The 144,179-nt window shown below is 35.8% G+C and overlaps 3 protein-coding genes across 3 annotated transcripts in view; 1 reads left to right on the forward strand and 2 right to left on the reverse strand.

The window, feature by feature from the left end:
• Nucleotides 1-6,982, forward strand: part of LOC123548297 (pyrimidodiazepine synthase-like) — a 16,626-nt gene extending 9,644 nt beyond the window's left edge. Inside the window, exons 5-6 of the mRNA XM_053546557.1 lie at nt 4,004-4,127; nt 6,574-6,982. Of these exons, the coding sequence (XP_053402532.1) occupies nt 4,004-4,127; nt 6,574-6,821 (372 nt within the window). The 3' untranslated portion in view covers nt 6,822-6,982. The remainder of the gene's footprint in view (nt 1-4,003; nt 4,128-6,573) is intronic.
• A 724-nt stretch (nt 6,983-7,706) lies between these two features.
• LOC123548296 (suppressor of tumorigenicity 14 protein-like) lies at nt 7,707-12,744 on the reverse strand. Its single transcript, XM_045335443.2, has 4 exons — nt 12,474-12,744; nt 10,934-11,185; nt 10,389-10,538; nt 7,707-9,655 (listed from the first exon to the last, which is right to left on the reverse strand). Exons 1-4 carry the CDS (start codon nt 12,586-12,588, stop codon nt 9,141-9,143), a joined length of 1,032 nt encoding a protein of 343 aa, XP_045191378.2. The 5' UTR covers nt 12,589-12,744; the 3' UTR covers nt 7,707-9,140.
• Nucleotides 12,745-40,200: 27,456 nt separating this feature from the next.
• LOC123548295 (sodium- and chloride-dependent glycine transporter 1-like) lies at nt 40,201-118,082 on the reverse strand. Its single transcript, XM_045335442.2, has 14 exons — nt 117,979-118,082; nt 88,930-89,143; nt 87,334-87,465; nt 70,179-70,443; nt 65,493-65,668; nt 63,921-64,012; nt 60,985-61,088; nt 57,624-57,748; nt 55,879-55,991; nt 51,570-51,698; nt 47,090-47,189; nt 46,275-46,375; nt 43,879-44,046; nt 40,201-42,355 (listed from the first exon to the last, which is right to left on the reverse strand). Exons 1-14 carry the CDS (start codon nt 118,012-118,014, stop codon nt 42,209-42,211), a joined length of 1,902 nt encoding a protein of 633 aa, XP_045191377.2. The 5' UTR covers nt 118,015-118,082; the 3' UTR covers nt 40,201-42,208.
• Nucleotides 118,083-144,179: the final 26,097 nt, after the last annotated feature.

The following is a 144,179-nucleotide window of genomic DNA, read 5'->3' on the forward strand; positions in this document are numbered from 1 at the left end:
GCCCCATACACTTTGAATGCGGTCCCTAATGTTGCCTTTTCGAAAAATCATTATCTTTCCTTCTTCTCTTCTTTCCTTTTTTTTTTAGGATTTTCCAAGGGGTCCGGACTACCGGACCCTCCCCCTCTGGATCCGCGCATAGTTAAGCTTACCTGAACCGCGCATAGTTAAGCTTACCTTTTTTACCATAAAAGCAAAATTTCGGCTCCATTTACACAATTTGGTAAAATTATTTTTTTTTCGAAATTGTGACTTTAGAGCGGTATATTTACACAGGACAAAAATTTGACAATATTAAAACTATAGAATTATAAATTCTTTTCAACTTTCAAAACCCTTAGAGATGTTTAAATGATGTAGATCTACATTCTAAATCGATCTGGCTCTATAGCATTTGACCCGCGATTCACGCTCTGAACATTACGGATTTATAGTTGGCAGGGGCGTAGCTGGCTTTTTCATCCTGAACAAAAGTTTGTGACCACGGGAAGACGTAGCCATATGCCTTTGCTTTTTTATCGTTAAATTTGTTTTATCAGTTGTCACAAGTTCAAACGAAGATGGAATGCAGACGGAGAGAACTTTGCTTTGCTTTAAGTCACGATCTAGTATCTCGGAAGTGAAGCCGTTGATCCCATCTTATTTTTAAATACACTTCATGTGTGTGTGTGTGTGTGTGTGTTGTTTTTTTTTTGTTGTTTTTTTTTTTCATCACGTTTCCTTAAAAACTCTTTCGATTTCGCTAATGCACGGGATCCCTCTCACATGCAGTCGACAAAATTTTGCCTCTTTGCCTCACAGGATCTCTCTTAACTCCCTTTACCCGGCACGGGAACCCTCTCTGACACAATTTTCTATCAGCACCGGCGCCCTCTCAATTTAACTTCAATGTTACAATTATGAGATTATATTCATATTTTTTAAAAGTTGCACAATAATGCAGACTTACAAGTGTGGCCCCTCTTTGTATCAAATCAAATTATACAAATTCTAGTTTAAGTGATTTAAGGATCATTCTAATATTTTTAACATTTTCTTTTTATAAACATAGAAGGATTTTACCGTGAAGTGTTTTGCCGATTGAAACATGTTTCACAAAATGACCTACTTTTGGTAATGCGTCCATTTACGCCTAAAAAGGATTCCAGATTGAAATCCCTTCAATGGAAATAGATTTTAGTTTTGCCTGCTTTGTGGGCAAATAAAACTTTTTTTTCCGTTCATATGCGTCGTAATTAGGCCCTAATCATCTCTCTTATCTCACTGGTCAGGATAAGGCGGACCCGATGATGCCATTTTCAAATTTGGTGCCATAATATTTAGTGCAGGGTTAAAAAGCGCTTATAAAATGTTAACTACAAGCTGCAAGCAATGTCTATTTTCCGACATTAACAAAGTTGCAGGGCGATATTTTGCGGGGCCGTGGTATACGAGCGAGATAATAAGTAAACTACTGGTATCTGTTTTTATCAATCATGCAAATAAAATTAATAAGCTCTAATTACATGTTCAATACGGATTTTTAGATTATCATAAGCTCCTTTTTAGAGAGTAAACGCCAATGGCGGCCGATTTTTTACAACAGTGAGCTGCCGATGGAAAAATATATGTGGCATTCATTTAGCAATTCGAGTACTTAGAGAAAAATCCTTCAAATTCTCGAGGGTGACTTTTTTGTAGTTTAACTAACGCTATTTACTTTACCGATAGCTGCTCCAGTTTTGCCACCGTGCATCCAAGTTGATGTTAACCGATGCCGATGGAATGGGACAGACTTCAAATGTAGATATGCAGAAAACGAACAAAAAGGAACAAAAACAATAAAGCAAAAGGAAAAAAAACCTTTAAACATAATATCTACTGAAAGTAAAGAAATGTTGTGTTTTTTAACAGATACATAGATTCTAAATTATGGAGTACCAAAGCTACTGTTTCATATCATTAAATTGTTCTTTCATTTCTCCTACAATAATGTTCCATGTTCATTGTTTATGTTCAAGTTAATTGTAATATTTCGGCTTTCTACATTTACAAATATTCGCCAGAACCGTATATAAAGCACTCAGTGTAGAGATTTATGAGAAATAAGCTTACATGAAATATTTTCTGACGATTTTTCGAAAAATGTTTTGAATTTACGGCAATATTATCGTATGAATAAATAAAGTTTGAAATATAGGTAGATAATATAGTTTCAAAAGAACATGGAAATTTTGGGCTGTACAAGTTAACCCGTTTAAATGTAATTTAAAACTTCAAATGTGATTTTCTCAAAATAGAAAAAAGTCATACGAGTTTGTAGAATTATAGCGACGAATTATTAGCTTACATATAAGATTTCATAAAAAAACGTGTCTAGAGTTTAAAGGCATTCTGTCTATTATGTTTCCAAGAAACTTTGAGTTTACTTGCATGCCAATCTGACTAAAGTACATCTCCTATATTACGCTACGCATAGGATCTGAAAACGACCTATTCATTGCCTCGTTCTGACGGCTCTTTCGCTAGCCATTCAGAGCCTAGCTTACAACATCTTGCAAATCTACATGTAGCATTGACTTTTGATATTTACAATTCTTATGTCGTAATGTATCAGATAGCCAGTTAGCTCAGTCGGTAGGCCACTTGCTTTGTAAACGAGAGGTCCCGGGTTCGAGTCCTGGAATAACCGCATATTTTTCTTATCCTTTGACAATCGAACAAGTCGTCTGATTGGATAACATAAAAATAGCAATAATGGAAATCCAAAATATACAGAAGACGAATGTGAACGGGTCGTTCTCAGATCTTCGTTTAGAAGATCAAGTACTTTAGTCAGATTGCTTGCATGCTAAACTTTTATATGTAATGGGACAAAATGTTGGCAAAATAACCTGCTATATGAGGTCACCTTACGATGCAGAAACTTTCTGTGAGTTTGAAAGCATTCTGTTGATTTTGAGAAACATGCTTATATGCAAAACATGCACTGAATTTCATACTGGTCGGCGACCCAGAATTTCGGACGACCCAGAAAATCGAACAGTCGCGTAAACGCTTATTTTGGCGTAATATTTGATCATTTCTTGACAAGTACATAGACGTTTGCATTATGTGCAACATCATCTGCAACAATTGCAAATCAGTAAGTTAAACTTTCAAAAATGGAATATTTGCATTTGTTACGAAATGTTGTGACAGCTTTCACAGGGGGAAGCTGCATGTGCTTTCAGTGCGCATGCGCATACATGTTTTGATGTCCCTACATTATTCAAGAGGAACTCAGCTACAATCTGCTAAATGCCGACGAGAAAATTGTGTGTTATAAAACAAGTATCAATGTTTTCCCATTAATACCACGGGTTAAACCAAATTGTTTTACCTAAAATTTTGTGTCGTATGTAGGCCAGCTGGATTTTTCAAACTCACAGCAGCATGAAACATTTACAGTTGAATGTAAACAAGGTTAACAATACTTAAAATGTCTTTTTATCATTAAAACCGACCTAAACGTGATTCTGTCAAACAGAAGTGATGATAATTAGTATTTTCCTACTGTCCGATTTCTGGGTCCTGCAACACGCTGAAGACGTTAAATTCACGTACCCTCTTTCGGGCCTCAGTGACGTGTTCAGTTTATTTTTATATACAAACAAATTTGTGTTTAGCGACACCGAAGAACTGAACTTGATTCAGGTATCATTTCATGAATCTTGAATTAAAAATTAAAATATGACAGATGAAAGGGTTGTGAAATTGCCCGAATCTGGGTCGGCAACCAGTAGGCATATTTCTCACAAATAACATGTAACCTGCTTTGCGAGGTGATTTTATGATGTGAAAGACAAATTAAAATGTGAAAGCATTTGGTTGTGTATTTTCGAAAAAAAAATGCTTTTTATATGCAAAACTTTTTGTGACACGGACGCCAACGCCGACGACGACGAAACGGTAATAACCATAAGTCTGCTATTTGATAAACTTAATTAATCGAGATTAAACGAGTTTTCTTTAACATTTATAGAAAATCACAAAGCCTTTCTACCAGCTAATCTACGTTGAGGAACCGGAAACCCCTACAGAACTGATGTCCGGTCTCAACGTTCTGGAAGACGAGTTAAAATTAAGGGGTCAGAAATTCTTTGGAGGTTAGAACCTAATTAAAACTATGTCTGATTTCTTTAAATTAAAACTATGTCTGATTTGTTTAAAAATCATTATCTGAAATCACTTAACTCACATTTACATTATTTATATCGGAGCCAGGACTCGAGTAAGTCTCAGGTCGGCGCCAACGCCTAGAAAGAACAATTCCGGATAATTTCAGCTACACTACAGTTTTGTAACCCCACTTCACCTATGTTATCCCAGCTTCTGTTATGATGCACTAACCATAATTACTACGACATACGAGATTTTTTTTTTGTAACAGTGCAAGGTGAATTATCTTTCATCTAGTGAAAGCCTTCTGCGCAACAATGGGCGTAATGTAAAATCTGATTGTGAGTGAAAGATAATTTGATTATGCATGTTAACCAAATTTTCCTTTTGTTGACAAAATTACCAATTTTACACGCGCAATTAATGTCATGACGCCGGAATAATGTTTTTAGATATATATATTTTTGTGCTCTCCGAAGGGGAAGTTCCGTCAGTCCGTCCGTCACACTTTTGTCCGGAGCATAACTTGAAAAGTATTAATGGCATTTGATTGAAACTTCACATAATCATAGAGGCTATTGAGACAAAGTGCTGTGTCAAAGAATCATAACTCTACCCTACCTAGTTTTTTTAATTATCTCCCTTTATTATACAAAATAAGGCTTGTCCGGAGCATTACTTGAAAAGTATTAACGACAATTCATTGAAACTAGAGGCCATTGACGGGAAGTGCAGTGTCAAAGATTATCTCCCTTTATTCAATTTTCTTTTTTTTTAATTATCTCCATTTTTTGTTTGTTTCTAATACGTTATTCCCCATACTGGGACAAGCACATGTATCGGAGAGCATCATCCGGTTTTACCGATTCCTTGTTTTATAGACTCATGTTGCATTTTTATACGAATGAACGTATGTTATTGTAAGAAATCATATAAAGCTATAAATGTATACAACAATGTTATTATCTATAATGGAAATATCTATCAATATTTAAAATTTATGTTCTATGACAAAGTTACCGAGATTATATTGCACTGCAATATTTCAACAAACCACCGGAAACTCATAAAAAAATAAAAGCGTTTCTTATATACTTAATTATAAAAAGTTATAGAAAACCCAGTCATTACGGTCGCCGTTGAGGGACCGGTACTGGCGCATTGAGCCGCATGTGTCATAATCAAAACGGGCCTGGGTATCCGGAACGTCTGCACAATGACTTCATCGTCATTTATCAGCGTAGGTCCATAAAATGCTGAACTCTTCAATTTTGATGGCATTATAGATGAAAGAAACACCAAGATCACAATGAAGTATGAGTAATAAATGGTCTTGGGTGTACCTTCTGGCTACGACAGCATTCTATATTTAAATGGCGGTCGGGCTAAAGGGTCCACATGACAGTTAAGTAGATGTGCAATTATTGCCAGAAGGCGGCAACCCTTTTAAGAGCGCCACATAGTGACATTGTAGATACTGTGCCACACAGGTAAAGAAGTTTGAATAGTTTGAACTAAGAAGATTATATTGATTAATTAGAGGTTATGATTTAATACTTGTACACTACTAAGAAGATTTGATTGATTAATTAAAGATTTGATTGATTACTTAGAGGTTAGGATTTAAACTTGTATTCAACTAAGAATATTTGATTGACTGCTTATAGGTTAGAAAAAAATTGAAATTCAGCGCTTCATTTCCTGCATTCTGGGTCATTTTAGGAGCATTTAAGAACAACTTTTCCACTGCAATTTTATATACAATATACCCCTTTTTTTCACATTTTTATGAGTTCACCTGTTAAATTTGGTAGCAGCAGTCACATACACTTTGAATGCGATCCTAATGTTGCCTTTTCGAAAAAAAATCTTTCCTTCTTCTCTTCTTTCCTTTTTTAGGATTTTCCAGGGGGGTCCGGACCCCCGGACCCTGGACCCCCCTGCGTGTAGGATGCATTTCGTTATTTCAATAAGCGTCTGTAATGTCGAAATTTTAGAACATTACATTTTACACACAGCCGTACATATCCAAAACGTATTTGTAAAAGTAGTGTGTAGATGTACATTTAGAGAGCAACTCGATTAAATTTTTCAGACAGATATTATTGGACGGTACTCGTGAAAACATTTGAACTTTTACTATCGCAACAGTCGCCTTCAATTGACGATTTTGTTATTTCAGATATATATTCCTTCAAAATTACGTGCGTGACAGTGGATCAAATAAAACAGTGTGAAAGAATATAAATATAAGAGATAAATTGTGATTTAGTGATTTCCTTTCGAATATGAAATGCATAGTTGCGTTTAAATTACGAGAGGAGGTCTTTGGCCGTCCGCACTCTTTAAACACGCCCATATATTTCATACCACATGCAAACTAATTTCGTAATAAAAATTGTCTGACTCATTTTGTTTTCCTTATTTTTACAGGAGAACAACCAATGATGATAGACTTTATGATCTGGCCTTTTCTGGACTTTATAGTTGGTATGGGACGGACCAGGAAGCCCTTGTCCATTGAGCAAGATCGCTTCCCGTGCCTGTCAGCTTGGATAGAAAATATCACCTCTGTTCCAGCTGTTAAAGAAACTATTTGCCCAGAAGAAATCTTTATGAAGGTGACAGAGGACAGGAAACAGGGAAAGGAATATTATGATGTTGGACTGGAAGACGAATGAAAAAAAAGACGTTTAATTAACCTTTTTAATAAGTGCTTAGTCTGTTTTATGTGGAAAGTACAAGTGTAGTCCAGACAGTACTACTGGCTTTAAATCTTGGTGGCTTAGAAAACATCGGTTTTTAATCATTAATGAAAATAAAAGTATTACTTTTACATTAATGATGTTTTGTTGTTTAATATTACTTACAATAAGAATATTAATTATAATTGTGTTTTAATTCTATTTTAAATTGCTAAATCTAAATTCATTCTGTATCACTGTTAAATTAGTAAATTCAATACTAAAACTGCAAAAATGAGTACTCTACATTACTGTAGAACAGTACTGTAGATTTAGCATATAAACACAGTTATTTAGAATATTTAGTGTTCCTATGTCTAAGTCTAAACATTCTTAAAATGAGCAGTGCCATGAGAAAACCAACATAGTGGGTGTGCGACCAGCATGGATCCAGACCAGCCTGCGCATCCGCGCAGTCTGGTCAGGATCCATGCTGTTCGCTAACAGTTTCTCCAACTCCAATAGGCTTTAAAAGCGAACAGCATGGAGCCTGACCAGACTGCGCGGATGCGCAGGCTGGTCTGGATCCATGCTGGTCGCAAACCCACTATGTTGGTTTTCTCATGACACGGCTCAAATATATGAACACAAGAGTGATTGTTGTAAGACATGAAGAAGAACTCTCATGCTACCCGATTTACCTACATTTTCATTTACTATGATCAAAACAACCCGCCCGCTTAGTTCAGTAGGGAGAGTGTAGATCTACGGATCACGGGGTCGCGCGTTCGATCCCCAGGCGGACCGTATGTTCTCCGTAACGATATATATATATATATATATATATGGACAAGAAGTAAGGGAAGTAATGAAATAGGACAATACAGAAAGGAAATTTATTTCGCTGTTCTCTGCAATATAGCATCTCATTACATGAATTATATGTTATTTTAAACAGTATTTTATTGATATATCATGCACATATTCACATACATACAATCAAGTTTACAATGGATCTGAAAACAAGCTTTCATTGAAAACTTATCAATAATTCATTACATGAATGTTAGTACCATTTGAGCTGCACCGTGAGAAAACCAACATGGCGCATTTGCAACCAGCATGGATCCAGACTGTTCGCTTCACGGTTTCTCTAATTGCAACAGGCTTTGAAAGCGAACAGCATGGATCCTGGTCTGGATCCAGCTGGTCGCAAATGCACTATGTTGGGTTTTTCATTGCGCGGCTCATTTTATTTGAAGTTCTGTTTATTTCCAATCCAACCACATTGATGTAGATGAGGCTACATGAAATAAACTTGTGTTATGATTTTTCTTACATTAAACAGTGTTAAGGTTTAGGAGTATATCTTCAAAACACATAAATATTTGATAAATAACAACATCTTTACCAACAATCCTGACCATTACATGTTTTGTCGTACTGTCCCGTACGGTGGATACTTAAATATTCTTAACAAGTTGTCCCCTTTTAAAAATGAATACCATTTGTAATTTGTGAAATAAAAATTAACAATTGCTGAAAACTACGTTCAACCTAATTGTGAAATTTCAGCACTGTGGCATTATTGCAAACGCACCAAAACAAAGATATGTAACAGTTCTTTGAAAATGGTGAGTCAGATACATGTAATTTTGTTCAAAATATTCTAGGTTGCACTGGCTTAAATAGGTGAAAGTTTACAGTGTTTGGGGTTTTGAAGACCAACCTTAAGTGTCAGGGGTTACGTGTTTGGCCCGGGTACGTTTTTTAAATAAAATAGATAGATGTACTTTAAAGGCATTTATATTCAACTGGTTATTTGTGATATTTATAGAACTAAGGAATTTTGCATACGGGTAATTATACATGTAAAATAAATAATTGAGCAACACCATGAGAAAATCAACATAGTGCATTTGCGACCAGCATGGATCCAGACCAGCCTGCGCATCCGCACAGTCTGGTCAGGATCCATGCTGTTCGCTTTCAAAGCCTATTGCAATTAGAGAAACCGTTAGCGAATAGCATGGATCCTGACCAGACTGCGTGGATGCGCGGGCTGGTCTGGATCCATGCTGGTCGCAAATGCACTATGTTGGTTTTCTTATGCTGCGGCTCATATATGCTTGATGCAAATAGTTTTGGGTATTTCGAGAAACCGTTCAATTTAGTAAGTGTTTAGCATACAGCTTCCTACCAGCGACATACATTATAGCTTATGAATTAATGTAGGATATATTAATTTGCTGTACTGCATTACAATGTATAAGAATGTTTAGATATATTTTACTGTCCAGTTGGCCCCAAGCTGATCTAGCTAAGTCTTCGATAGACTGATGCCATCCTGAAGGATATACAACAATACTTGCAGCACAGAACGATGACGATAACGATAAGTAAGAGCACAATAAAACCTGCAAATCCTAACAAGACATACAACAAGATACGGTTGATATTCATGTGACATCCGGTTTCGTCCGATTTGTCCGGACAGTCATTTTCTCCGTTACAGACTTTATTCTTGTCAATGCATTTGCCATCCGAACATTCAAACTTTCCAGGACAGGTTACATTTTCATGTTTGCGACATCCTTTCTCGTCCGACCCATCTGGACAATTGTTAATTCCGTTACAGACGAGATTTTTATCGATACAACTTCCGTTTGTACATTCAAATTGTCCTGGACATGTGCCGTTACGGATGTGACAGTTGGTCTCATCCGAGTGATCTTTGCAGTTGTACTCATCGTTACACACAAGATTTTTATTTATACATTCTCCGTTCTGGCATTCAAATTGTCCGTTACATTCTGTTACATTAAACATATCTGAAAAAAAGGTATGTTAGCAAAATTATGTATACAACGTGTAGCATTTTATGACAGTATTTTTGCAATTCCTTTTTGTATATTATACTTGAAATACAATGAAATTGATACACAAATCTAAGCGTCTCGGAATGACTCAACCTTTTCCAAATTTTGATACTTGGTAACGCTACTGCAGTATAGTTAATGAAGATTACAAAATATATATACAGAGTAAGCATAACACTTTTAAACGCTCTACGGTCATGTCTGCATACCCTATCTACCTATCTTCCATTTAGTCAAACCCCTCACGAGGACATAGACTTTGACGCGCGTTAACTGACAAAGAGAGAAAATAATGAAAGCATAAAAGAAGAAGTATGTACAGATTTATTAAAAATAGGTTAAAAACAAAGCAGGTTTCTAGGGGGACACATGTTCAACCAGGCTGACTGCCTGGCTGAACTGATTTGCTACAAGAGAGACAATATTCTCAGGGAGTGAGTTCCAATGGACAATATACCCCACGGAGAATCACGGAGAACTATGACAACATACGAACATCGGAGCATTTGGAATATAATAAGACAAAGCAGCAAGTTGGAAAGCAAACGTACATTTGAACAAGGGAATGAAATATAAATCAGTCATCGTATCAAAAACAAAATCTTCAGAAGAAAAATAATACACTGATGCAGTGATTTTAAAAATCGATCAGATACTAGTATAACGGAACACCATAATGTCTCACCATTCTTGACTGGCGTTATAATTAGTTCCAACACGCCATGCTGAGTGCTCATGCTCTCACAAGAAGTTTGGAAATGCAACGTCATGGTGTTGTTGCTGGACTTAAACTCGCCGCCTGATGGAAACTTACAACCGCAAATACCATCTTTACCTGCAATTAATTGTAAATGAGTTGACGGTTATGGTGGAGGAAAGTCCCATTTACGAGCGGACACATGGTAGAACCCTGTAGACATTCAGGTGCCTATTGGCGTTGGAGAGAATCATAGGCCTTCCATCAGCCAATAGGATATTCACTCTACAGCCAAAGCTTTATTTGAATCCACAGTGGTGCTGGCTATAGACAGACTAAGTTAGCGACTTTATCCACTCGCGCTATTAAACAGACTGTTCTTTTTCATTAAATATTCCAAGGATGTTAAGAAAACAAGATTTTGCAAGAAAAAATATGGACATCTTACTGACAAAATAGTTTAAACAATTTCAAATAATAGTTAAGAAGTTGATCCTTGTTTTATAAAATACACGGAAATAGTTTATACAAACCGGATAAACGATTGATTGAATTTTCATTATCACCATCGTAAATGTCAAGCCTGTTCAAACCGCATGTGCCGTCGCTTGAAGTTTGCGTTTCTACTTTATACAGGGTTGCGACTACCTGTTGATCTTCGGGGACTACAAGTGTGACTGAACAGTTCATACAATTGGGCAGGACGGAGAACGGGTGTATATGCGGGACAATGATCATAGCGGCGACCACTCGAAGTTCGGTGGAGCAGTGTTTATCCATGACCTCTGAAAATAAAGATAAATTTTGTTTTAAAAATAAATTTTATGACTAACAAGCTAGTATAATGTACATGTATATAATGTTTTCATTAATATATTATATGTTATTCGTCCCTTGACATGCTAAAAATGCATTCAATACATTCACCCACTTACGAATCTAAGCAAAATGTATGATTGTCAGAAGGAGTAGAAATCTATATATAAAAACACATTAGCTCGGTCAATTCATTTTTGTCATGAAAGATATTACCTCAACATGGAATACCCGGGGTGGGTTGGTGGTTGGTATGCTTCCAACACTGACTGGCAATAATCTTTATGTCAGATGTTCACTTTAAATGGTAAGTTCATTCTTATCTAGTTAAGACTGAATTCATTAATTAATTCTATTTGGTAAATAGTTCCGTGTTCATGCTAATGGCTTAATGTTTCATTCTGCTTACTAAAATGTCTATGTTAAAATGCTTAATACCATATGGTAAGCTGTTGAAATGTACCAGCCTATATTGAACAGTGTACCACTAATAATACACCCATTCTTTGGTTTGACAATGAAATTTTATATGGAGACTGAATATATCACTAAATCACAGTATCATATTGATGAACGGTTAGCCGACTTTTGATGCTGGAATTAAATAGTATTTATGGCATAAATGTGTCCTAAATATATATGTCTCGCAGTATCATATTGATGAACGGTTAGCCGACTTTTGAGGCTGGAATTAAATAGTATTTATGGCATAAATGTGTCCTAAATATATATGTCTCGCAGTATCATATTGATGAACGGTTAGCCGACTTTTGAGGCTGGAATTAAATAGTATTTATGGCATAAATGTGTCCTAAATATATATGTCTCACAGTATCATATTGATGAACGGTTAACCGACTTTTGATGCTGGAATTAAATAGTATTTATGGCATAAATGTGTCCTAAATATATATGTCTCACATTCATATTTGAAAATGTGAACAGTTTCTTCGTAGAATCTATGAAATTAACATGTTTTGTGTGTTAAGTTAGTACTGTATGTTAAGTTTTAAATATTACACAATGTAATAAATGTATAGCAAAGCACTGTACAAATGTGTACATCAATGTACCACCACTAAAATAACTGGAAGTTCTTTTTTAAAAATGACTTATACATGACATCTTATTTTGAAAGAAGCGCTATAACAATTTCAATGAAAAAAGCGCATCTCATATCTTTAATGGTGAACTTTTAATTTTACTAACATTTGTACATAATTGATAATAAAATGCCGAAAATGACAAGTACGTTACCTGTTTTCAAGGTATGTCTGCAGGTTTTGTTGCCGACAGTTTCATACAAAACATCAAAAGCTTGGCATGCACTCAGACACAAAGCAATTACAATCATACACCGAAATCCAGCCATTTTTCATCCAGAATTTAACTCTATTAAAGAAAGAATCCGGTATATCTATTATATATTAACTCGTATCCGATTTATTGCAATAAAATTATGTACGTAAAAATACTGTATATTCAAGTTTATTTATACTCAAGTTACATTTTTCTTCTCTTTGTGGTCACACGACATTGATGAGTTTAAACGGAACAAGATATTAATGAAATATCCTGTTTAAGGACGTATAAGCGAGATCACGTGTCTGATATTCTCATATTAGTATACTAATATAATATTATATATAGGAAATCGACAAGTCAGTGACTGAAAAATCATATTCTTGGGATTTAAGTGCCTCTTGTCATATGAGTCTATACATGCTCACATGTCTGAATGATGTGTTTAACTATATATTTATCATTGATGACTTACACGTTTCTTCGCATCTACAACTATATAAACATATTATGCACGATCTACGACAAACAATCAGCCCAGGACGTCCTTCTATCACTGAAAGGATACCTCTTGATCATTTAAATTTGCTGCTAGATTTGGATATGCATATACGAACACATTATTCATTTGCAAATATTTCAACTAAGCAGCAAATTTAAATGATCAAGAGGTATCCTTTCAGTGATAGAAGGACGTCCTGGGCTGATTCTGAAATAATTTTGTAGTAGTGATCGACCCCCGTAACTCGATCTAATTACTTGATTAAGTTGTCAGCAAAAAATCAAACACTTGCATATTGGGATACCTTCAATAAATGTTGAAATCTTTTTTATTTGGGTAAAGTAATAGGTAAATACTTACATAATATATGATTGAATAGTGATTAGTCATTATTTTCATGAAATTAAAAAAATTTCAGCTGACCTACTGGAGTCCATTGGTGTTGTTATTGTTTTTGTCTGCACTTGTCAGAGCGAGACTCCAGTGGGGAAATGCCCTTGGTGTCAAATTATGTAGGGAATAACTCAGTTTCGTGAAATAATAACAAAGAATTGTTAAATTTTCTGATTTATTTTGACGAAGAACATGAATTTGCCGTGTGTGCGAAACCGCGGACAGTCCGACACCGGGTACACTGACTCTACAGTTAAAACCAGCCACAACTCATTCATCCATAAGCGAGGTACGCAACGGGGGGAAGAAGTTTACTTTTGATTTCTCTAGCGGTGATAAATTACTAAAAACTTTAAATTAGAATATATCATTTTAGTTTAGGGTAACAAAACTACTAAATATGTTCCATTTAATATGTGCCTTCTGATAATCAAGGTCATTTAAGACTTAATAAATGGTTTATCTTCTAAGCGCGCACCTGTCCGGTGTCACCATTACTACAGAATCTAGCTAGGTCAAAACCCATGTTATTCAGCTAACGCCGAAAAAGACTACTACTGGACTGTTACATTTTACCCCCTAAGATCACATTAGAGGGTCTGCCTCTATTCCATCATATACAAGCTATTCTAGTGTCAAACAGCAGTAAAAACCATAATGACATAATTATGACAAAACGTCATATCGGCTTACGTGTTGGCCCATAAATATAATGTATCCTTTAAAATCGTGACACAGTAAATCATTTTATTGTATAATTCTGGAAATAATCGTTTTAAAAATATATTCACCTACAGATGACAATGACCTAAGGACACAGTTTTAAGCTGGTGCTCGTAGGCATGAGAGGTGTTGTACTTTTCTCATGAACAGATTCAGTCAAACCCAGTCGGGCTGTTATTATTTTGCTTGGTTGCGTTCTATATTTTCAGAGGATCTTCTTACAGATTTATTAACTATCATATCAGCAGTTTATAAGTACCGTGAACACAGTTTTGCTATATTTTCTTGTCATTTGGGATCATGAAGCCGTTCATTTTACTCTAATAGAATTCCGCTTAAGCGGTTACTAGGGGACGAGGGTGGTGTTGCACTTTTCATAACCTCATAAAAAGGCTCAGTCGAACCCAGTCTGCTATATTGTTGCTTGGTTGCGTTCTGTGCTACCAAAGCATCTTTTCACAGATTTTATTAGTCGGCGAAATACATTGTCACCGTAATTAAGGAAACCTATAATTCATTAAAGAAAATATATGAAGTACTGCTACGCTACTAACCACATTTTAACATCTCAACGGGTAATCACTCTGAATTTCACTGTGTAAATACCCATTTGAGCCGCACCATGAGAAAACCAACATAGTGCGTTTGCGACCAGCATGCATCCGCGCAGTCTGGTCAGGATCCATGTTGCTCGCTAACGGTTTCTCAAATTGCAATAGGCTTTGAAAGCGAACAGCATGGATCCTGACCAGACTGCGCGGATGCGCAAGCTGGTCTGGATCCATGCTGGTCGCAAACGCACTATGTTGGTTTTCTCATGGTGCGGCTCATTTTACTCTGCCAGACATATCAGACGTGTAATGACAAAATTTAATGGAGATGCTACTTGTGCTGGGTCACATTACATAATAACAACAGTTATTGATACATGAGCTATTACTTACCAAAGAAGTCAATTCGTTTGGGTACCATAAGTTTTACAGTACTTGAATATTATAGTATACTATTTCGGCATACTGCGGCCATTACAGAAAATTACATTGGCGTAACAACCGAAAAATGCCGAAATCGCATTTTGGAGAATACGTAATCAAACGAAAAATTCTAATTGTCAGTACAGGTCCACTACCTTAAACAAGAGGACCATGATGGTCCTGAATCGCTCACCTCTTCCCACATGACCCAGTTTTGAGTATGAGATCGTTTTTTCTATTATTTGACACAGTGACCTAGTTTTTGAGCTCATGTGACCCAGTTTTGAGCTTGACCTGGATACTATCAAGATAATAATTCTGACCAATTTTCATGAAGATCCATTGAAAAATATGGTCTCTAGGTTTTTCTATTATTTCACCTATTGACCTAGTTTTCGAAGGTACGTGACCCTGTTTTGAACTTTACCTAGATATCATCAAGGTGAACATTCTCACTAATTTTCATGAAGATCTCATGAAAAATATGGCCTCTAGAGAGGTCACAAGGTTTTTCTATTTTTATACCTACTGGCCTAGTTTTTGATCGCACATGACCCAGTTTCGAAACTGACCTAGATATCATCAAGGTGAACATTCAGATCAATTTTCATGATGATCCATTGAAAAATATGGCCTCTAGAGAGGTCAAAAGATTTTAATAATTTTAGACCTACTGACCTAGTTTTTGACCGCAGTTGATTCAGTTTCAAACTTGACTTGCTAGATATCATCAAGATGAACATTCAGACCAACTTCCATACAGATCCCATGAAAAGTATGGCCTCTAGAGAGGTCACAAGGTTTTATTATTATTTGACCTACTGACCTAGTTTTTTATGGCACGTGACTCAGTTTCAAACTTGAACTAGATAACATCAAGGTGAACATTCTGACCAATTTTTATGGAGATCCATTCATAAGTATGGCCTCTAGAGAGGTCACAAGGTTTTTCTATTTTTAGACCTACTGACCTAGTTTTTGGCCGCACATGACCCTGTTTCGAACTTGACCTAGATATTATCAAGATGAACATTCAGACCAATTTTCATACAGATCCAATGAAAAATATGGCCTTTAGAGAGGTCACAAGGTTTTTCTATTATCTGACCTACTGACCTAGTTTTTGACGGCACGTGACCCACTTTCGAACTTGATTTAGATATCATCAAGATGAACATTCAGATTAACTTTCATACAGATCCCATGAAAAATATGGCCTCTAGAGTGGTCACATGGTTTTTCTATTATTTGACCTACTGACCTAGTTTTGACGGCACGTGACCCACTTTCGAACTTGACCTAGATATCATCAAGGTGAACGTTCTGACCAATTTTCATGAAGATGTCATGAAATATATGGCCTCTAGAGAGGTCACAAGGTTTTTCTATTTTTAGACCTACTGACCTAGTTTTTGACAACACGTGACCCAGTTTCGAACTTGACCTAGATATCATCAAGATGAACATTCAGACCAACTTTCATACAGATCCCATGAAAAATATGGCCTTTAGAGAGGTCACAAGGTTTTTCTATTATTTGACCTACTGACCTAGTTTTTGATGGCACATGACCCAGTTTTGAACTTGGCCTAGATATCATCAAGGTGAACGTTCTGACCAATTTTCATGAAGATCTTTTGAAATATATGGCCTCTAGAGAGGTCACAAGGTTTTTCTATTTTTAGACCTACTGACCTAGTTTTTGAAGGCACGTGACCCAGTTTCGAACTTGACCTAGATATCATCAAGATAAACATTCTGACCAACTTTCATAAAGATCCCATGAAAAATGTGACCTCTAGAGTGGTCACAAGGTTTTTCTATTTTTAGACCTACTGACCTAGTTTTTTACCGCACTTGACCCCGTTTCGAACCTGACCTAGATATCATCAAGATGAACATTCTGACCAACTTTCATGAAGATCCCATGAAAAATGTGACCTCTAGAGTGGTCACAAGGTTTTTCTATTTTTAGACCTACTGACCTAGTTTTTGACTGCACGTGACCCAGTTTCGAACCTGACCTAGATATCATCAAGATGAACTTTCTGACCAATTTTCATAAAGATCCCATGAAAAATGTGACCTCTAGAGTGGTCACAAGCAATAAGTTTACGGACGCACGCACGCACGGACGGACGGACGACGGACACTGCACGATCACAAAAGCTCACCTTGTCACTTTGTGACAGGTGAGCTAAAAACCATGTTTCTCATATAATTACAAACGTTATAAAGGAAGGGAAGTGTCTAGTCGTCCGGTAACCGGACGCCTATCCTGCGTTCTAGCCGTCCAGTTACCGGACAACAAGCAAATCCTCAGGGGATTTTCTAGCCGTCCGGTAATAGATTTCCTAATGAATAAGTAATGCTTTTTATATAGTTTTAATGTTATTTACTTCAGATACCGATAATTACAAGAAGATTTTTCTGCTCCAAGTAAGCCGAACCTTCTGAACGAAATCAAGACATTGCCATGCTAAAGATTGGTGTGATTAATTATTATCATAAGAATTTATCGCGTGTTTTTTTTTTTAGTTTTTAGTTATGGTGGCCCCTAAAAAGCCTGGCAAGAACAGTTTTTGACTTTTTCAGCGGCTATAACTATAGAAATAGGGGACAGAGCAAGACGAAAAATAGGAGGTGCGCAAATTCATAGCATGATTAACCCTTATCATGCTGGACACGATTGATTCCGCCTTTCTGCGACCAGTGTAGATCATGATCAGCCTGCACATCAGTACAGTCTGATCATGATCTGCACTGTTCGCTATTCATTCAGTATCTTTTTGGTAAGCTACCCTTTTGACAGTTAATGGTACTGTCCAAATTGAAAGATTGACAAGTTCATTATAGAAATTTAGCAGGGTAAGGGTTAATTAAGACTCATCCAAGGTTTCATCAATTTATATCAAATACTTTTTGAGCTAGGTGCGTCACACGGTGAAAATGTGCATTTCTGACTATTTCAGGGGCCATAACTCTGGAAATAGGGGGCGGAGCCAGACGAAAAATAGATGGTGCACAAGTTCATATCATAAAGACTCGTGCAAGGTTTCATCAATTTGTATCAAATACTTTTTGAGCTAGGCGTGTCACAAACTTTTTTCCGACGGACGGACGCACACGGACAAGACCAAATATATATGCCCCTCCGCTGAATGGTGGGGGCACAAAAACTTATCCAGAGTGACAGGGCATACAACTTTGAAACATGCCAAAGAACCAGAGCAATGCATGTCATACCATCACAATGAACAAGTGTAGGAAGTTTCAATCCATTCCCAGGTGTGGTTACTGAGATATAATCTAACATATAACAAGAGGGCCATGAAGGCCCTGTATCGCTCACCTGACCTATTGACCTAAAGATCATCAAGATCAACATTCTGACCAAGTTTCATTAAGATATGGTCATAAATGTAGCCTCTAAAGTGTTAACTAGCTTTTCCTTTGATTTGACCCGGTGACCTAGTTTTTGCCCCCACATGACCCAGATTCGAACTTGACCTAAAGATCATCAAGATTAACATTCTGATTAAGTTTCATGAAGATACAGTCATAAATCTGGCCTCTAGAGTCTTAACAAGCTTTTCCTTTGATTTGACCTAGTGACCTAGTTTTTTAACACACCTGACCCAGATTTAAACTTGACCTATAGATCATCAAGATTAACATTCTGACCAAGTTTCATTAAGATATGGTCATAAATGTGGCCTCTAAAGTGTTAACTAACTATTCCTTTTATTTGACCCCCGTGACCTAGTTTTTGACCCGACATGACCCAGATTCGAACTTGAACTAAAGACCATCAAGTTTAACATTCTGACTAAGTTTCATGAAGATACAGTCAAAAATGTGGCCTCTAGAGTGTTAACAAGCTTTTCCTTTGATATGACCTAGTGACCTAGTTTTTGACTCCATCTGACCAAGATTTAAACTTGACCTAAAGATTATCAAGATTAACATTCTGACCAAGTTTCATTAAGATATGGTCATAAACGTGGCCTCTACAGTGTTAATTAGCTTTTCCTTTGATTTGACCCGGTGACCTAGTTTTTGACCCGACATGACCCAGATTCAAAATTGCCCTAAAGATCATCAAGTTTAACATTCTGACTAAGTTTCATGAAGATATAGTTATAAATGTGGCCTCTAGAGTGTTAACAAGCTTTTCCTTTGATATGACCTAGTGACCTAGTTTTTGACCCCACCTAACCCAGATTTGAACTTGAGCTATAGATCATCAAGATTTGACCAAGTTTCATTAAGGTATGGTCATAAATGTGGCCTCTAGTGTAAACTAGCTTTTCATTTGATTTGGCTTGGTGACCTAGTTTTTTATCCTACATGACCCAGATTCAAACTGGACCTTAAGATCATCAATATTAACAATCTGACCAAGTTTCATGAAGATACAGTCATAAATGCAGCTTCAACAGTGTTAACAAGCTTTTCCTTTGATTTGACCTGGTGACCTAGTTTATGATCCCAGATAACCAAATATCGAACTCGTCCAAGATTTTATTAAGGGTAACATTCTGACCAAGTTTCATTAAGATTGGGCCAAAAATGTGACCTCTAGAGTGTTAACAAGCTTTTTCTTTGATTTGACCTGGTGACCTAGTTTTTGACCCCAGATGACCCAATATCGAACTCGTCCAAGATTTTATTGAGGGTAACATCCTGACCAAGTTTCATTAAGATTGGGCCAAAATTGTGACCTCTAGAGTGTTAACAAGCTTTTCCTTTGATTTGACCTGATGACCTAGTTTTTGACCCCAGATGACTTAATATCGAACTCGTCCAAGATTTTATTGAGGGTAACATTCTGACCAAGTTTCATTAAGATTGGGCCAAAAATGTGACCTCTAGAGTGTTAACAAGCTTTTCCTTTGATTTGACCTGATGACCTAGTTTTTGACCCCAGATGACCCAATATCGAACTCGTCCAAGATTTTATTGAGGGTAACATTCTGACCAAGTTTCATTAAGATTGGGTCAAAAATGTGACCTCTAGAGTGTTAACAGTCAAATTGTTGACGACGGACGGACGGACGGACGACGGACGACGACGGACGCCGGACACAGGGTGATCACTAAAGCTCACCTTTGAGCACTTCGTGCTCAGGTGAGCTAAAAACTTCACCAAATGGGGATGCAGATGCCAAGAAACTTGCAAGTGCAAGAACTAATCCTATTCTTTGCATAATTGAGCTAAAATACTTTAAAGTTTATTTCTGATGTCATGTAATAAAGTTTTTGTTGAATTGCTTACCTATCAATACTCAAAACCATTATAATATTATCCCTCGGTCCATTGCAAATAGTCTGGACTACTGACCAGCAAACCATTCAATGTGAGGTACAGCGTAACACTTTTCCATAAATATTGACTTTAAACAGTTCATTAGCATCAACATTTTCACTTTTTCTCACTTTTCTGTTTTAAGTGCAAATAAGTATGTAATAAAGCAGTTACTAGCTTTGCATCAAAATTTTGTTTTTTTTTTCATGGAGAGATTCTGTGCCCTCAGAGTTGCCTAATATCTCTGCTACAGACTGTGTGTATATTTCTCAATAGAAGTAAAATTTAAAAACTTTTATTTAACATACAAAGAAGAAATAACAAGATTAATTAAAAGAAACAACATTTATTTATTTTTACAGATCTCAAATAGAATTTTATCACTCAATGCTTCTTTACAAAACCAAAGTACAATATATAAATCCAAGGATTTATCATGATGCTGATATGTTTTAATTACAATTTAACCTGCTGTCAGCAAGCGATACTGCCTTTGCGACCAGTGCAGACCATGATCAGCCTGCACGGATCAAGATCAGCCTGTGCATCCATGCAGGCTGATCATGGTCTGCACTGTTCGCTATTCAGTCAGTAAATTTTCAGTGAACACCCCTTTGAATAATAAATGGTATTGTCCAAATTGAATGATGGACCAGTCCATTTAGAAATTTAGCAAGCTAAGGGTAAATAATTTAATAGTTTCTAAAAGTCTGATAGCTGAAAACCTATTTTTAATCAAAAAGACCAATATGACAAGACATGACATGAGAAGATTGGTCCATGCATGTCAAAGTTATGGTCTGGACAAAATCGGACGGATGCACACACAAACGGACGCACATACACAGACCCGCCAAAAGTGATGACTATCAGCTCACTGCAAGCGGGCTCAACAAAAATTATTTTAAAATCGGGCTAGCAGTTTCACACAAGAAGATTTTTAAAGTTTTCACTATATACATATAGGGAAAAGTGACCACGCCCTCTGGTGGCCATGTTTTTTGATGAATCAAAATAATTTGAACACTCTTGGTAGAGGGTCACATAAGGACCATTAATTTTGTGTAAAATTATTTTAAAATCTGGCCAGCAGTTTCACACAAGAAGATTTTTTAAATTTCCACTCTGTATATATATATAGGGAAAAGTGACCATGACCCTTGGTGGCCATGTTTTTTTTATGAATTGGTATATTTGAACAATCTTGGTAGAGGGTAACATAAGGACGATTTGTGTTAAAGTATTTCAAAATCAGACCATCGGTTTAGGAGATGCCGTTTGAAGATTTTTCTATTTTTAGCTCTGGCGGCCCCTCTGTGCAACCAAGCGGAACCGTTTGAACAACTTTGGTAGAGGACCACCTAAGGAACATCCAGGCCAAGTTTCATCAAAATCCATTCAGTGGTTTTGGAAGAGATGTCGTTTAAACACAATTGTTGATGACAGACGACTTGACGGATGCACAACAGACACAGCGTGATCACAATAGCTCACCATGAGCTAAAACGTCAATCTGCTTCTTTCGGCTTTTCAATAAGTTGGGCGTACATAAAAGTTACACATCATAAAGCATTAGCTTTAGACTAACTGCCGTAAAGATTGATCGCTATCTTTTGTATAGATATTTTAACACCTTTAATTACCTGACGGTAAACATTGACAACTCTATACCATACCTGTAACAAACACAGCTTTACACGTAATCTACACCTAGGGTATACTATAGAGATGTCAATGTTTGTTTAATTAAACGAACTGCAGACACAAAAGTTATCATATTGTTCAAAATTAAACAGTAATGTGGTTTGTTCTGTTCGCCTTAAAATCATACTATCCTATAGTTATTACTGAAACACTAAACAAAGCCAACTGTTGTAAATATGGCCGTTTCCATTTAATATGTTGGGGAATGATTGTGTAATAACGAGATTTGCTTGATTTGCATTAAACTAATGGTAACTATTTACAGGAGAATTAATGTTTGCGAGCTTAGGGACCTTGCTAATATAGCGAAAATTAAACTTGCACGAAAATTACTGCTTTTACAGTGTACCAGGATCAATAAATGAACAAATACTTTAATTTCTTTCAGAGTATCGTTGTTTTTTTCAGTTTCTTTTTCAACTTCTATTCTTTCCACAAAGCAAGGAGTTTTCAAGGACTTACATCAAATTCAGGGACTTTTCAATGTCTATGTGAACTCATGTAAAAATCAAAGATCTTAAATAAATATATAAATCATATGTCATGTACAATTAGTCATAAATTAAATAATTCCCTAAATAAGTAAATTAAAAAATATGTATTAAGAATTACAGTCAGTAGCTGGTTACATAATAGTAAGAATTTAAACTTTAATTTGAAAAGCAAAATTAAGCAAGCTTTCTTGAATACCTTAAATTGCCAAATACTGATCATCCGATATTTTACTGTGTATTTACCGTATATATTACAGTATGTTTTGTATGACTCGTATGTTTTAAATGAACTGTAAAAATATGGGCCTATAAATAGTGTCACAAAACAAGAAAAAGTTCTGGTTAATTGTATTACACATTGTGTAATATTAAGTTTTTTCACATTTTTCTGTACAATGGACAAGCAGAAAAAACATACTGAACAAGCCACAGTTGCATTCGAGTTCAATTATATACTGTATTACACAAGAAAATATTAAAATTAATATCTTTTTACTCTATGCATTTTTTCTCTATAAAAATGACAAACAATATAGATATGCACTACTCCATCTATATTCCATGTGAATTGGAACTTATACAAAAAGAATAGTATGTAAAATATGTTTATTGATGTTGAATTTCATGCAGATATTTTTATCAGCCAATGGCTTTTATTGCTTAATTAGAATGGGATTTTGCAAATAAAGCTTCATAATGTCCAATAAGGAATATAATACATACAATAACAAAATATAATGGACAATGACACATGGTACAAATCTGCATAACTGCTGATTGGAAGAGAAAAATGGGTATCATATAACTGTTTCAGATTAAGGTACAGTAAACCTCACTTATAAGGAACTTGGATATAAGGAACACCCGGTTATAAGGAACAGTTTTCAATTCCCCAATCTAATTCCTTCTTTATTCAATGTAAAAATCCTCGGTTATAGGGAACTCGGTTATAAGGAACACTCGGTTATAAGGAACACTTTTTCCAGTCCCAAAGTACGAAATTCAATGGAAAACGCCTCGGTTATAGCGAACAGACATAAAGAATAAAAATTATTGAAAACCGAAAATAAACATGAGAATCGCTGATGACGTCAGAGTAACGTCGGCACTATCACGCGCTTTCATGCACATGAATAAACACAAATTATTTCATTTCTATGATCTTTAGTTTGTTAATTCACGGATACGATAAAAATAAAATATAATATCATAAAATTACCAAATACTAGACGATAGTAGACTATTATTTACTCAAGATTATGTTCGACAGCTACATGTATTGGGTATTTCATGTTAACAATAGTGACGGTCATGGTCATACTATCCTAAATAAATGTGCTAATTACACGTGATTAACAATGGCAAACACTCCAATTTACCAAATCTCCAATTGTAAAAATTATAGCAGGTGCTAAAATGGACAATAGCAAAAGTAAAGGTATAATTTACACTTTAATCCATATGTATGGCGCCGTTGTCTAGTCGTAATACACTGTATGTCATAAACACCTTAAATGTTAATGGGTAGTCTAATTTAACATTTTTTGTAATAAAAAAACATTTGTTTTATATTAGTATCGATGTCTATTCACGTAACATGCTGTCAAGCAAGGTAAGGGGAGTAATTGCAAAATATCTTATAGTCATCATGTAGCGCTCTCTAAAAAGAAGATAGAAATAACCGACAAAAAATAAACATAAATTACGGTCATTCTTACCGACGAATATTTTGGCTTGGTTTAGGTTTAACGCTGCGTTTAAACACTATTTCAGTCATATACATTCAGGCAGTTTACCTTACCATCTCTCCAGAAAAGGACCGGATACTAGAAAAGTAACTTCCTCACATAAAGGTTCAAGGTCGGCCCGGAGTGTGAACACTTGGCCTTTATCAAACGTCAGTCAAATAATGTTCGCTAAACAAATTGTGTTCGTTATACAAACCTCGGTTACAAGGAACTAGTTCGCTATACGGATATAAGGAACCTCGGTTATAAGGAACAATTTTTAGAGGTCCCAAGCTGTTCCTTATAAGCGAGGTTTACTGTAGTGGGCCTGTAAAGACACTTGGCAATATTTCTGTGTAATTACTCATTCTTGTAAGGCAATTTGGCATTTCTTAGACATAACAAGACCTCAACATGCACATGGCATTCTGTAAAAAATGGAAAATGTTAACCCTTATGATGCTGAACACGATTTATTCTGCTTTTGCGACCGGTGTAGATCTGTGCAGTCTGATCATGATCTGCACTGTTACTGTTTACCATTCAGTCAGTATATTTTTGGTAAGCACCACAGTTAATGGTACTGTCCAAATTGAAAGATGGACAAGTTCATTATAGAAATTCAGCAGGGTAAGGGTTAAAATCGGATACAGAGAATATGTAATTTGCCTACTGTCATTACAGATCCTTTACCTCACACTTGAAATACATGAGTGAAGTAAGATATAACAATAAAGACACCAGACAATGCAAGATGTAATGTTAACAAGTACAACATATTTAAATATCACAAAAACACAAACATACTGTCTTTTCCATTTCATATTTTTCAATGATTATAATCAAATTTACCACATTCTGTAGTTCTATACCTCAGAAAAATATATCTGATACTTCACAAATTGAAAATCATAAAATGTATTTTTTCTCTCTGCTAAACTACAAATATATTTTACTGATAAATTTCAATAACTCAATGGAAAATATGTTATAAATGTCTTTATTGTCAAATATTACTTCATAAAATGTTAAGTTATCATCCTAGAAATAAAACAAAAATTGTTATCATATTACAGTAATACAGACATGTTTTATTTGCTAATACTAAGTTAAAAATCTGTTTTGATATCTTCATAGAGAGGTAGAGTCTCCTAGGTGTAATTTTAGACATCTGAAATATTCTCAAAAAACAACAACAACAACAAGAGGGCCATGATGGCCCTATATCGCTCACCTGTTATCATTGCACTTGAGGACAAGAAAGTCCTCAGAAAAAATATCTAAGTCAAAAGGACAGGAACAACAAAGGGAAGAAATTTAACCAAAAAGAAAAAAAAATCTTACAAGGTATAGATATGTCAAAATACACCTAAAAATTGGAGGTACCATCCATGTTGTACCACAGTAAAGTGGTCTCGGTTTTTCCCTACGGCCAATAATAAAAAAGTTACTAAAAATAAGCTATTTATAGTAACGTAAAAGGGAAGTAATTAAAAAACAAAAAATATTGTAAGTGAACAAAAGAAGGATCTGCAAAATAAATCTGTTGACATAAATGAAATTTCAGATCAGTATCTTCATTAGTTATGGAGATATACCCATTTTAATTTGAAACTAGAGCTACTTTTGAGAAAAGCGCATGTCTCCCATAACTGTCTAATCATCTAAACACTAAGTCAGTGTTTTTATACTGTTTAGTCACAACAAATATACCTTTGAAGAGTAAAATGCCTGATTTTCAGTAATTCAAGGGCCATGATTCTGAAGTGCCTATACCAATTTTGCTAGTTATCGAACCTGGGAGAGGAATTATGGTCATACACATTTTAAGTTTGGTGAAGATCGGATAAAAAATGTTTGACTTGGAGTGCGAACAAGACGAATGGTTTTTGGTGCATGTTTGAGAATGAAGACCAGCATTTTTATGAGTCTAGGTGATTCATTAGTTATTGTCAAGGGCCATAATTCCGAAGTGTCTTAACCGATTTGGCTAGTTATCGAACTTGGCCAAGGTCTTATTTGCAAACACATTTTGTTTGAGTTTGGTGAAGATCGGATACGAAATGTTTGACTTAGAGTGCAGACAAGATGAATGGTTTTTGGTGCATGTTTGAGAATGAAGACTTCAGCATTTTTATGCATCTAGGTGATTCATAAATTATTGTCAAGGGCGATAATTCCGAAGTGTTTTGGCCGATTTAGCTAGTTATCGAACTTGGCTGAGGTCTTATGGTCAAACACATTTTGTTCAAGTTTGGTGAAAATCGGATGAGAAATGTTCGACTTAGAGTGCGGACAAGATGAATGGTTTTTGGTGCATGTTTGAGAATGAAGTCTTCAGCATATTTATGCATCTAGGCGATTCATAAATTATTGTCAAGGGCCATAATTCCGAAGTGTCTTGGCCGATTTAGCTAGTTATCGAACTTGGTTGAGGTCTTATGGTCAAACACATTTTGTTTAAGTTTGGTGAAAATCGGATGAGAAATGTTCGACTTAGAGTGCGGACAAGCTTTGTGACAGACAGACACACAGACACAGAGACACACAGACAGACTGGAGTAAATCAATATGTCTCCCACACCACCGTGTGGTGGGAGACATAACAAAGGGAGGTAATTTGACATAAAATCAGTCCATAGTTATCTACCCTGATGGTCTCAGTCCAACTATTAACAATAATGAAATTTCAAATAAATCCTATAAGTACTTACTGATATAAATCCATTTTGATTACAATCAGGGGAGGTAATCAGATATAAAATAACTCTGGAACCTACGATTGGATCTGATTTGTCATGGAATCCAAGATTTATTGTTGTTGAAGATATTTTGGAAGTTTGTATCAAATTAAAACCATCAATGAAGTCTCTATATGGCTGCAAAAGCCAAAATAGCCAATTTTGAACCTTTAAGGGGCCATAACTCTGGAACCCATGATGGAATCTGGCCAGTTCAAGAAAGGAAGCAAGATCTTGTGGTGACACAAGTTTTGTGCAAGTTTGGTTAAAATCAAATCATAAATGAAACTGCTATTGTGCAGACAAGGTCAAAATAGCTAATTTTGGCCCTTTCAGGGGCCATAACTCTGGAACCCATTATGGGATCTGGCCGGTTCAAGACAGGAACCGAGATCTTATGGTGACACAATTTTTGTGCAAGTTTGATTAAATTCAAATCATAAATGAAGCTGCTATTGTGCAGACAAGGTCAAAATAGCTAATTCTGGCCGTACCAGGGGCCATAACTCTGGAACCCATAATGGAATCTCGCCAGTTCAAGAAAGGAAACGAGATCTTATGGTGATACAAGTTGTGTGCAAGTTTGGTTAAAATAAAATCATAAATGAAACCACTATCGCGCAGACAAGAAATTGTTGATGCACGCAGGCACGCACGCACGCACAGACGACGGACGAAGGGTGATCACAAAAGCTCACCTTGTCACTATACAAAACAAGAGGACCATGATGGTCCTGAATCCCTCACCTCTTCCCACATGACCCAGTTTTGAGTATGACGTTTTTTTTATTATTTGACATAGTGACCTAGTTTTTGAGCTCATGTGACCCAGTTTTGAACTTGACCTAGATATTATCAAGATAAAAATTCTGACCAATTTTCATGAAGATCCATTGAAAAATATGGTCTCTAGAGAGGTCACAAGGTTTTTCTATTATTTGACCTATTGACCTAGTTTTCAAAGGTACGTGACCCTGTTTTGAACATTATCTAGATATCATCAAGGTGAACATTCCCACTAATTTTCATGAAGATCTCATGAAAATTATGGCCTCTAGAGAGGTCACAAGGTTTTTCTATTTTTATACCTACTGGCCTAGTTTTTGAACGCACATGACCCAGTTTCGAAACTGATCTAGATATCACCAAGGTGAACATTCAGATCAATTTTCATGAAGATCCATTGAAAAATACGGCCTCTAGAGAGGTCAAAAGATTTTTCTAATTTTAGACCTACTGACCTAGTTTTTGACCACAGTTGACTCAGTTTCAAAATTGACCTAGATATCATCAAGATGAACATTCAGACCAACTTTCATACAGATCCCATGAAAAGCATGGCCTCTAGAGAGGTCACAAGGTTCTACCATTATTTGACCTACTGACCTAGTTTTTTAAGGCACGTGACCCAGTTTCAAACTTGACCTAGATATCATCAAGGTGAACATTCTGACAAATTTTCATGAAGATCCATTCAAGGGTATGACCTTTAGAGAGGTCACAAGGTTTTTCTATTTCAAGACCTACTGACCTAGTTTTTGATCGCAGTTGACCCAGTTTCAAACTTGACATATATCATCAACATAAACATTCAGACCAACTTTCATACAGATCCCATGAAAAATATGGCCTCTAGAGAGGTCACAACGTTTTTTCATTATTTGACCTACTGACCTACTTTTTGACGGCACGTGACCCACTTTCAAACTTGACCTAGACATTATCAAGGTGAACATTCTGACCAATTTTTATGGAGTTCCATTAAAAAGTATGGCCTCTAGAGAGGTCACAAGGTTTTTCTATTTTTAGACCTACTGACCTAGTTTTTGACCGCACATGACCCTGTTTCGAACTTGACCTTGATATCATCAAGATAAACATTCAGATCAACTTTCATACAGATCCCATGAAAAATATGGCCTTTAGAGAGGTCACAAGGTTTTTCTATTATTTGACCTACTGACCTAGTTTTTGAAGGCACGTGACCCACTTTCGAACTTGATCTAGATATCATCAAGATGAACATTCAGACCAACTTTCATACAGATCCCATGAAAAATATGGCCTCTAGAGAGGTCACAAGGTTTTTCTATTATTTGACCTACTGACATAGTTTTTGAAGGCACGTGACCCAGTTTCAAACCTGACCTAGATATCATCAAGGTGAACATTCTGACCAATTTTCATGAAGATCTCATGAAATATATGGCCTCTAGAGAGGTCACAAGGTTTTTCTATTTTTAGACCTACTGACCTAGTTTTTGACTGCATGTGACCCAGTTTCGAACTTGACCTAGATATCATCAAGATGAACTTTCTGACCAACTTTCATATAAATCCCATGAAATATATGGCCTCTAGAGAGGTCACAAGGTTTTTCTATTTTTAGACCTACTGACCTAGTTTTTGACCGCATGTGACCCAGTTTCGAACTTGATCTAGATATCATCAAGATGAACATTCAGACCAACTTTCATACAGATCCCATGAAAAATATGGCCTCTAGAGAGGTCACAAGGTTTTTCTATTATTTGACCTACTGACATAGTCTTTGAAGGCACGTGACCCAGTTTCAAACCTGACCTAGATATCATCAAGGTGAACATTCTGACCAATTTTCATGAAGATCTCATGAAATATATGGCCTCTAGAGAGGTCACAAGGTTTTTCTATTTTTAGACCTACTGACCTAGTTTTTGACCGCATGTGACCCAGTTTCAAACTTGACCTAGATATCATCAAGATGAACTTTCTGACCAACTTTCATATAGATCCCATGAAAAATATGGCCTTTAGAGAGGTCACAAGGTTTTTCTATTATTTGACCTACTGACCTAGTTTTTGATGGCACGTGACCCAGTTTTGAACCTGACCTAGATACCATCAAGGTGAACGTTCTGACCAATTTTCATGAAGATCTTGTGAAATATATGGCCTCTAGAGAGGTCAGAAGGTTTTTCTATTTTTAGACCTACTGACCTAGTTTTTGATGGCACGTGACCCAGTTTCGAACTTGACCTAGATATCATCAAGTTGAACAGTCTGAACAATTTTCATGAAGATCTTATGAAATATATGGCCTCTAGAGAGGTCACAAGGTTTTTCTATTTTTAGACCTACTGACCTAGTTTTTATCAGCACATGACCCAGTTTCGAACTTGACCTATATATCATCAAGGTGAACATTCTGACCAACTTTCATAAAGATCCCATGAAAAATGTGACCTCTAGAGTGGTCACAAGCAAAAGTTTACGGACTGGCGCACGCACGGACGACGGACACTGCGCGATCACAAAAGCTCACCTTGTCACTTTGTGACAGATGAGCTAACAACAGATAAATAAATTATGTTCTTATTATTCTCCATTCTGACAGTTATAATAGAAGCAGGTGTGTAACAAAATTTTAATGTGTCATTGTGTTCAATTTTATCTATGTCAGTATTGTCACAGTTACCGGTATTCAAGCCATTGAAATCATTCACAATATTTAAATCATATGTGTAGATTTGTACATAACAAGAGCTCGTCGAACACGAAATGCCCCCCTTGATGCATTCAGTAATTGCACAAGGAACAGAAATTATATGCTCACTGTAAACAAAAGTTGCTCCATTCTGGTTTAATCTGACATTGACCTTTAACCTATTAACCTAACAAGAGATTACAGAGTGATCTTGGCGCCATCCACTGAGCCATTTTTGAATGTTCCAAATTTCAAGACCAGCTCAAGGTCAAAATCAATGTCAAATTTCATTTCGGTACAAAACAATGTGTATGTGGTCCAAATTTGAAAGCTGTGGCTTGAGAAATGTGAAAGCAGGTCACTAGATCAATTTCAAGGTCAAAGTTCATTTCAGTAGACAGAAATATGCATGTGCTTCAAATTTGAAGGCTGTAGCTTGAGAAATAGGTAACAGGTAAAAATCAATGTCAAATTTCAATTCAGAACACAAAAATATGCATGCAGTCCAAATCTGAAGCCTGTAGCTTCAGAAATGCGAAAGTAGGTCACTATGTCAATCTCAAGATCCAAGTTCATTCCGGTACACAAAACTATGCATGTGGTTCAAATTTGAAGGCTGTAGCTTGAGAAATGTGAAAGTAGGTCACTAGGTCAAAATCAAGGTCAAATTTTATTTCGGAACACAAAACTATGCAAGTGGTCCAAATTTGAAGCCTGTACCTTCAGAAATGTGAAAGTAGGTCACTAGGTCAATAACAAGGTCAAAGTTTTTTTTCAGTACACAAACCTATGCATGTGGTCCAAATTTGAAGGCTGTAGCTACATAAATGTGAAAGTAGGTCACTAGGTCAAGATCAAGGTCAACTCATATCAAGGTTCACCTTGCAACTCAAAACTATACATGTGGTCCAAATTTGAATGATGCAATTTATGGACATGAAGGTTCTAAGTTTTTCCCTATATAAGTCTATATGAACCATATGACCCCTGGGGCGGGACCATATTTGACCCCAGAGGGATAATTTGAACAAACTTGGTAGAGAACCACTAAATGCTACATTACAAAATATCAAAGCTATAGTCTTTGTGGTTTGGACAAGATTTTCAAACATTTTTCCAATATAAGTCTATATAAACCATGTGACCCCCAGGGCGGAGCCATATTTGACCCTAGGGGAATAATTTGAAAAATCTTAGTAGAGGACCACTAGATGATGTCATATACAAAATATCAAAGCCTTAGGCCCTGTGGTTTTGGACAAGAGGTTTTTCAAAGTTTTTTCCTATATAAGTCTATATAAACCATGTGACCCCCAGGCAGGGGCCATATTTGACCCCAGGGAAATAATCTGGACAATCTTGGTAGAGGACCACTAGATTTTGCTACATACCAAATATCAAAGCCCTAGGCCCTATGGTTTTGGATAAGAAGATCAGAAACAGTTTTAACTGTTCCTGGCCAATGTGACCTTGACCTTTGACCTAATGACCTCAAAATCAATAGGGTCATCTGCTGGTCATGGCCAACCTAACTATCAATTTTCCTGACACTAGGCCCAAGTGTTCTAGAGTTATTGCCTGGAAACTATTTTACTGTTCCTGGTCACTGTGACCTTGACCTTTGACATACTGACCTCAAAATCAATAAGGGTCATCTGCTGGTGATGACCAAGCTCCCTATTAACATTCGTGACACTAGGCCTAAGCGTTCTTGAGTTATCATCCGGAAACCGTTTTACTGTGCAGGGTCACTGTGACCTTGACCTTTAACATACTGACCTCAAAATCAATAGGGGTCATCTGCTGGTCATTAACAACCTCCCTATCAACTTTCATGATCCTAGGCTCAAGTGTTCTTGAGTTATCATCCGGAAACCGTTTTACTATTCAGGGTCACTGTGACCTTGACCTTTGACATACAGACCTCAAAATCAATAGGGGTCATCTGCTGGTGATGACCAACCTCCCTATCAACTTTCATGATCCTAGGCCCAAGCGTTCTTGAGTTATCATCCAGAAACAGATTGGTCTACATTCCGACCGACCGACAGACCGACCGACCTACCGACCGACATCTGCAAAACAATATACCCCTCCTTCTTCGAAGGGGGGCATAATAAAGACATTAAAAGCTTTGTATCAAGAAATATGCACTTGTTCTTGAGCAGGATAATATTGCACTCCTAAAGTGACACACAGTATTTCCAGTGCAGAACTCCAGCATATATCTCAATAGAAAGATTATAAATATTATTTCAGCACCTCTATTTCTATAGCATCAGTAAATTGTTGCAAAGAACAATATTCAGATCAGATGATTGTCAGTCTGGCTTTGATCTTTTACTTCAAGTCCCTGTAGAATGAATGACAAAATAAGCAATTTTAATGAAATGGTAACTAACAAGAAAGTTAAACATCTCTTATATCATCAAGCAACCATTACAGAATACTACTTAATATGTTTTTTGTGAATGTTTCAACAATGTAAATACAAACCTGGTTCATTAACACAGTATCATTAGAACCTGCAGTCTTTCAGATCAGAACAGAATTGTGTATTTTTTATGGGGGAAGAAGAAGGGGTGGGGTTGGGTTGGGGTCACACTGACAGAATTTAGTTCAAATGGTGACTTTTTCCAGTTTTTCATGATGGAAGAAGACCCCTGGTGCCCCTGCCAACATTGTTTCAGGCATGACTGGACACCTGGATAGGACCAATGACTTTCTGCAAGCAAGCTAGATGGCTTCCTCACATGAAAAATTCTAAAACCTAACCAATTTTTTAAACAGGCATCAGTGGAGGTCAAGTGTTTCAAAGTAAGCGACCTAAACAACTGAGCCATGGGGGCTGCACAAAAAACTTTAGTGTATTGAGCTTATTAACCATCACCATTGTTTTATACATGTATAAGAAAATAGAACACCAACATCATATGGTTATAAAGCCCAGCTCCTAAGCTTGGAGACCAGTCCAAAATCTACATCATCCAATTGGTCAATTCTGGGCACTTCTGAGATTGACCAATGGAAAAGCAGCATTCACAGACTGGTCTCCAAACTCACTTTTACAACACTGAACTTTGACCTCATTTACTTGTAAGCAACAAACACACTTTTTAACAGTCATTATTTTAACAAATAGTACCCGTGTCAGCATGGACCCTTTAGAATGTTTGCACAATACGGCTATGATACACTTACTGTTCACACAGTGCCCATTTCTATATGGACCTTAGTATTATAATGTTTGCACAATATGGTTACAATGTACTAAATATTCATATAAAATGTCAAAACTGATTCTTCACAAAAAATGTCAGTTGAAGTATACAATCATTCAAAAACAGGAATGGCAACAATTTTCTAATACTGATGTAAAATTAAGTAGTACAGTTTCTCTAAAAGCTGGACACCTCCAGAGGTATGTGGATATATCAAAATTTTAAAAACATAGGGGAACATTTTAATTGAATATTCATGTATTTTTAACGAAATAAATCTGTGTTTTATACTTGTTTTTTGCTTAGCAGAGGCAGTCCACTTCTTCAATTATTTTGTTTGTTTTAGGTTTAATGCCATTTTTCAACAGTATTTCAGTTATTTTTATTTTATTACTTTTTTTTTATCTTCCTATGATAATCTCTAAATAACTATATGTGAAGTCATGAAAACGTGACTAAATCATTCAATCAAGAATCTGACCATCAAACCATCATTTTGTTTTTGCAGGGGTAAAAATAAGTGTAATTAACAAAGTAAAGGAGAATATGGTATTTCGTAGTAATTTTCTTATGTTATCCTAACCTGGCATGCGTAGGTCAGGTTAGTAAAAATTGTGGAAACTTTGCATGCATGTCATCAAAGTAACAAATTATCTGTCTTTTTTAAACTACATAATGTAAATAAAATGTAAGGAATATTAAAAATTGTTTCATAAATAATGAGACAGATTTAATTTTTTTGTCCAATATTTCACATATGAATCCCTTAAGTCCATTATAAATGATAGAAACAGCTCATTTTTGTTTTTCACATCTGAAAAATAAATAATCTCACTTCCACCTTTTATCTAAAACAAGGCAGTCTGAATGACAGCTAAATCCCCCGCCACTGCTATGGATAGTGAAAGGGTAAAACCTTTGATTTTAGCTGAGACCTTGACCTTGAACTGACATGGCTGACTCATGAATTCTGCACAACGTCTTGATGAGGTGATCATTTGACCAAAGTTTCATGAAAGTCCTTCAAGGGGTTTAGGAGATACAGAGCTGAAACCTTTGACCTTCAGTTGTGACCTTGACCTTGAGTTGACATGGCTGACTCATGAGTTCTTGATGAGGTGATCATTTGACCCATGTTTGATGAAAATCCTTCAAGGGGTTAAGGAGATACAGAGTGGACACCAAATGGAAGGCTCAAACCTTCGACCCTTAGTTGTGACCTTGACCTTGAGCTGGCATGGTTGACTCATAATTTCTGCACATCGTTCTGATGAGGTAATCATTTGACCCAAGTTTTATAAAATTCCTTCAAGGGGTTTAGGATATAGAGCGGACACGAAATGGAAGGCTCAAACCTTTGACCTTCAGTTGGGACCTTGACCTTGAGCCGCCATGGCTGACTCATAAGTTCTGCACATCGCCTTGATGAGGTGATCGTTTGACCCAAGTTTGATGAAAATCCTTCAAGGGGTTTAGGAGATATAGAGCGGACACAAAATGGAAGGCTCAAACCTTTGACCCTAAGTTGTGACCTTGACCTTGAGCCGGCATGACTGACTCATGGGTTCTGCACATCGCCTTGATGAGGTGATCATTTGACCCAAGTTTTATAAAATTCCTTCAAGGGGTTTAAGAGATACAGAGCGGACACAAAATGGAAGGCTCAAACCTTTGACCTTGAGTTGTGACCTTGACCTTGAGCCGGCATGGCTGACTCATGGGTTCTGCACATCGTCTTGATAAGGTGATCATTTGACCAAAGTTTTATAAAATTCCTTCAAGGGGTTTAGGAGATACAGAGCGGACACAAAATGGCAGGCTCAAACCTTTGACCTTGTGACCTTGACCTTGAACCGACAAGTCCGACTCATGATTTCTGCAAATCGTCTTGATGAGGTGATCATTTGACCCAAGTTTCATGAAAATCCTTCAAGGGGTTTAGGAGATATGGACCGGACACGATTTTGTTACGGATGGAAGGACGGAAAGACGGAAGGACGGACGGAAGGACGGACGCAGACCATTCCTATAATCCCTCCGCCACGGCGGGGGATTAATAAACATATGGAAGCGTTATTGGATAGCAAAATTTAAAATCTGGAGGAACCAAGTCACCTATCTAATACAACACTACTTAAAACAAATAGACATACAACCATATTTCTTATTCTTAAACAATAATAAATGCCCCAATTTTTGACTAGGGGAAACAGCCAATAATGCCGATTATTGCATTAGAAATAATCCAATGTATTTGTTTATCATTTTGTGCAGTTTGTTGTTGTTGTAACTTCCGTTAGTTATTTGTGGATACATTCGGTAATGTACGTTCTTTTTATGTATATGGATGACTTTCATGCTGTATGTTATACTTATACTTCCTTTTGGTCATCCGGGTTTTGGTCCGTGGGCCAAGGCCAAAAAATTTGAAAGTCGTAACCCAGAAATTAGGCAAAGGTTGAGCTATACCATGATGTTATACTATCATTCAGGAAACTTTTAAGGGTGGATGTCGGTCTGAGCGACATGTCAGTAAAATTTAATGACGATTTTAAAAACGTTGGTGTCTAATAAATACGATTTAGCATTGCATAGGGATATCGCCGATTTGGATGGTAAAAGAGACATTTATGCGACATTTCTTATAACAAATCTTATCTTTTAATGTCTGAAATAATCAATAATTTACTTTTGTTGTCAAAGAATGCTACGATATGTATTATATACTGAATAAAATGTAAAAAGTAGGGGTTGATGTACCCCACCCACCACATTAGTACATATATTTATGCGGGAAATCTTTAGAACTTTTAATCCTTTATAAAGGAACAGAATCCTAATGTTTACAGTAATGAAAATGAAATGAATGAATAATTAACTAAAATTTCAGACAACTTTACACTTTAATATCAGTTGGCTAAACCTATGGTTTATGTTTTATTTCTGGGCGAATTGCATACTGACAGACCTATTCTTTGCTAGTGCAGTAAAAATGATGAAAGTATTGCAAAAACTAAAACGACCGCAAACGTTTTATGGAAGTTCCCTATGGAGAACATCAAAATGGAAGCAGATCCAGCAATATAAGTCTTTATTCAAGATGACAGCTATTTCAAATTAATCCAAAATTATTATACATATGTGTTAATGCAACAAAAGTTTTTATATTTTGATGACTTTAGTTCTCTTCTAGCTTAGGTCTTCTTAGTAGTCATTTTGTACGTAGTTATTAAATCACCCAAAATTTATGTTTGTTAAACTACCAACAAATTAGGTTATTTAGTTACGCAGACTATACAAATTTAGACGGCCACCACTTTCCAAATTTCCAAATAACTGCTTTAAATTTGATCACACATGCACATATGAAAGAGGCGTAGCTCTTTAAAAGTCAAAACTATAACACGAATCACTTGATATTGATTGAAACATGTTACAGAGGATTTTACCGCTCACAAAATGACCACCTGAAATCGGCTACATGTACAAATATTGATGAGCTACTACTGTTTTGATATTCAGTATTATAAAACAAACCAAATAAGTTTCCAAGGATTGAAGTTTGGTTATCCAGATCAATCTAATAAAGATACTGTCCTGTCATTTTCAAACTGGTCGCCAAAAGTAAGTTTGCAAACATACATATGGATAAGATTTAAGTAATCATTGCTGTAATAGAAGTTAAAATAATTTCAATTGAAAACTACGTTACCAATATGAACTACTTCTATTGTTTTAATCAAGATTGCGCCTTTTTCAAAATGCGTACCATAAAAGACATAACAGTAATATGATTTAAATACTGCTTTTATTTCTTTTAAATCTAAACATGTTACTCTCAATTTTCATTCAAAGGATTTTGAATGTAGTTAAAATGTAATATTGATTTGTATCAGAATGGCTGCCTGATAGATGTTACATATACAGTGTATCCTAGTGGAATAATGAGAAATGGAGAATGGAACATATCATGAAATTGTCACTTTCTTCTGAGGTAGTGAAAAAGATCATTGTACAAACACATGTCTTTTTAAACATTTTAAAGGATTTATAATGTTCAATTGAAAACTACGTTACCAATATGAACTACTTCTATTGTTTTAATCAAGATGGCGCCATTTTCAAAATGCGTCCCATAAAAGACATAATAGTAATATGATTTAAATACTGCTTTTATTTCTTTTAAAACTAAACATGTTACTCTCAATTTTCATTCAAAGGATTTTGAATGTAGCTAAAATGTAATATTAATTTGCATCAGAATGGCTGCCTGATAGATGTTACATATACAGTGTATCCTAGAAATGAGCTTATACAGTTCTAAACCTATCAAAGCAATTTAAGATGCATATATATTGATGTACCTTTAGGTTGTGCTTGAAAGTTTTATCTGTTTTGTTTGAAATAGAAATAGTCAGAGATATCATACATCATTCAACAAAATCCTTTCAATGCGTATTCCTCTGAAATAGTGCCAAACTGTTATGAATATATCTGTAGTCATGCATTTGCTTGATATAATGAACAGGTAGTACAGAGCTTCGCAGCTATAAATTGAGCAAGTCCTGGAATCAAAAAGTCGTGTATCGTATCTGTTTTTTTTATTTGGTTGTATGAGCAATAATTATTTGTATTGTTGTAATTGATATTTAAAGTAACGTATGTTTCAATCCATTTTAGGATGTAGCTTAATGATTTTACTACGGAATAAAGCACTTAACTAAAAAGAGTTTTTACAGATATGTCATGAAGATATCAAATTACCACTGGCGTTTTCCAAGCAAATAGTACAGACTCTGTAAGTATGTACATATGCATTTATACGTGTATGAACTTATTCTGATACTGATACCGAAAAGTGACTTCCACGCAACCTCTCATATCAAAATTTAGAGCATATTTCTGTCATATGGTGTACACTGGTGTTATAATTGTCCTCTTGTGTAGTTCTGAAACATACGTTACCGAAATTAGATTAAGGTAGTTACTAGACTTAATGGTTGAAACACAGTTACATACCAAGGTAATCTAAATGTAACAGATGAAATACACCAATTTTTGAACGAACTAGTTTCTTTGTATTTGTTAATAGTTTTGAAAATAGAATATTGAATTTTAGTAAGAACGCAGAACTGACAATAATGATACCACAATCAGGATATGAACAAGGAGTCTTATCTATGTTTCCGTTAAGGGAATGTAATATGAATTCGTAGTTCAGTAATTCCGTCCCACATTTTAAGTGATATTTGAAAATCATCATGGTCAGAAACAGAACTATTTTAAAAAGCATGTTTTACAAAAAGTGTCATTTGTTTCACTACATGTACCCATGTTGTACTGTATATGTAAGATGCTCCATAAGTTCAAAATGTGCCGTGAATATCAAAACAACGCATTAAAATATAAAATCCTCTGTCTTGAAACCGCCTAAGTCCATCGAAACCCCAAAACTATAATAGCTTTAATGTTACTTAATGTAGCTTTAATATAACTTAATGTTCTATGTAATCTTGGTAACGTATGTTTCATAATATATTATTCATTTCATCTTTGTAATGCTGTAAAAACTGACTGAGTTGGTGCTTTGCGATGCCAGTAAGCATGGTTTATGTATTAGCCTAGAATAATTATATACGAAATATAAAATTGAATAGGTGACCTTTAAAACCTAGGTAGGAGAGGTGGTCTAGTGGATAAGGTGCCGGCCGCTCAATCCAGTGGTTCTGGTTTCGAGCCTCACTAGGATCACGACCATGACCTCTCATATGGCACCAGTATTGGTTTCTCCAGGAAGCGGACTCAAAGAGTGGTTTCAAAAGGCTTGAAGCTTTCATTACAATCGAGCTATAACAAATAAGTATAAACTAAAACCTAGGTAACGTACATTTGATTCTTAGATACCCTCACGTTCTGTATTTATTTTGAATGAAAGACAAAAATATTCAGACTGCGTACAAACTGTAACCAAGTCTATTGTTAATTATCAATATGCTATCTTTTGAAGCAGAATCCATAAAATGCTATTAAATCTATGCTATCTTTACAGTGATGCTGAAAGAGGCACCGTTGTTTTACTGTAGTTTGTCGACATCCTATAATTGAGAATAGTTACAGGGTTAAGTCCAACAAAATTATAACGGTCATGTGTGCATAGTTTATTTTAATTAAAAGCATACAAATGCAATTGCTGGGGTATTTTCAATGTTGCTAATTCTTCAAGGTGGAAAATTTGAGTGGCGGCTGTTACGTATGTTACATTTTAAATTATCTTTATCAAATAAAGGTTAAAATTATACATGTAAGCTTACTTTGACATCTAAAATAGAAAGAAAATTATTGGTACCCAAAACCTTCTGAATGAGACACAAATAGGCTTGATTTATTGAGAAACAGCATGTGATTTATATGTATTACATTTGCATGCACGTTGTCTATAACCTAAAGTGATTGCAATATTTTATATTTTCTCATGAAAATATATAAAATTGTGAATCTTAACACAATTATTTGATGATGTCTTATTAAAAAATATAGTAATTTTGATAATTTTATGAGTTATTTAAAATGGCAAAAATGTAGCTCGGGTGGGTGGGGTATTTTGACCCCTAAATTTTGGTAGAAATCGTCAAAATTTGGAAAACTTTGTTATAGTGAAGCTTTAATTGATTTAGAACAGTTACATAAGCAAAACTCTAATATCTGAAAGTCAGTATTGAAACAATCTGTTAAGAATTCGTGTGTAGCCAACAATACTTTCAAAGAGAGAGAATTCCGCATTTTTCATACACAAGGTTTACTAAAATGTGTATAATTTTTATTTGACATACGGTAGAAAGCGACATCCGGTCTTAAACAATCCCGGAATGAATGTATTAATGGCTGAAGTGGATGAACCTTTGCCTAATTTCTGGGTTACGAAATCGAAAAACTAGAGGACTTTCAGAAACTGGCCCACAGACCATTTTTTCAACAAGCAGGCTTTTGAAATTTAAAATCTAATAATGGTTTTTCCCTTACGTTTTTAGTTTTCTTTTTAAATTCAAACTGGTGGTACAATTTCTGATTTTGTTTCCTTTGTAACTTGCCTTAACCATGCCTCCAAAACACAAATCTAATGCGAACAAAGAGAAAAATAGATGACTTGGAATTTTCACTGCCGGAAACAGAGTTCGCACCCCGTCAAGCAGGTTAGGTTATCGACTTTGAGACAATTAATGCTGCCTCTCAAATAAACCCTCTCGATTTAATTGAGGATAAAAATAATGTAACTTCAGATAAAGCACCATCTGTTATTAATGAAGGGTGTGGTGGTAGTGGTTCCTCATCTGGTCTGGACGGAACACGTTGTTCTAGTGATGAAGTTTTTGGTCATGTGCCCTTATCACTCTGGGAAAAAATTTAGAAAGGGGAATACGTTAATTTGGCACATTTATTAAAGTCGGAACTTGAAAATTTTTGTGGTGGGGGGTAGTTTGTGTTTATCTAACGAAGAAGCCATCGAGACCAGACCCTGTGAGTGCTGCTCTAAGGTTCAGAACATTGACAATTGGACGGATGCATTTATCATATACATGGCAATTTATATAATTGCTCATGACGAAGATGCCACTGGCATTTTTAAGTACATGTATAACATCAGGGAGGCAGCTCATAATCAGAAAGGTTTTGTCTAGCGGGCCTAAGACGAGCAGTTTAGATTATGTCAGGAAATTCGTAAGTCATCATGAGAGGTGATCAACACTGACTTATGGTGGCGTTGCACATTGTCAGATAATGTATCAGTAGGTAATAGCAATGTAATGCCTTCGACTCAGAGAACTGCCACTGGTGCAAATAGACATACAACCATATTTCTTATTCTTAAACAATAATAAATGCCCCAATTTTTGACAAGGGGGAAACAGCCAATATTTAGTTGATACAAAAAACAGCAAAACAAATCACTGCCTCTGCCAAAACGACAACCTTTGACAGATTACTGGGCCATTATGAAAACACATGAAACACAAACTACAGTGTCAATTTAAATAAATGCAAATTTCTGTTCTTTGATATTTCATATCAAACTTTAAAATTTTGACACATACATCTGGAGGCATGTCCATCTAAAACCATTCTTCTATCTAACTTTACACATTCGAAACTATTTGTAACTGTTATTTACAAATTAATACTCTTTCCTCAATAATCATACATAAATTTTTGGCAACAGATCTATATTAGATTACAGCTTAACTCTGTTCGCTCGAACTCGACGGGACTTGCAAAATTTGTTCAAGTTATTGGTAGTTCCAGCCATTGTAAAGAATACATTATATTGGTATTTTGCTGGGACCTGACAATGAGTTTAAGCGAAGGATGGTGTACAAATATCCGAGTTCGAGTGAATGAAGTTTAATTGTATTTCAACAATTTTATTCTGGTGTCTCTATCATTAAGTGTCTTGTGATCCTAATAGATTCTGTTTCACCATTTCTATGAACCCATCGGACGATTTTGTGTGTAGTTCCGTATATCCTTCTTTATACTGTGACACGTGCGGCCCCCAGTCTGATGCTGGTTGTAACAGGTGAACAATCCGCTGAAATATTTTTACAGAATATTATGCATCATAATATGGTAATACAGTGAAAATCAATTTCTGCCATTCCAATGCACAACATAAAATCTTATATAACTGCTTATGTAAGACAGAGATTTCCGAAATCCTCGGGTGGGTTAGAATGGAAAAACAAAGTGTTAGAGAGACTTTTTATCTATGCTGTCCAGAGGGTTTTGAAAACATCTGTCTTCCTCAGGCAGACATGTTTAAAATCAATATTCTTGTCTTAGCTGCTTATATATGACTGCAGCATTTTCAAAGATACTGTAAAATAAAACGAGCTGTCGGAGGACAGCAACGCTCAGCTATTCAACAGCCTTGTCAGTTGAATGGAAATAAAAGTTGAAAAAGGGAAATAATTTTGTAAAACTGCAAAACAGGGTTATGGAACCTGTAAAATGCATATCAGTTCATGACAATGGTGAAGTTTCAATCCATTCCCATTAGTGGGTACTGAGATACCTGCTTACATACAAAAACTTAACCAAAAACAGCTAAGTCGAAAAAGGGGCATAATTTTGTAAAAATGCAAAGTAGAGTTATGAAACCTGTGCAGTGCATGTCAGATTATGACAGTGAACAAGTGTGTGATGTTTCAATCCATACCCATTAGTGGGTACTGAGATACCAGCTTACATATAAAACCTTAACCAAAAATTTCTAAGTTGAAAAAGGGGCATAATGGAACATGTGCAGTGCAAGTCAGTTTATCACAGTGAATAAGAGTGTTAAGTTTCAATCCATTCCCATAAGTAGTACTGAGATACCAGCTTACATACAAAAACTTAACCAAATCAGGACGCCGATGCAGATGCCGACGCATGAGTGAGTCCAATAGCTCTACCTATTCTTTGAATAGTCAAGCTAAAAAATCACACATAAAATGTGATGTCAGTATGTGCACTGTAGCTTGTCTTTTTCCTAGGGAAAAGGAAAGGTGATTTCTTCCCTGATAATCTTGTCTTTACACACAAAGTAGGCAAGAAACAAAAATCTCAATCATTTTCCCTTTAATTTTTGAAATTACTGAAAGAGCAATATTGTAAAAGCATCAGATTTTGTTTGTGATGTGTTTAATGTCACAGACACAATTATAGGTCATATAGCCAATTCATAGCTGTTGATGATGGAGAAAGACCCAAGGTGCCATTGATTCTTGGCATTATTTCATGACAGGCAAGCACCTGGGTAGAACTCTGACCTCCCAAGCTGGAAGGTTTCCTGGAACAAAAGAATTCTACAACCCAATTAAATTCTAAACCCAAAGTGCTGAGTCAGCAACCTTAATCACTCAGCCACAGAGGTCCCTAAAACCATCAGAAGTCCTACAGATTCCATTAAACTTTTTCAAACAGAAGAACTGCTAAAAACTGCTTATTACCTTGGCTCTGAGGAAGATTAATTTTACCTCTTTTTTGTGATTATATTTTTGTAATATTCTTCGGACCAAGCCAGTGCTGAAGAAAGGAAAACTGACAAAAAGACTAACATATTTAACCTACCTGTTTTATGGATCCTTCAGCATGCCAGATTTGATATATCATGACTATAGGTAATGGAATGACTGGTACAAATGCTAGTATATTCCCACAAACTTTGGCAAAAACTGGATACTCATAACCGTCATATGCTGGCGGTTCATACTGGTAACACATCACCAGGAATGTCACCTAGTATACATATAGAAGAGTTATATGACATAACTATTATACGCTAGCGGTCCATACTGGTAACACATCACCAGGAATGTCACCTAGTATATACAGTCGACATCGTACTTGCGACCACCTTTATTAAGCGATTTTTGTATTAAACGACCAGTCAAAATCCCTCCCGAACGTTTTCAGTATATAAATTCATTCCATTAAACGACCTTTTTATTAAACGACTAGCGACCACATTAATGTAGTCCTGACAGGTAAAATATTGGACAAAAGTATCTATTAAGTGGCCGGGTACCAAAATTCTACCGGGCATTTATTCATCTGTGTAATTAGCGAGTATGTTTTTCACGTGACTGAATGCAATTAACCTTTGCATCAGTCAAACTGACAAACAATCTAGCCATAATTTTCATGGTTTGTTGACTTGAAAAAGTGTTCACAGTGCTAAAACAGATTTTGAAGCCATACATGTATGTTCATAATAAATACAGTTACATTAACAGTTAAAAATAACTTTCCTTTTCATCTGACTGAAATTCATTAAGAGACCATTCCATTAAGAGACCACTTCTTAGCAGTCCCTTTGGTGGTCTCTTAATACAATGTCGACTGTATATAGAAGAGTTATATAACATAACTATTATACGCTAATGGTCCATACTGGTGACACATCACCAGGAATGTCACATAGCATACATTACATATAGAAAAGGTATATAATATAACCATTATACACTGGTGGTCTATACTGGATACATATCACCTAGTGTCAGCTAGCATACATATACTTGACTGTTTTTCTAATTCCACACCTGGACTTCTTGCTTTTTATCTCTGTTAAATTTTGACAGATTTCAAAGAAATTCGGACATAGCTTTATATGATTATTCAATCAAGTCAACAAGTTGATAATCAAGTCAAAATGGAACATCTGCAATATGATGTGGGGTCAAAAAGAACATATACATCATGAACATAGAAAATAATCCCAATAAAAAGTTTGATAGCCATAGGCTCTAAGAGAATGATAAACAAGAGCTGTCTCCGTAGGATGACACATGCCCCCGATGGCACTTTGAATGAATAGTTATGACCGATGTTAGAATTTAGGACCTTTGGCCTACGGAGCTGGGTCTTGCGCGCGACACATTGTCTTACTGTGTCACACATTCATGCATAGTTATTTTAAAATCCATGCATGAATGACAAAGATATGGACCGGACATGCCCATCAATGCACTATCATGAAAAATGATCTTTAACGTCTAAGTGTGACCTGGACCTTTGAGCTACGGACCTGGGTCTTGCGCGCGACACGTCGTCTTACTGTGGTACACATTCATGCCAAGTTATTTGAAAATCCATCCATCGATGACAAAGATATGGACCAGACACGCCCATCAATGCACTGTCCTTTAACATCTAAGTGTGACCTTGACCTTTGAGCTATGGACCTGGGTCTTGCGCACTGCACGTCGTCTTACTGTGGTACACATTCATGCCAAGTTATTTGAAAATCCATCAATCGATGACAAAGATATGGACCGGACACGCCCATCAATGAACTATCCTTTAACGTCTAAGTGTGACCTTGACCTTTGAGCTATGGACCTGGGTCTTGCGCAATGCATGTCGTCTTACTGTGGTACACATTCATGCCAAGTTATTTGAAAATCCATCCATCGATGACAAAGATATGGACCGGACACGCACATCAATGCACTATCCTTTAACGTCTAAGTGTGACCTTGACCTTTGAGCTACGGACCTGGGTCTTGCGCACTGCAAGTCGTCTTACTGTGGTACACATTCATGCCAAGTTATTTGAAAATCCATCCATCGATGACAAAGATATGGACCGGACACGAAAATTGCGGACAGACCGACAGACGGTTCAAAAACTATATGCCTCCCTTTGGGGGCATAAAAATCCTGTTGAACTTTTCAAGTTGAGTACTTCTATTGATGTTTTAAATACATTAACATTATTTAGATCACACAGTATCCTTACATCTTTGTAAGGGTAGGAAAAGAAAAAGAGTCCCTTCCAAATAATATTCCAGGCAGTAACCTGCACCAGGACAGAATCACTGACCTACTCTAGCTAGCTTCTGTTTTCAAATTGGCATTTAAAATCCCAAGTGAATAAAAGTCCATGTCCTTTACCACTTGGTGGTGGAGGCAACTCAACTTAAATGTTTATATATCATGTATCAAAAGTACATCTCACTCACCAGTAAAATGGCTGGGGTTACACAACACCAACATATCCTAATGAACAGTGGTGGAGGCTGTCCTATCATTAACTGAACATCTTTACAAAACCTTCCAGCACCTAAGAAGGAAAAAAATGTACAATTTACATCATAATTATATTAAACTTTAACAAGATCAATAATTCTTTACATTCCTACATGTACTTCAAGAAAACTGGGAAACTTGATTTATTAGATCTTGAACCATAATTATACATTGCGATTACATTTTAAGTTCAATCACAAATTGGAGGACTCTTCAAATGTTTGAGAGGCAGGTTTGGAGCAGTCCTAGAATACTACCTTGTCACTGGTCAATATCTATTCTATCTTGCAAACCAATCCCTATTTCAAATAAATTTGTTGGGTTAACATCGCACCGACACTATTATAGGTCATATGGCAACTTTCCTGCTTTGATGGTGGAGGAAGACCCCAGGTGCCCCTCCATGCATTATTTCATCACGAGCGGGCATCTTGGTAGAACCACCGACCTTCCGTAAGCCAGCTGGGTGGTTTCCTCACATGAAGAATTCAATGCCCTGAGAGAGGCTATTTCAAATAAAAATCATTAATATTCTTTGGGGAGAAATTGCTGTTATGATCAAAAGCATGAAAAATTATTGTGGACTAAATTAAACAATTTCACATTTTAGCCTAAAAAACCTGATTTTACACTACCATACTAAATCTTCAGCAGGCCATAAACATATTTATAACTAATTTCTTCCCATAAAATAATCCATTTTGTGATTAATAGAACTGAAAGTATTTACAAAATTTTGTCTACCTACCGTACACCCAACCTATGAGAAAACACTCTAAAAATGAAATTATCAGGACACAGAATGCTGCAAAATACCAGTCCACCAGTTGATATAGGTATATACCGCACTGCAAAATAATATACAGGCAATGATTAAAATAGACTGTTCAGTAAACAGGCCATGTTAAACTTCAGCAACAAAAACATACATGTATGTGGGAGCCAGACAAAGCCCTTCTTGCTAGTTTTGATGGCAGTGGACAATATACAGCTTTAAATTTTAACAGGTAGGACAAAACCACTCCCACTGGTATTTCAAGTCCTGCTGAAATTTCAAGGCAGACAAAACCCCTCCTGTCTAAATTTTAAGGCAAACAAAATCCCATCTATTGTGCTGTAAAAATGCTCATAAAATACAAAATATATTATAACAAATGTCAATATTCTCTTTATATAGTAGTTATTTTTTGTTTTACAAATGACAAAAGAACCTGTTTAAATATTCAATATAGTCTACAAGGCCACTCAAAATTAATAAAAAAAAGCAAATTCGATGAATTGGTATCCCGCGCCGAAAGGGTTTGTGGTGAGAATTGGCAAAAAAATATGAATGCTTTTTTTTTGGTTTTTGGTTTGGGTGGGGGGCAGCAGGGGTGACCGGGTGAGGGTACAAAACATCACATGTTGATTATAAATATTGATGGAAAATCAAAAATGAAAAAAAAAAAAAAAAAAATGGATGGGGTGGGGGGATGCATGAGCGGGGTGGTGGGCATGACTCAGCGGGGTGGAGGAGTGGGGCGGGAAAACAGTACAACTTTGCATGTTGATAAATATTCATGGAAGGTCTGCAAAATAAATAATAAAAAGGAATGAATTTGTGTGTGTGTGTGTGTGGGGGGGGGGGGGGGGGGGGGGGGGGGGGGGGGGGGGGGAGTGGACCAAGGCAAGGTGGTGACCAGGTATAGGTAAACAACTTCACATTTTTATAAATTCTACCAGCTTGTTACTGAGAAATGGCTGCGGACAAACATTTTTCATTAAATCAAGGCCAATAACTCTAAAGGACATTGACTAATAAAAAAAAAATACTTGCCGGGCATCATTGCAGTATGTTGGTTCATCTTTATTTCAAGTTTCATGAAATTCTACCTGCTAGTTACTGAGAAATAGCTGCAGACAGACATTTTTGGGCATTTTTCATTAAATCAAGGGCAATAACTCTAAGGGAAATTGACCAATCCAAAAAAAAACTTGACAGGCATCATCGCAGTATGTTGGTTCATGTTTATTTTAAGTGTTATGAAATTCTACCTGCTAGTTACTGAGAAATGGCTGCGGACGGACGGATGCACGGACAACGCCATTTCAATACCCCCCTCCCGATTTCATAGGCGGGGGATAATTAAGTATTACTTACGTTCATTTTATGTTTTAACATCAAATTCACCACAATTCAGCTTGGTATCACCTATAGTGTCCCTCAAGGGTCTATTTTAGGTACCCTCTTTATTTTTCATTTATGTTAATGATATGTCAGCTGTTGTTAGAAACAAGCTCTTATTGTATTATTCTAGTATTTTGGTCAAAGGTAGAAATATATCTCACATAGTATGTATGCTTCCAGGGAACTAGTACTTGTCAGTGAATGGTTGGTTGACAATAAGCTTTTCCTGTACCTTGGAGGACTGGATAAATACTCTTTGGTTCTAAACCTAAACTAAGGTCACAGTCAAGCTTTAATAGTTCTTGTAATGGCCAGAGCATTCAGTCAACCACTTCAGTCACACATCTGGATGCAACTCTGCACCAAACATTCTCATGTGAGTCAGTGGCTTGGTCAGACATTAAGAAGGCTAACAACAGATTATTGTTTCTGTAAAGAAAAAGTCAGTTTTTGACCATGCACTCCAGAACACTTTTAGTCATGTCCCTCATTCAGTGTCATTATGACTAGGCTTGCTCCTTTCGGTACCTAAGTCTGACTCAGAATTTGAAACAGACTACTCAGAGTAAACTTACTGATTTTGTTCAGAACCTGTACAGCAGGTCTCACTGTGCCACAGATCACATTAAATACTTTAACTGGTTAAAAGTCGCAAAAAGAGTAGACTAGATTTTAACATCAAAGCAGGTACTGCTACAGACTATCTGGGAGAGCATTTCAATCCACTAACTGTAGTTCATAATCATTTATTTTTTCTTCAGTTAAAACGGTTGCTATGCACTTCCCAAAGTAAACACTTTTGGCAAGGTCATTCTTTATACAGGTGTATACCTGGCCAGCAATAAGAAAAAGCAAAAAACCTTGGTCAGTTTAAGACTGCCATCAAAACCTATTTGCCAAAATAACTACCTACCCATATACCCATCAACATACATGTTTCAATTCAAAGTATAAATCTGTTATAATATAATAATATATAATAATAATTGTATGCATTGCCTGTGATGAGACTTTAATATAGATGACAACATGAACATTATAATTAAAATGTGTGTGTAAAAGAAAATCAGTTGTTTTGATATACAGTCGACATTGTATTAAGAGACCACCCAAGGGACTGCTTAGAAGTGGTCTCTTAATGGAATGGTCTCTTAATGAATTTCAGTCAGATGAAAAGGAAAGTTATTTTTAACTGTTAATGTAACTGTATTTATTATGAACATACATGTATGGTTTCAAAATCTGTTTTAACATCGTAAACATTTTTCCAAGTCCAAAAACCATGAAAATTATGGCTAGATTGTTTGTCAGTTTGACTGATACAAAGTTTAATTGCATGCAGTCACGTGCAAAACGCACTCGCTAATTAAACAGACGAAGAAATGCCCGGTAGAATTTTGGTATCCGGTCGCTAAATAGATACTTTTGTCGAATATTTTACCTGTTGGGACTACATTAATGTGGTCGCTAGTCGCTTAATAGAAAAGTCGTTTAATGGAATGAATTTATATACTGCAAACATTCGGGAGGGATTTTGACTGGTTGTTTAATACAAAAATCGATTAAAAGAGGTGGTCGCAAGTACGATGTCGACTGTATCATTTCAACTCCATGTATAATTGTATGTGTTGCATGTGATGCCGCTTTAATACAGGTTAAAATATAAACTATATAATTAAAATGTATGTAAAAGCATTAGTCATTTCGATATATTTCACTTCTTCACACAACATTTTAATAGCCATAATTACAATGAAAGATGAAACCAACCATGTAACAAGTAAAAATGTAAAAATGTTCTTCTCTTTTTGTTTCTTGTGAGAAAAAATAGTATTTACAACAGCAAATCATACTATGTGGTTACATCCAATTTTACGGTCTCATAACATTTGAAAATTGCAGTGTAGGAGTTCTTTTTCCCACAAGGAAATTTAGATGGGAGATGTTTTGTTTGCTTTGACATTTCAACAGGAGTTTTGTCCACCCTGAAAATTTAATAGGAGAGGTTTTGTCCAAACTGAAAAACAGCGTGAGGTAGGAAGGGGTTTTGTCTGCTTCATCAAAAGACAGCAGGAAGGGGTCCCAGAGAGGTTTTATCCAACTCTGTTTTATTGCGTTTAAAGTCTGACTAATAGTAAAGGCTACATGGTACATCGTAGAAACATGGTACATTTCAAGTATATCTGATTCCTACATATGACTCTCCCAGCTTTTAACCCGTACCCTGATAAATTTCTATAATGAACTTGTCCATCTTTTAATCTGGACTGTACCATTAACTGTTTAAAGGGGCGCTTACCAGAAAGATACTGACTGAAGGGCAAACAGTGCAGGTCATGATCAGACTGCATGGATGTGCAGACTGACCAACATCTGCAGTGGTCGCAAAGGCAGAATCAATCGTGCCCAGCTTGATAAGGGTTAATATACAACATTATTACATGACTCTTGATATAGATTGTGTATCCATAGTTACTGCTATTGACACTTAAGTTTATAGTTCAACACAGGGTTGCTTGGCTAAAGAAATGAAGCCTGTGAAAAATGTATTTATGATACCATGTAATAAAACACTTATTGAATAACTTTCCAGTGATTTGTCAAAACTTTGTAGTAAGATAAAACACCCCTAATTACATTTAAGCCATATAACTAAAGTTCATATTCTGCATTAAGGTTTTATTTTTACGGGACTGTGTTGATAGAACATGGCTTCTTCCACTATTTTTTTTTGTTGTTTGACAGCAACAATAGATTTAATGTAACACTAAAAGTAACATGATGTTGTTTATCTAACATTTGAGCCACACCATGAGAAAACCAACATAGTGCATTTGCGACCAGCATGGATCCAGACCAGCCTGCACATCCACGCAGTCTGGTCATGATTCATGCTGTTCCCTTTCAAAGCCAATTAGAGAAACCGTTAGTGAACAGCATGGATCCTGACCACACTGCGCAGATGTGCAGGCTGGTCTGGATCCATGCTGGTCGCAAATGCACTATGTTGGTTTTCTCATGGTGCAGCTCATTTCAAAATTCAAATTAACACAAATCTTACATTAGTAGTGTATGGTAAATCCAACAGCAGCAGAATAATGCAGAAACATCCAGTGACTAATACTTTACGATTTCTTAGCTTCGGGAATGTATCCAGAAATCCACTTGACAGAGTTTCAAAGACGCCAAACTGAAATACAAAGTTGAACCATAATTAAATTAAGTTTTAAGTTTACCCCTTTGTTCTATATATAACAATATTACTGTCATGCTAAGAACAGTTTCATAGATCTACAATGTTTTTGTTTGAAACTACGAATGACCTATCCAGTGCTCTAGGCCTGAAACTCACAAGGATGACCATAAGACTACCAATCTAGAAGTCACAAGTTTGATCCCCAGGTAAAGCAAATATTCTTCAATCATGACAATCTGACAGCAGACAATATAAATATATATATATAAAAAAATACCTTTCAACATGAATTTATGAAGGAAAGTTATGGATAACCTGCACTGAATAACAGTCTTTGTTGTTGGATTTATAAGTTATATCAGCACTGTATCCGTCATGCTGCAACTCTCCTGCTGGAGGGAGAACCCAGGTGCCACCATCAGCATTAACTCAAGCACAGGCAGTGAACTGGACAGAGTTGTCAATCTTTCATAAGCCAGCTTGATGGCTTCTCCACATCAACAATTCTAAATTCTTCACAGGGTTTTGAACCCCAGTAGTGAATGGCAAGTGACTCTGTCAGCAACCTTTACCAATTAGTCATGGAAAACCCTTGCACTGAACAAGACAGTACCAATACAAAATACAGGTAAAGTCTAATTCAACAGGCCATAGCTACATTACTAAACTGGTGTTAAACCTAGACAAAGGGGTCACACATTAAACCAGAATCCACCTAAAAACCGGAATACACCGAAATACACTTTGAATAACCGGAATACACCTGTATTTTTTAATTTAAATGTATTTTTAAAGTGTTTTTGATATAATTCAATCATATTTATCATAAATAATTAACATACCAAAGGAAAATAAAATACGTTCACGTAAAATGATTTTATACGAGATTGAAATTCGGCGACCGCGCCGGAAATTTCCATAACCGAAATACTACCGTATTTTATTAATAAATGGTATTTTGTAGTGTTTTTTTATTTCAGGAATCATTCGTGTTTAATATAAATAATAAGTTTACAAAAGGAAAATAAAATACTTAACACAAAACGATTTATACGAGATTGAAATTTGGCGACCGCTCGGGAAATTATCATAACCGAAATACACCCGTATTTCTTCAACAAATGGTATTTTTGAAGCGGTTTATGACTGAATTCAAACATATTTATCATAAATAATTAATTTTCGAAAGGATATTAAAATACTTTTGCGCATTACGTCTTGTACACGATTGAAAATCAGCGTGCGCTCTGAAAATTTGCGCATTCGTGAATGAATTTCCATGTCCTAAAATTCTGTAATATACACCCGTATTTCTTTAATCAATCGTATTTTTAGGGTTTATGACAGAATTAAATCATATCTAAAATGAATAATTACTTTTCAAAAGCAAATTAAAACGCGCAAAACGTTTTTATACGGGGTTGAAAATTTGTTGAGCGCACGGGAAATTTGCGCATACTTGGATGAACCACAATCGCCATAATTTTGTTAGCTTTCAACTTAGGTAGGTAAATTTCTTTCAAGTTTCAATTTTTTAGTTCAAATTATTTCAAAATATCTTTTTATGCTAATATGATATTCCTTTATGACATATTTCAGGTAACAGAGGAATTATTTTACCGACATGAATGAAGAAATAATGATACTTATATAAATTCTGAGTTGTTAAAATCATCGTTTTTTGTCTCTCTCTTTCAGACCACTCTTTATTTACTGAACTTTAATAATAACCAATATGAAATATACTTTTAAATCTTATTGCTTATCATTCTGTTAAAAGTACCTTATAACTGTTAATAACGAACAGGCATGTTATTCGAGTGTCACCTGTCAATCAATAAGTTGAGCATGTTGAGTGGACACTGATTGCTATAGTAGTATCAAACAAAATATTTAAAGAAAGTTAAAGATGTTTTTACGGCTTTTCGTTGTCAAAATAATCTGCCGTCGAGTAAATATGCTTCGTTCAATAATATGATATATTAACCATAGACAAAAATATTTGGTGACAGTTACGTTACACGCCTGGAAAATCATACCAAGGGCAATATGCATTAATATATAAATGTGCCTTCTATGGTGTATCTGGAATGTCAGAAGTCGTAAAAAAATTACGCCAATGTATGATTAAATCTACAATTCATCGCTGTTTTAGTAAAACATTGAATAAGTGTTGATACGTTTAAGTACATATGTATATGGCTATATAAGCTTTTCGTGTGCAAAAATAAAAATTATACTGAATGTACTTGTTTTTCTTCAATTTTTCAATTTGCAATAATATCAACAATTAAATGAAATTAAATAAAAGCTTATCATATTTAACTGCACTTCCCTCGTTACTTAAATTAATGTTTGTAAACTATAAATACAACTTGTAGTCTCTGTAATTTTTGAAATACTGATTTTTACTAGATGTATAAAATTTCTGATACATTCATGTTTTCCCCCAACAGCAAAATAATATTTGCCTGTCGGAAGTTCATGTAAACATGTTATTTTATACTGTCATTATGTTTAATCCCCATATTGTATAATTACTTGGGTGTAATGTTCTTAATGTTCTGTAATGTACTTGGATCATGTTCTGTTCTGTTCTGTTCCGTTAGACATTATTTGTCACATGTCACTTGTGTGTGCTTTCAAATATACTGATTAAATGATTATCAATAGGTGTGATAATCCAATCAAACTCTATCGGGACTACTCAGAGACACGTGTTTGTTACGCCACATATATTTAAGGATATTAATTGTGCTATGGCAATGAACGCAGCAAACGTTTGTATATTTATATATTAAACATGATATAATTCTTTTGAAAACTGATTTTTCAAAATATATTTTCTTCTTAAACAATCAGATTAATTCTGAGGAAATAATTCAATTAGTTCCAATAATAATCATATGTCCGGTCCTTTCCGATCAGCCGATTCAGCGCGGTTTATGCGCTGACATGTGTTTGGTGTATAATTATTTTAAATATTGAATATTGATATTGTTTTGTCAATTTATTTTCTTTTTTATTTGTTATACGAAATCTGAAGAAATAATTAAATAATTTCCAATAATAAACACGTGACTACCCCTTCCGATCATGTTATGTCCTTTCCGATCAGCGCGGTTTATGCCACTCGTATTTTGTCTATAATTCATTTTAAAATCGAAAATTGCTATTTTATAATTCCTAATTTATTTTCTCTTTTATTTGTTAAATGAAATATGAAGAAACAATTTATAATTTCAAATAATAAACATATGACAAGCCCTTTCCGATCATGTTAAGCCCTTTCCGATCAGCGCCGTTATGTCATGACCCGTATTTTGTCTACAATTCATTTATAAATTGAATATCGATATTTTTTTATCATAAATTATTTTCTATTTTTCATTTTTTAAATGAAATGTGAAAAAACTATTAAATAATTTCCAATAATCAACATTCCGGTATCTAGTCATAGCGACGTAAGCGTGCAACATTTCCGTAAGCCTGCCGAATTTCAATCTCGTATAAAATCGTTTTGCGTTAAAGTTTTTCATTTTCCTTTTGTAAACTAATTATTTTATTTTATACTCGAATGTTTTCTGCAATAGCCCCTACAAAAATACCATTTATTATTGAATACAGGTGTATTTCGGTTATGGAAATTTCCGGCGCGGTCGCCGAATTTCAATCTCGTATAAAATCATTTTGCATGAACGTATTTTTTTTTCCTTTGGTATGTTAATTATTTATGATAAATATGATTGAATTATATCAAAAACACTTTAAAAATAACTTTAAATTAAAAAATACAGGTGTATTCCGGTTATTCAAAGTGTATTCCGGTGTATTCTGGTTTTTAGGTGGATTCCAGTTTAATGTGTGACCGAGACAAAGTACAACAGCAGATTGTGTGGTCCAGTGGTAACACTTCAAGGGGGCATGAGTTTAAGCCCCCACTCCTCCAACTCAAATTACTAACACTAGGATATTGAAGAGTTTCATTTATGGGTGCTTTACTCCTAGCATGCAATAGGACCATGGAAGATTCTGGAATTGGGAGTGCCTTCAGTATCATGAACTATCCCCTAACTAAAATTGCCAACAGTCTTCTGGAGGAGTTACCAATACTGGCTACAAATCGTGACAATAAATAAGCTTACAAACAAACAAACAACGACAAACCACAAACCTGACTATCAATTCCAAGTGATATAAGCATGAGAAAGAAGAGGGCAGACCAAAGTTGTGGTATCGGCAGTTTGGTTATTGCTTCAGGGTATATCACTAGAGCCAGACCTGGACCTATATTTGTATAGTAAAAATATTTCTTTTTAATTTCAACTTCACACAATTTTTTTCAGATCAAAATACACTCTGCAGCTGTCAATTCCATGAAACAAACAGAAAGAAACAATTCTATACTTGGGATCAATACATCCCAAAACAATTTTCTTTAAAAAATTTTTCTGCCTACACTTTTTAAACTTTTTGTAACAAATAACAATATCACATATTTTTCATCTAGCAATCTAAGTGGACATTTTTTAAAAATGGTCCCTTTTTAAAAATAGTCCTTGTCTTAACACCAAAGCTAACTTCAAAAGGGCTTTTGTTTTAAATTTTCAACTTGTTTTAAGTAGCCACCTACCTTAACAGTAAAACGTATGGCTCCTAGGCTGCTTTTAAAAACAATTCTTCTTTTTTAAAATTGGCCGCGCCGAAAAAACCACAATGGGTTTGCGACCAGCGGGGATCCAGACCCCCCAAGCACTTGGCATCTGGTCGGGATCCTGCTGTTCATTTCAAATCAAATTGAATTAAGAAACTGTTGCGAACGCTGGATCCTGCCCAGCGGGAAAAGGCGCAGGCTGGTCGTCCATGCGGGTGCAAACTCACTTTTTTTTGTTTTCTCAGGCCGGCCAATTATTTTTTTTTTTTGAAAAAAATACATCTGATTTTGAAGCCCTTGCGTATAATATGGGTAAATCTGAGAGGGTTTTATTCCAAACTTAATTGGATGTAACACTGCGCTACAATTAACTGTACCTCTGATTCACAAAAGAACAGTTTTTTGTTATTTCAGCATTATTTGGAAAAACCAATGTAATTTCCCAAACTCCTAAAAATCCCCCGGGCTAGTGGTGATAATTTTGAATTGCAACCCCTTTATAAAATCAATTTTTTTGACCAAAAATGTATTTTTCCTATAGAAAAAAATTTTAAAAATTTTTTCTTTTTTTGAAATTTTTAGAAAAAAAAATGTCCCGAGAAACGATTTTTGCTTATTAAGAATCCTGAAAGAACGAAATTATTTACCTACAAAAAAAACCAAAAAGACATTTCTAAAAAATTTTTGGGGTTCAAAAGACTGAAAAAAATGCCCCGTTAACATTTTCCCTTTTACAGTTACGTCAATACGACTTTTTACTTCAAGCTTTTCCGGGAGAGGAATATCCAAGGGGACCTCCAAGCCTTATTTCGCCCCATCAACCCCCGGGTAAAGCCATTGACCTTTGTCAGCAGATGGTTTTTCTCAAAAAAAAGAATTCAAAAACCCCAAATGAGGTTTTTGAACCCCTTTGTGATACAATTTAGCACTTTTGAACATTCTTTCCGAGACCCTTAAATATTTTCCCATTTCCCTCTTCGTTCTTTCTAATGAAAAATTTAATATAATCTAAGGTCTTATATTTTTAAAGTAAACGGAAAAAAATTGACATGGCAAAGGTGGATCAAATAGTAAATACAAAGTCTGCATCGACTACTCTGGACTTTTAAGTCCACATGTCACGTTAATAATAATGCCTAGATAATGAGTAGTCTCTTTTGAAAATCAACATTGAAATCTGAATTCTGCTAAGCTGTAGTGACTTTAACAATATTTAAATTAACAACAAATTTTGACAAGTAATTTTTTTAAATTGTAATATATACCCGATGTTGCAACATCTTTTATGTCCATATTTGCTTCCTTTGCAATATAACCAATCACAGAAAAGATAACAAAACCACCATAGAAACTAGTAAAACCATCGGCAGCGGTACAAATCAATGCATCTCTGAAATTAGAAGTTTAATACATGTACATTCATCTCATAATATTATAATATTCATATACATACTGTTAATCAAATATTTTTTCTTACAGCTTTATTTAGTAATGCCATGGTTAGCAGCCTTATTTATGAATAAAGTTTGTTTGTTTTTGCAGGCCTGGGATTCAGTCAAAATCCAAAAGATCAACTTTTTTAAAAGAGTTATAAGGAAATTCTGGCAGTGAAAAGCCTGAAATCAGGACCAGTCCTGAAAAATCACAGGCCTGTTTTTGGTTTAAAAATGTTTTCTAACAGTATTCCAGTTATGTAACAAGTTGGGCAGTTAACCTAACCAGTGTTCCTGGATTCTATACTAGTACGAACCTGTTCTCTGCAAGTAACTGTCAACTTCTCCACATAAATCAGAGGTGGAAGATGAATGATTTCAGACACAATGTCTTTTATCATATTATCATGGAGAACATAAGCCCTGCCCGGGTATTGAACTCACAACCCCACGATTCTTAGATCTGTGCTCTCCCCGAGTACCTACTGAGCTAAGCAGGTGGGCTGACAAAGTTAAGAATTCACAAAACAGGTATGTTTGTGTTTTAAGGACGCAATGCTAATTAATATTCATGAAAATTCTGATTTAACGAATGGCATTACTCATGAATATTAGTGAAAATAAAACCATCATGAACATTACCTAATCTACAGTAGCTGACTTAAATATCTTTTCCATTTCTGTAAGGTTGTGCCTTTAATAAGTCAAGCAGCTGCCAAGTTAATTTATGTACATGAAGATATAAACAGTTGATTAAAAGAGTTTTTACTGACATGTAAACTTACGTGACCAAGATTTGGCAGAAATTTGAACTTTAATAACACATGGTTTTATTTCCATTAATAAAATCTGTAAAAAGATCCTCTGGATGCAAAGAATGCAACAAGGAAGAATAATAGCAGACTCGGTTTGATTGAGTCTGTCTGTGAAAGGTAATGAAATGTGCAACACCTCTCACGCCCCTTAGCATCTGCTTAAGCAGAACTCTACATTAAGCCACACATTTTTCCCATTAACGTTTTCACATGCTTCCTGTCACAAAAACAACAAGAGGGCCATGATGGCCCTATATCGCTCACCTGTTATCATTGCACTTGAGGACTAGAAGGTCCTCAGAAAAAATATCTAAGTCCAAAGGACAGGAACAACAAATGGAAGAAATTTAACCAAAAAGAAAAAAAAAATCTTACAAGGTATAGATATGTTAAAATACACCTAAAAATTGGAGGTACCATCCATGTTGTACCACAGAAAACTGGTCTCGTGTTTTCCCTACGGCCAATAATAAAAAGTTACTAAAAATAAGCTATTTATAGTAACGTAAAAGGGAAGTAATTAAAAAAAATAAATATTGTAAATGGACAAAAGAAGGATCTGCCAAATAAATCTGTTGACATAAATGGAATTTCAGATCAGTATCTTCATTAGTTATGGAGATATAACAATTTTAATTTGAAATAAAGGGAGGTAATTTGACATAAAATCAGTCCATAGTTATCTACCCTGATTGTCTCAGTCCAACTAATAACAATAATGAAATTTCAAATAAGTCCTGTAAGAACTTACTGATATAAATCCATTTTGATTACAATCAGGGGAGGTAATCAGATATAAAATAACTCTGGAACCTATGATTGGATCTGATTTGTCATGGAATCCAAGATTTCTTGTTGTTGAAGGTATTTTGGAAGTTTGTATCAAATAAAACCATAAATGAAGTCTCTATATGGCTGCAAAAGCCAAAATAGCCAATTTTGGACCTTCAAGGGGCCATAACTCTGGAACCCATGATGGAATCTGGCCAGTTGAAGAAAGGAAGCAAGATCTTGTGGTGATACAAGTTGTGTGCAAGTTTGGTTAAAATCAAATCATAAATGAAGCTGCTATTGTGCAGACAAGGTCAAAATAGCTAATTCTGGCCCTTTCAGGGGCCATAACTCTGGAACCCATAATGGAATCTCGCCAGTTCAAGAAAGGAACCGAGATCTTATGGTGATACAAGTTGTGTGCAAGTTTGGTTAAAATAAAATCATAAATGAAGCTGCTATTGTGCAGACAAGGTCAAAATAGCTAATTTTGGCCCTTTCAGGGGCCATAACTCTGGAACCCATAATGGAATCTGGCCAGTTCAAGAAAGGAACTAAGATCTTATGGTGATACAAGTTGTGTGCCAGTTTGGTAAAAATCAAATCATAAATAAAGCTGCTATTGTGCAGACAAGGTCAAAATAGCTAATTTTGGCCCTTTCAGGGGCCATAACTCTGGAACCCATAATGGGATCTGGCCAGTTCAAGAAAGGAACCGTGATCTTATGGTGATACAAGTTGTGTGCAAGTTTGGTTAAAATAAAATCATAAATGAAACCACTATCGTGCAGACAAGATATTGTTGACGGATGCACGGACAGACACACGACGGACGACGGACGAAGGGTGATCACAAAAGCTCACCTTGTCACTATGTGACAGGTGAGCTAATAAAATGTGAAATATTATTATACCGAGAAAAGCCAACATTTGCCCAACTCCTCAAAAAAGACTTGTGGAAACCAACACATTATATCACTGCCTTGAAAATGTTTTGTTTGGTTAAACGCCACTCTGACACATGCAAGGTCATGCGGCCACTTTCCAAGGTAGAGGAAGACCCTCATCCGGGCATTATTCCATCACGGGCGGGCGCCTGAGTAAAACCATCAACCTTTGGTAAGCCAGCTGGATGGCTTCCTCACATGAAGAATTCTACGCCCCAAGTGAGGCACAAACCCACATCAGTAATTTGAAGTCAGCGACCTTAACCACTCGGCCAAGGAGGACCCTAAGGTTTCCAATTTCTTTTCCCAATAACTTACAAACACATAAATTTTATTTTTAACAACAGGCACCTTTATATAAAGAACATCTGCATATAAAACCACTTATTTCATTTCCAAAAAGTAGTCTTTATAGGCAGGTTTGACTGTGTATTAACCTTTAGCCTGCTAAAATTCTAAAATGAACTGGTCCAATCATTCCATTTTGGCAGTACCATTTATTATTTGAGGGGTGTTGACAGAAAATTTACTGACTGAATAGCGAACAGTGCAGACCATGATCAGCCTGCAGGGATGTACAGGCTGACCTTGGTCTGCACTGGTTGCAAAGACAGAAACACATGCCGCCTGCAGGCTAAAGGTTAAACATGGTTAGGTTACCTTAGACAGTTATTGTTGAACTTGTTGTAACTGGCCATGGTTATGAGACCGCCCCAAGCCGGACCTAGTGAGTAAAATACCTGTACAGCTGCTTGCAACCACACCTATACACAACAGTACAGAATAAAATATATGTCAGACATTTAACAGAAATATAACCACACAATGTTAAAGCAAGTGTTTAACTAAAAGCATTATAATTGCAAAGAGGTTTTCTTATAGGTTTTCTTATAACAATAACATCATATTTTTTGTCTGCAGATTGATTTTTTTCAAAGCATATTAATGCAGCAAACAGTAAATCTGTTAGGGTACTAATGCAACACTTATTGAAGATATATATATACTTGAAACACTCAAAGTATTAATGCAGCAACAACTCAAGATATTGATGAATCACATCCAATTAGTTACCAGTGCAGGTATTATTCTATGCATCAGTGCAGGGGTACTGAAAGTATCAGTGCAGGGATACTGAACGTATCAGTGCCAGGATACTCAAGGTATCTGTGCAAGAAATACTGTAGGTACCAGTGCAGGGAAATTAATTACTTTATGTAATAGTGCAGGGAATACTCAAGGCACTGGTGCAAGGAATATTCAATGTACTGGGGCAGGAAATACTAAAGGTATTGTGCAGTGAATACGTATACTTAGGATATTGGTGCAGAGAATACTCAAGATATCGTGCAGTGAATACCCAAGTTATAGATGCAGGGAATACTCAAGGTATTGGTGCAGAGATTACACTCAAGGTATAGATGCAGGGAATACTCAAGGTACTGGTGCAGAGGATACTCAAGGTATAGATGCAGTGACTACTCAAATTATTGGTACAGGGAATATATAGATATTGGTGCAGGGAATACTCAAGGTATAGATGCAGGGAATACCCAAGGTATTGGTGCAGAGATTACACTCAAGTTATAGATGCAGTGATTACTCAAATTATTGGTACAGGGAATATATAAATATTGATGCAGGGAATACTCAAGGTATAGATGCAGGGAATACTCAAGGTATTGGTGCAGAGATTACACTCAAGGTATAGATGCAGGGAATACTCAAGGTATAGATGCAGGGAATACTCAAGGTATTGGTGCAGAGATTACACTCAAGGTATAGATGCAGGGAATACTCAAGGTATAGATGCAGGGAATACTCAAGGTATTGGTGCAGAGATTACACTCAAGTTATAGATGCAGGGAATACTCAAGGTATTGGTGCAGAGATTACACTTTAGTTATAGATGCAGGGAATACTCAAGGTATTGGTGCAGAGATTACACTCAAGGTATAGATGCAGGGAATACTTACAACGTACTTGGTGCAGAGAATACTGCAAGGTATAGATGCATGATTCCTACAAATATTGTACAGGAATAATAAATATTGTGCAGGGAAATCAAACAATTTTGGCAGCAACACTTCCTGACGATAAAGTTGATTATGCAACCGAACCTCATGGTTATTGACACAAACCAAACCACTGAATAGTTATAAGCACAAACATTCAAATATTGAAGCAACAAACCCTTAATGATGCAGTAAACATCTTTGATTCGTTAATCGGCAGCAAACATTATTCTTGGATGTAGCAAACTACCAGATACTGATCAGCAAACATTCATGTACAGCAAAAAATTTCTGAATTGTTATAAGGCAGCAACTATTTCATCTGATGTAGCCAACACATAGATTTGCGCAGCAAACAGTTATGTATACAACACTTATAGTACAAATGAACAAGCCATTAATTATGAACATTTAAGTTTCTGCAACTTAAATTTCTTGTAGAGAAATCAACAAACAGGGCCATGATGCTGTTCAAATCGCTCCCAGTTGATCTGGCCTACTGACCTAGTTTTTGACCCCACACGATAAAGAGTTAAGCTTGACCTAAAGACCATCAAGACAAACATTCTGACCAAGTTTCAAAAAGATTGAGTCACAAATGTGGCCTCTAAAGTGTTCACAAGCTTTTCATTTGATTGACCAGTGACCTAGTTTTTGATCCCAAAATGACCAGATTCAAACTTGACCTAGAATCATCAAGCAACTTCTGACTAAGTTTCATAAATTTTGGGTCAAACTGTGGCCTCTAGAGTGTTCACAAGCATTTCCTTTGATTGACCAGGTGACCTAGTTTTTAATCCAACATGACCCATTTCGAACTTGACCTAGAGATCATCAGACTAACATTCTGACCAAGTTTCATAAAGATTGGATCACAAATGTGGTATCTAGAGTGTTCACGAGCTTTTCCATTGATCTGACCTACTGACCTAGTTTTTGACCCAACATGACACAGATTCGAACTTGACCTTGAGATCATCAATACTAACATTCTGATTAAATTTCATAAAGACTGGGTCACAAATGTGGTCTCTAGAGTGTTCACAAGCTATTCCTTTGATCTGATTTACTGACCTAGTTTTTGACCCCACATGACCCAGTTTCGAACTTACCTAGTGATCATCAAGACTAACATTCTGACCAAGTTTCTTAAAGATTAGGCCACAAATATGGTCTCTAGAGTGTTCACAAGCTTTTCCTTTGATCTGATCTACTGACCTAGTTTTTGATCCAACATGACTCAGTTTCGAACTTGACCTAGAGATCATCAAGACAAACATTCTGACAAAGTTTCATAAAGATTGGGTCAAAAATGTGGTCTCTAGAGTGTTCACAAGCTTTTCCTTTGATCTGACCTACTGACCTAGTTTTTGATCCCACATGACCCAGTTTTGAATTTGACCTAGAGATCATCAAGACTAACATTCTGACCAAGTTTCATAAAGATTGGTTCACAAATGTGGCCTCTAGAGTGTTCACAAAGCAAATGTTGACGCACGACGGACGCCGGACAATGATCAGTCACAATAGCTCACCTTGAGCACTTTGTGCTCTGGTGAGCTAAAAAAGATACCAATATACCTGACCATCTTTAAGTGTAGCAAAATCAGGTTTAACGTAATACATGATACCATCTGCCGCACCTGGCAGTGTCAGTCCTTTCACAAGAAACACTGAAATAAAGCATGTTAAATGTCACCTTACCAACATGTATTATTTCTCAGGGACTTGTTCACAGATTTTGAAGAAAAAAAAGCAATTATGTCAAAGTTTTCAAAAGTACTTTCCTACATTAATTATTTTGTCATGTGAATTTTTCTTAAGAGAAGAAAGCATTTGGTTAGATTTTAACATTCCTTTACGTATTATAGCCAGTTAAGTAAATGTTATTTTTTTTAAGTTATTCTAAGCTCTGGATATAAAATGGTAAACACAGGGTTGCCAACAACAAGGAGGGAAAAAAATCCCTGACTTTTCATTAACCAAATAATGATTTTCATTGACCAATACCACGGTGACCTTACATTTTCGACTTCCTCTTCCCCTATAGCCAACCAATCCATTTACTGTTTATTCTAATTCTCTTTTTTTTTCAATTGAAAACATTTTGAAAATAAACCGTGTAAAAAGACAAAAATGTTATAAAGATTATACTCCTGGTGGAGACATATGAGCCATGCCATGGGAAAACCAACACAGTGGCTTTGCGACCAGCATGGATCCAGACCAGCCAGCGCATCCGCGCAGTCTGGTCAGGATCCATGCTGTTCGCTAACAGTTTCTCCAATTCCAATAGGCTTTAAAAGGGAACAGCATGGAGCCTGACCAGACTGCGCGGATGCGCAGGCTGGTCTGGATCCATGCTGGTCGCATACCCACTATGTTGGTTTTCCCATGGCACAGCTCATATGGTGATGTACAGTATCTTTAACTTGCTGAACTGTGCTTCATAAAACCTTAACTACATAAATTACTATGTAAGGAATGTGTGTGTCTATAACGAGAAAAGGTAGCAGAACCTTTTGCAGATTATAGGATTTTCTTGCTGGAAATTTCAAATTTGGGACATATAGCTTATTTTTCCCCTCACTTTTTTTTTTAAACTTTTATTTTTCACTACCAACTTCCAAAATTCCCTAAAAATTCAATGACCTTAAAAACAAATCAGATTATCCAGCTTTTTAAGGTTCGGTGGCAACCCAGCTGTAACTTCAAATTACTGCAGTTAATTGAAGCTAAGTAATGGAAACAACAGTTTACATAATCTTGCAACATTCATAATAATTAGAAAAATTGGCAATATTGCCAGGTTGTTTTTATTACTCTCACTCTATACACTAACAATTTCAACATGAAGTCCTGCTTGTAACACTCACTAGAAGGATTAGCAGTATAAAGTCACAGAAGTTCCATAATTATGCTACTTTCAGCTCATTAGGTTAGCTCAGTAAGCTCAGTGCAAGACCTTGACTCAGCCGGTAGTTCCCTGTGATAATCTGATAGAACATAATATGTATGAATTCATTCATCCTCTACTTCCAATTTGTAATAAGAAATTACCAGTAATTTGCAGAGAACATGACTGATCAAAGAACACAGTGGTTAGGTCACCGGACTACCAATGACATACTGTAACAGAGAAATAATACTAACCAGTTAAAAGAACATACGGCAGTATTGCTGTGACATAGACAACTTTTCCTACAGACTTGATCCCTTTCATCAAACACAGAAAGATTATGATCCAGGCCACAACCAGTGCCACTGCCAGATGCCACTGTATTGTCCCTAACTCTTCCAGGCCCGAGGACTTGTTTAATACATAGCGACTGAAATATAAATTTACATCAATTTTAGTTAATCTGATTTTTGAAAAAAATCTGTGAGGTAATGTTGTCACTTGATCGTTGGCGTCGGCATTGGTTAAGATTTTAGTTAAGGTCTACTGTTTCTCCAAATCTATAAATTTCAAAGCTCTGGCTTTGAAATTTTCTACGTTTATATATCATCATTTGGTGAGTCAGTAAGCCGACAACCATAACTCTTGCTTGCATTATGTCAGAATAATGGCCCTTTTTGTACTTAGAAAATAGAAATTTCTTAGTTTAAGTTTGGCTTTGGTCTCCTTTTTCTCAAAAAGTGTAAGAGATACAATTTTGAAACTTTGCAGACTTGTTTATTATCATAAATTGATTAAGTTGGTCAAGAGCCATAACTCTCACTTGCATTTTGTCAGAATTATGGCCCTTTGTGTACTTTGAACACTGGAATTTCTTGGTTGAATTTTTTCTTTATGTCCAGTTTACTTGAAGACTATAACAGCAATAGCTTTAAAACTAAACTGCAAGCTTGCTTATCATCATTAGATGAGTAAGTAGGCCAAGAACCATAACTATTAACTTAAAAAATTGGTAGTTCTTGGTTATTTTTGTTTTAAGTTCACTTTTCTTCAATACTATAGCTCTGAAATTTTATGCAATTTTTGTCATCAATAGGAGTTAGAAGGTCTAGAACCATTCCTCTTTTCCTGCATATTTCCTTACTTCAAGTGCTTAAAGACGAGCAATGACACCTACAGGCAGTGCTCCCATTTATAATGTGTACATTAGTTTTTATGTTAATGTACCATGTTACAACCAGTTCCAGCACCAGATGCCATTCTCCTCTTTAAACTCTAGGCCAGAGGACTTGTGCAATAAATAGCAAATAAAAGGTAAATTCACAACATGGCTTAATTTCATAATTGAGCCGCGCCACAAGATAACCAACATAGTGGCTTTGCGACCAGCATGGATCCAGACCAGCATCCACGCAGTCTGGTCAGGATCCATGCTGTTCGCTTTCAAAGCCTATTGCAATTACAGAAACCAGGCGCCTAGCTAGGGCATTTTTCATAGTACGCAGACGTAATGGGGGTGGGGGTCAGTGTATCCTCCCCTTGATTATTTATCAATGTGAGAATGGCAAATGGTGCATTTTAGATGTATTTGAAGCAAAAACATTGCACGAAAACCTTATTCTTTGTTTATTTAAAATGTTTTATTTTACTAGGTATGTGCGTAATATTGCACGTGCAATCTGTTGTTTAGCGATCCATGTTATATGTGCAAGTATTAATTCAAAACAAATGATTAGTGGTGACACACTTTGAAAATATCATTATGATTGGATATGTCAAGCTTGGTGGAGATTTGCGGTATTTGCTTTTAATTATAAAATATTTTGCTAAAATTTGAATAAAATTAATAATTTTTTGTTTGCGTTTCCCAATGTTTCCATAGAAACCTAGTGATATAGTTTAAAGTTAAAAGGGATATCTGCGATACTTTTTCTTGAAAGATGTGTCTTTATGAGTGTCCCGGTTAGGTGCACCATAAACTGGTTTAAGCTCCCCAGTGGTAGTTTTGCCACTGACAGTTCCAAGGCGGTGCCCCACAGTGTTCCTTTATTTGTTTGTTTTGTCCTTGTGTGTTTACTTTGTGTGTGTGTGTGTGTTGGTTGTGTGCAGGTCCACGTGCTGGGTTTACGTTTGGGGAGACGTTTTTAGAAACGTGGCTTTCCCTGTTGGATATTCATCCTTGTGATATTCATCCTTGTTTTAATATCACTCCATAAGGTTGTTTTGGAACGTGACTTTCCCTGTTGGATATTCATCCTTGTTTTTTGTATTGATTGGCATTCCCAAAACATATGTATAAATGTTTCAGGTGCCATTAAACAAAATTCACATAAATTTGATGAAGATATTTTTACATTTGTATAGGAATACAATAGTTGGTGTTATTCTCATTAAGTACTTGTATTGAAATGTTCTCAATCTGGTATCAATTGTACTGATATTAGGGTTAGTATAAATACTTTTCCAATTTAGATTGTCGTTTAAAAATGCGTTTCCCATTTTTGACTTTGGATATTAGTAATGATTTCTGCCCTCAATTGTAATTGGTAGAAAAGTTTATTTACTTGAGTATCTTGTTTTATTTTTGAAACCAAATATTCTTGTTGTACTATTGTATTTATGTCTTCATGTTTTAATCTCAGTTTCCAATTGGCTTTTACTCCCCCTATCATTTTATGATATAGCATAAAATCACCTTCTGATATATCGTAAAGATTTTTAACGAAATGGAAGGAATAGAACTTTTTAAATCTGTAATCGTAAATGTCTTTTAAGAATAGTATCCCTTTGTCAAACCATTTTCTGATTATACCATAGTAGTTGATGTGAAGTGATTTCATTATTTGTATGATAATTTATTGAGCACCAAGCATTCAGTATTTCTTTAAGAAATTTATATTCTAAGTTCATTTTTTGTATATCCGTCCAGTGGCAATTAAACTTGAAAAAGAATGTACCTCCAAGATTTTGAAGTTCATGTTTAAAGAGTATTTTCCATTATGCATTATTTTCTTGGAGTAGCCTTTAACCTAGCAGGCTTTTAAGGAAATTATAAAGGAATCTAAATCTATCCATTTTCATAATTACACTGAAATCTTGATTTGATAATTTTTTAGAATGTTGTTTAAGGTCTTCTGAAATATAATACATATAATTTATTTACCTATTAGGCCATTGAAAAAATTTAATCACCAATTATAAAGAAAGAACATATTTATCTCACTGTGAATTGGTTGTCAAATACTGTAATGTCTTGTAACGGTGTCAGACCTGGGCAATACGCGTAGGATCTAACTAGGTGTAATTATATTTCATTTTCTACAACTGCGACCATAGAATAATTGGTAATTTCATACATTTAAGTACAGTTATAAGATATATCCATGATATCTGAAAATAACGTAATAATTATTATGCCTGACAAATTACGTCTGCAGTGTTATACAAAATGTCCTATTCAAAAGCTTTTAGGTGCCGATTTCTCAACCAACATTTTATCACTTTTTGACATTGTATTATAATTTTATTATAGAAATTTGCCTCTTTAAACTGTTAGCATAGACGGCGTATGATTGTAATATTTCACAAAGTCAGGATTATTACAAAATAAGCAGAATGAACTAAATTGCAAAACTGTACCTAAATTGTCCCGATGAGTTTGTTATAACCGGAGAAACAAAATATGAAGTAAGCAATAATTGCGTATGAAGCAATCTCCGTTGCATGATATAGACTTCTTGTTGCAACCAAATAAATTAGCCAGTTTGCCAGATTTTCACTACGCAGCTGCGTATCTGCGTAAAAGCAGCTACACGCCTGGAAACTGTTAGCGAACAGCATGGATCCTGACCAGACTGCGCGGATGCGCAGGCTGGTCTGGATCCATGCTGGTCGCAAACCCACTATATTGGTTTTCTCATGGCACGGCTCATATAACTATCTTCATATAGCTGTACTTATTACTGCAATATTTCATATTACTGTATTTCATATGGCTATATTACATATAACTATATTTCGTATTACTACATATTATTTTGCTATATTTCATATTTCTATAGTTCATATTGCTCTAGCTCTATTTCAAAATATTTCATATGGCTATATTTTTCATATGGCAATTTTTCACATAAATATTGCTACATTTCATATTGCTATATAGCTAGGATATATATTACATACGGTACTTTGATATACTGTCTATTACAAAGACAATGTGCCTATATTTTTTATATAGATATTTCATCTACAAAACTAAAATTACTGTAACCTTGATGAATGCTATGGATATCCATTTATTTCAAGTGCAGCTGCACTGATTGACATTTACTGTTGTTTAACATTGAAAATTTGCTGAAAATGCCATTCCTTCTGTTCCCATTACAACCTGTTAATGTCATATCCTCAAAATCAAAACATTGTTACATTTATTCAGTAGTTGTCTACATATAAACCTTATTACTTATATAGGTCCTGTGCAGCCTTTCTGAGCCGAATACCACTCTTAGGCAGAATGCTTGTTTATTAACCAATAAATGCTGCTCTGGATAGGTTACAACTGCTATGGCAAAAAAAAACCTACACAGAAAGATCTTTCACCTTTTTTTCAGGAGGTAAATTCTCTTCAGGGATGTTCTTTACGGAGGTTATCCTGTATCCCATAATGACAAATCATGTTTTATCTTTAATAATACTTTCTGTTGATGACATCACATTTACCTTGTAGAGACCAAGAAACAGTGTTTCCATATTTCCTCTATATACAAGACATTTCAGAATTAACATAGTAGCAAAAGCATGTTGCAATTTATCTAAATACTAAGAATTAGTGATTATGCTGCAAAGAATGATTCCGCAAAATGTATAACCTCTTGTCCATGTTTAGATTTATTAAAAAATGCCTCTGCCATTATTTATTTCTAAAATTCACCAAAACTTACTGCCAGAATTCTTTGCTTGCTGTGCGCGCCATGTCTGTTGAATTGACTTTGATATATGTTGAATTTGAGGAACAGTTTGATCCACACTGCTGTCTTAGGGTATCTAGCCCAGTTATACAGGAGTCTGTGTTCCACCACTGACCACACTTGCCCCAGGGCAGTTCAGACGTGAAGGACTGGACAAAATACACCATCACCCAAACCATCACCATTATATAGTACCAACAGTAAACAAACGACACCACCAACATCATGTAACCTATACCTGTGAACAACATAAAGTATTTTTTACTTAATTTACTTGCTTATTTAACCCTTATCATGCTAAACATGACTGATTCTGCCTTTGCAACCAGTGTAGATCATGATCAGCCTGCACATCCATGCAGTCTGATCATGGTCTGCACTGTTCGCCATTCAGTCAGTATTTTTTGGTAAGCACCCCTTTTAACAGTTACTGGTACTGTCCAAATTAAAAGATGGACAAGTTCATTATAGAAATTTAGCAGGGTAAAGGTTAACGCTGTTGAAACAGACATAATCTTATGAGCGGAATTAACCAGACATGCTTACTTTTTCTATGTACTTCGAAGTCATTTAATTTCGTGAGCAAAACAATTGTGGTTTGGGCAAAAAATGGCTATTTCATGGGAAAACACCTTTTTAACATAAATGAATAGGAATTTCATTTATCTGTAAGCATTTAATTTTGTGGATTTACCAAGAAAAGAAATCCATGAAAATTAGTCTCCTAAAAATATTAGAGATGCTTTTGAGAAAAGCGCATGTCTCCCACAACTGCCTTGTTTGTCTGGATTGTTTAGAAGAATGGTTCCTATCAAAAATGTCTAGTTTGTCTAGATGCTCTAGACCAGTGGATCCAATCAGTAATTCAAGGGCCATAATTCAGAAGTGCCTGGGCTGATTTGGCTAGTTATCAAACTTGGCCATGGTCTTATGGTCAAACACATTTTGTTCAAGTTTGGTGAAGATCGGATGAGAAATGTTCGACTTAGAGTGCGGACAAGCTTTGTGACAGACAGACAGACACACACAGAGACAGACAGGAGTAATTCAATATGTCTCCCACACCACTGTGTGGTGGGAGACATAATTAATGAGTTCACAGTATGTTAAATATTTCATGGTCAACTGTAGGCTTTATTATTGCAAATAGTCACTTTTATCTATTCATCTTTTTCCTCAAAATTACCATACTTAGAATTCACTTATTAAATAATACGAGGGTTGATCCAGAAATAATGTAACTTTGTCCATTTTGCGTTTATTCACGGTTGTATTATTATAGAAATTAGACTAAGATGTCAGCTACTTCAATTACGGTTACATGGATAAGTATTCTTTTCTAGGGCTGTTTCGTTTTAAAGATATAGACCTTCAAATTTCACCGACAACAACTCGCCACATGCAAAAACAGCGTTTCTTTCATAAACAGTAAAAACAACTAAACAAAGACAATCACCAACTGACATCAAAACAACAAACCTACTCCTAGGAAATTATAATGACGTGTAGTTATATCTTTCAGTAGTTAACAATGAAAACTATTGTGATTTACACACAGATTAAAGTTCATTTTGTAGTGCTATCCTTGTTATTGCTTGACAAACATAAATTTCGGACATGAATAGTGTCAGTGACATGCAAGTGATTTTCGTTACCATGCTATCTGTGCATGTCAACATAGTGATCAGTAAGCCACACTCTTATATGATATTTTCAAAAGGTATGGCAAATAGCTTAAGGTACCTGGGAATGAATTTTTGTTGTTTTCTTTTCATTATACACATTTTTATAGCTAGAGTTACATTACTTTTGAATCAACCCTCTTATATTTGTTTCTTAATAGACCTTTACAACGGACACGGACAATGTAGACGTACTATGTACTATGGTCAAAATCTGGGGGATTTCTCAAAGCATAAAAATTGAAAAACATAACCGCAGAGATGCGTTTTATTTTCTAAGACACCAAATTCAAATGTTTTTGCCTAATTATCAAGATACAGCATATTTTTATAATTCTTGACAGTGTTATACTCTGCTAGGAATAAATATTGCCTGTGTAAGGAGAACACAGACGAACACACATATATCTACATTTTACGAAACATTAACAAGTTCAGTTTAATAACATATCACTTTCCTTTAACATGTTTAATTTTACTTGTTGCCTGCCATTTGATAAAATAGTCTTTTAGTTTTGTAAATTAACGACATTTAACTTGTCAGTCTGACAACAATCAACCCAATCAGTAAAACAAATCTTGAACAGTTGATCTTTTTCATCTTAGCGGCCAAAACTACATTCTTAAGGTGGGTTTTAGCAATACACCAAGTCTGGTGACAATATGTCTCAATCAGAACTAAATTCATTTCCCGGTAACTATTTCTCTACGAAATAACCAAGTTTGGTCAAACTAGTTCAATCAAATTATTATAGTAAATCGGAGAACAAGATTTATCGTTTTAGATACAGCAACCTTGACCCAAGCAACCTGAAATGAATTTTAAGCTGGAGTTTTTATAAGCATGTAATATCCCAAGATTAACCTCAAACGTTTGTCTCTATTTTTTTAAGTATCAAATAAGTTTAAAATTAGCTGCAGCTGCCAATGTATCCAAGCCTTTTATGACTGGAACCAAATACCTGTTTAACTGAAATTATGTTCCATGTTGTTACAAAAAGCAGACTTTCTTTATAACACAGTGTATATAGAAACAGTGAACAACCCAAACGGAAATAGCCATGTGATTATACGACATACACAGTATCTGGGTTTACACGCCGCTGCTATTTTCATTTATTTTTACACTATAGTGGAGTTTAGGCGTCTTTATCTGTAAGTAGTCAATAAATTATACATTGAAGAGATAATTTGTCTTAGATTTCATCAGTATGTGTGTTAAATACCGTCATTATGCTACCGTAATCAAAAGTAATCACCGATTTCTGTTGAAACTTCAGAAAGTGTCACACGAATAAACAAAGTTTTCCCTTCTAGTTGATAATGGAAGTGTATAAGATTCATATTAAATCAGTCCTGCGTTGTCAATAAATTGTTCTTAATCTCATGCGTTACAAGGTATTTATCATTTGCATAGAAATATACCGATTTCTGTAGTCAATGTGTCATTTCATATTGAACGATTTATTGGAAACTGTCTACAATGATGTGAACGATTTGTTGCGATTTTATTGAAAATTTATAGCGATTAACTGTGAATAATTACATATAGTAATTCTTTTTCATTTAACTGTTGAAATTGGAGAGATTTTGTAGACAGTGCCAGTGGTATTGGACATGAAAGAACTTAAAACATTTATAATGCAGTTTTAGCAAATACAAATGTACATACAATAACTAATTTGTGCAATATGTGTTTGAAACTTGGCAGCTGTTAGGTTTGAGCGACAATTATTCATGACTATGTTGGGTATAGTTTAGATATAGTTATACATTATTTCTCTTCCTAGGTTAATATTTTTGTCAAATGACGGAAACACGCAATGTAGACACTGGCACTACCTCATTCTCGTGTAATATCGCCTTCACTATGAGTGGTATTACAACATATACATCATGCTTTGCATTTTAAAATCTAAGTAGTTTTAAAACACTTTCTTACCTTTTTTCCTTTTCTCATGTTATTCTGACTAAGCAGCTTTTGTTCGAGTGTTGTTAATTTAGACTACATAATTTGCCTAAGCGGGGCCTCCGTGGCCGAGTGGTTAAGGTCGCTGACTTGAATCACTTGCCCCTCATCGATGTGAGCCTCACTCGGGACGTTGAATTCTTCATGTGAGGAAGCCATCCAGCTGGCTTACGGAAGGTCGGTGATTCTACCCAGGTGCCTGCTCATGATAAAATAATGCACGGACGGGCACCTCGGGCCTTCCTCCACCATTAAAGCTGGAAAGTCGCCATATGACCTATCATGTGTCGGTGCGACGTTAAATAAAAAACAAGAGGACCATGATGGTCCTGAATCGCTCACCTATCCCCACATGACCCAGTGTTGAACTGAGTATGACGTCGTTATTTCTATTATTTGACAAAGTGACCTAGTTTTTGAGCATATGTGACCTAGATATCATCAAGATAAAAAATTCTGACCAATTTTCATGAAGATCCATTGAAAAATATGACCTCTAGAGAGGTCAAAAGGTTTTTCTATTATTTGACCTAATGACCTAGTTTTTGAAGGCACGTGACCCACTTTTAAACTTGACCTAGATATCATCAAGGTGAACATTCTCACTAATTTTCATGAAGATCTCGTGAAAAATATGGCCTCTAGAGAGGTCACAAGGTTTTTCTGTTTTTCGACCTACTGACCTAGTTTTTGACCGCACATGTCCCAGTTATGAACTTGACCTAGATATCATCAAGCTGAACATTCGCACCAACTTTCATGAAGATCCAGTGAGAAATATGGCCTCTAGAGACATCACAAGAATTTTCTATTTTTAGACCTACTGACCTAGTTTTTGACCGCACGTGACCCAGTTTTGAATTTGACCTAGATATCATCAAGGTGAACATTCTGACCAATCTTCATCAAGATCTCTTGAAAAATATGGCCTCTAGAGAGGTCACAAGGTTTTTCTATTTTTAGATCTACTGACCTAGTTATTGACCGTGTGTGACCAAGTTTCGAACCTGACCTAGATATCATCAAGGTGAACATTCTGACCAATTTTCATAAAGATCCTATGAAAAATATGGCCTCTAGAGAGGTCACAAAGTTTTTCTATTTTCAGACCTACTGACCTAGTTTTTGACCGCACGTGACCCAGTTTCGAACTTGACCTAGATATCATCAAGGTGAACATTCTGACCAATTTTCATGAAGATCCATTGAGAAATATGGCCTCTAGAGAGGTCACAAGGTTTTTCTATTTTTAGACCTACTGACCTAGTTTTTTACCCCACGTGACCCAGTTTCGAACTTGACCTAGATATCATCAAGGTAAACATTCTGACCAATTTTCATGAAGATCTCATGAAAAATATGGCCTCTAGAGAGGTCACAAGGTTTTTCTATTTTTAGATCTACTGACCTAGTTTTTGACCCCACGTGACCCAGTTCGAACCTGACCTAGATATCATCAAGGTGAACATTCTGACCAATTTTCATGAAGATCCATTGAGAAATATGGCCTCTAGAGAGGTCACAAGGTTTTTCTATTTTTAGACCTACTGACCTAGTTTTTGACCCCACGTGACCCAGTTTCGAACTTGACCTAGATATCATCAAGTTGAACATTCTGACCAATTTTCATGAAGATCTTATGAAAAATATGGCCCCTAGAGAGGTCACAAGGTTTTTCTATTTTTAGATCTACTGACCTAGTTTTTGATCCCACGTGACCCAGTTTCGAACTTGACCTAGATATCATCAAGGTGAACGTTCTGACCAATTTTCATGAAGATCCATTGAGAAATATGGCCTCTAGAGAGGTCACAAGGTTTTTCTATTTTTAGACCTACTGACCTAGTTTTTGACCCCACGTGATCCAGTTTCGAACTTGACCTAGATATCATCAAGGTGAACATTCTGACAAATTTTCATGAAGATCTCATGAAAAATATGGCCTCTAGAGAGGTCACAAGGTTTTTCTATTTTTAGATCTACTGACCTAGTTTTTGATCGCACGTGACCCAGTTTCGAACTTGACCTAGATATCATCAAGATGAACATTCTGACCAACTTTCATAAAGATCCCTTGAAAAATGTGACCTCTAGAGAGGTCACAAGCAAAAGTTTACGCACGCACGCACGCACTGACGCACGGACGACGGACGACGGACGCCGCGCGATCACAAAAGCTCACCTTGTCACTTTGTGACAGGTGAGCTAAAAAACAACAAAAAAACTTGCCTCAGCCTTATTTTTCACTTTAAACATATTTTATTCCTAATAATCCATGTACAGATTAAATACATACATCGTAGTTTATACAAAATAATTTGGAAAGGATAATAATGAAACACACATTCTTACAGAATTCTTCTCCTTTATGTTTTTTTCGAGTGTCATTATTTTAAATTTGGATTGCTAAACATGCTTAAGCATCTGTATTCGTTTGCTGAGCACTGTTACTACTTGGTACTTTTTTCAAGGGCGATTCTAATTTATTAGCGGATTCTTTTTTATTTTTATTGTTGTTTTTTCTTTAATTGGTATCATCATTATATTGCTATTGTTAACTTCTTTTGGGATTACTTGGAAATCTTTTGTGAATAAAACTTTCTTATTGTCAATGTTGTCATGTGTTTCGATTTTAATTTGTATATTTTCGTCAGTTTGGAATAAAGTTGTGTTTAATTATGTTTTCAAAGTCTGGTGTCGTTTCTTTGCAATAATAACACTAATATTGCTTCATTGTACCTAAAACAGACAGAAATCAGAATTTAATTGTAATTTGTAATAACAATCTGTCGTTCAATATGGACAAAATTGTATTGAAATATTTGCAATAAGTAGTACAATCGTGTGTGTAAAATCGAAATAAGTCGATCACTATCATTTCAATAGGGCGTACAATACAATACAATACACAGCACCGCAAATTTGTGTTTAAAACGAAATACGGGATGAATTAAGGTTGAAATCGTTATCAATGAAAAAGAAAATACACTAAATTCTTATAATGTGACATGCATTCAGAAATTTGCTTTATTTTTTTATAAAACTCATTCAATGTTGGTATGCATGATCTAAACATTCACCGTGTAATCAACTGATTTCACCTTACCTACCGCTCATGTAAGTCATTCTGGACTTATATTGACTGGGAAAATTTTGAAACATGCCTTTCGAAACACATCTCAAGGAATAAACATACCTTTATTTGACATTTATCCAAATATCAATCGAAAAAGTTAGACCATGTTTATGAAACTGAAACTGAAACTGGTTTATTTGCTTAAACGCCTATTTCTACATTTAAAACATATTCAATGGCGTTTTACAATACAAGTTGAAATAAAATATTAAATATAAAATATTTTAAATAAGATTAATTAAAACGAATCAAAATAGCAATTATTAATTTAAAGTCAATGATAATACTATATTTTAAAATATTACTAACATACAATTATCACAGACAAACATTAAATTTCTATCACTGTCACCAGCATCATTGTTTAAAACTCAGTCAAAACTGAGAATAATGCAAAGTAGTCTCTGAAGAAATGCGTTTTCAACCTTTTCCTAAAGCAGTCAATTGAGGAACTTTGTCTGATGTTCAACGGCAAATTGTTCCACAACTTTGGCCCTATAGTACTAAAGCTTCTATCACTAAAAGTTTTTCGCTTGTTGAAAGGGACGATGTAACAGTCAACTGATGACTCCGAGGATCTGAGGGAGCGCTGGGGGATTTTCGGTGTTAAGAGTTCAATCAAATATGCAGGCGCATTTCCAACATGGCAATTGAACATGTACGTCAAGATCTTAAAGTTTATTCTGGCTTTGATCGGCAGCCAGTGCAAATCGTAGAGTGCCTGCTTAGAACTGTCTCTTCTTCTACGATTCAGAACTAACTTCGCACACATATTTTGAATGCGTTGCAGTTTTGCGATGTCACAATCAGAAATACCGTATAAAATAACATTACAGTAGTCTAAATGCGAAATAACCAGCGATAGCACTAAGGTTTCAGTTGCATCCTGAGTCAAATATTTGCGAATGTTTTTGATTCGGAAAAAATTCAACATTGCCGTTCTACACTTTATTTTTATATGCTCTTTGAAAGTTAAAGTTTCGTCCAAATAGGCCCCCAAATATCTGATGTTACTCTGTCTCTTGATTTTATCACCCAAATATCTATCTCGTGAATGTTTAACTTATTCAACTGAGGGCACTTCCAAAGGCAATATGTTCAGTTTTTGAGGAATTCATTTTTAGTTTGTTACTGTTCATCCACTCATTGAATCTGTAGCAAACTCCTCTAGTTCACCAATGGATTTAGCCTCGATGGATGGTTCGGGCTTAAAACGTGTGCTTGCGGTGTGGTCGTCGGCAAAGCCAAAGACGGAAATGGACGGGGGAACAATGTCAAAAATCGTTCCTGCGTACGTGAGATAGAGCCACGGCCCTAAACAGCTTCCCTGGGGGACACTACACGTAAGCTCACGTGCTGATGACACTGTTTGATTCACACTCACGCGGCAGCTCCGTGGCCTCAGATATGAGTTCAACCAGTCCAATGCAACACCAGAGACACCATACTGACATTTCAAAACGTCCAAAAGAATATCGTGATCTACCGTATCAAAAGCTGCACAGAGTTTATCATAGTTCAACAAATGATTGAAATCACATCGCTATTTCCGTTTTGGTTGTTCAATCGTTTCTACACTGTGTATAACTTAGCGCCACATCGGCAGTATCATTAGCTCTTTCTTCGACTCAACTCACCTCGTTTGCCACCAAAAGCTGGTGGAGCCAGTGTTTACAGGCCGTGTTACAGCTCATTTTGTTTCTAATTTTTCCTCCAACACACTGACACTTACACACTGATCACCAAAACATGAGACATTAAAATAGATAAAATTTTTATTCTTCAAAACACCCAAACCATAAACCCCTCACCCTCCCACAGCCTCCCACCCCGATGCACTTCTACACCTACCCTCAGTTATTCATTATAATTTCTATTCATATTCCTTTCTTTTTTCAAATATTTGTGTTTCTTTTTTTATTGTTTCAGTACAGCCTACCCTTTCCCGCATAATAACAAATAGGTCAAAGATCTGTATTTTTTCTACTGCATTGACTGCTTTCTGTAAGCCTATACAACGTGCTACTTTACTGGGCTAAACCTTTATCTCACTATGCGCTTTTATTTATAATCATATTATATTCTTAATACAAGTTCCTAAAACATGTTTGAGAAAAACCCCCAAATTTTAACGAAGTACAGAGTACGTTTACATTTACATTCCCATGTCCGTGTCCATGATAAAGGTCTAATACTTTAATGACAAGTGTGGTATTTGATGCTATTCTTCAGCTCCCTTTCATTCATCCTGTAAAATCATTAATATTCATACGTGACTAATGTTTGTGGATTTTGTGGTTTTATTACTCCAAGAATTTAAATCCTCATAATAAACACAATTCCCATTCTTTTTATTTTCACAAACTGGAATCCATGTATTTATATTCCCATGAAAAACAAGAGGACCATGATGGTCCTGAATCGCTCACCTGTTCCCACATGACCCAGTTTTGAGTATGACGTCGTTTTTTCTATTATTTGACATAGTGACCTAGTTTTTGAGCTCATGTGACCCAGTTTTGAACTTGACCTAGATATCATCAAGATAAAAATTCTGACCAATTTTCATGAAGATCCATTGAAAAATATGGCCTCTAGAGAGGTCACAAGGTTTTTCTATTATTTGACCTATTGACCTAGTTTTCGAAGGTACGTGACCCTGTTTTGAACCTGACCTAGATATCATCAAGGGGAACATTCTCACTAAATTTCATGAAGATCTCATGAAAAATATGGCCTCTAGGAGGGGTCACAAGGTTTTTCTATTTTTATACCTACTGGCCTAGTTTTTGACCGCACGTGACCCAGTTTTGAAACTGACTAGATATCATCAAGGTGAACATTCAGACCAATTTTCATGAAGATCCATCGAAAAATATGGCCTCTAGAGAGGTCAAAAGATTTTTCTAATTTTAGACCGACTGACCTAGTTTTTGACCGCAGTTGACCCAGTTTCAAACCTGACCTAGACATCATTAAGATGAACATTCAGACCAACTTTCATACAGATCCCATGAAAAGTATGGCCTCTAGAGAGGTCACAACGTTTTTTTATTATTTGACCTACTGACCTAGTTTTTGATGGCACATGACCCAGTTTCAAACTTGACCTAGATATCATCAAAGTGAACATTCTGACCAATTTTCATGAAGATCCATTCAAGGGTAAGGCCTCTAGAGAGGTCACAAGGTTTTTCTATTTTAAGACCTACAGACCTAGTTTTTGACCGCAGTTGACCCAGTTTCAAACTTGACCTATACATCATCAAAATAAACATTCAGACAACTTTCATACAGATCCCATGAAAAATATGGCCTCTAGAGAGGTCACAAGGTTTTTTCATTATTTGACCTACTGACCTACTTTTTGAAGGCACGTGACCCACTTTCGAACTTGACCTAGATATCATCAAGATGAACATTCTGACCAATCTTTATGAAGATCCATTCACAAGTATGGCCTCTAGAGAGGTCACAAGGTTTTTCTATTTTTAGACCTACTGACCTAGTTTTTGACCGCATGTTACCCAGTTTCGACCTTGGCCTAGATATCATCAAGATGGACATTCAGACCAACTTTCATACAGATCCCATGAAAAATATGGCCTTTAGAGAGGTCACAAGGTTTTCTATTATTTGACCTACTGACCTAGTTTTTTATGGCACGTGACCCAGTTTCGAACTTGACCTAGATATCATCAAGGTGAACATTCTCACCAATTTTCATGAAGATCTTGTGAAAAATATGGCCTCTTGAGAGGTCGCAATGTTTTTCTATTTTTAGACCTACTGACCTAGTTTTTGACTGCACGTGACCCAGTTTCGAACTTGACCTAGATATCTTCAAGGTGAACAGTCTGACCAATTTTCATAAAGACCCCATGAAAAATGTGACCTCTAGAGTGGTCACAAGCAAAAGTTTACGCGCGGACGGACCGACGCACGGAGGGACGACAGACGCTGCACGATCACAAAAGCTCACCTTGTCACTTTGTGACAGGTGAGCTAAAAAAGCCATTTTAGCCAGAAACCTGAAATGTTATACCCATGAAATTATATGATAACTGTTTTCCAAGACTGTACTAATACTAATTTGTTCTCTAAATATTTCTCTAACATTATGCACTAATGCTAACTTGTTCTCTAACTGGTTTTCCACCATTCCTTACCAGTATGTACTTGTATTTAAACCCATTTTCTAAGATTCTACACCATCACTAACTTGGTCTCTAGCCAGTTTCCAAATTCTGCACAAAATTTACTGACTTGTTCTCTAACAAGTTTTCCTAGATTCTACACCAGCACTGACTTGTTCTCTAACCCATTTTCCATGATTCTGCACCAGTACTGACTTGTTCTCTAACAAGTTTTCCTTGATTATACACCAGAACTGACTAGTTCTCTAACAAGTTTTCCTAGATTCTACACCAGAACTGACTAGTTCTCTAACAAGTTTTCCTAGATTCTACACCAGCACTGACTTGTTCTCTAACAAGTTGTCCCAGATTCTACACCAGTACTGACTAGTTCTCTAACAAGTTTTCCTAGATTCTACACCAGCACTGACTTGTTCTCTAACAAGTTTTCCTAGATTCTACACCAGCACTGACTTGTTCTCTAACAAGTTTTCCCAGATTCTACACCAGTACTGACTAGTTCTCTAACAAGTTTTCCTGGATTTTACACCAGAACTGACTTGTTCTCTAACAAGTTTTCCTTGATTCTACACCAGCACTGACTTGTTCTCTAGCAAGTTTTCCTTAATGCTACACCAGTACTGACTAGTTCTCTAACAAGCTTTCCTTGATTCTGCACCAGCACTGACTTGTTCTCTAACAAGTTTTCCTTGATTCTGCACCAGAACTGACTTGTTCTCTAACCCATTTTCCATTATTCTGCACCAGCACTGACTTGTTCTCTAACCTATTTTCCATGATTCTGCACCAGCACTGACTTGTTCTCTAACAAGTTTTCCTTGATTATACACCAGAACTGACTTGTTCTCTAACCCATTTTCCATGATACTGCACCAGTACTGACTTGTTCTCTAACAAGTTTTCCTTGATTCTACACAGCACTGACTTGTTCTCTAACAAGTTTCCTTGATTCTACATAAGTACTGACTTGTTCTCTAACAAGTTTTCCTAGATTCTATACCAGCACTGACTTGTTCTCTAAAAAGTTTTCCTAGATTCTATACCAGCACTGACTTTTTCTCTAACCTATTTTCCATGATTCTGCACCATTACTGACTTTTTCTCAGCAACTGACAACTTGCCACATGAATCACAGAAGAATGATATCATAAAGTCTTATGTCAAAAATGTCAAATCTTATCATATCAAGTTGCACAGAGATAAGCAAAACACTTTTGTTTTCCAGGATTTAGAAAGATCAAAGCATAGAAAATACAAAGAAAATGACTAGGAACCACATTAATTGTTAAAGCGAGGCTGGATACTTGAGCCATTGATGCACAAATGAATGGTGTTTCACTGTATCTAATGTAACACTTACGAGAAACCTAAGGCTTCAAGTACATCTGGCATGGATAGAATCAATAAACCACATGTAAATGAACTACAAGGAATGACAACAATATCTTAGCCAGCTGGCAAGTTGGTAACTGTCATAATTAATATAATATAAATTAATAGTCAACAATTTAGAAAATGGAATTTATATACAGTAAGGTTAATTACGTTTGGGGCCGAAATTTGCATGTCTCTAACTTTGACAACTTCCCCAAACAAAATTTCAGCCCAAACTCATACATTAAGTAATTTAACCTTAACATTTCAAACACAAGGCACTGTGCTTTTTAAACTGAACCATTTTCTTCTTTAATAGAATATATCTTAATTCAGAGCAACAGATAAGCTTGGGATTGGGTATTACCCCATCATTTTGGTTTGAACTGGGTATTGGCTAAACTGCATAGTGTATTCTAAAACCTGTTAACCCATGATTTTTACATTAATTGGGTATCCATGCATTTCAGGGGGAGCTTATTAATTTTTCAAGCTTTCAATGCAGATGAAAAATAAACAAACTCTATCACAATGTGTATTCAGTACTTTTCACATGTGTTTTTACAGCTTCTCAGCAACCATGTATAATATCTTTTCCATTCATTTGAAAGTGTTTTAGCTCGACTATTCAAAGAACAGGTAGAGCTATTGGACTCACCCATGCGTCTGCGTCAGTGTCACGATTTTGTTAAGTTTTTGTATATAACCGTGTATCTCAGTAAGAACTTGTGGGAATGGATTGAAACTTCACACATTGTTCACTATTTTGCTCTATTTTGCTTTTTTTTTTTTAAGATTATGCCCTTTTTTCGACTGAGCAATTTTTGGTTAAGTTTTTGTATGTAAGCTGGTATCTTAGTACCCATTAAAAAGAATGGATTGAAACTTCACACACTTGTTCACTATGATGATCTGACATTCAATGCACAGGTTCCCTAACTCTGCTTTGCATTTTTACAAAATTATGCCCCTTTTTCGACTTAGCAGGTTTTGGTAAAGTTTTTGTATGTAAGCTGGTATCTCAGTACCCATTAATAGCAATGGATTGAAACTTCACACACTTGTTCATTATGATGACCTGACATTCAATGCACAGGTTCCTTAACTCTGCTTTGCATTTTCACAAAATTATGCCCCTTTTTCGACTTAGCAGGTTTTGGTAAAGTTTTTGTATGTAAGCTGGTATCTCAGTACCCATTAATAGCAATGGATTGAAACTTCACACACTTGTTCATTATGATGACCTGACATTCAATGCACAGGTTCCTTAACTCTGCTTTGCATTTTCACAAAATTATGCCCCTTTTTGGACTTAGCAGGTTGTGGTTAAGTTTTTATGTGCAAATTTTGTCAAAATTTTTAATGCAAATAATCCATTGTACAACTTGATATAATGTCATTCAAAATACTTTTTACATCCTGTTCCCCAACAGAAGGCAATTACTACTATGAAGGTAGTAGTAACTAGATGTGTGTCCATAGGACACAGGTGACCCCACTCCTGCCACTGTAACATGGTTTAATGACTCAGGTAAACAATTTTTAAGATGTTTGCAACACAAACTTTCAAGAACCTTATGTGCATTTTTCACTTACCGGTAGTTGGCCATAATTCTGGCCTAACTGAGTAAAATCCTAAAGAGAACACTTCATAGGCTATAAAACAATCCACTAATGTTTTATGATTCTAGGTCAAGTACATTTTAACATACATGTTTCACAAACTTTTTTTTTTTTAGTAAGTCTGGACAAGAAGTCTGGTATTGTGTAGTAAAAATAATGACTGTAGGTAAAATATTTTCGGACCTACGCGCAACAAAACATCAAAATGACAATTTTTTCCTAGGTCAGGGGCCATACTCCTACAATACTGAATGAATCCTGACGCAAAACCACAGGTGCACAACTGCACATGCTGACCAACATTCCTGTAAACTTTGGTGACTCTAGGTCAAATACTTTTGGAGCTAAGCATGACACAACATTAAAATGACCAATTTTTAACTAAGTCAGGGGCCATAACTCCTACATGACTGAATGAATCTGGACGCGAAACCCCAGGTGCACAACTGCACATGCTGACCAACATTCCTGTAAACTTTGGTGACTCTAGGTCAAATACTTTTGGAGCTACGCGCGACACAACTTAAAATGACCAATTTTTAACTAAGTCGGGGCCATAACTCCTACAAAACTGAATGAATCCGGACACGAAACCCCAGGTGCACAACTGCACATGCTGACCAACATTCCTGTAAACTTTGGTGACTCTAGGTCAAATACTTTTGGAGCTATGCGCGACACAACATTAAAATGACCAATTTTTAGCTCACCTGTCACATAGTGACAAGGTGAGCTTTTGTGATTACCCTTCGTCCGTCGTCCGTGCGTGCGTCCGTGCGTCAACAATTTCGTTTCTGCACGATAGTGGTTTCATTTATGATTTTATTTTAACCAAACTTGCACACAACTTGTCTCACCATAAGCTCTCGGTTCCTTTCTTGAACTCGCCAGATCCCATTATGGGTTCCAGAGTTATGGCCCCTGAAAGGGCCAAAATCAGCTATTTTGACCTTGTCTGCACAATAGCAGCTTTATTTATAACTTGATTTTTACCAAACTGGCACACAACTTGTATCACCATAAGATCTTGGTTCCTTTCTTGAACTGGCCAGATTGCATTATGGGTTCCAGAGTTATGGCCCCTGAAAGGGCCAGAATTAGCTGTTTTGACCTTGTCTGCACAATAGCAGCTTCATTTATGATTTGAATTTAATCAGACTTGCACAAAACTTGTCTCACCATAAGATCTCCATTCCTTTTTTAAACCGGCCAGATCCCTTAATGGGTTCCAGAGTTATGGCCCCTGAAAGGGCCAAAATTAGCTATTTTGACCTTGTCTGCACAATAGCAGCTTCATTTATGATTTGATTTTAACCAAACTTGCACACAACTTGTATTACTACAAGATCTTGATTCCTTTCTTAAACTGGCCAGATTCCATCATGGGTTCCAGAGTTATGGCCCCTTAAAGGTCCAAAATTGGCTATTTTGGCTTTTGCAGCCATATAGAGACTTCATTTATGGTTTTATTTGATACAAAACTTCCAAAATATCTTCAACAACAATAAATCTTGGATTCCATGACAAATCAGACCCAATCATAGGTTCCAGAGTTATTTTATATCTGATTACCTCCCCTGATTGTAATCAAAATGGATTTATATCAGTAAGTACTTAGACTTATTTGAAATTTCATTATTGTCATTAGTTGGACTGAGCCAATCAGGGTAGATAACTATGGACTGATTTTATGTCAAATTACCTCCCTTTATTTCAAATTAAAATAGGTATATCTCTGTAACTAATGAAGACACTGATCTGAAATTTCATTTATGTCAACAGATTTATTTGGCAGATCCTTCTTTTGTTCACTTGCAATAATTTTTTTTTTAATTACTCCCCTTTTACTTTACTATAAATAGCTTATTTTTAGTAACTTTTTTATTATTGGCCGTAGGGAAAAACCAAGACCTCTTTTCTGTGGTACAACATGGATGGTACCTCTAATTTTTAGGTGTATTTTGACATATCTGTACCTTGTTAGAATTTTTTTTTTTTTTTTGGTTAAATTTCTTCCCTTCGTTGTTCCTGTCCTTTGGACTTAGATAATTTTTCTGAGGACCTTCTTGTCCTCAAGTGCAATGATAACAGGTGAGCGATATAGGGCCATCATGGCCCTCTTGTTTACTAAGTCAGGGGCCATAACTCCTACACCACTGAATGAATCCGGACGCGAAACCTCAGGTGCATAACTACACATGCTGACCAACATTCCTGTAAAGTTTTGTGACTCTAGGTCAAATACTTTTGGAGCTAGGCGTGACACAACACTAAAATGACCAATTTTTACAGTCAGGGGCCATAACTTCTACATGACTGAATGAATCCGGACGCGAAACCCCAGGTGCACAACTACACATGCTGACCAACATTCCTGTAAAGTTTTGTGTCTCGATATCTACATCAAATACTTTTGGAGCTAGGCGCGACACAACATTCTTGACGGATGGACGGACAAGAGCAAATGTATATGCCCCACCACTCATGGGGGGGGGGGGGGGGGGGGGGGGGGCACAATAAAAAAAAAACTTAATTCGCTTTCTTCCCTACTTTGATCCCAAAGTGCATACTGACGCTTTATTTTCAACTTCTATTACTTGATGTAAAATAAATTAGGCTATTTTTGGACTGTCTGACACCACAAGCAAAACTGTTATATTCTGCATGCTGATATGCATGCATTCGGATGAAAATTTGGTGTTTTGGTTCTACATATGAGCTGCACCATGAGAAAACTAACATAGTGCATTTGCGACCAGCATGGATCCAGACAGCCTGTGCATCCACGCAGTCTGATCAGGATCCATGCTGTTCACTTTTCAAAGCCTGTTGCAATTAGAGAAACCATTAGTGAAAAGCATGGATCCATGCTGGATGCAAACGCACTATGTTGGTTTTCTCATGGCGTGGCTCATATGAGTTTTGATACACATGAAAAGAAAATTCTATTGCTTCTTTTGCAAATTAATTTGGGTTATTATGCAAATATACAGCTTATCTGTTCCTCTGTTAATTTTTTTTCCTTCTCTTTTGAAACTTAAACTATGTTGAATTCACTCCACAACCCCTGGTCTCATGTATCAAGTACAAATCATGGTTTACAATCTCTGTAAATGTTTAGACAAATCTATCTAAATGTAAAGTTCAACATACATGATTTCCATGTATTCTGCAGTGCAAAACTTACCTTTGAACAGTGGACAAAACTTCCACACATAGAGACAGCTTATACCAGAGAACTGACCCAAACATAACTCCAGGTAGAAGAGTGGCACTCCACAGAAAATAAGGAAAAAGAAAAATGGGATCAGAAATGCACCTGAAACAAAAGAATATTTGCCATTAATCCTATCAATACTACAAAACATAATCAAGAAACACAGAGAAACTGAAAGAGTTAAAAAAAAATGTTTGGAGGGGGAGGGGGGCTGGGGGAGGGGTCACTGAATCCCAAATAAAACCCCAGGTTCACAAATTCACATGCTGAATAACATTCCTTTCAATGGTTTCATGACTCTACATCAAGTACCTTTTAGACATATGAGACACAAACTTTTAAGACCTTTGTGCATATTTTTTCTATGCAAGGGCAATAACTCTGGTCTTGCTAAGTGAAAGCCCAAAGAAAAACACATGCTTATAACTTCACATGCTGAATAACATTCCTGTAATGATTCATGACTAGGTCAAATACTTTTTTAGATACTATACTCGCCATCACTAATCTCGCATCACCACTAATTTCGGTATCCGAGTTGTGCCACCTACGCGGTAATTGCATGTCAAAGTTCATGACCTATTTTACGCATGCTAGTGAAAAACATTCTAACCTGCAGTTACCTTGGTAAGAATCTGTCTATATTTATCAAAATCGTATTTTTCACGTATCTTCTGCAGAAATTAAAAAAAAAAAACCATCAATTAAGCAAATATGCAATGTACATTGTAATAACCTTCGCATGCCTTATTATTATGCAAATTATCCGCCATTGGTAGAACCATTTTAGTACTTCCAGTTAACAACATGAAATCATATAGCTGTCAAAACGTCAGTTACGATTTATGGGACGGACATCTCTCTAAATCGCACGATATTGAACATGAATCGACAGTTATAAGTTCAGGTGAAATATCACTATTTACCAGGTTGCTTGAATTTGCCACATCCGACTTGTGTTACTTGCAAATATCGGATGTCAGCCAGATAGTAATGAAATCAATGTACGTCATATAAACGTAATTGTGTTAGCTTTTTGAGTGTTCCTGTAGTTAGATAGACGCTTTATTTGAATATATTATGTTCTAAATGATAGTTTGTGCCACAGTATGACCATACACGAATATATGTGCGTACAATACAGCGACTACTGTTGTTGAGTAACATATGTTGATGTATCCAATTCATTTTACACAGTTTTGAGCTAACATGATATTGTGTACCCGAAATACTTCATTGGTTGCTTTTGTTATTCGTTATCAAATGTCAAGTGCGCACATGAATGTACGACAAACTTTAAGCCTATTGCATATTTGACTCGCAAGCAATCTTGTGGATTATAACATCCCAAATGAGACCTCTGGTGCACAACTTCACATACTGATTAACAATCCCATGAGATCTGATGACAGTCAAATACTTTTTTGAGATATGCATGACACAAATTTGGATGGACTGACAGACAGACAAATGGACAATGGCAAATTTATGTGCCCATCCTCCCAAATTTTATGGGCATACAAAATAAATAAGAAATTTCTTTTCTAAGACTAAGAAGCTATTTACCTCCACCATTCTGCATAACCAAATATGGAAATCTCCACAGATTTCCAACACCAACAGAGTACCCAACAACAGAAAGAATGAACTCCAGTTTTCTATTCCACACACCGCGGGCATAGTCCACACTGTTGTTGCTGGCAGATTCAGATTCATTTAGGTCACGGCTCTGACTGGCAGCTAATTCATACTGAGCAGTACTTTCTGGCTTCTTGTCATTCTGAAAAAGAATGTATTTCAATGAAATTTTCATGTAAAAACTAACAAGCAAATTTGATGAATTGGTATCCCCCGCCGAAAGGGTTTGTGGTGAGGTATGCCAAAAAAATATATCTGGCAAAAAGTTAAGGATGTTACAAAGAAGCAAATAATTTCATTAGTCAATATCAATTTAACAGAAAACGAATGTTTTTAAGTGTACATAATAATTATAGGTTATTAGCTTTGTATCGGGAAATATGCACGAGTTCTTCAGTGGAAATATTGCGCGACTTTATGGCAAATCTCCACAATTCCACTAACAACGAGTGATTTCCCAACAGAAAGAATAACTCCATTTTTATTCCACACTACGGGCATAGTCACACTGTATATGTGAGATTCAATTCATTAGTACGCTCTGATTGCAGCTAATAACTGACATACTTCTGGCTTTTGTCATTCTGAAAAATAAGTATTCAATAAATTCATGTAAAACTAACAGCAATTATGAATTGGTCATCCCCGCCGAAAGATTTGTGGTGAGTATGGCCAAAAAATATTTGGCAAAGTTAAGGATGTTACAAAGAAGAAATAATTTCATTAGTCAATACAATTAACAGAAAACGAATGTTTAAGTGTACATAATAATGTATGTTATGTTGATCCTGAATCATAATGAAATTATTTTGAATGGAATATGTTTACTGTAATAAGCTTAGCTTTTAGAATTAAATGGAGTTATTTGAAATGTGAGCTTGAAGTGTAGCTAGAACGAAATATTTTCTTCGAGTAGTTTGGCACCAAGTGTTGCTGTTTTACATGCACATTTGAACATAAAAGAATAGATGTCCTTAGGAGAGCACAATCAAGTAAGATATCTTGAACATGGCTGGCGGCAGGGTGGGTGTGGTTACAACTTCACATGTTTGAACATTTTTAAAAAAAAAAAAGAATAAAAAAAAAATATATATTGAAATGGCCCTACGGTGTTTACCTGAACTTTACTTGTTTATATATGTAATGATATAAGTGTCAGGAAAAGGGGACAACAGTGTTTACTGAGTTTATTATGAAATATGATAGATATTACACTCAATACCAGACACCAGACATTATAATTATAAACTGCAAATGTAACAGTGTTGACATGCATTTCAGAACAAAAAATATCTAATTGCAAACAGTGTTTAATCTACATTATACAGGATGAAATTATTTTTTATCTATCTTCCTTTCCCATCTAACTCCTTAAAATCTGGGACATTGTGACACTTATCTCTGCATCAAGCTGTAAAGATTGATTGATAAACTAAAATAACAAGAGCTCGTAGAACACAAAATGTCCCCTTTGATGCATTCAGTAACTGCACAAGGAACACTGTGCATTTGACATACTGACCTCAAATCAATAATTATGGGTCATTTACTAGCCATAAGTGACCTCCATATCAAATGTGATTTTAGACCAAAGCATTCTCTAGTTATTTGGCAAAATAAGTTCTACTGTTCTGGGTCAATGTGACCTTGACCTTTGACCTACTGACCTTAAAATCAATAGGGGTCATCTGCTGGTCATATTCAGTTTCGTGATCCTAAGCCCAAACGTTCACAAGTTATCGTCCAGAAACAGTTTAACTGTTCTGGGTCACTGTGACCTTGACCTTTGACCTACTTATCTCAAAATCAATAGGAATCATTTGCTGGTTATGACCAACCTCCCTATCAAGTTTCGTGATTCTAGGCCAAAGCGATGTGGTTAAACTGTTCCAGGTCACTGTGACATTGACCTTTGACCTACTGATCTAAAAATCAATAGGTGTCATTTGCTGGTCATGACCAACCTCCCTATCAACTTTCATGATCCTAGGCCTAAGCATTGTGAGTTATCATCTGGAAACCGTAGACCTTTTCTGGGTCAAGTGCCCTTGACCGTTGATCTATTGAACTCAAAATCAACAGGGGTCATCTGCTGGTCATGATCAACCTCCCTATAAAACTATGTTATCCTAAGCCTAAGTATTTCCAAGTCCAGAAACTGTTTTACTTTTCTGTGTGACCTTGACCTTTGACCTACTGAAATCAAAATTAATAGGGGTTGTCTGCTGGTCATAATCAACCCCCTTATTAAGTTTTGTGATCCTAGGCTCAAACATTCTCAAGTTATCCTCCAGAAACGGTTTAACTGTTCTGGGTCACTGTGACCTTGACCTTTGACCCACTGATCTCAAAATCAGGGGTCATCTGCTGGTTATGATCAATCTCCCTATCAACTTTCATGAACCTAGGCCCAAACGTTCTTGAGTTATCATCCAGAAACTGATTGGTCTACATACCGACCGACCGACATACCGACTGACATCAGTCTGCAAAACAATATACCTCTCCTTACATCACGGACTGTGCAATTAATTAGTACTTACACAATACACTATATATACATGTAACATGCCTCCTGTAATGTTTTAAAATATTATGGAATATTGTTTGTGAATAAAAACATTCCCATAAGTTTGATATTTCTTTTTCAAATTATATTTTGAGATGTTTACATTGTCAAGCAACTTTATGATTTTTTCTGAATAATTCTGAAAACTTCTGAGTATATCTGAAACTTTTCTGAACATATGCTGAAACATGTCTGAATGTTCATTAACACGTTCAGTGTAAACTTTTATTTAAAAACCACCAAAACTCTAGCTCAGGACCATAATGGAATAATTCAGAAGTAAGGAGTATTTAAACATACAATAATACAGACTTGCATGTCCAGTTAGGCAGCCAGCCAGTGATTTTTTTACTTTTTTTGGCAACAGCCCACGCCTTTTCAATTGGGAATTTTTAGCATGATAAACTTCAAAATTGGGAAAAATTAACATGCCTTAATAAAGAAATCATTTTGAAAAGTTTTATTTTAAGGTAAATTTATTTCCTTCAAATATGCACTGAGGTTGAAGAGACAGGACTGACAAGTTATTTTCTGATGTCACAGGATCTGATGGCTCAGATAGCTTAGGGTCACCATGAGCTTCTGTTGATTTCTGAGGGTCATTTTGTGGGGATTCAGATTTCTTGGACAGATCACTTTGCTTTTCTGACGTTTGATTTGAATTTAATTTCTCTTTAACTTTACCAAAAGATGTTTGAATGTCCGGAGTACCGATGGCGTGTTTAAGTTTTATTTTCTTATTATAATATTTGGAATTATGCGACATTTTCCGATAATTTAGGTAATTTTCTAACAATTTTTTTCCGACTCATTTTGACGCAAGAAAAAACGTTTAGCGACCGTGATGAAAGTCATACTAAATGCCGTACTATGCCGTGACCCGTTTTATGTAAACAACGCGCTCTGAGTTGGCAACAAAATTCTGCGAATAAACCATAATTAGAGTCGGAATTTTTATGATTATTTGCATCGTTTTAGTTCAACTTTCACAAGAAATCAATCTAATTGGGAAAAATCATCTCGTTTTTGGGAATTTTTAAGCATTTTTTGGGAATTCTGACCATTTTTGTCGATTGGGAAGACGCCGAATTTTGAAGTCAAACCAGCGCAAAAAAAATCACTGCCAGCAGACATAATAAGTATTTAGACCAGGTTAGGCCAATAATATGATTAAGTTCATATTATATTATCATCATGTTACACCAAATTTAAATAGTGCCCTTTTCATGATAAACATGTTCAAAGGCACCTCACATATGAGGGCAGCCACACAGAGCACCATTGAACTAGTACTGACACAGAGATCTGACCAGAGGGAAACAGCGAGAGGAAGCCCCATGAACAGAGAGAAAGATAAGTCCATTTGATACAAGTCTGTCTGGCTAACTTAGCCTAGCCTCACAGTCTGGTACTTAATGTGCCTGGATTGTGTGTATAAGCACCAATACACAGGAAGCTGTCTTACCTAGGAAGAACCAATACTGATGTCTTGATTAATTAAGTGGGAGACACATCTCCGAAATTTCAAGTGCCTATATGTAGTTGACCACAATTCAGATTGCTATTAAAAGGTCAATATGCCTTTGTTTAAAATGTGGCTGCCACATTTTTGTAATGAACATTCAGTGCATTAAGGGAAAAAATATGACTCTTTTAAGATGGCTTTGTAACATTACTGAAGTCTATGTATGAGAAAAAGATGCTGAATGTTATTTTAATTGTGCTTGAAATTAGTGGTCTTAAAAGCTCTGGGTCTTGAAAGGTCGTTTGTTTGTTTTGGTTTAACACCTTTTTTCAATAGTTTTTCAGTCATGTAACAGCGGGCAGTAATAACTTAACCAGTGTTCCTGAGTACAAACCTGTTCTCCGCAAGTAACTACCAACTTCCTCACATGAATTATCTGAGGTGGAGGACTAATGATTTCAGACACAATGTCTTTTATCAAATGGTCACAGAGAACATACGCCCTGCCCGGGGATTGAACTCGCGACCCCGCGATCCAAAGACCAACGCTCTCCCTACTGAGCTAAGCGGGCAGGCCAAAAGGTTGTACCATACATTCTAATATGACTAACAATGCTTTAATCATCACAATGATGTTATGCTGACGTTCAAGTCAACGTGATATTTAGCGCCATGTACGCATCAAGAAATAGCGCTTTCAAATTTCATGAAATATTTTACTTAATATCATGTTTTAAACGAAATGTCACATTGCACAAATGTGTTGATAAATTTGCACACATACTGAGTTAGTTATTCGCTTTGCTGAATAATTCGCAATAATTTTTGCCCGAACTGAACTCTGCCGCAAGACATATTACCATTTCCGGCCCTGGCGCGTATAGACAAAGACCTACTATTGGCGCCATGCTTGCGCGAAGAAACAGTTCCATCATATTTGATATAAATTTTACAATAAAGAACGTATCAGAACAGTGCCCTCGTGAAATTATTACGCATGACGTATAACCGCCCATCGTGTATAAATAGTGATAAAGCACTGTTCTGCTATAAATTATTTCTTAAATAATGATCAAGGACATATTAAAATGTATCATTTACATGTACCATGTAAATCTGTATTCGATTTTTTTTCACTTGTTTAAAAATGTAAAATTAATGAACACACTCGCTTAGCTGACAATAGGGAGAGTGCAGATCTATGAATCAAGGGGTTGCGAGTTTGGCCCCAGGGTGTTTCTACAAACAAAAATATTTTTGAAATTGCAGTCAGAAAATTCCAATAGCTGCTGTGGTTTAACCAGTTATATTAAAAAATTCAAACTTAATTATAATTCAAACACAAGATGATATTATTTTAAGAAGTTCATCATTCTGCTTCTTCAATTCCAATAAAATATCATAAATACGTACCATTGTGTTCTAAATCTCAACATAACATTTCCAAATTATTTTACATTGCAATACAATATATATTATTATCTAAACTTATATTTTCTGCCAAACAGTTACTGTAGTTATTATTTCTGAGTCAGTTTATCTGTCTTCTAATTTACATTTGAGCATATCAATTTATAGGCATTCTTACCTAGGTGTGTGTAGTGTGAGTGGGGGTGGAGTATATGGCAGTCAGAAAGGATGGAAAACCTTCCTAATTAAGCCAAGAGATGTTTGTAAAACACATATGCCTTCCATTATATGAACTGTCGGTAGTAGCTTGATGTTTAATTATTTGTCTCCAGTATGCTTTGACCTTGAACTTTGACTTTTGACATGCTGACCCCAATTACAACAGCTGTCAATCAGTTATCAATGCAATCATCCTATTTATTAAAGCATTCTCTGGGTGTTTAAAAAATTGTTTTCAGCCTCAAAGTCATGGTGACCCTGGTCTTTGGCCTTTCGACCTTTAACCCATATCATGCTGAACATGATTAATTCTGCATTTGTGACCAGTGTAGATCATGATCAGCCTGCACATCCATGCAGTCTGATCAAGATCATGTTTGGTAGTAGGCAACAGCTCTCTAAGTGTTCAACGACCAAAGTATGCATTGTAGTGATGAAGTGAAATCATGAGCTTTATCATATCTAGGTGCATTCCTGGATGAAACTTGAATCTAAAAGAGCATGTAAACGGAAGTGTAGAACAGCAATGCTCAACTACTTCAGAATAAAATGTATCCGGAATATCTATACCAAAGAGGCTACCGAAACCCTTGTCCTGTCATTGGTGATATCCCATTTAGATTTTTGTAATGTCATTCTGTATGGTATTGCTCAAAGCGAAGTAAACAAAATGCAACGAATTCAGAACATGTGTGCAAAACTTGTCCTAAATCGAAGAAATTTGACAGTTCCAAGCAAGCGCTGTATGACCTTCACTGGCTACCAATCAAAGCCAGAATCACATCAAAATGCTCACCTACATGTATAATTGTTCAGTTGGAACTCCAAATATCTTTCTGAACTTCTTCCATAAAACAAGCACAGACAAGAAACTTGCGTTCTTCAAACTCCGTTACTGGGTGTTTCGTTGTTCCTTTCAAACAAGTGCAAAACGTTCAGCGACAGAAGTTTGGTACTGTTGGACCTAAACCTTGGAATGAATTGCCTCTCGAAATAAGGAACTCAGACACAATAGATGTTTCAAAAAGAAGTTGAAAACTCATTATTTTGGAAATTACTTTGCACTCCTTTTAGAGACTGTGACTGTAATTTTTAAGAAATTGAAGTAACGTAATACTGGATGATTTTATTGTGTAAATACATTCGAATATGAACTATATTATAACAAATACATGTACAAAATACAGTTGTTTGTAATAACTTCTGGACATGTCGCAATAACCCACTTATTCTTACTTAATAACAAACAGCTGTCTTACTGTATCTTAATATTCTAATATTTTATTAATCTTATCTGATGTCTGATCTTTTTTAATGCTTAATAAATAGTTTATTCACAATGGTATTTATGCTCATTTATGTTATATGTCATTAAATATCTTAATTTTTGTCGTATTTTTATGTATTTGTAAAACGCCATTGAATATGTTTTGCGTAAAAATAGGCGTTTAATCAAATAAAACAGTTTCAGTTTACTGTTTGCTATTCAGTCAGTATCTTTTTGGTAAGCACCCCTTTTAACAGTTAATGGTATTGTCCAAACTGAAAGATGGACTAATCCATTAGGCTAAAACAATAGCAATCATTTAGTGATCATGCACAATCAGTCCATGAAATCTGACCACTGCAGGCCTGTGAATTCTCCAGTTAGTGCTCAGAAACCGTTCTCAGTCCATGGTCACTACAATCTTCATCTTTGGCCAACTGAACCCAAAACTACAGAGGTCATCTATTGACCAAAGGCAATCATTTTATGGTGTTGGACCATTGTAGACCAAACATCAGGAACAATATATAATACACCTCCTCTTTTTCAAAGGGGTGTAAAACTGACAACAAGAGGGCCATGATGGCCCTATATCGCTCACCTGAGTACCATTGCTCTTAATGATAAGATCAAGTTTTGACAAAGATCACATAGGCATACGCATTAAATATCATCAGGATAAATATTTTCTTGTAACAGTCCCTATGGGTCGCATACTAGTCAGGGCCAATCTCCATACCAAGTTTGAGGGTCCTAGGCTCAAATGCTGCATTATTGTACTAGCATGACTATTCCTTACCCTGGAAGACTTAAATGACATTTAAAACTAATCTCATCAGAGGAATATTCAATTACATAGAATAAAGGGAGGTAAATTTGTCATAAATTCAGTCAAAGGTTATCTACCCTGATTGTCCGAGTCCATCTGATGGCATAAATGACATTTCAAATCAGTATCTTCATTAATTACAGAGATATACCCATTTTAATTTGAAATAAAGGGAGGTAATTTGACATAAAATCAGTCCATAGTTATCTACCCTGTTGTCTCAGTCCAACCAATGACAATAATGAAATTTCAAATGAGTCCTATAAGTACTTTAATACTGATATAAATCCATTTTGATTAAAATCAGGGGAGGTAATCAGATATAAAATAACTCCAGAACCTATGATTGGTTGTGACAGATTCAACATGGAATCCAAGATTTATTGTTGTTGAAGATATTTTGCAATTTTGTATCAAATCAAACCATAAATGAAGTCTCTATATGGATGCAAAAGCCAAAAAAGCAAATTTTGGACCTGTAAGGGGCCATAACTCTGGAACCCATGAAGGGATCTGAGTTTTAGAAAGGAACCGAGACATTATGCCAATACAAGTTGTGTGCAAGTTTGATTAAAGTTGATTGCAAAATGTTGTCTCTATCATGTTCACAAGCCAAACATAGCAAATTTTGGCCCTTTAAGGGGCCATAACTCTGGAACCTATGATGGGATCTGGCCAGTTTTTGAAAGGAACCGAGATATTATGCCCATACAAGTTGTGTGCAAGTTTGATTAAAATCAAATACAAAATCTGGTCTCTATCGTGTTCACAAGGAAATTGTGAACGGACGGACGACGGACGAAGGGCGATCACAAAAGCTCACCCTGTCACTACGTGACAAGTGAGCTAAAAACAGGGCAATCTATGTCAAACATAAAACAACATTCGAGGCACTAATTTAAACTCAGGGAAAGACAATTATTTTCTGCTGATATGGAACCTTATTTTCAACTTGTAGATAAGGTAGAAAATGTGACATATTGTATGTTAACACATTTTTTTTTAAATTTGACAAACTTTCTGGCCTTATATAACCTAGTTTCAAACCTGACTTTGATATCATAGAGACAACTTTTTAAGAACAAGTAGAAAATGTGGCCTCTAGTGCGTTAACAAGATTCTCCATGATTTTACCTAGTGTCATTTAACCCAGTTTTCAGCTAAACATAAATTTCATAAAGACAAAATGTGTGATCATTAGACAGAAAACGTTGCCATTAAAGTGTTAACATGCTTTTTCTATAATTAATAACCTAGTGACCAAGTTTTTTACCTGAGGTTACCCAGTTTCAAACATGACTTTTAAAGACAAACATTGCGACTAAATTATGTAAAAGACCAAGTATAGATTGTGGCCTGTTAAAAAGGTTTTTCTATGGACTGACCTAGTGACCTAATTTCTCATCTTTGGCATTTTACAGACTAATATTCTGGCATTGTTTTAAGATGTTTGTTTGTTTGTTTTGGGTTTAACGCCGTTTTTCAACAGTATTTCAGTCATGTAACTGCGGGCAGTTAACCTAACCAGTGTTCCTGGATTCTGTACCAGTACAAACCTGTTCTCCGCAAGTAACTGCCAACTTCCCCACATGAATTATCAGAGGTGGAGGACGAATGATTTCAGACACAATATCTTTCATCAAATCGTCACGGAGAACATACACCCTGCCCGAGGATCGAACACGCGACCCTGCGATCCGTAGACCAACGCTCTCCCTACTGAGCTAAGCAGGCAGGTGATTGTTTTAAGATGATCAGGTATAAAGTTTCTTTAATATTTTGACCAAGTAACCTAGATTTGAGGGAAACTTTCTACCACAGCTCATAAAGACTGGGAAATATTGTGATCTCTAAAGTGTTGACAGTAAAATTGTTGACGAAGGACAAAAAAGGATGACGGACACAGGAGTAATAGATGTATAGCTCTGACATCTTAAGCAGTCTTTGTTGTTAGACGAGCTAAAAACAGGTCTTTAAGCCATTTTTATGAGTATACACCCAACAAATCTCTAGGAGCAACACTTACTTTACAAATACAAAATGTACATCTTATTTCATGTAGCCCTGTCTTTAAAATTCATAAACGTTATAATAATAATGTATTCCAAAGACAGGAATTTTAAATTAGTAACATTTCAAAATGATATCATGTTAATTAAGAAAAAAAAATTCAATTTTCTCCTTTGATGAGTTTAACTCTCGTTTTAATTAAGTGTATATTAATTTGTAACCGTTAATTAAAACAAGAGAGCTAACTTAAAGATTGCCCTGTATTCACAGCTCAGACAGGTAAACAAGAGGGTCATGATGACCCTGAATCGCTCACCTGAGTAATATAAGCGACATGTTTAAAATGGCACACTTATGCTAAAATATTAGAAAGTAGGTCACATTCATGGTCACTGAATGTCAGTTTTAAGATCGGTGTGCAAAACTGTACATGTCATACATATTTCAAGGCTGTAACTTAAAAAACAAGAAAGTAGGTCAGTAGGTCAAGGTCACAATCAAGTGACCCCCTAATTGCTTGTGGTCATCAGGTAATTATAATAAAACAGTCTAGGAAATATGATCTGATAATTTTTTAAGTATTTATTCCTACATAACTCATATAACAAGTGACCTCAAGGGCGGGGCCTCTTTTCACCCCAGGGGCATAATTTCAACAATCTTGTTAGAAATCCACTAGGCAATGCTACATATCAAATATCAAAGGCCTAGGCCTTGAACTTTCAGACAAGAAGATTTTTTTTCTCCCTATACAAGCCTATGTTTTTTAAATTTGGGACCCCCAGGGCAGGGCCTCTTTTCACCCCAGCGGCATAATTTGAACGATTTTGGCAGAGGACCACAAGGCAATGCAACATACCAAATATCAAAAGCCTAGGCCTTGCAGTTTAAGGCAAGAAGATTTTTGAAGTTTTTTCCTATATAAGTCTATGCGAAACTTGAGACCCCCCATGGTTGGGCCTGTTTTCATCCCAGGGTTATAATTTGAATAATTTTGGTAGAGGACCACAAGGCAATGCTACATACCAAATATTAAAGGCCTAGGTCTTATGGTTTTAGACAAGAAGATTTTTAAAGTTTTTCCTATATAAGTCTATGTAAAACTTGTGACCCGTGGGGTGGGTCCTCTTTTCACCCCAGGGGCACAATTTGAATAATCTTCATAGAAGACCATTAGATGATGTCACATGCCAAATATCAAGACTCTACGCCTTGCGGTTTTGGACAAGAAGATTTTTAAAGTTTTTCCTTTCGGTTGCCATGGCAACCAGAGTTCTGCATGGAATTCAATTCTTTGAACAATTTTGAAAGGGGGCCACCTAAGGATCATTCCTGTGAAGTTTGGTATAATTCTGCTCAGTGGTTTTCAAGAAGAAGATTTTTTTAGAAACTGTTGACGGACGCACGACGCACACCGCACGACGCACATTGAGCAGTCACAAAAGCTCACCATGAGCCTTTGGCTCAGGTGAGCTAAAAATTAACAAGAAACATTTCTGTCAAATTTCTATGAAAACTGGTTTGCAGGTTCAGTGGAGAAGATTTAACCTCAGCAGAAGAAGATTTTCAAAGTTTTCCACATTATCATATAGGGGAAAATAGACCTGCCCCCAGCAGCCATTTTTTTGACCAATCAAGATGACTTTTTAACAATTTAACAAATTTAGTAGGTGTTTTGAAAGACAGTGTGACTGAAAAGAGTAGCACTATCTACCATGATTTTTCAGGTCCAAGTGGACTGCTTCAAAATCTGAGTTAGTTAACTTTTGACTTAAGAGAAATAGCCCCTCCTTATCCTTCAAAGGCTGGCTCATTTTAAGTTAAAATATTGTGTTTAAATTTTACTGATCACTTTCCTTTTATTAATTAACTGCAAAATAAAACAAGAGCACCGCCTTGCGGGTGCTGACGCTCATCTGATTTTTTTTGTGTAATAGAAATATTGTCCTACCCATGATTTTCTAAGTCTAAAAAGAGCCATCATTCTTGCAAAAAGCAGGATAGAGTTATGTTTCTTGATGTACAGTGTCCACTTATGATGGTGAAAAACTGTTGCAAGTTTTAAAGCAATAGCTTTGATAGTTTATGAGAAAAGTTGACTTAAACATAATACTCAACCAAGAAAATGATTTTCTAAGTCCAAAAGGGGCAATAATTATTGCAAAAAGCAGGATGGAGTTATGTTGCTTGCTGTACAGGGTCAGCTTATGATGGTGAACAAGTGTTGCAAGTTTCAAAGCAATAGCTTTGATAGTTTAAGAGAAAAAGTTGACCTAAACATAAAACTTAACCAAGAAATCTGATATTTTCTAAGTCCAACAGGGGCCATAAATCTTGCAAAAAGCAGGACGGAGTTATGTTTCTTGCTATACAGGGTCAACTTATGATGGTGAACAAGTGTTGCAAGTTTTAAAGCAATAGCTTTGATAGTTTAGGATAAAAGCTGACCTAAACATAAAACTTAACCAAGAAAACTGATTTTCTAAGTCCAAAAGGGGCAATAAATCTCGCAAAAAGCAAGATGGAGTTATGTTTCTTGATGTACAGGGTCTGCTTATGATGGTGAACAAGTATTCCAAGTTTCAAAGCAATAGCTTTGATAGTTTAGGAGAAAAGTTGACCTAAACATAAAACTTAACCAAGAAATCTGATATTTTCTAAGTACAAAAGGGGCCATAAATCTTGCAAAAAGCAAGATGGAGTTATGTTTCTTGCTATACAGGGTCAGCTTATGATGGTGAACAAGTATTCCAAGTTTCAAAGCAATAGCTTTGATAGTTTAATAGAAAAGCTGACCTAAACATAAAACTTAACCAGCCGACGCCGACGCCGACGCCGACAACCGCTCAAGTGATGACAATAACTCATCATTTTTTTTCAAAAAATCAGATGAGCTAAAAAAATCCCAGTTTTCTCTGTACATGCGAGCAATTAAATTAATTTTTTTTCCATAATTATGAATAAATTCTTCATAAGGTCATTCCGATGAACTAAAAACCAATTTGGTATGGCCTAATCGATTTTCTTACATACATGTCTTTATATATTACTTGTTTAGCAAAAGTTCAACATTCAATTTAAACTGCTGCATTATGTACTGATGTGAAAATTGGACACTTCACCAAGGTCTTCAAATGTCAGACATAAACTACAAAAAATTATCTATTACCTTGTACAGCTGTCAAATCAATGGATTTAGATTACAGATTGATTGAATCCATGCCTGATAACAGAAGTTTATCAGCTAATGACTCAGTCTCAATGTCAAAATTAAGAACGTCTTTCAATGTACTTATAAAACATTTTTTATTTGGTTTTAGGTTCTATCGATATAATTCAAGTTGTAGGGCCAACTTTAAGCTTGTAACAGTGGAAGCAGGTTGGCTTCCTCACATGACAATCTGAGCAAGGCTCAAACAAAGTACTTGTAAGTCACCTTAATTTAACACTTGGCAATGAAGGCCCCGTTAATGTATTCATCTACAAAATGGGTATAACACTGTTTCATTTTGATTTGACTGTCCGAATAACAGAAACCTTTGTTGAAAACCCTGAACCCTTACCCTGCTAAATTTCTAAAATGGACTGGTCCATCATTCAATTCTGGCATGGATGTGCAGGCTGATCTTGTCAGCACTGGCCACAAGGCAAAACCAATTGCTCCCAGCAGGCTTAAGGTTAACTGGCATCTAGACACTACTGTTTGCAGATCAAACTTCCCCTTCAACTTATTTCAAATCGATAGAGTTGCAAAAAGTTTATGTCACAAAAGCTGTGAACCTGAAGCTATTTTTGGAGTAACGCTGACAAATTAACCCCGCCTCATCCGCAAAAAATTATTCATTCACCTTGTCATGAAACTTTTTTTTCTTTATCTTGACGTCACACAAAGCAAAAGCCCTGACTCTATCTTCGAAGTATCGCCGTACTTGCATACATTGTAAAGTGCAATAAGGTGATAATGGTTATGTTTTAAAAGTAGAATTAAATATTTCAACTACATTTAAATGAAAACAGCGTTTTTTGTTTGTTATGACAATTATTATTGACGAAATTTCCAACCACGCAAGGTATATAAGGTTTTACAGAAAGGTATCATTGAACCTTCAAGCTACGTAACACTTGTAGGCCCTAGATCTAATTGTCATATCCATAAAAACAGATTCATTTGATATTCAAACTTTTGCAGTGTCTTCCGTAGCTTAACTATCCCAGATCTAACTCCATTATAGATCTAGTTTTTTTTTATTATTTTTTTTTTTTGGTGGGGTTTACGTGTATGTGAACTTATCTACTATTAATTTGAAGTCGTTAAAACACTATTTCAGTTATTTACATACAGGCAGTTGATAAGCATTGTCTTTGTTCATGGAAAGAACCAGTTATAGACTCACATAAGTAAAAATAATTCGATGTTAAGTTTGTTTTATATTTGTGACAGTCACTCTAAAAGGACCAAAATAACTGAGGAGAAATAACAGCACACCGTCATGTAAAGTTATTGTTTTTTTTTCTCGCTTGCACTGTATATGTAACGTTAATCGTGTTAAGGGGAATTATGATAACTTTTACATAAATTAATGAGGAACTGAATCCGCCTTTTGATAAGTCTAAATAATGAGACCTCCAGAAGACCGATTTTACATTTTGATATTTTACGTTGTCTACCTAAAGGGGATATCGACCAGTCAAAAAATAAACAATATTCAACTCTTGAGTACAATTATTTGGACTACCTTTTGATACATGTAAGTTTTATTTGAATTTATCTCATATTCGCAACAAAATCAGCAGTTCAACCCAAATCTAGCGATGACAATTTTTTTCTAGTGGAGAAAACAACTTGTAACTGTTTCCTAGAATCTCTTCAAATTAGTTAGACTAAGACTCACATATTCTGTAAGAAATTGCCGACTTTTTACCACTTAACCTTTAGTCTGCTGGCGGCAAGTGATTCTGCCTTTACGACTAGTGCTGACCAAGATCAGCCTGCACATCCTTGCAGGCTGCTCTTGGTCTGCACTGTTCGCTATTCAGTCAGTAAATTTTCAGTGAACACCCCTTTGAATAATAAATGGTACTGCCCAAACTGAATGACGGACCAGTCCATTTAAGAAATTTAGCAGGGTAAAGGTTAAGAGGCATGGTTGGTTCCTGGATTCGAACTTATGCCCTTCGATCAATGATGAGCGAATCCAACAACTCGAGTCAGGCACGTTTTATAATTATAGTGAAAACTAAACATGAGAACCATTCATTTAAATTCTAAATGAAGATTAGATCTGGTACATCTGTTACAATCCGGTTAAACACCCGTTCCAACAGTATTTATGAGTATTTAAATCATCATTTCCCGGTCATGCAGTCTATGTAAACAAGTTCATTCAGTATTTTTTTTTACTCGTATCAGAAAGGAGGAGTGACCTGTATAGACGAGATCCAAAAATAGCTTCAGCATCGCTGATTTTGTGACGTAAAGGTACAAGTCTATCGATTTAAGAAAAGGTGAAAGGGCAATTTGATCTGCAAACAGTAGTAATAAACAGGACTTAAATTTAACTACTACATAATAATTCCTGCTAACTTTGACAATGATGGATTTTGTCCTTCAAGTTAGTTATGGGAAAACAGTAGCAAATCATCCCTGTACAATAATGCTCTCTATATTTTATATGACAATTTAACATTTCAATTCCCACTTGCTTAAATGTTAATTACTACTTTAAGGTTTCGATGGAGGCATTGAGAAACAAAAATCAAACAACACCAAATCATAGAAAGAAAGAGTTGTTTGACATGAAAATTGAACAGCATGTAAAACATGTATATTACTTTACGAAACAAGTGTCAGTATACTGATATAAACATTGAATTCCGGAAAAGGGCTGCCTAAAGGGGCTCCACTTCCGGACAGTTAAACGCCTTTAAAAACTCACCATTTTCAAAGAACTGTTACACATGTTCGTTTTGATGCATTTGCAATAGCGTGCGAGTGGTGAAATTTCGAATAACAAGGTGGAACACAGTTTTCAGCAATTGTTTATCTTTATTTCTTTACAAATGGCATTCATTTTCAAAGGGAGACAACTGTTCCCGATTATTTTAAGTACAAATGGCATTCATTTTCAAAGGGAAACAACTTTTTCCGATTATTTTAAGTAATCTTTGAGAAAAAGTTGTCTCCCTTTGAAAATGAATGCCATTTGTAAAGAAAAAAGATAAACAATTGCTGAAAAACTATGTTCCACCTTGTTATTCGAAATTTCACCACTCGCACACTATTGCAAATGCATCAAAACAAACATGTGTAAACAGTTCTTTGTAAAATGTGAGTTTTTAAAGGACGTTTAACTGTCCGGAAGTGGAGCCCCTTTAGGCAGCCCTTTTCCGGAATTCAATGTTTATATCAGTATACTGACACTTGTTTCGTAAAGTAATATACATGTTTTACATGCTGTTCAATTTTCATGTCAAACAACTCTTTCTTTCTATGATTTGGTGTTGTTTGATTTTTGTTTCTCAAGTCCTCCATCGAAACCTTAAGTTTTTCTATCTGAATTAGGAAATTTCAAGGACTTTTTAAGTAGTGTGATTTTTTTTGTGACTTACATGTACTTGTCTTTTCCAAGAATGATGAAGGCCAGCATGACATTTTTCTCACTAACAAAAAAACTAATAACAGAAAAAACTAGAGCTGCTTTTGAGAAAAGGGCATGTCTCCCACAACTGCCTAATCTTCTGAATAGTTATTTATCTGAGTCAACCATGCACCAATACATGTATCACTGGCATCTGTGTACAAAGTGATTTTCGGTAATTCAAGGGCCATAATTCTGAAGGGCCTGGGCCGAATTGGCTAGTTATCAAACTTGGCCGAGGACTTATTGGCAAACTCATTTTGTTCAAGTCTGATGAAGATCGGATGAGAAATGTTAGACTTTGACAAGATTTGTGACAGACACACACATGGACACACAGACAGGAGTAAATCAGTATGTCTCCCACAGCACTGTGTGTTGGGACATAACTATAGTTGCACACAAGCTAAAGAAAACATTTCAAGAGAGATCACCTGGTACAGAAAATCTAAAGGTTTATTTTCAAGAGCAAAATAAATTGCATTGTACTTTCACCTACAGTTGAACCTGTGTTAGTGGCCATATGTAAAAAGCAACATCTCTTAAGCAGCCAGTCAGTTTACCTTCCAAATAGACTTTTTGTTCTAATTTTAACTTGTCTTAAGCAGCCAGCTGCCTTAAGTAGAAACATTGTGTAGCTCCCTTGTTTAATATAGGTTTGACTGTATGAATAAACATTATTCAATAATAGCCACATGCAAATAGAGAGCACTGTATGGATGCCTCAGAAAATTTTTGAAACAGGACCATCCAAGGAACATCCGTTTGAAACAGGACCATCCAAGGAACATCCAGTTGAAACAGGACCATCCAAGGAACATCCATTTGAAAGAGGACCATCCAAGGAACATCCAGTTGAAAGAGGACCATCCAAGGAACATCCAGTTGAAAGAGAACCATTCAAAGAATATCCAGTTGAAAAAGGACCATTCAAGGAACATCCAGTTGAAAGAGGACCATCCAAGGAACATCCAGTTGAAAGAGGACCATTCAAGGAACATCCAGTTGAAAGAGGACCATTAAAGAAAATCCAGTTGAAAAAGGACCATTCAAGGAACATCCAGTTGAAAGAGGACCATCCAAGGAACATCCATTTGAAAGAGGACCATTCAAGGAACATCCAGTTGAAAGAGGACCATCCAAGGAACATCCATTTGAAAGAGGACCATTCAAGAAACATCCAGTTGAAAGAGGACCATCCAAGGAACATCCATTTGAAAAAGGACCATTCAAGGAACATCCAGTTGAAAGAGGACCATCCAAGGAACATCCATTTGAAAAAGGACCATCCAAGGAACATCCGTTTGAAACAGGACCATCCAAGGAACATCCAGTTGAAACAGGACCATCCAAGGAACATCCATTTGAAAGAGGACCATCCAAGGAACATCCAGTTGAAAGAGGACCATCCAAGGAACATCCAGTTGAAAGAGAACCATTCAAAGAATATCCAGTTGAAAAAGGACCATTCAAGGAACATCCAGTTGAAAGAGGACCATCCAAGGAACATCCAGTTGAAAGAGGACCATTCAAGGAACATCCAGTTGAAAGAGGACCATTAAAGAAAATCCAGTTGAAAAAGGACCATTCAAGGAACATCCAGTTGAAAGAGGACCATCCAAGGAACATCCATTTGAAAGAGGACCATTCAAGGAACATCCAGTTGAAAGAGGACCATCCAAGGAACATCCATTTGAAAGAGGACCATTCAAGGAACATCCAGTTGAAAGAGGACCATCCAAGGAACATCCATTTGAAAAAGGACCATTCAAGGAACATCCAGTTGAAAGAGGACCATCCAAGGAACATCCAGTTGAAAGAGGACCATTCAAGGAACATCCAGGTGAAAGAGGACCATTCAAGGAACATCAGGGCCCACACTGGGCTGGAAAAAGTTGGAGCCACCTTTTTTCTCGGGAATGGTAGGGAGGGTGCTGGAGAGGTTTCCCTTCCCGCGGCGCGTTGAAAATTTTTGTTACTTCCGATAAGCAAATGGTGATATTCTAGCTATATAGGGGGACTTTTGAATGAAAGTGGGTATACAAAGGAAACAATATGGTATAAATGTGTCAAATCTTGTATATCCAAAACGATCAAACACACTCAGTAACTATACAGAGAATGTCACCTGTCTAACATTGAACTGTCATTCAGTAGTCAAAAAGGATGTGCTAGTCGGACAATTGCTTCGTGACGAGAACACTGACTTTGCACTTTTGACGAAAACCTGGTATTCCGATGAAAAACAATCCCAATTCGAAACATCAGATTTAAATCAAGATGGTTATAGACTCAGTGTTGCGAATCGTAGAAACAAAACGGGTGGCGGTATTGCTCTGACTTGTAAAAGTAGTGTTCAAATGCGCAAAATGGTATCTGGCACCACCAAAAGTTTTGAGTACGGAGTATGGCAAATGGTCTTTAAAAACATTACCATTAATTGTGTAGGCATTTATAGACCCCCAGCTTTGGCGACACCTACGCAATTTGTTGAAAGACTTTTTCGAATTCTTGAAGACGTTATTTCCAAGTACCCCAATCTCATGATCATGGGAGATTTCAATCTACATATACATGACGACACCAACACTATTTCTGAATTCAACAGTTGTTTATGTGCTATGGGGTTGCAACAACATGTACATTTCCCAACACAAGTGTTCGGTCAGAGTCTTGATCTTGTGATCACAGAGGTCGCAAATGGTGTTGAACTTATCTCATGTGAACCCGGTCCTTTCTTATCCGACATCGTGTAGTAAAAGTCATTACAAAAGTGAAAAAGGAAAACATCATCAGCAAGTCTATTACTTACCGGAACTTTAATGACATAAATGACTCAGATTTTGCTAGTGACCTTGCTGATTTGAAAATTGAAAGTGATTCAATTGAGACATATGTTGACATTTTCCAAGATGAAATGAAAAATATCATTGACAAGCACGCTCCTTTAAAAGAGAAAACTATTATTTGTCGAAATCCGAAACCGTGGTTTAATGAGGATATCCGCCACTTAAAACAAATTCTGCGCAAATCCGAACGTTTGTGGAGGAGGTACCAAAATCCACAGGACTATGAAATTTTCAAGACTGCTCTTAATAAATATCACCATGAACTGAAACTAGAAAAACAGAGAACTCTTAGCCAAAAAGTGCTCGAATACAAAGGTGATTCCAAAAAACTTTACAAATTTGTGACAGATCTCACCGGCGGCAAGTCGGAGAATCCAATGCCTGTTGTTGAAAATGAAAATACGCTAGCTGACAAATTTGCTGACTTTTTCATGGAAAAGATTCAGAAAATACGGGACAGCTTAAAAGATTTTGAAAACTATAAACCATCTATGAGAAATGTGCCGGAATTTGGAAAATTTGATGAACTTAGTGAGGATGAAGTTAGAAAACTCATTAACCAGTTACAAACAAAGTCGTGTGAAATTGATGTTATTCCAACAAAAGTGTTGAAGTCATATTTAAACGAGCTCCTCCCAATTATAACTAGACTAGTGAATCTTTCATTGACTCAAGGAGTCTTCCCAGTGCAGTGGAAACAGGCAATAGTTAGACCTCTGTTAAAGAAAGCTGGTCTCGAACTTATATTCTCAAACTATAGGCCAGTGAGCAACTTATCATTCTTGTCCAAATTGATAGAGAAAGCAGCACTGTATTTACTTAATAAACATGTAAATGAACATAATCTCCTTCCGAAAAAATCAGTCCGCATACAGGCAACATCATTCGTGCGAATCGGCTTTATTGAGACTTATCAATGACATCTTGGACGCTATGGAACATCAAGAAGTGACTGCATTGATAGCATTAGACCTTAGTGCAGCTTTGATACGGTAGACCACGATATTCTTTTGGACGTTTTGAAATGTCAGTATGGTGTCTCTGGTGTTGCATTGGACTGGTTGAACTCATATCTGAGGCCACGGAGCTGCCGCGTGAGTGTGAATCAAACAGTGTCATCAGCACGTGAGCTTACGTGTAGTGTCCCCCAGGGAAGCTGTTTAGGGCCGTGGCTCTATCTCACGTACGCAGGAACGATTTTTGACATTGTTCCCCCGTCCATTTCCGTCTTTGGCTTTGCCGACGACCACACCGCAAGCACACGTTTTAAGCCCGAACCATCCATCGAGGCTAAATCCATTGGTGAACTAGAGGAGTTTGCTACAGATTCAAATGAGTGGATGAACAGTAACAAACTAAAAATGAATTCCTCAAAAACTGAACATATTGCCTTTGGAAGTGCCCCTCAGTTGAATAAGTTAAACATTCACGAGATAGATATTTGTGGTGATAAAATCAAGAGACAGAGTAACATCAGATATTTGGGGGCCTATTTGGACGAAACTTTAACTTTCAAAGAGCATATAAAAATAAAGTGTAGAACGGCAATGTTGAATTTTTTCCGAATCAAAACATTCGCAAATATTTGACTCAGGATGCAACTGAAACCTTAGTGCTATCGCTGGTTATTTCGCATTTAGACTACTGTAATGTTATTTTATACGGTATTTCTGATTGTGACATCGCAAAACTGCAACGCATTCAAAATATGTGTGCGAAGTTAGTTCTGAATCGTAGAAGAAGAGACAGTTCTAAGCAGGCACTCTACGATTTGCACTGGCTGCCGATCAAAGTCAGAATAAACTTTAAGATCTTGACGTACATGTTCAATTGCCATGTTGGAAATGCGCCTGCATATTTGATTGAACTCTTAACACCGAAAATCCCCCAGCGCTCCCTCAGATCCTCGGAGTCATCAGTTGACTGTTACATCGTCCCTTTCAACAAGCGAAAAACTTTTAGTGATAGAAGCTTTAGTACTATAGGGCCAAAGTTGTGGAACAATTTGCCGTTGAACATCAGACAAAGTTCTTCAATTGACTGCTTTAGGAAAAGGTTGAAAACGCATTTCTTCAGAGACTACCTTGCATTATTCTAAGTTTTGACTGAGTTTTAAACAATGATGCTGGTGACAGTGATAGAAATTTAATGTTTGTCTGTGATAATTGTATGTTAGTAATATTTTAAAATATAGTATTATCATTGACTTTAAATTAATAATTGCTATTTTGATTCGTTTTAATTAATCTTATTTAAAATATTTTATATTTAATATTTTATTTCAACTTGTATTGTAAAACGCCATTGAATATGTTTTAAATGTAGAAATAGGCGTTTAAGCAAATAAACCAGTTTCAGTTTCAGTTTCAGTTACCTCTAAAGCAAGTTTTGTATTTTAAAATGTTGTTGGATGTTGAAGCAACCTGTCTGAAATATTACAGCTTCTTTTTGTTGTGGGCCTACTATGTAAATGCATGGCCCGGGGGCTGTGTTTTTGGTGCTCTGTGCTTCCGATAAATCTACCCTTACCTACTATCTTCTGTCTTGGTAACTGATACAGGATTACATTTCAAATCCATTCCTATCTTTTAAAGACATTCAAAAAACATGGCAAACACCTTTACTAATTACTTACTAAGATCATGGACACGGGTCCAGTGTATATTTTTTTCTTTGTTTAATATAAAAAAACAACCTTTTTTCACACAAATATGCTTTCTATATGTTAGTCAAATGAAAAAAAAAAAGGATGACAAAAATCTGGTCACAGTGTCGTGTATGATATTGTGACCAGATTTTTTGTCATCATTTTTTTTTTCATTTGACTAACATAAAAAAAGTATATTTGTGTTTTAAAAAAAGGATTTTTATATTAAACAAAAAATACACTGGACCTGTGACTAAGATACTGTCTGATGGTGGCGACAACGTTAATTTTGCCGATTTATTTATTAATTATTTCATCCATGGAAATTAAAGGCATCAATCATTTAATCTGCCGTAATGACAACAAAACAAAAAGATTATTTTAACCCGAAAATTGGTTGCTAATTGATTGCAAATTGCATCTCCTCGTGTGTCAAGATGTTTATTACACATTGTTATATGTAAAGTGAACGCAGACTGGGTAGTACTATCCCGTAATAAGTTAATTTTACAAAGTAAAATTATCGGAACCAGTCAACTGTTGTTTTTTTTAACATAATTTCTCGAAGGTTACGATTTAGAACGTCTGAAACAAAATGGCAGTCCAAATTACGAAGATTTTTTCATTTTCGCCACTCGCGATTTTTCTTCGCCACTTTCATCGCAGATTCGCCAAATGGCTCGAGTGGCGAACGACAGCGTGGGCCCTGAATATCCAGTTGAAAGAGGACCACCCAGTTGAAAGAGGACCATCCAGTTGAAAGAGGACCATCCAAGGAACATCCAGTTGAAAGAGGACCATTCAAGGAACATCCATTTGAAAGAGGACCATCCAAGGAACATCCATCTGAAAGAGGACCATTCAAGGAACATCCATTTTAAAGAGGACCATCCAAGGAACATCCAGTTGAAAGAGGACCATTCAAGGAACATCCATTTGAAAGAGGACCATCCAAGGAACATCCATTTGAAAGAGGACCATCCAAGGAATATTCAGTTGAAAGAGGAACATCCATTTGAAAGAGGACCATCCAAGGAACATCCAGTTGAAAGAGGACCATCCAAGGAACATCCAGTTGAAAGAGGACCATTCAAAGAACATCCAGTTGAAAGAGGACTATCCAAGGAACATCCAGGCTAAATTTCATCCATATCATACAGACAGTTTCAGATAAGATGTCATCTGAATGTGGATGGACAGACAGATGAAAGATAAGGAGTGATCAAAATAGCTCACCCCAGGCACTTCATGCTCAGGTGAGGTAAAAAGGCCGAGTCTGGTAGCAGACTTACTACCAACTTTTGTGTCAGTCTGAGAAATATTTACAAATAGAAAAAGTTGTATCTGCCTCCTATGACCTTATAATATTACATATTATGAGCTACTGGATACACAAAAGGTCGTAAGTTGCAGATAGAATTTTTCTTTATAAAGACAAAAATATAATCAGTGTGAAATCTGTAGAATGAAATAAATAGACTTTTCATTTTTCTAAAACTAGTGTTTTTCACTTAAACCTTTTCTTTCTGGGACAATGATTATATTATCAATCTTGAAACTTCTAATGGAAATGAAGTTTTGACGTGACATTTCATTTAAGTACTATTTTACATTAATCGTCATGAAAAGTAGGTTCATCAATCGTCATGAAAAGTAGGTTAAACCCATTTAAATGTTACAAGAGCTGTGCTTGACTATTCAAAAACCTTAAAACATAATAAATTAAAACAGTGTCATGCTTTTTTGTTGGGTTTAACATCACACTGACACAAATAATATGTGAATTATATATCAATTTTAGTATAACTTTGTGTAAAAGCAAAAATGTGTTATGTAACATTTGCATTAGATCATCTGATCATCGTAGTGAACAAGCATATATAATTTCACTCCTAACAACAGTTACCGAGATACCTGCTTAGTAAGATTACATACAACTAGACATGCTAGATGTGCATCCATAGAAAACTGGTGCCCCCATCTTCTGTCACTGTATGGTCATGTTACCTGTTGTCAATGCAAGACTAAATGAACATTTATATTACCTGGGTTTGGTGGTAAGAGTCATCAGGGGTTTTTTTTATTGTTTTTTTTTTTTGGGGGGGGGGAGGGGGTCATGGATGAGTTGGGGTGAGGTGGCAGGGTTATGGGGAGTAGTAATTAAAATACAGAATCAAAGTCAAGGTGCACAAATTTTTACAACACTCCAATAAAATTTCATGATTTCATGTAAAATACTTTTAAATACAGTCACATGTTTCAAACTTTTAGGCCCTTAATATGTATATCTGACTAAGTCAAGAGCCATAACTCTGGTCTTGTGGTGTAAAATTATAAACAAAATCCTAGATGCGCAAACTCACATGTAATGATATTCCTATGTGGTTTGAACCGTTTCATGACTTAAGGTCAAATAATCTTTTTTTCATATACATGACACAAACATTAAGGCCTTCATGCAAGTCAAGGAACATAATTCTGGTTCTGACTGAATGAAATCCAAAACAGAACTTCACATGCTGATTAACAATCCAATCAGGTTTGATGAATCTAGGTCAAAATCTTTTTGAGATAGAATGCATGACACAAATTCAGACTGACAGACGGACAAGTAGAAATCTAAGTGCCCCTTGCACCCCCCTCACGCCAAACCCCTGCAAAATATATTATTTAGGAGCACAAAAGCTTAACCAAATCCTGATGTGGACATGGATGCCAACAAATGGATGAGTTGAATAGCTCTACCTATTCTTCAAAATAAGCTTACTTATGTTCATTTATTGATATCACAAATCAATTTTATAACATCATTAATTAGTTTTGGACATGTGATTTTTGGATTGCACAAAATGAATTTTATATATCATTAAATCAAATTAAGGATATCATACAATAAATTGATATTGTGATATCACTTGATTGATTTTAGGATATCATTTAATCAGTTACACATATCTTCAATTCCAGTTTAGAATACTGGTATCATAAAATGAATCATTGATGTCCAACAATAGAGACTATTTCTGAATATCCTAAAGTCAATTTTATGGTATCATTAAAAAAGTTGAAATTGTACAATATACTGTTGAGTATGAATTATTAATATCCATTTTCATAATCAAATTAAGGACATCATAAACAACGATTTTATATTGTTATCATGAAATTTAGTTTTTGAGATCCTAAAATGACTTTAGGGTATCAGTAAACTATATTAAGGATATGAAAAAGTATTCTTATTTAGCAATATCCAATATTGTATATTGTGATATCTTTAAATCATTTTATTATATCTTTAAATCTATTTAGGATATCACAAAATACAATAATGATATCATGAACTGTAATTTAGTGACATCATTAAAATACAAGTATTGTACGATATCAGAAAATACATTTAATGATACCCTAAAATGAAATTAAGGATATCACAAAATGATTTTAGTTTAGGGTACCACAATGTAGCAAATAAATTGTAAAAATGTCATCATGTAGTCACGAATCAAAATGAAGGAGCAGTTTATGGAGCAGTTTATGAATTACAGGCTGTTGGTGATCCTTTTTTGTGAAATATAATGTTGTATACAATTTTAATTGCTAAAACAAACGGATTGTATCTTTTTATTATACTTAAACTAATACATTTTTTGGAAATGTCTTTCAATTCTCGACACAGAAAAAATAAAACTGATCTATGAGTTTTTATCAAAAGATATAGTTTATTAAATGTAATAAAATGTTTTACCAACCATCAATTTTTTGACTTGGTTTAACTATGGGAAACCCCCTAATTATAAACCGCAAAATTTCATTTCATTTTATACAGTACTCCCTGCTTGAGAGAATTTGAAAAAATGTCTGTTTCAATTTTCTGACCTTTATGTGTGATTAAGGGAGTATAGCATTCTGCCACCAGTCATATATCCTGGGCATAAAACTAATTTGAAGACTGACATCATTTTTCTGCAGCATGGTGCATTTCATTAAGAAGGGAATACTGTATTGTAGTACGTCTTGAAGCGAAAATTCCTCAGTCCCTACCGAGGATCGAACCAAGGACTCTGTGATCTGTAGGCGGAACTCTAACCATGTCGCTAAAGGGTTAACGGCTGTTGAAGTGGCCGATATACTTACAACAACTACACTCTCTATCATTGAAGGATCAGTCAATAACTGAAGCTTCAATCAGTTTCTAGCCTGAGGCATCAAGTAAAACGATTATCAATTTCTAGCCTAACACATCAACTGAACTAGCCACATCCAAATGCATGAGTCACTCAAACATCCTTGTCCACATTGTAGTATTTCTTAAAAACAAAACAAAAAAAAACACTCAGACCCAACCGAGGACCGAACACCAGACTTCATGATTTGTAGATGGATACTCTAACCATGTCGCTAATGTCATAGCTGTTGTAGTAGCAAAATTATATAAAAACAACCACTACTGTATTTAAAATAAAGTTAAATTTTTGGTTCCTAAAATTGAACCTCATCCAAAAATTGATGATGGGTAAGATATTCTATTCTCTTTACTTTGTGATCTGTGTCTTTTTGTAATCATACCAGTGTTGTTGTTTTTTTTCCAAGGCTATAATTTGGTCCCAATCCAAATGGTAGTATTTTTTTTTCTGAATTTCAAAGCTAAAATTATGAAAGTTAAAAATATTTTGTTTTGTTTTGTTTTACTTTTTCAAGCAAATTGTATACAGTTGAAATATAAGGCAGTATAACTTACCACTAACTTAATGTATTTATGACCCATTTTTTCTTAAATGTAAAATTTTGATAAAAATACCACATTTTTGAACAATTCCCTATTTAGATGTTACACAATTTTAAAGGCTACGTCCCATTTCAAATCAGTGGAAAAAACACTGTATAATCACAAAAATAATCAAGGTCCATTAATAATGAACCTTGATTATTTTTGTTGTTCCAGTTTAAAGGCACTGACCTCCAGAATTGGCTAAAAATAATCTTTCTTTCAAATTGAAGTTTGGTCATATTATGAACATTAGAATTTGAGTTTTTGTTTCTAAAATATTTTAAAAATTCCAAATCAAGAAAAAAAGATGACCGCATCGGGAATTGGACCCCGGACCGCTGCATCAATAAAGACATTTTCCCGTCATCATAACCAATAGCGCTATAGTGGAATTAGTCAATTATGACTTCAAAATATAGATATTTATAATCGAGACAGTTTAAGAGCAATGCTTTTCGATTTTCCTTGTAAAAAGTAGTAAAAACAGCAAATTCTTATGTGTTTCCATAACATACAGTTTGTCAGTAATTAAGTTTTAAAGCTTTCTTATAAGAAATATAGCATTTATTTCCACATGTTAAAAATAATAATTTTTTGTTGTTGTCGAACGATCTGGCGGCCAGTCCCTTTAACAGGCTGGTAACATTGCCTGATCGAGCTTTCGACATAAAAACTAATATTTCTTGAAAAATAATAAAGATGTTTCTTTCAAACTTGGTCCATTCATTAAGCATAACATATGATGCATATTAAGATAGAAATAACTTTGTTGCCTTCAGTTTTGTTAGAATTACTTTCCTTTTTCAGATTTTTATGATGCATAATTTTTGAAGTCCAAAAAAATTATGTTTTAATGCAATGTTTAAAACAGAAAAGGGTTCAATGGCTTTCTATTGCTCCAAACTTGTGCGCCAATACCTTTATTCTATATATTTAGGGTTAATACTTTGTTTATAGTGCAGATGTATGAAAAATATTTTTACAACTAACATTTTTCTGTAATGTTGTAAGTGAAAGCACAGTAAAATGTACACATTCGTGTACTAGCGCAATAATTTAGAGCATCAGAAAGCCATTGAACCCTTTTTTGTTTTAAACTTAACATTAGAAAATTTTTTTTGGACTTCAAAAATTATGCGTCATAAAAATCTGAAAAGGGGAAATAATTCTACCAAAACTGAAGGCAACCAAGTTATTTTTATTTTAATTTGTATCATATGTAATGCTTATTAAATGTACCAAGTGCGAAAGAAATATCTTCATTATTTTTCAAGAAATATTAGTTTTTATGTCGAAAGCCCGATCGGGCAATTATGTTACCAGCCTGTTTAAATTTCATTTTGGCAGTGGCTACGATTACGGTACCGTAATCCTAGCCTCCGGTTCTAGGATTACGGAAGTTCCGTATTCCTAGACAATCCTATGAGGATAGGCTAGGATTACGGAAGTATTTAAGAGACATCAAAAATATGTTAGGACATGCATAAATGATGTTGTAAATTTCTTATTTCACTTTATTAAAATAGCGATTTTTGATGCCTGCCTTATTATTCCGTGTTATCTATCTGTCATTTTGGGTTAGTATAATCTTAAACGCTATATTAATGGCGGCCCGCGGAAATATTATAGAAATATGAGAGTAAAAGTTAGGTTTAAAAAAATATTCTATACTTTGATTTTTTTTATTTATAACCATATTGTATGTTATTAAAGACCATTTGTGTTGATTTGATGACAAAAATTGCAGGTATATATGAAACATAGATAATTCTATAGTATTTCCGCGTGCCACCATTAAGATTATACTAACCCAAAACAGCGGATCGATAGCACGAAATAATAGTGAAATAAGTAATTTTACAACGTCATTTATGCATGTCCTAACATATATTTGATGCCTCTTAAATACTTCCGTAATCCTAGCCTATCCTCATAGGGTTGTCTAGGAATACGGAACTTCCGTAATCCTAGAACCAGAGGCTAGGATTACGGTACTGTAATCGTAGCCACTGCCTTTCATTTTTAATCAAATTAAATTTCTATTGTTTTGATTGAAAAAAAATTGGCAGTTACCATATTATTTAAAAGAAAACCATACCTAACAACACAATTTAACTACATAATAGTTATCACTTAAATAAACACTAAAAAATATAATTAACTTAACCATATCCAAAATTACAGTGAGCTTAAATTATCCGACTACTGTACGACTATGATCATTGTTTTACACGACTTGTCATGTTCATATATCACTTGACATATATAAAAAATAAACAAATCATATAAAGAATAACAAAACAAACCCTTTTTAGTAGATGATCGCATTTAAAGCCTCCCATTATTCCCTAAAAGTTAACATTAAATTTGTGAAATACGTGCGATTACTGAGTATCCAAGGGGATTAACTTGTGCTCTTGTGATCTAAAAAGCATCACCATACCGTCAAAATTAGAAAACGAACGAGTTTGACTTCCGTAATATGTTTTAACTTATATGTAATATGTTTCTTTAACAAGCGATGCATTTGCTCAACAAAAGATCTAAGCGAACTTGAAAAGAAGAAGCTATACACGTGCAGTTTACCACACGTGCGGTTAGCTTACATGCCATTTTAACTTATATACACTTTCGGCTCCTATTTATACCACACTTTTTAAAATTTGAAAACATACATTCTTTATGAAAAAAAAACAACACACAATTCCTTAATTACGTAAAACTTTCTTTCCTTTAGATGTGTGCAAGTACACATTGAGTAAATAGAAAATACACTGATTGAATATTGACAATACGTTCGTTGATATACATTTTCGACCTATGCATGTGGCGGGAATCTCAACTAATTGAGATAAACTGACAGTTTCTTCTTCTTCTTCAAGTTACTATATATTCTCCTTTATAACTTAGAAGATTTTGTATAGAAGCTGTATTAAAATGTATAGTGTTTTTACATATCGAATTTGTACACGACATTCCCTGTTTGATATTTGTCTTTGTTTTGTTTTTTTGGACTGGGCCAAACAATAAAATTTGTACAGTGGTCCTAGATCAGATGAGGAAGAAGTATAATTTAAAGATTTACTTGGGGTGTTTGTTGGAAGGGTATGTAATGTGGCATGTGGATAGAGGCTTGGATTTGTCAGGGGGTGGGGCATAAATATGTGTAGGGTGGCAAATGTGTATTGTTGCATTCCTGAAAATAACTTCTTCACTACCCACCTTTCTAGTCTGTTTAGAGGGCAGATATTAGAAGAGGCACGGTAACAACAGCTTTGAAGGAATCAACTGTGGTTGCTGTGTGTGCGACAGAGGGCAACGTGCTGTTCTAAGAAAAAATGAATATTTGTAGGAATCTTTGGATGTGCTTTGATGTTACCATGACTATGTCTTGTTTTTGAATCAGCGGCAGTTTTTTACCGGATATGTAGCTACTACATGATGGACTATATTTAAAGGCCTAGGTTCACTACTATGTAAGTGTCCCCCCCACCCCCCAAATCCAATATACAACTCCCATCTTATCTGCTGCTTAACAGCGATTATGTAACAGTAACTGATTAGAGGGCAATTAGCACAGCAGGGACCCCAACTAGACCATGAAGATGTGTGCAGTGGAGTTGAAAGAAATTATTTTTTCTTCAGTGAATGTGGAATGATAATAATAATAATTATTATTATTTTGATATTATATCTATGATAATAATAACTACTACTTTAATGTTATAATAATAATAATAAAAATAATCATAACCATTATTATAAATTATTATTATTATTATTATTATTATTATTATTATTATCATCATATTACATATAGGATGATAAAAGATACAGTATTAATATTGAAAATAATAATGATAATAAAACACAAGTATAGTGACAACTTCATGAGTTCTTTGTGTTGACAAACAATTTTTTTTCGAACTGGAAATTGATTTTATTGTATTCATGTAATTAACATTATTTGAATACAAAATTATTGTGTTCCATCTATACTCAATTTTCCTTTTCAGTATGTTGCCAAAAGTGACTTTTTTCATGCTTTGCTTTGTAACTTTGAAATGCACATTCTGTTTTCAGTTCTAGATAAATGTTATTTACAGTATTCTGCAAGCTTTAGATGAGTGAAAGTCACATTTTTCTAAAATATCACAATTCTCCAGACAGAATTTGAAAAAATAAAAACTTGCATATTTCTTTTAGTAAGTTTCTCATTATTTCATTATTATGAAAATAAGTTTCTGATTATTTTATTATTGTGTTTGATCAACAAATATTTTTCTTTACATAGAAATGCCAAAAATAACTAGTATAACTTTAAAAGTTATCAATTATTCATTAATTTAAAATAAATTACATAATTTCCCCTTCTCACTAATAGATACACTTATAAGGTAGACTGGCTCTCCAATAAACAATGACCCTTGTTTATTGGAGCCATACTGTGATGGTCATTAGCCCCCAACTGTGCTGGTTAAGATAAAAACCCCTTGGCCCACTGCCAAAATCTAGGCCTTTAAGAACATTATTAAACGAGCTCTAGTTCTTCTTATCTGTAATGATGGCCAGTTTAAATTTGTTAACATATCAGAAACTGAGCTTGTATTATGATAGGGATTAGTTACAAATTTATCTATCTACTATCTATCTATCTATTTATACTGCAGCACTCCTCTCTGCGAGTATTATGTGCAGCTGCGCGCCTGTACAAGAAGTTAAAAGTAGATTGGATAGGAGGCTAAAAGTAATACACGATGTGTATTGCAAGTATGAATACAGTTGATAGTGTTAAAAACAAGAAGGATTTACAGATAAAAGCAGTTTAAAAACAGGTCTATCATGTTAAGCATTGTGTACAAGTTTGGTCACACCCTACTTAAACTGATTCAGGGTGGGGGCTTGCACAAGTTGTACTGGAAGGGAATTCCAAAGCACTATGGTGGCTGGAAAGAAAGAGTACTTATAGTAATTACAGGGGGTGAGGATCTGAGTATAGGAGTGGGGATGCATATGTCTTGTTAGACGGGATGAGGGGGGGGGGGGGGGGGGGGGGGGGGGGGGGGAGTGGCACAGCAACCAAACCATTCACTATCTTGTAGAACATAAGGAGGCGTGAATCAGATATCCTATCTTCAAGGGTACGCCATCTCAGCTGACATAGCATGTTTGTGACTCTGCTGTAAGGGGAATAGTCATGATTAACCCATCGCGCTGCCCTCCGCTGAATTCTTTCGATCTGGTGGATGTTTTGTTGGGTGTAAGGGTTCCAAACACAGCTAGCATATTCTAGCTGTGGCCTGACTAGGGCTTTATAAGCTACTCCTCGGACTTTTGGGTTCTTGCATGGGATATTTCGCTTGATGAAGTTTAGTGTTCGGGTAGCTTTGGACGTGACTAAATTGATGTGTTTATTCCAATTAAGATCTGAGGATATAGTGACCCCAAGGTACTTTGCATCAGGAACTGTTTCCAAGACTTGGCCATGGAGTGTGTACTTTGATTTAAAAGGTTTTTTTGACCTTGTTATGTTCATAACAGTGCATTTTGAGGGGTTGAACTCCATGTCCCACTTACTTTCCCATAGCTATAACCTATTTAAGTCTTGCTGGAGGATGTTTTCTTGGGCAGAACTATTTACAGTTAAACAGACAGCAGTGTCATCGGCTAATAAACGAACCTGTGAAATCAGATTTTCAGGCAGGTCATTAATGTAGAGTAAGAATAGAAGGGGGCCTAGGACGGAGCCCTGTGGGACTCCGAACGTTACTGGGACTTCTTCTGATGTTTCACCATTCACAAGGACAGACAGGCGCCTGCCAATCAAGAAAGACTTGACCCATTGCAACGTGGTGCCCTGAACACCATGTTCATGAAGTTTGTACGGAAGTTTCAGATGGTTAACCTTATCAAATGCTTTAGAGAAGTCCAGAAGGATCAAGTCCGTCTGGTGGACTTGAATTAAGTTTCGGGATAGATCTTCTACAAGTTCGAGTAACTGCGTTTCGCATGACCTTTTCTCTCTGAACACATGCTGTAGGTCATAGAGGACATTGTTAACCTGGAAGTGCTTGGTAATATTAGAGACTATGATGTGTTCCAGTAACTTACAGAGAATACAAGTTAGGGAAATAGGCCGGTAATTTGCAGGATTGCTTTTGTCGCCCTTCTTAAATAAAGGAGTGACACTGGCCTTGGTCCAGTCAGCTGGGATAGTGCCCGTGGCAAGTGACCTTTGAAAGAGCTTAGTGACTGGTGGTGAGATTTGTTCACTAAGATTTTTAAGAGGCTTTAGACCATCGGGACCACATGCTTTATCTATTTTTAGGGACGAAAGGAGTGCCTATAGTGACCTTTGGCATTTGGGGATATTTTGGTTGGTAATCAGTTGGTATGGAGAGTAGAGACTGCACTTTAATCTTACAGAGTTGGTCCAATTTGAGAGGTGACATTGGGGTGAAACGGACTGGAATTGACGGCTGAGAATATTGGCCTTCTTTTTATCATCTAGCAGCCCTTCTCTGAACGTTTTAAATTGATCTATATGGCTTTTATTAAGCGGGTCCCATATAAGATCTAATTATTATTTCCATGTAAAATATTATGAAATTAATAGTTTACTTTAAAAGTTATATTTATTTCCAGTACAAGTTCGACAGTTAAAAAAATCTGCATTTGCGAATAAAAACAATTAATTATTAAGGATTATATCGGACCAACATATTTTCCAGTATCCTCAATCGAACCGGTACCAGTTTTTAACTGTACGTAATATCGGTACAATATTGTTTCGGACAGATAGCGGTTTTCCTGTATCCTCATTCAAACCGATATCAGTGTTGTTACATTTTCTGGTCCTTTGGGATCATGGACTCCATTCAATTGATGTGTAATAGAGTTCCGCTTAAGCCGGTGCTAGAGGCCGTGAGAGGTGTTGCATTTTTCATTACTTGTCATGAACAGGCTCAATCAAACCGAGTCTGCTAAGTTGCATTCTATGCTTCCAAAGGATCTTTTTACAGATTTTATTTTTTTAACTGTACGTAATATCGGTACAATATTGCTTCCGACAGATAGCGGTTAGATGGTGGTGTATGATATATACTGAATGTCGGAATATTCATTTGAACTAAGAGACTTCACAACCAATTTCATCTCCTGTCATTAATTGTCATTGTTATCCTTGGGAAAATATCTTATTTGAAACAATCATTTTACTACCCTGCATAATATCAATAAAACATACGAAAATGGAAACTTGCTTGAAACTTTTTCACTACATAGTCTGAGTTTGTCCTGTGTTTGAAAATTACGACAAATGCGGATATATATTTGATTTGATGAAAAATTCTTATAAGAATCTTTCACTGACTGAAGGTGCGGATCGAAATATCTAGATCAAGGAAAACTGTTTAGGAGGTAACTAGACTGCCGAGTAATCGCAAAATAGTTATCCGAGAGCCGGATATTTCCATCTGCACCTACAATCAGTGATAGGTCCTTTTTATTGCATATCGTATTCTTCGAACACCAAAGAAATAAAATAAAACGAATATTTTTCTTTTAAGCGCTATTTGATATAAGAAGCGTATGAATAATTCAATTCGTATATAAGCTATAGCACGTGGGTCATCTTGCGTCCCGATGTGTATGACAAGTTTTTCCAGCATCGGCAAAAACTTAGGGAAACTCAATTCGGTATGCAAGAAAATACCAGGCCATTTTACATACTACTTAAAAGATAATACCATAGAATGTGGTAGTTTTACACCAGTATAGTTCCTTATTACACTTGAGGAGATTAAAACTGCCTTGGCAGGGATGAATAATTAAACACTCCAAAGTTGAAATTAGTCCCAATCCTTGACTCTATTTAACTCTCCTGACGGTCAGTTCACATATCAGAATAAAATGATTTACGTCAAGAAATTAACAAAATGTTACGAGAAATGATCCATTTTATAGTGTCATGCCAGATAAACAAAAATCTGCGTGTAAAACAATACCGGTATGTGTTTTAGAACTTTATTGTTTTCCAAATTATGTTGTATTTCAGGACTGTTTTGAGATATTTTCATCTAAATTTGTTATCAAGATGGCAACTACTTTTGCAAAAAACGTAAATGCACAAACCTATTGAACCAAATCTGTAACACAACATGCCTCATGGACATGTGTTTATTGGAATAATAAATACATTCCAAATAATCGTGATATTCATAAATATGATAAAGCACAAGGTCAAAATAAGATACGTTTAAAGTTCTAAAATCTAAGTTTCGTTTACCACCAATGTGGTTACCAATGATCTTTCCTGTCTCTTTCTCGTTACCTTACGTATGTAAAGTTATTGTCAGTTATCATTCTCCCCACTTTAATTCCCCTTTCTGTCAACTTCCTCTCTAGAAGCTTTTTTTCTGTCGTCCTCGTTTTTTCAAAAATTTAGTCACATGCTATCACTGAGTAATATATATTCTTTATTATAGTCTCATCTGTGTACAAACAATACATGCATATAAAATAATCAGAACATTAAAAGCAACAGTACACAGTCATTCAAAACATTAGAATTATAAGAGACTTTGTTATATAACACTATGTCTAACATTTACATGTAATATAATTACGATAACGATAAAACCAAGATGTTGTTGCTAATCACTTCTAAAAAAAAAAAAAAAAAATTAGTAATAAAAGTATGACCTAAAATTGCAATGCAGCACAATACAACTTCCGATAAGACAGCACACTCGACTTCTCTCCGTGCTTGACTCTGAACTGAACCTTTGCCATTGAAAGGGATAATGTCTATCCTGGTGTAGACTTTGATCTTTGACATTAAATAATTATTATAAGTCTCACCTCCAAAGTAATTGATAATAACATATATGATAGATTTTATTAAGAACATTAACCAATACAATCCAAGTAAAAAGGAGCATACCTCTATCAAAATTCATACAGAATTATGGAAATGAAGACTTAGATAGTAAATAACTACCCAAGTTCCAATTCAAAATCTATATTTGATAGTAACCTAGAAACCTGCTTAAAAAAAAAAAAAATAAAAAAATATATATATATAACTATATGGGATAGTAAACAACAACTTAATTACTTAATTTTCAGAAGCTTTGGTAACAGCGATAAAAATAAGTTGACTTTATCAAAGACAAAACAAATTCTAAGTTTAAAGGAAACTCTGCCAAAGTACAAATCAGAGTTATGGGGTTTGTCCATCTGGCTAAGACTTTGACAATGAACAGCCGCTTTAAGTTTCAAGTCAACAGCCTCGATAGTAACCCGGACATTCGACTTTACCATAGACTTATGAGTACTGGCTAGCGACCACCAAATCCGGACGACCACCAAACCGGACAGTCCTGTAAACGCTTTTATCGGTCTTTAACCTTGTTACTCTGTTTACAATCAAATGGATACTTGATTTTCAACAACAAAGCAAAATTACAACTGATAAATTTAAGTATTTTACAAGAAATTCTACATTTCATTTCGTCTGCACTCAAGAACCATGTTTACATGTCGGGGGAAGTTGGAAGTGGCGCGATGCGCATGCGCAGTATTTCCGTGAGGTCCCGCCATTAAATCTAAAGGTCCCATGCAATTTTGAGGTAAGCAGACGAGACGTTTAGTAAACACTTATATCGGGGAAATATAGCTTTCACAATTTAGTGCATGACTTTTACACACCCTAAAACATATTTTCATGTCAAAATATTCACTTCGAAAAGTGAAATTTTAAAAGATTTGGTTGGAAGAGATATGATCAAATTTATAGATTCAAGAGAGGTAGTTCGTACAATTCTTGAACTCAGACACTGTACGACTACTTTCCATTGGTTGAAAGTAAAGTTTAATTCAATGTTGAATGTAAATTGAAAATCAATAAAGTGACAACTCGCTGTCCAGAAACATGGTATTGTTAGACCTTAAAATAACGTGATTCGGTGGCCCTTTGTGCGGGCCTCGAAAAAGTACTTGACCTTATTTTAGAAGTAAACAAATCAGCTCTTTAGTTCGGAGGAGAACCTAGCTTTGTTCACGTGAAATTTCAACCACTAGATACATCTATTTCCCAAGTTATTGTGAAAAATATTCCAAAAGTGTCCAGTTGTAGGACGCTAGCCAGTAATTATACTTTTCAAACAACTCAATTCAAAAATCATCATCTTGTTCACATAATTAGATACATAATTAATGAAACGGAATTAAAATAAAGTTTTGCAAACAATTAACAACTTATTTTACGAATTTAGTGAACAAAATCAAAACTGACTGATAAAATTTCTTAAGCTGTTTATTTGATTAAATTTAACTGCAAGAAGTTTTTCTAACGAGGAATATAGTCATCAGCACGGACTATGATACTTCTATCTATGGCACTAAATCATAAAATCATATTATTATTGAATGAACGCAGTTTAAAATAAAGCAGAACGAGTCTTCTCTTAGGTTGAAAGTCCGCAACAAATAGCTCTTTTTATCTTTTTTACTTCCAACACTTTTGTCCGAAGTGTAACTCAAAAAGGATTTTGTTACATCTTCACACAATGACAGAGGACGTTGAGAGACAGTACAGTTTGCAAGAACCATAACTATGTATTGTTTACTTTTTTAATTCTCTCCTTTTATTAAATTTACTTGGCTGCACGGGGTATAAATCTGTAAGTGCTGAAGGAAATTTATTTAGCTTGCATACAGAGATTGTGGACATTCAAGAAAAGTGCAATGTTTAGAGACTATGACTTCAATTTGCTTCTTTTTTTAAATTGTCTCTCTCCAGTAAATTTACTCATAACACTTGTCTAAAGAATAAAATGGATTTTGTTGAAACTTCACACAATGGCAGAAGTGCAGTGTACAAGAGCCATAACATTACACTGGTACGTTTTGAATAATCTATTTTTGCTACAAATTAGACTTACATGTATAAGCTATCGCACAGCGTTAAAGGATAGGATACAATGAGTTTTATTGATAACCTTTATAACTATGGATTTAATAGGGATATGAATCTTTTCTGAGTGCGGATCAAAACTTGCTCAACGGACATCAAACCATAACGATGTCTTGTTTTATATAGTTTACATGTATATATGAGCCGCACCGTGAGAAAACCAACAAAGTGCGTTTGCGACAAGCATGCATCCGCGCAGTCTGGTCAGGATCCATGTTGTTCCGCTAATGGTTTCTCTAATTGCAATAGGCTTTGAAAGCAAACAGCATAGATCCTGACCAGACTGCGCAGATGCGCAGGCTGGTCTGGATCCATGCTGGTCGCAAACGCACTATGTTGGTTTTCTCATGGAGCGGCTCATATTTCATTAAATATAGCTGTAGAGGCAAATTAGATAAGCTGTAAAAGTGAAAGATATACCTAAAAGTTACATCCGTAGAAATGTTAGTGGTGTTGAAAAAGGGTGGCATTATTTCAGAAAATAAAAGCAGAGGTACAGAAAGTTTTAGGATGAATTGTAATTCACTGGAAAGGGTAGCGATTACTACATAAAGGGAAAACAAATAACCTAGTAATATGGAATATGTTACCAGTACTTTAACGGCAAAAGTCCAGATTTACAAAGTAGAAACTATGCATCAGATCTTGTTTATAAAAATCTCTTTGTCATGAAAACGTATCACAATCTTGTAATTATTTATTTTAAAATTTATCAGCTTCAAATTAATTGCAAATGATTAATGTGTTTGATGTACACCTATATTAAATGTTTAAACGTTTTATTTTTTAAGAAGGTCTGATGTCCCTGTGAATTTTGGTTATATCCCACCGAAATCTGCTAATACTCGTATTCCCTTCTAGCTGTAATTTTGAGACATGACCGTTTTATAGCTGCAACTTTCAATTGTAAAATTTTACAACTATATTTTTGAGACCTAAATGTTTTACACATGTAACTTGCAACTGTATTTCTAGTCATTTTCCAATTAAAGATCCACCACAACCTAGTGACCTACTTTTTCTACCACATGAACATCGTGAAAATCATTCTGAAAATATATCAATTACTGTGCATACTGCTACACTGATTTAATAAAACGTTTAGACATTAAACACATTTTATTGGCCTTTTATAAATATATCACTGTCAAGTTGTAACTATAAACTTGTATTTCTCAGTTAGTTGATGCAACCATCATGGAAATACAAAAGAATACAGTTACTTTGTGGCGCGTCTTTAAAGTTTAAAAGTAGTATAGGCGCCTCTTTGGGGTCACGACTGCGCATGCGTGAGAATGACGTCATGCGTAGCGGCCATTTTGAATTCTATTTTTAGAGTGACATCATTTTTCTATTTTAAGAATGACCTCACTTTGATATTTATATCTCCCTGAAGTATACGGAGCTGACTCATATACCTATCTAGGGCGTGATCGCGCACATTGAGGGTCAGGTGCTCAGCCCTAGACGGAGAGATAACGTGAAATGAAAGAAAAATATACAGTAAAATCAGATTAAATGCTATATTATTAATAAAAGGTTACATAGATTTTTCCATTACGGATACAAAATACTCTGTAAATAACAAAATTTATACAAAATAACTTTTATTTCGGATACAATATGAATAAGCGATAAATACCTGTTTGCTCCTTGACGTTCAGTAAATAAATGACTCCGATGAAAATATACTAGTTCTAAATGCGCATGCGTATTTTAGAATGAGTTCATTGTCTATTTTTAGTTACAATAAAATGCGCATTCGTCAATCTATGTTTTAGAATACAAGCATCTTTGTTTTTAGTTACAACGATAATTTATCTAGTTATTCTACTTCTGTATGTTAATACATCTGAATGGAAAGAGTTATATACATATACAATATTGATTAATGAAAACGAGTCTTCTTTAAATAAAATGCATGAATAAAATAAACTAGGAAATTGATTTTCATGTATGTCCACTCCTCAAACTACCGCAACTGAATGATTCTAGTGGCAAATATCTTAGTTCAAAATGCGCATGCTCAACTCTGTTAACATCACACGTGCGCCACTCATGATAATCTATTCTTTAAATCCACTATTCACCTGCACCATTAATATCCATCAAAATGTCTTTGTCCCATTCAAACTGAATATTCCCTTAACCCTAGATGAAAAGATTCTTTGTCCATTCAAAACTATTGACCATAAAGTACGAGCGCCGCTCTGTTTAGGCAAACAATACCTAGCGGAACTATTTTCAACAAAAGTCCTTTGTGCTCGTTACTAAATATAGTTTTAATCATTGACGTTCATTACTCAAAGTCACGCACAGCTGTGGTTTACAAAAGATGAAAAGAATTCTTTTTCCCATTGAAATTTAATGACCCTTTTGTGCCATGACCGAGAACTGAACTTTTACTGACAAAAGATGAAAAGAATTCTTTGTCCATTGAAAGTTAATGACCCTTTTGTGCCGTGACCGAGAGATGAACCTTTTCCGACAAAAGATGAAAAGATACCTTTGTCCCATTGAAATTTAATCTTCTTCTTCTTGTCGTTCGCATCTACACTTTCAGACCAGTAGCCTCGATGAAACTTGTGGTTTGCCGCAGATCCTCAATGCCTCCATACAGTTTCTGGTGGATTGAGGTATCTATTGGCCAAGTCGCAGCTCGCTCCTGGTCGTGCCTTTTGCATCTCTGAAGTATATGCTCCGCAGTCTGATCTTCTTCACCACATGGACAAGTTGGCGATGATGTCAGTCTGTATTTCTTGTACATGTGAGCATTAAGCTTGTTGTGCCCTGAGCGGAGCCTGACCATCATCACTTGTTCAGACCGATCAAGGAGATGAAAAGCATCTTCCTCCATCCTTGGTCTCGTTAGTGCCTTGATGATGGTGACTTTCTCCTTATAACTCACAGGTACTGTTGGTTGTTCTGACTGAGCTCCTAGCTTAGCCAGTTTGTCTGCCTCTTCATTACCTGCAAGTCCACAATGGGATGGAATCCACTGAAGTGCTACTTTGCAGGTCATACTCAGGCTCTGCATTCTCCTGGCTAGCTGCGGAGCTTTATTGTTGATCAGGGCTTCCATGACAGACAGTGCATCTGTGAAAAAGACGACTGAGGAGCTTTCTTCTGCCGAGTCTTCAACCATTGAGACGGTCTTCATGAGTGCTTCAGTCTCTGCCTTATAGTTGCTGCAGTGTTTTCCTGTGGCTGCATGTAGTGTTTCTCTCTTGCCAGATGGGTACTGAATGAAAACTCCTGCTCCTCCATCTTTGACGGCGCATGTGGCTGATCCGTCTGTATAGACATGAGTCCATAATTCCGGAGGATAGTCTTCATTGATCATAGCAAGTGTGAGGCTCTTCCGAATGCCTTCATCCTCTTGCTTCCCGCGGTCAAGACGAGGAACATCAAGTCTCACAGTCACTGAGGACAGATCATTCGCTAGTGGGTTTATGATGTCTTCACTACCTAATGGAGTCGTTGGAATGCTCAGCTCAGTTTTGAACTCTCGGTTGAGTTTCTTTGCCTCATGTACGAAGCTGCTACGTTTGAGCCGATTCTTTGTATAGCCATCTAGTTTGGCTTTCATGGGATGGTCTTGAAAAGACCTGAACTTCTCTGCTTGAAGCAGAACCTTTGCATGTCCTCTGTCTTGTAACGGCTTTGTGCCTGTTAGCTTCTCCATGAAGGAGATTGGTGTAGACTTTGTAGCACCTGTCATGATCCGCAATGCTTGGTTCTGAACCTTGTCTAAAGCCTGTTGGTTAGTTTTGGCAGTAGTGGACCAGGCAGTTGAGCTATACTCTAAATGGGGTCTCACTGTTCCCTGATATACTGTCTTGAGTATTTGCTCGTTTGCTCCCCACGTTGTTCCAGCAAGTTTGCGCATCATGGCAAGCTTTTTACGGGCCTTCCCTTCTGCTTGACTAATGTGGGGCTTCCAGGTTAGCAGTTTGTCAAAGGTCACTCCAAGGTATTTTGCCTCGTCTGCTTCATTGAAATTTAATGACCCTTTTATATCGTGACCGGGAGCTGAACTTTATCGGACAAAAGATGAAAAGACGTTTTTGTACCGTTGAAATTAAGTGGTCCGTTTTTAACGGGTTTTAGAGATATTTGTAAACCCAGTTACTGTTTCTATATATTTCTTTGTCATTGTTTTTTCACTCAAAATGGTCAGAACGGTTTTATTTTTTACGATACATCTATACGTTTTGTGTTGACTTAACGACCAGCTAAAAGTTTAGCCCTATAACTGTTTTTAACTCTGTGGCAACATTTTACGATATCAAATTGAAAATGGTTACACTTAATCGATACATTAGATCATAGTCCTCAAAATAGATATGGGGTTCTCGATTCGATTTTCAACCGTTATCGAGTTATGACGTAACAGCGATTTTAAACTTTTCTTAAACTTGAAATCCTAAATAAACATATACATTTACAATTTAATAACCCAACATAAACTATCCTCTGCAATTTACACGCCAATAGAGCGCATAAATAAAATCGATTAAATGCGCGTACCGTGAAGAAAGCTGCATTGTGGCCCTTAATTAACTTCTATTGAAGTGCACGATATGGTCAACTGCATGCATATTTTATACCAGATTGCCATAGCAACTGTTTTAAGTTGGGAGTTTTATACGTTCCTTATAACGTTCGATTTAAACCAGGGATTTTTAATACTTGAAATCAAGCTGATTTTGGTCTTTTATGCATAAAATTTAAAAGAAATAGGCAACTTTTTAAATAAACAGTTTATGCCATGAAAGTTTAACATTTCATTAAATAAATGAGAAATATATATTCCTAATTTCAGTAGTTTGTCTCTTTAATAGTAGAACAGTCCATTTGATTTAGTTTGATGAGAAATATAATCATTTTAGAAATTTGCCTATTTTATATGCCGTTTTTTTAGAAATATATACATAAGTCATATAGCGTATGTTGATTTGAGAGCGGATGCATTGACACTAGACTATTTTATATGTCAAAACCGATTTTGACGATCTGGGTATGAAGCGGAAGGCATCAGTGAGAACTAAGTGTTGGTAGCATACAACCGGAAATGAAATCACTCATGCGTAAAATATCAATTTTCTCATTTATTACTCAACCGACTATACCCGTGTTTGGTATCCTACGAAAGGTTTTGACTAGTACTATTTCATTGTTTGCACTAAAAGAATATGGGGTCACTCACGCGTAAAATGCGTCAAAGTAAGCTTACCTGATCCTTTCACTTTGAGATCAAAAATGACAATGAACGAATTCATGGGGTAAAGTAAAATAAATAGAGTCTGAGCAACGTTCTGATTAGTCAGTAAAGGTTATAGCAATGCTCTGATTGGCTAGTGATATGACGCATTCTGATTGGTTTAAATTCTCAAAGAAAGGCTAGATTACATGTTAAAACATGTCATTTCCATACTGGAATATCTATTTTTAACTAGCCAATGAAATCACTCCCCTTTTTACATAAGCCTTGCTTTGAAAATGTGTCCCTTCGAAAAGTGTATATTAGAGGACGCTTTTAGTTTGTCAAATCAGTCTGACTTTAGACGTCAAAGCTTACAGTATGGAAAACTTTCGCCATTCAAATGTCATCATCAAACGGCAAAAAGCAATCACCATATGCACGATTATGCTTGTTGTTATATTTACCTTGCCTTTCGCTTTAGCGTTTGCGACTAAGAATTCAACTACACACGTAGATTATGAAATTAAAGTGAACGAAAACCAGACTGCCTGTCACTATATAAAGCAGATCGTTATACAGCAAAACGTATATATTACTGTCTGCAACAGAGATAGTGAAATCCTAGTGGATTTGAGACGTTATATAAATCACACCGTAAGTATCATCGGAATACAACTTTACCTTAAGCAGTGGAAATCAATCATATGACTTCTTCCTAAAATCGAAGCAGCCATCATTGAAGCACAAAGCATTAAGAATATTACATATCGACACAAAGACTAGAAATACTATAGCAACAATCATTACACCACCACCACACCACCACAACCACCAGCTACTCCATCACCATCACACCACCACTACCACACCACCACAACCACCAGCTACTCCATCATCACCACACCACCACTACCACACCACCACAACCACCAGCTACTCCATCACCACCACTACCACACCACCACCACCACACCACCACCACCACCAATACTACCTCCACCACCACAATCACCACCACCACCACCACCACGTCCATCACCACCACACCACCACTACCACATTGCCACCACCTCCACCACCATAACCTCCACCACCTCTTTGTAAGAACACAAAGCAATGCCTTGTATGAAAATAATTTTACATCTACTTCACAAATGAATAAGTACCCTCTATGTCACCAGTCATGCTCTAGGCGCGACGCTATGCTGAGACATCAACGTCATGTCCATGGAAATGACGAAGCCACTGACAGTTTTTCACCGCCATTACAAATATTGAACACTTCAAAAGAGACGACGTTTCAACATCCATTTTCTATGGTCGTTTCAGGACCAAGTGGTAGTGGAAAAACTGAATGGACAAGGAAACTGTTATCATCAAATCTTGTAAGACCTCATCCTCAGCGTATCATATGGTGTTTTGGACAATGGCAACCATTGTATGATGAACTTCAGCGTGAAATCCCCAGGGTCGAATTTGTACAAGGTATTCCAGACTACTTGAATGATTCCCAATATATAAATGTTAGTCAAAGGAACCTCCTGGTCTTTGACGACTTGATGACTGAAGCTAAATGCGATCAAAGAATTGCTGATCTCTTTACTAAGGGCAGTCACCACAGGAACATATCTGTCGTATATCTCACCCAAAATTTGTTTCCTCAAGGTAAAGCCTGCAGAGATATCGCTTTGAATACGCAGTATCTGGTGCTATTTAATAATCCTATTGATAGACAGCAAGTAGCTACATTGGCAAGAAGAATATATCCTTCGTCTAGTAACATCTTTATGAAACGGTTTGAACGAGCGACATCAAGACCTCACGGTTATTTGGTAATAGACTTTAAATCGAGCACTCCAGAACAACACCGTTTACGTGAAAACATTTTTGAGGCAACCACTCCAGAAAAAGAGAAAACGAACAGATGATGAATATAAACAAGAAGACTATTTAAATGGTGAAGGATACTTATCTGATAAAAATGATGACAAGATTGAAGATAAGGAGGAGAATTATGATGACCATAATGATGATGATGATGATGATGATGATGATAGTGATGATGAAACAGAAAACAGAAACAGTGACACAAGCTTTGTAAAGAAACAATCTTTGATCAAGGGACCTCCAGGTAAACGTAGAAAAGATTATAGAAGAGCGCTCACGCCGTGAGATATGGGATAAGCGTTTTCAGGATCCTCTCAGACAATCAATTAAAGAACAATTTAAAGCTAAAGTTAACAACTATACAGAACAAGGGCTCACTTTTAAAGAAGCGTACCGTCGCACTGCTAATGATGAATTGCCTAAATTAAGAAAGAGACTGAGACAAAATTATGCCCGATTTCTAATTGACTTTTATGAGCTACAAAACGACCCTACTCAGCAGCAGATTCTACACTCGGCTAAAAAACTAAGAAGTCAGCACGGCATGACTGTCAAAGAAACTATTAGGCAAGCCATTGCCCTTAGAAAAGACCTATTTGATGAGTTGTGGTCCGATCATAAAAGCAAAGAAGAATATTCAATAGATGATAATAAAGAAAGTGATGACGACGAAGAATCGGATGGTGATGAATGAACGTTGTAAGAAGGATTGGCGTGCTTTGACTTTTCACCACGTCAAAATGGGTTCCATAGAGGTAGACGATTATAAACAAGAAAAATGGGTACCGGATAAACCGGACCCGGAAAAATGGATACAACACTTCAAAGACTTGAGGGACGGATATGTGTATCCTGATCATATGGGCCGTTACACTGTAGGAAGCGGTGCACATCGAAGAAAAATGGCTTAACTAAAAGAGAAACAAGAAAGAGAAGCACAAGAACAAAAAGGGAAAGATCTCCCAACAGTAAAACTTGTGACACCCGTAGCCCAAGCGTTTGATATTGCTAGGTCGGAAATCAGACGGTCACGAAAGCATAGTGATCTAAAGCGACATAGGGATACATTGGACATACCTTTGAGTCGTGATTTAGACAGCCCACGACGTAAGAAATATCGCGAAAATATGACCCAAGATACTTTAGATTGGAACACCTATACATTCTAAAATGAGTAAATATGAACTCGAGGAAATGTTAAAAGAGTACCCTGTGACAATATGTGCAGCGAATCAACTTCAGATACGTAGGGGACAATACGTCATCTCAAATACAGACACGAGCCAGGGATCAGGAAAACATTGGGTGGCCTTTTATTTTCCTAAACGGGGACCCTACGAATTTTTCGATTCACTAGGTAATAGACCAGAGCACTACAAAGTTCATTTTGAACAAGTGTTAAAGAAGCGTTACTGGATGAACTTCAGTCAAATACAGGATACAGATTCAAACATATGCGGGCTGTATTGCGTATATTACATTATGAACCGATGTTCTGGACGAAAAATGAAGGACATTGTAAAACCGTTTGATGTGTATTGCAAGAAGTTGAATGATGACTTTATTTTGTCTTATTTTAGTTGATACTTGTAACCTGTATTAGTGATACAAGCTTTGGCAATAAAAGATTGAAAGAACAATATGTCTTTGTTATTTATAACCCATACGTTTGAATTTGATTTGAAAGAAAAGATGAAGCGTCGGTAGGTGTTGTGGTGTACACAAATAAAACAATATATTCCTTTATTGTATTTTATTTCTTCAACATCGCTTCACAAATTGATATCATGCTTCGCAATAAGCGTCTCTAGCAGTTCTAAATGAAGAATTGCATCAATAATATCTACAGATTTCGTAAGTAAAATAAGATTATGTTTATTAATCTTCTCTTGGACTGGAAACCAATCGTATAGAAATTCTTGGCCACCACCTCGTATCGCATCGTTGACATAAAGCGCTATTTCCTCGTTCTCAGGAATATAAGTCATCCAGTTACTTACACTTATCGCCTCAATACTCAAATGCATCTTACGAAATCGAATTATGTCGATTAAAGTGTCTTTAAAAGATATAAAAGTGCTCTTTTGCTTTAACCATTGTTTTGTGCCTTCTTGGGGAAACTTTTGTGCTGTTATTTTACTAAGAATCATTCTATACGGCTCATAGTCCAACATGTAATATAACGGTATGTAGGGTTTTTCTACACAGTCGGAAAATATTTTTCTACAGAGATCCGATGATAACACATCCATCACTTATTCTTTATTACACTGTCTCTTAAGTCTGTCCTTCTTACACATTTCGATCAACACAAGTCAGCAACGAATTTCAGTCAAACACGCTTTTAAATCTACCAATTTCTGTTTGCATGATGATCACAGAGCATAGTAAGTACATCTATGTAGATATTTTCGGGTCCTTCAGGTTCCGTATTGATGTTACAGGAGCAATAGGAATTTGGTTGCAAGCTATGTTCGCACCACTTGAGTTCTATTTTCGGATGATACTTGCTCATGTAGTTTCGGAGCATGTACATCCATGTGGAGTAATTCATATTGAATTAAATTCTTGTTTTTATTATGTTCTTGTACTTAACATAGAGACACCCGTTCGCTTCCAGATAGTCGCGTAAAGCACACTCTGTGTCTACCAAATAATGATCGCTAGGCAAGTTAATACCCATGTCCGTATAGGGATCACCAGTGTGGATGGTGGAGAAATCTACATTCAAAGTCGTCCTGTTTCTTATATAGGCTGTTAATAATTCTACCCAAATGTCTTCGGAAAACCCAAAATGTACTTTACTGTAATCCACTTCATTAATCCATACTTTGTGATGTACTGGACACACTTCCTTTAGGTCAGCAGCGAAGGAATTCATCATATTCTCGAATACTCCCGAACTATTTTCCATGATTTGACTTCAGAATGATTTTGTCTGATGAAAGCGTTATTATATACTTTTCATTCGAGGTATGTTTAGTAGCAGTGGTCATTCCTTTTGATTGGCTAGTTAAAATAGATATTCTAGTTTGGAACGGCTTTGAACCAAGCTATCGCGCACATGACACGTTTTAACATGTAAGCTAGCCTTTCTTTGAAAATTTAAACCAATCAGAATGCGTCATATCACTAGCCAATCAGAGCATTGCTATAACCTTTACTGACTTATTAGAACGTTGCTCAGACTCTATTTATTTTACTTTACCCCGTGAATTCGTTCATTGTCATTTTTGATCTCAAAGTGTAAGGATCAGGTAAGCTAACTTTGACGCATTTTACGCGTGAGTGACCCCATATTCTTTATTATTAATACGGAATATAGAGCTCGTTACTTGTTGAGTACTTTTTATGTGTATAATAGCTGAGACTGACTTACATCCGTAAATAACATATTGAACGTTATAATTTATACGGGATACGGAGCTTATTTCTTTGATGAGTACTTAGATATCATATATAACACTTTTATAGGAATAGACGTGAGGAGACCTTTCAAGTTTAAGAAAAGTTTAAAGTCGCTGTTACGTCATAACTCGATAACGGTTGAAAATCGAATCGAGAACCCCATATCTATTTTGAGGACTATGATCTAATGTATCGATTAAGTGTAACCATTTTCAATTTGATATCGTAAAATGTTGCCACAGAGTTAAAAACAGTTATAGGGCTAAACTTTTAGCTGGTCGTTAAGTCAACACAAAACGTATAGATGTATCGTAAAAAATAAAACCGTTCTGACCATTTTGAGTGAAAAAACAATGACAAAGAAATATATAGAAACAGTAACTGGGTTCACAAATATCTCTAAAACCCGTTAAAAACGGACCACTTAATTTCAATGGTACAAAAACGTCTTTTCATCTTTTGTCCGATAAAGTTCAGCTCCCGGTCACGATATAAAAGGGTCATTAAATTTCAATGGGACAAAGGTATCTTTTCATCTTTTGTCGGAAAAGGTTCATCTCTCGGTCACGGCACAAAAGGGTCATTAACTTTCAATGGACAAAGGATTCTTTTCATCTTTTGTCAGTAAAAGTTCAGTTCTCGGTCACGGCACAAAAGGGTCATTAAATTTCAATAGGAAAAAGAATTCTTTTCATCTTTTGTAAACCACAGCTGTGCGTGACTTTGAGTAATGAACATCAATGATTAAAACTATATTTAGTAACGAGCACAAAGCACTTTTGTTGAAAATAGTTCCGCTAGGTATTGTTTGCCTAGACAGAGCGGCGCTCGTACTTTGTGGTCAATAGTTTTAAATGAACAAAAAATCTTTTCATCTAGGGTTAAGGGAATATTCAGTTTGAATGGGACAAAGACATTTTGATGGATATTAATGGTGCAGGTGAATAGTGGATTTAAAGAATAGATGATCATGAGTGACGCACGTGTGATGTTAATAGAGTTGAGCATGCGCATTTTGAACTAAGATATTTGCCACTAGAATCATTCAGTTGCGGTAGTTTGAGGAGTGAACATACATGAAAATCAATTTCCTAGTTTATTTTAATCATGCATTTTATTTAAAGAAGACTCGTTTTCATTTATCAATATTGTATATGTATATTACTATTTCCATTCAGATGTATTAACATACAGAAGTAGAATAACTAGATAAATTATCATTGTAACTAAAAACGAAGATGCTTGTATTCTAAAACATAGATTGACGGGTGCGCATTTTATTGTAACTAAAAATAGACAATGATCGCATTCTAAAATACGCATGCGCATTTAGAACTAGTATATTTTCATTGGAGTCATTTATTCACTGAACGTCAAGGAGCAAACAGGTATTTATCGCTTATTCATATTGTATCCGAAATAAAAGTTATTTTATATAAATTTTGTTATTTACAGAGTATTTTGTATCCGTAATGGAAAAATCTATGTAACCTTTTATTAATAAAATAGCATTTAATCTGATTCTACTGTATATTTTTCTTTCATTTCACGTTATCTCTCCGTCTAGGAATGAGCACCTGACCCTCAATGTACGCGATCACGCCCTAGATAGGTATTTGAGTCAGCTACGTATACTTCAGGGAGATATAAATATCAAAGTGAGGTCATTCTAAAAATAGAAAAATGATGTCACTCTAAAAATAGAATTTAAAATGGCCGCTACGCATGACGTCATTCTCACGCATGCGCAGTCGTGATCCCAAAGAGGCGCCTGTACTACTTTTAAAATACAGGTCATTTATGGGTGTTTTACAGCTGTAAAACAGGTCATGATCTCATACAGGTCCTGAAGACAACCACCGCCTGACAATATAACAGTGCCCTGGATAAATTTATTATTTCTGCCAGAACCGTTGACAGTTCTTAAACAAAACCTGCCTTAAATACTATAAATAGGTAATTTTTTCTGTATAAAATGTGTGAAATAACTTTGATAAATATACTATATAATTGTTTTTCAGTGTTTCCAAACCTTGTACGCACACCTATATGGGGCCTTTGTAAGGGTCTGTATAATGCAACATATAGGTACAACATCTACAAAATTCCTTTCGTAATATATTCTTGGTGTTTAATACAATTTTACTTGATTTTCAGCAACTTCTTTCATTTGAGATGATGACGTCTTTTATACGTCACAAAATATTAAAATATTACTGTTTTTATATTTTTTGTTGGGGGGGGGGGGGCGGGGGCGATGGTTGGGGAGGGGGTAAACATTCACAGCAAAAAATAAGTGTCTTTAACATTGTTCATATGTGACATTTATGAACATATTTTATGTGATCTAGGTTGATGAATCATTTCTCACACAGTGCTACTATAGAACAGCCGAGACCGATTTCTAAGATGAGATATAAACGTCAAGTTGTATTTACAAGGTGTCACAGTATCAAGGCCACCAGAGGAATAAATCATGTATAAATTACTTTTCATTGCTTGCCAATACAGGTAGCCATAGTACGTAACGAAAACAAGAAATATCTTTAAAAAATGATGAACGGCATGGAAAGATGTTGCAGTCTTGCATGTATACAAAGTCATCAGTCCCTCTCCGCACAATGCACAACTATTTCTCGCGCTTATATCATTTTGGGAGCGCATAGCGGTAGAAAACATGCGTACAAAAATAGTTCACTGTATTTTCAATATATTAGTGTGTCTGAAATATAAACTTCAAATTTCATTTGCGAGGCGTCGCTTGCCTTATAAAGGCCACACTGTCACCAGCGGAATACATTGTGTCAGACGGCATTTAGATATTGAAAATTTCTTTTATTGGAGACATTGACGTCCATTATACATCGCAAAATATTAATTTTTAATTTTTGGTAAACACTCACGGCAAAGAGTCAGTGACTTTAACACTACTAATATGTGACAGACATTTATGCACGTATCTTTATGTGATCTACGTTGATGTAACATTTTTCACACAGTGCTAACATTTGAGAATACTTATCAGTGTTCCTGGCAGAACAGTCAAGGCCAGTTTCTGAAGTGGGATATAAACGTCAAGTTGTATTTACGCTGCGTCACTTTATAAAGGCCACACTGTCGCCAGGGGAAAAAAATCATGAATACACTTTTCACAGCTTAACATTACAGAAAGTCGTTCTACTTTTTAAAATGTCTCAGTAAAAACAAGAAATATCTTTAAAAATGATTGCCGGGGCAATTTGAAGCACGGAGAAAGTTACAATATCAAGATTTGTGTCGCCCTCCACAGAATTTACAGCTATTTCCCGCGCATCCGTATCATTTGAGGGTGCAAACTGGTAAAAACATTGCATAGACAAATATATCTCTATATTTTCAAAATATGCACTGTGAAATTGACATATTTAACGTTTTAAAGAATAAAAGGTCTCATATCAACAAATTCGTTATCATTCAGATTTCAGAAGAAACAAAATGTTCTTAGATACAAGATGTAGCTTTGTTTTAAAGAACACACGCTGCACTTACCTACAAGAGTACATTGTTAACTGGTGGCACGGTGACGAAGTGATAGATAAGCTCTCTAGCTTCCACGCAGGTTGCAATGGATATGAATTCACTTCCGACCATATTTTCTTAATTCAGTCTAATGTAATTTCATCGATATTACATTTATTCTTATATTATTTTATGTAACATTTTTTCACGTTTTTCAACTTGATATGTTTACAGTATCTATTTTTTCTCGTCTACTGACGTGTCTGTTGAATGAAGGCACATCTCTTCAGAATGATTTTTCCTGAAAACACCTAGAAACGCTCGTGACAAGTAATTTGTCTTTAGATATAAGATGTTTTAAAGATTTTAAGTCGACATTTCTAACACAGGTTAACAGATATAAGCCGCGCCATGGGAAAACCAACATAGTGGCTTTGCGACCAGCATGGATCCAGACCATGCTGTTCGCTAACAGTTTCCCTAATTGCAACAGGCTTTGAAAGCGAACAGCATGGATCCTGACCAGACTGCACGGATGCGCATGCTGGTCTGGATCAATGCTGGTCGCAAAGCCACTATGTTGGTTTTCTCATGGCACGGCTCATAATTACATTGGAAAATGTTGAAAACTAACGTATTACCTTCAACATATGAACCACAAAAAATCATGTGTGACGATTTTCCCGCCTGTTAAGTTTGATAACAGATAAAATATGAACAAAATGACATGGCCAGACGTAGGATTCGAACACACAACCGCGAAATTGGCCGCTGAACGTTTTGTCCGAACAGCTATCATTACAGGCGACAAAATGCCAATTAAGACATGTATATCCCCGTGATTGTTGTTTTTACATATAAATGTTGTTTTATCTAGGTACTTAGGTGCTGGCAACGGAAATCATAAGGAATATTCATGAGTTTTCGGTATATACATTTGGACAATACGTACATATCTATTTTCTTTAATGGCTGTGGACAACTATTTGACAATGCCACAAGTATGGTACGTGATTTCCGTTTTCTCTTGGTGTTACGGAAATTCACGTGCTCATATGATAAAGAATCAGAGAATACAGAAAAGACGCACAGACATTGTGCTCGGAGTAGTAATTGAGTTCATTTCCAATTTAAGTCAGCTGTTTAGACAGAAAATATACAAAAAAATGCATACTCACGTTTCGTGAAATTAAGGAAGATTCCATTATTTAATACATTAGACCACCTATCACTTGTGCACGGCCTAGGTACGTCTTTATAAATGATATAAACATATAAGTACCTCTAAACCTGTGATAAAAGATAGCAACAAGATGCAATAAATGTTCTAGCTATACAACTACCTTGGGTATAAGCAGTACTAAAACTATATTTTACTGTGTATAAAAAGATAACTATGTCCTATGCAATTAAGCTGTGACGCCAAGGTCGGTCAGAATAACTGTTTGCCTGTCTCTTATAATAATATAAAAGAGAAAAGAGCAAACAGTTTGCCCTTCAGTATTTATAGCAGTTATTTTACTACTATAGCATAACATGATATGTTAATTTTCTTTTACCTTAAATAACTTAACTATAATAACATGAGAATTATGTTGTTCGACTACCTAATATGATAATAACGAAACCCAATGAAAAAAAGTGATTATCTATATATGCGACAATTTGACGCAATTTTCGATGTTGTCATTATCATTTACTGTTCGCGATATAAAATGAAAAATAGATAAAAATAAAGTGCCTTACTGGAGATCATATAAAATCAGCCTGGTCTATAAATGACACATGCAACTTTTAAGTTACAAACAATTAAGGGGAAATATGAGGAACTTAAAATCCGGCATCCGTCGTCAGTTGTTAATCGTCCTGCGTCAATGTTTTTAAAACTACTGGTCAGAACTACAACAAAATTTAGGCATGTTATTCTTTCAGGTTTGTTCAATGGTTCAGCTCGGTCCCATTCAGAGGCAGCCAAGGCAAAATTAGAAATAAATTAAATGCCTTCTTCTCACGAACCACTTGATGGATCCTCAAACATATTCCCTTGCATCCTCGTACATTTTCTGTAATGTTTTAAAATAATTCCACATGTCCCCTTTAAGGGACCACTAGATCTACTTTGGGTAACAAGAGTTAAAAATAAATAAATAAATAAATAAATAAATAAATAAATAAACTTTTCCTTAAGAACCAGATGATGGATCTTTACTGAACTTGGTCGGTAGCATCCCTGTAAAGTAGCCTCACAATTTTGTTCAAATGGTTTTGTTTGGTCTTTTTTAGGAGCCGCTAAAGCTCAAATAGACAAAACATGTAAATGACGTTTTCTTATGAACTTCTTAATTGGTGTTCGCCAAATTTGGTTTGCAGCATGCTTGTATGGTTGCCTCTCACGTTTTAAAAATTGTTCCGCTAAACTTCTTTTTTGGGTAGCAAGAGTTAAATAAATAAATAAATAAATAAATAAATAAATAAATATCATTATAATAATAATAGTAATAAAACAGGCAAAAACATCTTGTTCCATGAACCACTTAATGGATCTTCGCCAGATTTATTTCACAACATCCTTTCTTTTACCTCTCTCCATTTGTTAAGACGGTTTTCTTTATAGAAACTGAAAGTATTATTGGGAGAAACCAGGGACCTTTCTAATTTTCTTTAGACATTTCGCGTAAGTACAGATCTGAAAAAAAATAGGCAAATACTCGTTTGCTATAAGCGTTACATGTTTTGAGGCCATCACGGCAAAAAAGCTTTAAAATGTATTTTTAATAAATTCTTTAATGGTCAAACGAGAAGGTCCCCATAAGATAAACAACATAGGCACATTGGGCCTCTTGGTTTCCTTTTCTTTTCAGAAAAAATGACCAAAATAGGTTTTGTGTTGCGGACGGCTGTCTCTCGACATGTTCCACTAAAAGAAGTATATGACTGTGGCATTCTATAAAAACACTGAATCAGTCAAATGCGAGGTATGTAAGTCATTGCACCAGTGTTCAAATGTTTTCAGATTTTAATTGGTGAAGCGTGTTTACTTGGGATACGATCATGGAAGCAGAAGTGCGTGGGAATGAAATTTGTGGAAGTGTGAAATACGTTTTGCATTTTTTTTTTTGTGGGGTGGGGTGGGTGGGTGCGGGGGGTATAATATTAAAAGCTATAATTATGTGCATGATACCGAGAGAACTGTTGGAGACTGCTCCGTTAATATGCTATCTTTTAGAAAAACTCAGATTAAGGCTGAATTGTTATGTCAGTGTGTAGGTAATGTGTTATGTCATTTAAGTTAGAATTGTATTGAAAAGTGTAAAGTGCTGCTTTAAAAATGATACATACCTTTTACAATGCTTCTCCAGTAGTGCTTTGCCACTGACCGTTCAAAGGCGGCGTCCCAGTGTTGCTTGATTTACTTGTTCTTTTCTTTTCTGTCTAAATTAGCTAATTTGTCTCCTTACACGTACATATATATGTTGCAGTATGATTTCGCTTTGTGGAGGGTGCTCTCCGGGAACATGGCTTTTCGAAAT

Source organism: Mercenaria mercenaria, chromosome 6 (assembly GCF_021730395.1).
Source record: "Mercenaria mercenaria strain notata chromosome 6, MADL_Memer_1, whole genome shotgun sequence".
In the NCBI taxonomy this organism is placed as follows: Eukaryota; Metazoa; Mollusca; class Bivalvia; order Venerida; family Veneridae; genus Mercenaria; species Mercenaria mercenaria.

What these genes read in the sequence shown, in the direction of transcription:
- LOC123548296 (XM_045335443.2), bottom strand. Translation starts at nt 12,588, where the DNA reads ATGGCTGGATTTCGGTGTATGATTGTAATTGCTTTGTGTCTGAGTGCA. An exon ending in CAGACATACCTTGAAAACAG is followed by an intron (nt 11,186 to 12,473) that starts GTAACGTACTTG and finishes CTTTATTTTCAG; the next exon opens with AGGTCATGGATAAACACTGC. An exon ending in TTCAATCAATCGTTTATCCG is followed by an intron (nt 10,539 to 10,933) that starts GTTTGTATAAAC and finishes AATTAATTGCAG; the next exon opens with GTAAAGATGGTATTTGCGGT.
- LOC123548295 (XM_045335442.2), bottom strand. Translation starts at nt 118,014, where the DNA reads ATGGGAGGCTTTAAATGCGATCATCTACTAAAAAGG. An exon ending in CACTTGGAATTGATAGTCAG is followed by an intron (nt 51,699 to 55,878) that starts GTTTGTGGTTTG and finishes TTTGTATTTCAG; the next exon opens with TTTGGCGTCTTTGAAACTCT. An exon ending in CTGAAGGATCCATAAAACAG is followed by an intron (nt 42,356 to 43,878) that starts GTAGGTTAAATA and finishes AAAATATTTCAG; the next exon opens with CGGATTGTTCACCTGTTACA.